The sequence below is a fragment of the Sinohyriopsis cumingii genome, chromosome 11 (assembly GCF_028554795.1).
Source record: "Sinohyriopsis cumingii isolate HCF-2022 chromosome 11, ASM2855479v2, whole genome shotgun sequence".
Taxonomy (NCBI): Eukaryota; Metazoa; Mollusca; class Bivalvia; order Unionida; family Unionidae; genus Sinohyriopsis; species Sinohyriopsis cumingii.
In genome coordinates, this window is record NC_142971.1 from 65,393,180 (window position 1) to 65,519,295 (window position 126,116).

At 37.5% G+C, this 126,116-nt stretch overlaps 1 protein-coding gene across 1 annotated transcript; it reads left to right on the forward strand.

Moving 5' to 3' along the window:
- Nucleotides 1-38,395: 38,395 nt before the first annotated feature.
- Nucleotides 38,396-120,795, forward strand: LOC149788595 (ceramide kinase-like). The gene is made up of 12 exons (XM_089974646.1): nucleotides 38,396-38,559; nucleotides 49,029-49,310; nucleotides 56,342-56,470; nucleotides 63,313-63,379; nucleotides 70,151-70,293; nucleotides 72,804-72,878; nucleotides 79,499-79,651; nucleotides 85,149-85,254; nucleotides 91,521-91,630; nucleotides 92,858-93,063; nucleotides 106,971-107,155; nucleotides 109,700-120,795. The coding sequence occupies exons 1-12, from the start codon at nucleotides 38,406-38,408 to the stop codon at nucleotides 109,803-109,805; spliced, it is 1,716 nt and encodes a 571-aa protein (XP_089830772.1). The 5' UTR covers nucleotides 38,396-38,405; the 3' UTR covers nucleotides 109,806-120,795.
- Nucleotides 120,796-126,116: the final 5,321 nt, after the last annotated feature.

Here is a 126,116-nt window from a genome sequence, read left to right on the forward strand (position 1 = left end):
CGAGTTGATAGAATGGATATGGAGTGGTCACACACTCTAATAAGGCTTGCTTCCTCCTCTCATTCCACTTCTTGCACTTCCTCGTCTTCACAGCTACCCATGGTCCAGACGTTTAATCACCTCCTACTTCTGCACTCGTGGCATCCCACATTCATAATAGATGTATTCTATTTACACCAGCTTTCAGACCCCAGCTACTCGCAAAAGCTTTATTTAGGGCCCTAATTGCCTGTAGTACAAGCGTCGGGATCACTGCATTGGCTAGCAATCGGTATGGTACCTCACCTTGACTTACTGTGTTAGATCTCTCCATAGCTGACGTGCTGTATAGCTCCAGCTCCACGCGAATGTGGACAGACTGACAGACAGATAGATCGTGGATTAAGAACGCTTGCGTCCATTCAGGTATGTGCGTCTGGTTAATGTCCACACCGTGGGCTATTTAATTGATCGTACGAGAGGGAGTTCGAGTCACAATCACACACACACACACACGTGTATGCATGCAAGGACTGCTACTTAATTATGTCGAATTTCGGGGCAATGAAGCCCCCAGAGATATTGACACAAGTTAAGCTGAGTGGGAATCGAAACCACACACACACACACACACACACACACACACGCACATACACACACACACACATCATGGTACAGTTGCTGTATGGTACGATACCTGTCCAGTGTACATTAATAAAGCACACGTGGCTCCAACACAGTTCCTTGCGTATACGCTCTTTGGCGATCGGCCCACACACTCGTCTTTAAATGTCCGAACAGGAAATGGTGGCAAAGAATTCGGATGGAGGGTACAAGCGCCAGCCGGAAAGTTAACTCAAACGCTATAGGTGTACATAGGGAAAATTCTGTCCATTTATACTATGGGGCGTTCCCTATTACTAATTCTTTGTAATACACAATCGTAATTAGAGTCAACAAGGGTATATGTCATAAATGTTCCTATTTCTCATTTGGATACTTTTGAAGAAGCTTACATAGACCAATAATTATACAATATAAGGTCAGTGACCAAGTGAATTTTTTTCTCCGTCTTATTAGATTTCTTCAGATAGATTTTGGAACAGTAGCTAAGGGATCATGGTTGATTTCTGGTGTTATTAAAATGGGTTTCCAAGCTACATGGAACCCCTAGTATAATGAAGCATTGAATAGGACAGCAGTCTGAAAGTACTACGGTCATCATCTTCTTCTTAACAGTTCTCCGCACTACGTGTTTCCTCGAACCGCTCCTCTGAGAATTCCGAAAACCCGTGTACTTTCGTAAGCTGTTCGGCGGCCTCCACTATAGTAGACTGGGAATGTCGATTATATGCCTCTTGATAATATTGGGAGACAATAAGAACCCTGAATTGCCGCTTCTTTTGGTCTTGCTTTCCGTACTTGAGAAAATTCCAGGAAAGGCATTTCACTGCACTGATGTAGTGAATGGCCTTTAAGGAGTCCTTTGGCGTATGTACTAAACCAAGATCCAGCAGTCGTTTTCTATATGGGTCATTCTTCTACTCTCCGGCATTCTCCACTGTCTCTTCTTCCTCCTCTTCTTTGCTAGTCTGTATCGCTTTAAGCTTCCACTTGAGTTTTGGCTTCAGCGAGTGTTCTAGCTTCACTTATTATGTTGTAGTCGAGCAGAGTTATGTACGTTTGGGCCTCCGCGTCTTTCTTAGTAGCCTGCCGTTGATTTATTGGGATGGATATGGAGTTTGTCTATAATTCGACGGTATGTATTTGCTCCGTTGGTATCGGCTTATTAAATGGAATAATAGATGCATAATTTGAGTGGTCAGCGGCCCGTAAACGTGCTGCCTTCCTCTTCTCCTTCAGCTTCCTATTTCTCCTTGTTGCACCTTCATCCCACGGTCCAGAATTATTTTGCTCGTCTACTTCCTCAATTCTTTCGTCCTATATGAGTAGTAGTGGAGTTCGCTTCCAACCAGCTCTCATGTTCCACCATGTGGCTTGTGCCTTACTTAGGACCTTGATGGCCTTAGTATTGATGTAGGTATCTCGTCAATGTCTAGTAGGCTAAATGACACCTCACCTTGATTTGCAGAGATGTTTCTCTCCGTCGCGACGTGCTTGCTAACTCGGTGCCCATGCGACAAATTGGCGAACGCACGGCTTTATATTCCTCAAGCGCTGAAGCGTAGGTAAACATTCCTGTGATTTGGAAACGTGATTGATAAAATGATTCAGAGTGATATAAAAGGGTAAAAGCATATGCGCACAGTGTCAATCAATTAAAAAAATAGCATATACCATTTTTTCAAAATTCAATATGCTAATTCACAAGTAGAAGATTCTCAAAGACAAAAATACAAATCAACATGTTAAAATAATTTCAAGCAGGAACATATTTACAAGGCTGACAACGTTGTAGATTCAAACTCGACTCGGTTGATGTTTGTCAATTGGCCATCGATGCACACTACGTTTCCTAGATACAGACCAAAGATAACCATTACATTTTCAAAACCATTCTTGTTGTGTTTTTTCTTTATTACCGTTTTGGGCACACTCTCTATAAAAACAAATCACTAAATGTTCCAAGGGATAACAAAATAATGTGGATAACAAAATAATGTGTTGATGAAGAAAATACACACAATATTGTGCATAAACCATGGAATCTGCTCTTTGTAGTCTTACATTACTGAATCGAGTTGATGCTGCGTTTCTTCTCATGGAGTCAATGGTGTTTAAAAGGTGGGATCCATAATAATGAAAATAGTCCATACTGTGATCGTTGAGAAAGTAAACGGCTACCCAGTGGTTTCCTGGTTGATAACTGTCGTCGGTGTTGATGACACAGGTTTGAATGTCTTTTGGTTTGCGATTATGTAATTCATCTTTAGCGGCCGCGACAGGATTCCAAGAATCCGTGAACGAACTATGCGTCAGAAGGTAAAGTTCCCAGATATACGTGATTTCATTCACAGGTAATAGCAATCCATCATTTCAAACCTTTGAATGTATGTGAACTAAATAGCTCTATGCTTCGTCTCCATACTCTGTGGTAAAAGAGAGCTTTGGATCTCCAAAGAAGTCAATGGAGGGTCACTGGAATAGTCATGCAAGTCTACATACCATGATGAAACAATTTTCTTTGGAGATGATACTCCAAGCGTCATCCAGACACTCTTCCGATATATTTTCTTCTTGACTCACCATACGTTTGCCTTGTTGAATCTCACTTAAATGATTGTTTTGACATCTATAATTGTATTCGTGAGTCAGAGCTGATATTGTTTCCGCTTGGTGCTTAACAAAATAGGAGAGTAAATGATCTTGTTCTGGCCATCTCTACGTCATGATTGTCTCTTTGTCTTCCCTTTATTTATTTCTATTTCAAAGAAATCATCATTCCCATCTCCAAAAGGCTCCACATTCCAAAGAATGTAGGTGTGTTCCACACTTCTAATAGCCTAAAATCACTTGTCTAAAGTTGTTGATTCCCAGAGTATTATCAATATCTGCGTACAAGATCACGTTCACTGTCTCTTTCAGAGATTCGGCAGACAGAAGTTCCACGCGAAGTTGTCCGAATGTCAAAGGTTAGAAATATCCCTCGTCGCTGCCTTGGTCAGGAGTGAAATCAAGAGCACACAAAGTATACCATCCTCTATAACCGCTGTAGTTGGTTTCATCAAGGGACAAGTAATATCTCAGGTAATTCTTCTGCTTAGAGTTAAGTTCGAATGGTCTGGTACACAAGGTTTTGTCATCTCAACTGACTTCTATCTTGAACAGGTTGAAGTTTCCAAAGTGGAAAGGATTTTCTCCGATGGTTCCGTTGAAGGGTGACTTCTTGACGATGCCGATGATTAAACATTTGGATAACTCTCCTTTGAAAAGATTATCTCGATCTTGGATCGGATTCCCGTGGCGATGTTAAGGTTTACACTTCCACTCGTCGTATAGCATACTTGGCAATCGTTCTGCACAAAGTGTGATTCATGTCGTTTCCTACTTGAGTAACACTTCCATACGGTGCACGTAAAAGTCTGGCTTCTTGGCTGACGGTTTCGCATTCGATCGTATCACCATCAAATGTAAATCATTACTGCTTCGATTCGTTGTACCTCGGGATAGTAAAACGTTCCTTTTAGCACTTCTCTATTTATGTCTTATAATTGATAGACGGGAGGATGACGGTCGTGCAGTCGGCCAGTGAAACGAAACAATTGGACAATCCAGTTCGGTAAATAACCTTTGTCAAAGGTGCTTTTGGTTTTTCCAATGCGCACCCAATATCCCATCGTTAACAGGCCACGTTTCTTGGGGAAAGCAGGGGATGTCTTTCTTTCTTTCATTTTCAATTTTGTCTTCTTTTCTTTCTTTTGAATTTCTGCCGTAGAAGGGGTCGACATCATCTTTTTAACCCAAGCTTTCAGTTTTTCTCGCTCGGGAGTGGAGGAATGGATCAACAAGGAAAGACTTCTCGTGTCCATTCTTGCTCTACTATCCGTTTAACAGCATCTGTCTTGTCACTGGTGGAGTGCTGATTGGCTTCTCGTCATGGCCTTGAAATCTTTCAGAATCGGTTCAGCTGTTTCGTCTAAAGCTGTCTGGTGAATAATTTGAAGATGTGGCAAGACTTGACCGTAACGATGCAACTTTTCCGTTTTTGACACATCGCTGCGATCCATCAAGGTACCATTTCTTTAAAGACGTTCAAACAACATTTACACACTGTATCGATCATTTCTTTACGGGCACTTTGAATGAATTGTTTTCGATGTGGATAGTAGTTGCTTTCGATAGTAGTGACAATAAGAGTCAGTGTTTGGCTAAACGAAGAGGCTGTCCCTTTCCTTTTCCTTAATGGCAGGAGTTTGGTCGCGTGCACTTCTGGAGGGTGATGTCTATTTCCTTCAAGAGCAAAAACCACTAGCGAATCTCCTGACACACGCCTTTTATACTGGAATTCGTCTCAATAGTTTGTCGGTACGTCTTATCATCTTCACGATGGGCATCACTCGACGTTGATCTGTTTTCAACGGACCAAAGTATGACAGTTCTTGACAGTTGAGATAATTCTAGTAAGCTTTGTAACAGTCCCTTTCTCTCTAGCACTTTGGTCTTGTTGCACTGTTTTAGCGTACGCCACTGCCGCTAACGAAGAAGAAGCCGTTGCCACTGCGGTAGTTTCTTTTAGAAATGAATTTCCAGGGGTTTTTTTTTCAAAAAACCTTGAAAAACGCGCGTTAAACGGGGTTTGGTTCGCATCACGAACAACGGCGAAATCGAAGCGTTGGGGGAGACACGGTCACAGAGGGACGTGCTTTGTGGAAGTAAGTTCGCGTCCGAGCAGCAGTGCCGTTCTTTCTGGTAGAAGCTGTTTTCTTCTTCTTGGGTCATTTTTTTCTTCTTGGGTCTTTTCTTTTCATAAGGGTTTTGACCTGACCGTGCCACTAGTCTTCTCTGGATGATTTTAGGAAAAGGATTTTTTCTTGGGGTTGCTGATGGGGCATTATAATCCCATTTTAGAGGAAACGAATCATGACACCACTAGAGATCCAATACCTCCAGGTTTCACAGTGATAACTTTTTGGTTTGAGTATTGATTCTGAGATCGGCTAGTTGAAATAAAGCCACTTTATATTTGTCAAAAAAGCGTTCGGTTTGATCAGAGATGTGAATGATGCCTTGGAGTAATTGACGTGCAGTCAGCGTAAACTGTCGTAAGAATTCTTTGAGACTGTCTTCTAACACACGGGCGCGCACTTGTATAAATTTTACAGGGCACGTTTCAATTCGGCTGGAAGATAAGAATGAAAGGAAGCCATGTTGAGGATTGTGGATTTTGTGTGTATGGGTGTTGGATCGTATAAGTGTTGTATTTACTATTTTTGTGGTGTGATGGATAGTAGGTTTGTGAGATTAAATGTAATTTGATTTTTGTTAACCCTTCCACTTTTGATCTGATATCGTGTGTGTGTGTGTGTGTGTGTGTGTGTGTGTGTGTTTGGGTGTGGGCAGAGACTACACCAGGCGTTTTGGATTGCATGTTTTTGTTTATGTGGACAACTTCAAATTGAAAATCCTTACCTATAGTAGTATAGTAAAGTGGGGATTCTGGACCAAGAGCCATTTTCTTATTTTTATTACTATTTTGGCCTCAATCCCTGATTTAAAAAGCCCTTAGTCGAAATGGAGCCTAAAATCCCTATGGGAATTGTTAATGTTTAAAAGCTGGACCAGTTTGCATTTTTTAATAAGGGTTAATTTGTCAAACTGAGCCCTATAATTTTTTTCATTTTGGGGTACTTGTTTGGTATCAAAATGGAAAACTAACAGCTGAACGAAAAAAGACAACGACGCAGAGGCCAATTCGTGGTAATCTAAACAAGAACTCATTTTTGAGTTAACTGGTATTTTGCCAAATAAACAACTCCAGAGCTACTTATTTAGGTATCCCAGGAGGTCTCGGATTGGGAAACTGAGGCCTGTGACAAAGTCACAGGGAGATGGTTTTTATACTTACTAAGAAACTCTTCGACGGTTGGCGGATTTATCGAAAACTGATGGTGTTTGTTTTTTCTGTTTCGGTAATATGTGAGCACTGATCGGTAAGCTTTTACGCCGCAATTATTACAAATAGGCATTTTACCGCGAATACTGATACCGCATTTAAGGCAGGGATGAGTACCTGCATTAGGACTTCGTCGCAACAAATAAACATGAACGCCGCAGTGGACTCCGAAGCAGCTTTTGTCGCATCGGTTAGTTGTTCCTGCGATCAACCATTGACATGTGGTTAGATTATGCATGTTGTATAATTAGGTTTAAAGTTTATTTTTAATTCATTTTTAATCTAATGCGGTATTTTGGTTTAAATATATGGTTGTACTTGAATTAAACATATAGATAAATACATATTAAAAATGTCGTTGTCAAAAATGAACTCATCTCAAGTTCAGGAAATGTTAACGCAGCCGAAAATGACTAAGCAGCAACATGCACGCAAACTAGTGGATTTATACCGTGCACTGACTAAATCAGACGCCCCATGGCCACGATCTAACGCACAACTAGCTGAACTAACTGCACGAATCGAAACTATCAAAAAACACCAATATCTCATGAAACAACTGCAAGATCGAGAAAGTGGATTCACTATTGATGAATCCTTCAGCGGTCGTGATAGATTCGCCAAATATTTTCCTCGTGCGGATAAATACGGTCGGTTCACACTCTATGATCTAACAAACATTATAAATACAATAATTCCGAAAGCGTTATTGACTCAGCCGGCGATCAAAGTCAACGTTGCTTATGAAGTCAACATGTATAAAGCGACTGACCCAACAGTGAAAGAAACGACCGATCTTAGGTCAAACACAAAAATTGTATACAGGGATACTGACCTGAATGACCTTGCTAGCGATATTTTTCAAGATATTTCAAAGCGCGTCGAAGTATTCACGTCGCACGGCTCCGGCTGGGTGATAGACAAGATTAATCATACTTTGCTATCTACGCACGCTTTCGAAATACCAAAGGTGGTTCTTACAAAAAAACTGCCTCAAAAGATTATCAACACAAAGTCTTGCGTGAATGTGAAAAACGAGGATGAAAAATGTGTGCTATGGGCGTTGTTGTCAGCGCTGTTTCCTGCAAGCGATCACGTAGATCGTGTAAGCAACTATTTACCGTATCAGTGTCGCATCAACATGACAGGAATTGATTACCCGACTCCGGTCAAACAAATATTGCGAATTGAAAAACAAAATCCCACATTATTTCACAGCGGCATTAACGTGTTTTCGTTAGATGACTCGTTAAAACCATTTCCGATCAGGATTTCACCAGCATCTAAACACATCACAGACAACTCTGTGATAAATCTGTTATGGTTTAACAATCACTACGTGTGGATAAAAGACTTTAGCAGATTCGCAAGATCAAGCATGACCGCGCACAAAACAAAAATTTATTTATGTTACAGTTGTCTGAACGGTTTTGACACGCAAGAGAAGCTTGTTGAACACAATCAATATTGTTATGAAACTGCAGAGACAACAACTCCCAAGCATGGGAAAAACATCTTGATGTTCAAGAAGTGGGAACGAACTCATAAAATGCCTTTTGTAATCTACTCCGACATGGAATCTTTTATTGTTTCTGTCGAGGATGTGAAATGTGTTTGTGGGAAGAAACCTTGTTAATGCAATTTTAAAACCATCCGAGTTCAGAAACACATTCCAGCATCATACTGTCTCAACACGGTCTGTGTTAATGATAAATACTCAAAGTTGTCACCGATTTACCGCAAAAATGACATCAATGACCTGCCGCCGGAAGTACACATGCTAAAATATCTCTTTGAAGAAGAAGCGCGAATACAGAAATTATTAGACATCGGAGATGCTTTTTCGGTATTAGATTCTTTCAAGAGCGCAGTGAATTGTTGTATTTGCAAGAAAGAACTCGGCAATGATAGAGTTCCATTTTATGATTTCGCTGTAAAGAAATATCGTGGTGCCGCTCACAAAAAATGCAGTCGGATTCAAAAATATATTCCGGTGGTCTTTCACAATCTTCGCGGTTATGATGGTCATTTTATTATTCGTGCGTTACGTCATCCTGAAATCGTCATATACACCACCGAGAACAAATTAAGAATTAATTGTATTCCTAACAACTCTGAACGGTTGATGTCAATCTGCATCGATCGCCTTCGGTTCATGGACAGCTTTCAATATATGAATATTTCGTTGGATGCGCTAGCTCGAAACTGTGCTAGCTTTGCCTGCATGAGTAAACACTACAACACCGACCAGATGAAATATTTGACAAACAAGGGAATCTTCCCGTATGATTACTTTGACGGCGCTAACAGGTTTACTGAGACAGCGCTGCCGCGTAAAGACCAATTTTACTCATCGCTGCATGACAAGCACATATCCGAGAAAGATTTTCAGCACGCGACAGAAGTTCGGAGCGCACTTAACTGTGCCAACTTTGGGGATTATCATGATCTTTATCTCCGCGTCGATGTGTTATTGCTTTCAGACATATTCGAACAGCTTCGAAAAACCTCGATGGGGCATTACGGATTAGATCCCGCTCACTACTTTTCCGCGGCATGATTATCATGGGACGCACTACTAAAGACAACTGAAATTCAACTGGAATTTCTAACCGACAAGGACATGTATTTGTTTATCGAGAAAGGAATCCGCGGCGGGATCAGTGTCATTACGAAACAACATTCCCGTACAAACAACAAATATCTTAGCGACTACGATCCAACTATTCCTGATAACTTTCTTGCCTACCTTGACTTTAACAATCTTTATGGTGGTGCAATGTGCATGCCAATGCCTCACAGAGGATTCAAGTGGATCTCTGTAGATGACTTTTTAACAACGACGTCTGACTGGAAACCTGACATCGATCTTTCCAAGGCTAAATTCAAAGAAATGGATCCCGACGTCAGTTACTATGTTGAGGTAGATGTTAATTACCCAGAGCACTTGAACGATCTTCATAACGATTATCCGTATTTGCCCGAGTGGATGGTTATTGATGATGGTATGTTATCACCGCAACAATTGGCGTTACGAACAACTAACCATTGCACGGTCAGCAAACTTGTTCCGAATTTATTTAACAAACGACGATATATTTGTCATTACGCGATATTGAAACAAGCTCTTGATGTTGGACTGGTTTTAACTAAAATTCATAAAGTGTTACAGTTTAATCACTCCTCGTGGATGAAACAATATATTGACGCTAACACAACGAGAAGAGCAAAAGCAACGTCAGATTTCGAGAAAGATTTCTTTAAGCTGATGAATTATTCTGTATTTGGCAAGACCATAGAGAACATCCGGAAACGCGTCGATGTGAGAATTGTTAACGATACGCGCAGACGCAACAAACTCGTCAAGTCAAACTGCTTCGAACACGAAGAAAGAATCACAGGCGATCTCGTGCTGGTTACCATGAAACAGTCAAGCTTGTATTTGTGCCAACCAATCTATATTGGTGCTGCCGTGTTGGATTTGTCAAAGTACATGATGTTCCAGTTTCATTATGAGTTCACTAAGAACAAATGGACTAATGCGAGATTGTTATTCACGGATACGGACTCACTCGTTTATGAGATTCCTGGCAGTGATTGTGATGGTGACCTGTTTCATGATATTTACGACCATCGAGATTTATTTGATTTATCTGACGTGAAAGGAAGATTTAACGATCCAATTAACAAAAAAGTGATTGGAAAGATGAAAGACGAGTTCGTATTTGTTCCTGTGCGGAAATTCGTAGGGCTGAGATCCAAGATGTATTCGTTGATAACCGAGGCAGGAACTGAGACAAGAAAAGCAAAAGGCATCAATGGTGGTTTCGTTAAAAAATAAACTGAAATTCAAAGACTATTTAACAGCGCTGTATCGGACACCTGGAACTGAGTTACCCACAGCAACAACATGCGGGTTCAGATCTTATCGACATGAAGTAGTCACTGACGAAATTCGTAAATCCGGGTTAAATAATTTTGATGATAAAAGATATTGCGCCGACGGCATTAACACATTCGCCCTAGGGCACCATCGATATACCAGAATTCGATAAGTATCTTATCCACCGCTTGCAGCTGTCGACGTTGTCATAGAAGTTCTCCCGGCGAAGTCCGTTAAATACTTGAACACGCAACTGGTGTGATATTTTGTTGCTGGTGAGTGTTTAGCAAGCATAGCATAATCAGCTGCTTCAAGTTCTTCTTGGGTTTTTTTGACGCTTGGGTTTTCAACACTTGTGTCTTTGACGGAAGTCAACTTGGTAATCCTGCTTTGGAAATCCTTACGAAACTCTGTCACGATCGGAATTAATGAATAATATGTCAAGCCAGGCGAATCTACACCGATGATTGTAATGATTTTGCTGTTCTGATATTTAAAAGTCATTATGGGATCTGACGGCAACAGATAGTGCTTGCGCTGACCATCCTCGATTAACACATCAAGGAAATAACCCAGACACCGTTTTTGTAATGCCAGCTTGTCATATATCGTCTTGCCAGATTTTTAAATATGATATAGTTTTACGGTAACACTAATTGTTGCAGGATTAAAGTCATACTTACTAAATCTGTTGAGATTTCTCAATAAAAGTTTGATACAAGTCCCTGACAAGGTCAGGGATCGACAATCCATGACCTGCATCATTGATGGAGCAACTCAACATAATTATTAATATTATATATAAATATGTTGAGTTGCTCCATCGATGATAGAAGTCTCAGATCGGAAATCTAAACCCTGTATGTGTTTGTTGAAAGTATCATAATTGTATATAATATATTTATGATACTTTCAGCATTTTTTCTCTCAGATTGCCATTCTGAAGCTTCCTACGACAGTGATGATAGAAGGCTCAGATCCGCCGAAGACTTTAAGAAAAATATATGCTGCCTGACAAAGCTAGAGATTGTTAATCTAAACCCTGTATCAAGTTTGCGGAAAGTCTCAAAAATCAATAAATATATATTTATATACGATTATGAGAGTTTCAGCAAAAGTTCTTTGAGATTTCCCATTCTGATCGTTCCTACAACAGCAATGACAGAAGTCTCAGATCATCTAAACCCTGCATCAAGTTTGCGGAAAGTCTCAAAAATCAATAAATATATATGATTATGACACTTTCCGCAAAAGTTCTTTGAGATTTCCCGATCTGAACCTTTTGACTGTCAGGGACTTTGTCAGGCACTTGGATAATACCTAAAATATATGGAGGAATTAATCGAGTATATCAATGATAACTTCAAAATCAACCCCGGCGAAAAAATCGTCATTAAATTAAAAAATAACAAGCCGCGAATAAAACTTATTAGTGACCTGCAACGTGGGTGTTCCACGCGAGGTGGATCACACAGTGGATTAGTGGACCGAAATGAGAAAGCTCGCCGAAGTGTCCAACAGCGATACCAAAAAAGTAAATCCTGACAAGGTCAGGGATTGACAAACCGAACCCTGTATCAAGTTTGCGGAAAGTCTCAAATATATATATATATATATATATATATATATATATATATATATATATATATATATATATATATATATATATATATATATATATATATATATATATATATATATCTGAGAGTTTCCACAAAACTTATTCGAGATTTGTCGATCTGAGGCTTCCTACAACATCAATGATATATAATTTCCGCACTTCCTCAAACTTGATACAAGACTCAGATCAACAATCCAAGACCTGCATCATTGATGGAGCAATTCAACATCTTTATATATAATATTAATAATTATGTTGAGTTGCTCCATCAATGATGCAGGTCTTGGATTGTTGAACTGAGTCTTGTATCAAGGACAAAGTCAGGCTAAAAATATTTCTGACTTTTGGACCAACTGTCGGGGATCCGTTAATGTTTCCCGGTTGTGTTACCGGCCGGCATGCCGATAATTACTGACTCCTTGACAGCGTCAAGGATAAAGTCAGGGTCGCAGGGATTGCCAATGATATCCTTGTCCCTGACCTTGTCAGGATTGCGTTGTTGTTGTTTGAAATATTTCTTGATGAGCTTTACTAGTTTCCGCACAGGAAAGTCTAGATTTTCAACTTGATTTTCAAGATTCCATAACGAAGACTGCAGATCATCTCGCGCGTATCCAACCTCGTCGTCGAGATCCGCCAAAGATTGTTCCCATGACTTTGTCAGTGACATCTATAATTGTTGGTAAATTCCAATAACCGATGCTATATTTGAGCCAAAAACAACAGGAATGTAGCAGATGCCAAACAACACTATCCCGACTTTGTCCATAACATGTCAGGCCCGGATTGGCAATCTGAATCCCGTATCAAGTTTGCGGAAAGTGTCAAAAATCAATAAATATATATATTTATATATGATTGTGACACTTTCTGCAAAATTTCTTCGAGATTTCCCATTCTGATTTTTTCTACAATACAAGTCTCAGATCATCTAAACCCGCGGAAAGTGTCATTGTATGTCAGATTTTTCAACATGATATAGTTTTACGGTAGAAAACGGCTACACCATACCTCGGTGTGTAAAGACTAAATCCAGCACGCAACTCCTAGACTGTTAAACCGGGACGAACTAGCGCGTCGACGGGTGCAAGAAAAATACCGATCAAACTCTTAACTTGGTATGCTTTAACAGCATTTCGAAATGATTGTCCAGGTCGATAAAACCAGCATAAAGATGATTATAATCCAAGGTTAGTTTTTTATTTTTTTCGTTGCAAGTTTCCAGTGATGACTTCAAGTTTGCGTTTTCAACTCGTAGCCGCATTAACTCGTATTCCTGATCAGCATTAGATGACAAGTATTTTTGTAGTTGCACCTGCACTTGCAGTTGTGAGATGTCCTTGAGCGGTGTTTCACTTGGTGTTTTACTTGTGGTGTCACTTTTTTCTTTAACAATTGCCGCGTTCTTCCAGATGTCATAAATACGGTTAAAACCGATTTTATATTCTCGGGCAATATCAGACGCTGGTGTCACACCTTTCATTGATAAAATTTTCTTTCCATCTTCCGGAGATAATTTAACAATTTTAGGCATTCTATAATAATAAACCCATTACAGGTGTAATTATTATTTATTTTTATTTTTTGTTATTTATTGTTATTTTGTCTGCCCTGAGTGCTTCTTTTTGCGGCTTGTTTCAGTATGGAATTTTCCTCGGTTAATCGTTTTAATTCCGCGACTAAATTATGAACACTAGACATTGCTTGTTGATTGGCATTCATTGTTAATTTTAGTTCACCGATGATTTTTTTTTATTCTTGGTGAGTTGTATTTCAGCCCGCTGAAGATCCCTTTTTAGTTTGTTGTTTTCGTTCACCAAATCAATCTCTGGCTGGAGCTGTGACTGTAGCCTTGGCTGGTGCTTTACCTCTGGCTTTACCTCTGGCTTTAGCTCAGGCTCTACGGACGGTTATGAATCAGCTTGCTTCCATATCGCATAAACCCGATTAAAACCAATCTTGTACTTGTCTGCGATATCTGTTACTGGTTTTCTTTTATCTTGTAATAAAATTATGTCAGCGATATCATCTTCGGTTAATTTTACTCGCCGTGGCATTCCTATGATAATAATAAAAATATAAAAAATAAAAATCCGCACCCGGCTAGGCTCAGATTGACAATCCTTGGTATGGAAAATCTCAATGGCAACTGGTAAAAATATATAATTTTGAGAGTTGCTCCACACAAGCCTTAGATTATCTGAAGGATCCTTAGTAAAGTTACTCCCGGGGTGATAATTAGCACTGATTTACCCTCAAATTCAGGTGAGCTCAACAACTGCTGATAATACTTGTATTTTAATCGCCGCCGAGCGGCCTCGTCTCAAGTTAGATCTTCCATACACGAGCTCACACGGATGAGCTGATCACCCTCAACTGGAGTTTTTCCGGGCATATATTTAGTGAAAATTTAATTTTTAAATCACATTTTTGCTGAAATATATGGAGCCCAAACATAATCTGTGAAAAATCACGTGATGGAAGTGTCTAAAATTTATACAAAATACACACTGTTCCATCAATGATGCAGGGTTTAGATGATCTGAGACTTCTATTATTACTGTTGTAGAAAGCTTCAGAATGAGAAATCTCGAACTTTTGCGGAAAGTGTCATAATCATATATAAATATATATATTTATTGATTTTTGACACTTTCCCCAAGTTTGATGCAGAGTTTGGATTAACAATCTGAGACTTCTATTATTACTGTTGTAGGAAGCTTCAGAATGAGAAATCTAGAAGAACTTTTACGGAAAGTGTCATAATCATATATAAATATATATATTTATTGATACTTGACACTTTCCGCAAACTTGATACAGGTCTTGGATTAACAATCCGAAGCATCGTATCGACTAAACCAGTTATTAATGCTCCAAACATGAAATTTTAGCAATGTGGTGTGATCATCTATCCCTGACTTTGTTAGGGCTATATCATTACCACCATAAAATCCCTGATCGGCAATAACAGTATTCAGCCATTTATTGTTGCTACTAAAATCTGATTTAGGCCATTCGGGATAGTGTAGTGTATAATCACCTCGTTTTGCATCATGTTTATCATCTGATTTTAAGTCTGCACCAAATCCCTTGTAGATCAATTTAATCTTCTCAATGATATTCTTCACGGTTAAGTCGCCTCTTCGAAATCTTATTTCAGGAAAGATTGCTGAGAAATGTTTCATTAACGTGTTATATTTTTTCATCTGGTCGGATTCGATTTCCACCACAAGTTTTTCTCGAATTATCCTCACAGTAATTTTACTGAGATTGTCCGGGACAACATCAGGAAGTTTTAACATCTCAAGAACATCTCGAATTATTCTTAATGCTTCCCGCGGAGAGATTGTATCAGATCGGAATATTGTGGTCGTTACAGCTTTACCGTTATTGAATTTATCCACGATAACCCGTTGTGATCTTAACATTTGCAGGGATTTCTTATAGAGAGGTCCAATGACATCCGAATCTAGCTTACTCACATTACACTGAAACACCGAATTGAGATGTCTTAATTTTGCCTGATACGGTTGTAATTTTTCTTCAGAATCAAATTTATAACACCTAGGGATTTCATCAGAGATTTCATCTCCAGAGATTTCATCTCCAGGGATTTCTTCAGGAATTTCTTCAGGAGATTCCTCTTCAGAGATTTCATCTCCAGAGATTTCTTCAGGAATTTCTTCAGGAGATTCTTTAAAGACTTCTTTGAGGAATTCCTTGAGAGATTCATCTCCAGAGATTTTATCTCCAGAGATTTCTTTCCCAAGGATTTCCTCAGATTGTTTTATCCGAGCACCGATGTTGGTTTTCAAGAACTCATCAACAGCTGGATTTTGATTCATTTCCGCAGAGGTTGGTTTCTTTTTTGTGTGTGTTTGTTTTTCCAAATTTCATATTCATCCAGCTCAGTTTGTGTAATCTCATAACCGGTGTTGCGCATCATTACAACTAATCGCGGTATGAAGTGACATTTAGAATTATTTTCATCAACGATATTGCTGATAAAAGCATGACCGTATCCAGTATTGATCTCACCGAGGTTGGGAGCTCTAATAGGTTTCTCTGTCGCGGTGAGATTCTTTTCACGTTCGATTATCGTTGTAATAATATCATCATGGCACAATGGAAGATTGTCACAGCGTCGTGTCACCGCTGAATAATGAATCTCTGACACACATCTGAACCGATGCAACGTTTGCTTTGCTGCTTCGACTGATCCTAATTCTTCCGCGAACACAAATAAATGTTTAAATTTATCATCAATGATACTAACCCCAGCCTCAAGAGTAAGGTTAAAGATTACCACATCAATGTCTTTATACGCGTTATTAATATCAGAAAAATCTTTTCGTTTCTGTGCTGGATCAGTGTCCGCGTGATAATATCTCGTACGATATTTCAGATGTTGTAAGTGTTTGCTAACCCCTCAACGGAATAAGCCCCGTGAGATTTATTATGTGTGAATACCGCAACACGATTTCCCCGAGCAAGACAATCCAACAGTACAGTTAGATTATCCTTGTGAGATTGCTCCACAATAAAAAAAAAACTTTTTGTCGTGATCGGGTTTATAGTCATTAAGAATAAATTTTATCCCAGATCGTCTCAAATAATCCCTGAATAACGTCAAATCATCATCGTCCGCATCTGCATCGAGAACAATGACTCGAGAAGCTGCCATGACAATCCCAACAAACTTTTCCCATCGCGCACGGCTGTGCTTCACTGACGAGAAGTACTCTCTGCGAATTCCGTGCCATTCATCAATGATAAACACATTTGGAATTCCTCGCACCCGGTGAAGTGATTCAACTTGTACCGCTACGCTTCTCTGTTCGCCGGATTTGAATACAATATCTCCAGATATTTCATCATAGGACTCAAAATCATAATCTGATTTGATCTTCGCAGTAAGTGTTTTTCGGTAAGAAATCCACAACACAGATTGATCCGGTTTTACAGATTTCATTGCAGCTTCAGATTTTCCCATCCCACAAGCTGAACCATCCAAATAGTCTCCATCAAGGACAACCCTGCAACCTGGTCCAGATTCATGTGCTGGTGGGTTAATATCAATCTGATCTGGAGTCCTGTCAGGGAATTTTCCAGGATAATCACTCCGACGATACTTCGTCGACATCAAGAACTTTATATAATCAGGATCTCGTTGCTGTTCTGGTAATTTATTAATAATTGTATTAATTACAGTGTTGTTTGACTCTCCGCGCAGGCAAGCATTAATTTTTTCGTTGATATCCTCACGAGGAATTGTTATTTTTGTGTAACCTCTACGACAAGTCACAATAAAACAACCCGAATGATCATAAATAAGACAAATTATCGCATTCGATTTCAACACGATCGTACAAACTATTATATCCATGTCTTCGATCACAGATGTTACAAAAGTGTCCTGGTCGTCGCTGAACCGTTAATCTGTTTCCAGTAACATTTATCACACCTAATAGCTGACCACGTTGACCCGTCAGTGCTAGAGAGATTTTAGTTAAACCTTCCTCAAAAAGTCTATTATCAGCGAAATAATAATTGCGGAGCTCGTTATCATTATTCTTAACATATTTAGGTTGAATCGATACGGGACAAACAAGTAATTCGGCCGCGGTTACAGATTTATTCGGATAAATAAGTTTCTTTTGCCTTGCAAATGGTTTAACACATTTTATTCCGTTAAGTTTAATGCTGTGAAGGCCAGCTTGTAGATCAACGTTCCACGTGGGATTTTCCCTAACGGCTTGCTTAATCAATTCGTGATGTTGCTCAAAAGTTACCGGTGAGGATTTGCACAGCACATGATACCCGCTCGTTGTTTCTGAAACATAAATATGTTCAGACCCACATAAATTCACAAAATAATTGGTCATCTCAGCCACAGTGGGTATTTTTGAGTCAATATCAAACACAGGATATCTTGATCGCGCTTTAGGGATTAGTTCTGTCACTGCAGATTGCCCGTTAAAGTCTTTCGCGGCAATATTAAAATCATCATCAGACAAAAACACATGAAATTTAGCAAAATGTTGAGTAACTATTCCCCGGGTAAGAAACGTGCACGTGGTAAGAGTGCTATTCAGCGTTAAAATATCAATCGCGGATTTCTTGTCATTAAAAAAAAAAAACCAGCATTTTTGACTCCGTATCGTTTATAATATTCCACATGATTGTAAAAATTCTCTTTGGCAGTGCTAATTAGTTCGTTGTCTGGTGTAGTGTCAAATATGTCCTCAATCAGACCAGGATAGTATTTATCTAGAATCGCCTCGATGTGTTCGTCATCACTCATTATACAATATTTGTATTATCTAACTGGTTATTATAAACAATACTTAAATACAATATTTAATAAAAATGATTTAAAAATTCCTTTTATTGTATAAATGCCTACACCAGCGTACGCGCTAAACAAATGTCAATGGCTGCCCCAGGGCTCAACAGAATTATGTGGGAAAAAAAAACAGTTATGGTGTGTTTTGTGGACCTCACGCAGTAATGGCTAAACGCGGAGATACTCAAGGACCAAAACCTTGTATGGGCTGTAATAAAGGTGTTCGAGGAAAATATCAATTGTGTATTGAATGCGGCGGAACAAGATATCGAGCATTCGTCCAGTACTGCGTTAAAAAAAAAAACAGACCAATACCGACCATCGAAGAGTTCTTACAACAGCGCCAGGAAAAGACCCCGCCGAGGAATATCTTGAACGAAAAAAATAAAACCCGCTGAAGAGCAACAGTGTCTCAATCACGCTGACCAACCGCCCGAGTAACCGGGTACAACTCATAATTAAGCTCTCGAATCATGTTCATGTCCTCGATTATTTGGTTCTTCAAGTCCTCAGTTTGTTTATTCAGGTTTTTAACGCCATCTTGCAACCCCCGTAGTTGGCTTTCTCGTTCGTGGTATATTTTACTGGCGTTGTTGTATTGCACATCTAGCTTTTCCAACGCGTGTGTGTTTGCCTCATATATTTCCTTTACAGATTTAAGTTTATCCGACAGCGTTTTGTGCTCGTGTGTTAGTTTGTCGTATTCGCGCTGTGCTTCGTCGTGGATTTGCTTGATTTGCGAGTGTTCTCAAGACAAAATTTTAACACTGGCTTCTATTTCAGATTTTTTCAACAACATCTCGGCGTATTTTTTATCGAGTTATTTGTTTATTTTTTCCACCTCATCAATCTGTTTTGTTATCTTTTTTCTTTTCATTTAAGTTTCCTTGAGTTTGGTATTTAATTTTATCATCTCAGTTTTTTCCTGTTGTAATTTATCTAGTTTATCAGTTACTTTTTCACCACCGCGTCCAATTCCGGTTAATCCCGCTGGATAATCATATAAACCCGCTCGGATCCAGATTCGGTATAACCGATGAAGTCCAATTTTGTATTTTGAGGCCACATGAACTGGTTTTTCAATCCCGCGTAAATTTATTATTTCTTGTTCTTGTTGCTCAGTGAGATATGTTGGTTTGTTAGGCATTTGTTATATTTGTGTGATAAAAAATCGTGTGGAAATGTTGTTGGAATTATACAGTTTTATGAGTAATCTTGTGGAAATCTTGCAGTTTGATCAGAAATTTTGTTGTGTTTTTTCCCCCGATGAGAAATTTTGTGGTAATCTTGCAGTTTGATCAGAAATTTTGTCACAATTTTCCCCTGATGGGTAATTTCGTGGAAATCTTGTTGTTTTATAGTAATTTTGTTGTTTTTAACTCTCAGTTTCCCAATCTGATACCTCCTGGGATACCTAAAAATGTAGCTCTGGAGTTGTTAGTAGTTAAGTGGGGCACTAGAGCCTCAATGGGAATTAGCATTACAGAGACCCCTGGGTCACTATAGCCTCAATGGAAATTTAACATGGAGAAAAATCGTGAGTCAATATAGCCTCAAGGGGAATTTAACATGGGAAATAGTCTTGGGCCACTATAGCCTCAAGGGGAATTGAATATGGGAAAAAAGTCTTGGGCCACTATAGCCTCAAGGGAATTGAACATGGGATTATTTTTTTTTATATTTTTTTAAAATTTTTTAAATTTAAATTTAAATTTAAAAAGGGGTAGGCAATTGAAAGGCTATCTCTTTTCGAGAAATATGGCTGGCCCTGAAAAGGGCCTTTGGGTTTATGTTAATATTAATATTAACATAGATGGCATCTGTCACATCTTCTTCTTCTTCTTCTTAAACGCCTTCTAACTGCCGGTCCATACACAAGTACCCTCTTGAGACATCCTTGTCTTTCTATGTAAACTCTCCTCATCCATTGACTAGTATCTGTCCTATCAACAACAGTCCACTTGGACCTGACATACATGAGCATGTCCGTCCTAAACATCATGGAAGACACAAGGGTGGATGACTCAACTGTGGTCCACATCTTGAAGCGACGAGAATAGGTGAATCAATGCAGTGAACTGCGCTTATTTATAGGTACAGGAAGGATTGAAACGGATTGAATTCATTCACCAATCCGAACACGCGTTACAAAATTCAGTCAGCTCGCATCCAATCCGAAAAGAGCAGTCTGTGACGTCACGTGGTCTGTATAGATTCGTTAGCGCTTGTGTGCAGTCAATCTATGCGACAGTGATTCAACATGACGGAAACTCAGAAAACGATCCATTGGGGTGCACCAGCAGGGGAGACTGCCCAAGGGAACCCGGACTTACTTTCAGAAGAGGTACATTGGGATTTTGTGGATTTTCTTACCTCGCAAGAATTTGTTCCGGAACCTTCGTTACCTTCTTCATTACCGCAAGTGGAGAATTTTAGACAGAGACAGAAAGAAGAATTGGAGAAATTTATGCAACGACAAAAGGAAGCGGAACAAGCTTTTCTCATACAGCAACAGCAACAGCAACAAGAAGAGGTAAGAAAAAAACAACAGCAACAACAGCAAGAAGAAGTAGCAGCAAAGAAACAAGAGGGTGAAAATCAAACGGCTACGGTACTGTTGGACATTTTAGCAGAGTTAAGAAGTCTGAAACAAATGTATCAGACTTCTTTATCACGACCGAAGAGAATACGACCTTCCCGAGCTAAACACGCCAACTCTGTGACTAAGCCTATCGTACCACCCTTAGTGATTTCAACCCAATCATCAGAAGTAGGCCTCGGCAGTGGCAAAGGCTTAAGGCAGTTAAAGTTGATTGGTTAAACTCACCCCTACACCAAAATAAAAAGGCCCTTTTCAGGGCCACCCACTTCTCTCGAAAAGAGATAGCCTTTCAATTTGCCAATAACTCAAAAATCAACAAAAAAAACAAACCATTTTACCCTTATAGTACATGTCTGTGTATGAGTGTGTGAGTGTAGCTTCTTATTTTAAAATCAAAACTCAAAGACACTTACCTTAGATCATTCATGTATTCTTTTATCCATTTTTTACAATCCAATTCACAATTCACCACAGAACACTTTAATTAAAAGTTCATTGACTTCTTCTTTCTCCTTGTTTAGTCTCTCTGTTTTTTGAATTTCTTCACCGTTTTTTCCTCATTTTCTTCCCTTCTTCTTTTCTTCTCCTGTTTCTTTGCTTCTTTTAAATAGAATTGTCTTCTTTCTTCCTCTTCTTCCTCTGAAGAATCCCTCTCTTCTTCCGAAGAATCCCTCTCTTCTTCTGAAGAATCCTTCTTTTCTTTTGACTCCTCTTGTTTCTTTTTTGGGCAATCTGGAGACCAATGTCCTTTTTCTTTACAATAATAACAGGTATCTTGACTTTTGTCTTTTTTATCTCCTGTTTTTTTTTCTTTTTTGACGGTCTGGACACTCTGAAGACCAATGCCCTTTCTTCTGACAGATATAGCAAGTATCTTGACTTTTATCTCGAAAGGAAGGAGAGTAGTCCGTGGGCTGGTCTGAAGAGAATTTTCTAATGACCCCTCGCAAAGCTCTGACGAAACGTTCCATCTGGGTAGTCTCTTCCATCGTTGTGCTCGGCTTGAGAGTGAAATGAATAGTGAAAGGACAAGACACACACCCTTTTATATACGCTGGTCTGCCATGACTATAAATTAGTCTATGGTGTTTACACTTGAGTCATTTGACGTTTTGCACTCAAGATGAAACGATCCCATTCATTCGAGAAGAAAGAAGAAGAAGAAAGTAAGAGGCAGAAACGTGATCTATCGCCTCGTACCAGAGCTGAAATCTTGGCACAAATTCATGCCAGTGATTTTGAAGAGGACATGAGTGAACCAGAATTTGAAACCTCTAAACCAAGTTCGTCACCCTTAGTCAACCCTGAAAAATACTATTCCATTCGAGAGACGGAAAAGCGCTCCTCTAGAAAATTTAGAACCACGGCTTACACCTACACGGTGAAGTTTAAAGATTTCAAGGCCGACGTACCCTTGGAGAAAGCAGAAGGGTTTATCACCGAGATGTGGGATTCTTTGCTCACCGCACTCAAGCGACAATGTCAACCCAAAGAAGACGATCGCTTGACACTATCCATAGATCACGACGGTTTGAAATCCCCTGTTTGGATCGAGTTTAGCAGACCCGCAGAACTAACCCCTTCCAAAATCATGGACAAGATTCAACACGTACAACAATCTAATGACCAGTTTGACATCACCGATGGTAAAGCCACACTGAAAATGGCTCACGTCTCTCTTCCTCAAGGGACTGGACGCAAAAAGATGTTATTGGTGAACGAGCTTCGCAGCATTAAGCGTAGCCTTGTCCAAATTCACAAACCTCAAGACCAGATGTGTTTAGCTCGAGCCATCGTGGTGGGACGAACCTATGCCAACAAGAACGATACGGCAGAATGGAAAAGAGCCTGGAAAACTATTCGACAATCGGACCGAGCCAAACAACGAAACGAAGCAGAACTCCTGTTGCAACAAGCCGGACTGTCCAAAGACACACCCTGTGGCATTCCTGAGATGCAAAAATTGCAAGATGCCCTAGCTCCACGCTACACCTTGAAAGTGCACCCTCAAGAAGTGCGCGGGTCTCTGTTGTTTCGAGGCCAAGATTTTAAGGACGGAAAATACATTCATGTCTATCATCACGATGACCATTTCGATACCATTACCAGTATCACCGGATTCCTGGGATATGTTTATTATTGTGAGAAATGTGATTATGGTTATAACAATCGAGAGCAACACAAGCATTGTGGATGGAAATGCCCAGGATGTTTGGCCTCTCCTCCCTGTCTGAGCGAAGAACCAGTGCCTTGTTCGACTTGTCTGCGCACGTTTGTCAGCCCTACCTGTTACCAACAACATTTGAAAACACAAGGTTCACAGAAGAAATGTGCTTGTCAACTCCTCAGATTGTGCCCTACCTGTGGACAAGGCATACTTACCAATAATGCCAAGGCACACGTATGTCGAGGAAAGAAAAAATGTCACATTTGCCACCGCATCGTGGACTTGGAACACCAATGCTACGTGCAAAAATGCCAACCCCCACCAGAGAAAGAGGACGGTCAGAAGAAGAAAGGCAATTTCATCTTTTTCGATTTCGAATACATGCAAGAGACCGGCATTCACATTCCTAATTTCTGCGTGGCTCATCGAGCGTGCGAGAAGTGCATTCAAGAACCTATCTTCAGTCATTGCCCTCACTGCAGCAAGATTCCTGGAGGACGTGAAAAAATCTTTCGGGGACCGAACACGTTAGCCGATTTTGCCCAATGGGTCTTAGACCCCATCGACAAGACGTGGAGCCAAGAGGACATCGAACGTTACGGAGATTGTCATCGTCATGCCACGGTGGTGGCTCACAATTTCTCCGGATACGATGGACAGTTTCTTTTGAGGTACTATACGGAACATGGCACCGAACGTCCTAAAGTGATTTTGAACGGAGCCAAAATCATTTTCATGCAAGTGGGACAAGTGCAGTTTAAAGATTCGATGAGTTACTTGGCCATGCCTTTGAGTCGAATGCCTAAAACGTTTGGAATGACAGAAATGGCTAAAGGGTACTTTCCACACTTTTTCAATACGGAAGCCAATCAACACGCCGTTCTACCCCATTTGCCTGAGACTCACTATTACGACCCCGACAACATGCGTACCGAACAACGAGAAGCTTTCTACGCTTGGTACCAGGCTCACGCCTCGGACCCTTTCGACTTTTAGGAAGAAATGCTAAAGTATTGTCGTTCCGACGTGGACATTTTACGGCGTTGCTGTGGAAAATTTCGAGAACTGTTCATGGAACACGGAGGGGTCGATCCTTTGAAAGAAGCTTGCACCATTGCCAAAGCGTGTTCCTTAGTGTATCGACAACGATTCATGCCTGAAAACAAACGACCAACTTTGTCAAACGTCAATACTCGGTCAATGCCTTACGCTGGTTACATTACTTGTGCGACAAGGAAGACAAATGGATTCAGCATGCCCGCAACGGAGGAGGCGAGAAGACCATCGGAACGTATTCGGTCGATGGCTGGGACTTAGAAAACCCCAAGATCGTGTACGAGTTTAACGGTTTCTTATTTCACGGATGTCCCGTCTATTACCCTGACCGTGACACTAAAAATCAGTTTTTACAACGGACCATGGAAGACTTGTACCAGGACACTTGTCAGCGGCGCCTAAAGTTAGAACAGCAAGGATACCAAGTGGTGGAAATGTGGGAACACGAGTACGATCACCGTATGAAAACCGATCCCGAGTTTAAACGCCTCGTGGAAAGTTACCAGTTCATGGACCCGTTGAACCCGAGGGATAGTTTGTACGGAGGAAGGACCAATGCCACCTGTTTGCTGTACCAAGCCGACGAAGAGAAAGGAGAAGAAATCAAATACTTGGACGTGTGTTCGCTGTATCCCTACGTGTGCAAATATTGTCGCTTTCCCGTAGGGCACCCGCAATTGCTGACGGAACACATCGACCTGAAAAACATTCGACAATACGAAGGCTTGATCAAGTGCAAAGTTTTGCCTCCCACGAACCTATACCATCCCGTCTTACCTCACCATTGTCAAGGCAAACTGATGTTTCCCTTGTGCCGTACTTGTGCCGAAACGTGCAACCAGGACCAACCTTGCCATCACAGCCAGGAAGAACGTGCCTTGACGGGAACCTGGGTCAGCGTGGAATTGTTCAAAGCTCTGGACATGGGATACCAACTGTTAGAAGTGTACGAAATTTGCCACTTTCCCAAGACACAACAGTACCACAAGGGTGACCCTACTCAGAAAGGCATTTTCGCCGACTACGTGGATGCCTTTCTGAAACTGAAACAAGAAGCCAGCGGCTATCCTTCCTGGTGTCACACTCCCGAAGACCAAATACAATTCAAAGAGAAATACTACGAACAAGAAGGCATCTCTTTAGACCACATCGAAAAAAACGAAGGCAGGCGATCGTTTGCCAAAGTGATGTTAAATTGCTTGTGGGGTAAAATGGCACAACGACCGTGTTTACCCAAGACGGAATATTTGACAGAACCTTCCCGCTACTTCCAGATGATTCACGACAAAACCAAATACATGAAACACGTGGACGTCGTTCGAGAGGATTTGATCTTGGTCAATTACGAAGAAGATCTGGACTTTGTACAAGACGACCCTTTTGGAAATGTCATCATTGCGGCTTATGTGACAGCTCATGCTCGCTTAAAATTGTACGAAGCTTTAGAACTCTTAGAAGAACGCGTCCTGTACTTTGACACGGACAGTTGCATTTACATCCATCACCCGATTCAACATCACCCTGACATCGAAGGAGACCGTTTAGGAGCCTGGACAGACGAGCATCCCGACGACAAGATTCTAAGTTTCGTCAGTGGCGGCCCCAAAAATTACGGCTACGAATACCGGGACAAACAAGGAGAAGTGCACACGACATGCAAAGTGAAAGGACTGACTCTGAATCATCGTACCAGTCGAGTGGTCAACTTTGGGGTATTGAAAGAAGCCTTGCAATCGGGAGAGGATGGAAACTTTAAAGTGACCACCTATCAACCGAACAAGATTGTACGTTTACCCACTCACCACATCGTCAGTCGACCCTTGGAAAAAGTCTATCAAATTGTATACCAGAAGCGAGTGCGACTTCCCAATCACTTTACGTTGCCGTACGGTCACGTCGGTATTGGTCTGTATATAAAAAGGAACCCTAGGCAAGATAGATAGTTCATTGTTCATTGAAGTAACTTACCATGTCGTTGACGAAGAAGAAACCAGATTGGTTTGGCTTGGACCCAAGAGGTGACCCAGTATGCACGAGAGTTATTCAAGGAAAAAAGTTACTTTTCAACCCGTGTTAGTGACGGTGCCAGAAGAACCCGTCACCCAGGACGGGACTGTCGTGGACATCCCTGAAAGACCCTTTCGGGAGGACACTTGTGTGACCTTACCCCCTACTATAGAACTGGTTAGAACTTTACCCAAAACATGTTGTACAGACACTTGTGTTTATTCCACGTTCATGGTTATCATGTGTCTTTTATTCTTGTACTTAAGCCTTTGGCTTTTATGTATTTTTGTCTTTCGTATTCATGTTTGAAAAAAAACATTCAATAAACGTGTTCTGAAAAAAAGTATGTAAACTCTTGTCTTGTTTGTTTTCGTGTCACAAGTGACATTTCTCACACTATGGCTACCTCTGCTGTCTCTGCTCCCTCTTCCTCTACTGTCAAAGTCATCGACGAACACTTAGATCGTGCCAGTTGGGAGGCTTTGTATCTTCGCCATCCCTTTAACATGCTCATTGCTGGACCTACCGGTTCAGGCAAAACCGAATTCGTCAAACGCTTGATCGAACATAAACATCATTTGATCGATCGACCCCCTCAACGAATCGTGTGGTGTTACAAAGAGTGGCAATCGGCGTACAGCCTCTTGCGAGAAAGTCAAGGCGATTCCATCGTGTTTGTGGAAGGCATTCCTAAAGAAGACGACGGTATCGTCTCTGACTCCCGTCAAACCCATTTGGTCATTTTCGACGACATGTTAGGAGAAGACGAAGAAGAAATTAAACTGTGGTTCACGCGCAAAGGGCATCACCGTAATGCCAGTGTCGTTTACATCACCCAAAATTTGTTTCAACAAAGTAAAGCCCATCGCACCATCAGTCTCAATGCGCATTACGTGGTCTTGTTTAAAAGCCCTCGAGATAAATCGCAAGTGCAAGTCTTAGCCAAACAGTTAGGAACGCCTTGGCTGACTCAGGCGTACGACGATGCCACTCAAACGCCACACGCCTATTTACTCGTCGATTTGAAACCTGCGACTCCCGAGGATTTGCGATTTCGTACCCACTTGTTTCACCACTGGTGCCAAGACGGAGGGCCTGTCCTGTACACGTCTCCGTCCTCGACTTCATTTCACTCCACATAAAAAAATCTATAAAAACCTCAGACCCTTTTTCGTCTGTCTCACTCTCAGTGCGAACATGACGTCCCTTCAGTCGCATCTTCCCGTCAAATTGATTCGTGCCTTGTATGGCATCAGTCGAGAAAAAGATCCACAAACACGAGCTCGTGTCTTAGAAGCTAGTCTCAAAGAAGTCTTACGATGGTTCACGGTGACGGCACGTCAATTACTCCAAGGAATCATTCAGATTCCTCATCAAACCAAACGCTTTTTTGATCGAAACAAAGTCGCTTTGGTCCAACTGGCCGATCCCCGCATCGACACTCAAACCAAAAAACAAATCATTTTGAAACCTGGAGGGAGCGGTACTCTAGGAGGGGTCATCATTCGCTCACTCTTAAGATGGGATCCTAATGCCCCCAAAGTTATACCCAAGACAAAAGTCCAACGAAGCCCCAAGAAGAAAAAGATCAGGTCCCCAAGGAGAACTTCTCCAGTGGCAGGACCCTCCTCTGACCAGACACCACCACCCCGGAAAAAGAAAAGAAGCCCCCAGAAAAAGAAACAGAGAAAAAGTCCCCAGAAAAAGAAAAGTCTACAGAAAACTAGTCGCAAGAGAGGCACTTCGGCAAGGACGCAACCTTACACTCGCAAACCACGACCTGCCACGGCGGTGACTGCGTCTCCGGCAGCCTCACGTTTGTCCACTTCTCCGTTAATGACACCCAGAACTGAAGAGTACTTGGAGACGTTGATCACACCAAGAACTTCTCCGTTGATGACCCCCAAAAGAACTTCCCCAGTGGCAGGACCCTCCAATTTAGTGGCAGTGGCTGCTGCTCACAAAGTACCTTCTCCCAAAATCAAAGTTCAAGAAAGATTGGGCATGTTACAAAGTTTACTGGATTTGTCCAAGCAAGAACTGGCTCGATTTAGTCCGTTACGTACCCCTGCACGACGTGTCATGCCTGTCCTCAAACTAATACGACGTCAAGGCAATCAGTGGCGACGCGTTCCAGTATAAAAAAGGCCTGTGACCAAGTCGGGTATCAGTGTTTTTTGGTGCTCCTGAAGTCTCAAAGATGTCACCCTCCAGAAAACCCCAAGGAAAGAAAAGGAAAGGACTGCCACCACGTTTAGCCAAACATGGGGACATGTTATCTGTCCTGTCCAAAGCTTCTCCACCCCTACGAAAAAAACTCATTGAAACAGCCTCCAAAGAGGTCATCGATACCGTGTGCGAATGTTGTTTGAACGTTTTGAAAGGCACGATCCCTTTGTCCAAACACCAGAAACAATGCTTAGGCAAACATCGTCACGTTCTTCGCCAAATGGTTCAAAAGAAAATTCCCATTCGTCAAAAAAAGAAGATGTTAGTGCAACGTGGAGGTATTTTACCTCTCTTGTTAGGCCCCATACTGAAAGGAGTCTTGGGAGCCATGTTGGGAGGACTGGTGGGAGCAAGATAAAAAGGCCTCGGAAGTTCCAAGATCTCAGAATCGACCCCTGACAACCCCATGGAAGGACGAAAACTAGCTTTAGTGCCTTACAAACGATGGATGGAATACCATCGGTGGCAAGAACAACACACCCCGCATTTACCTCCCAATCCCAATTTGAGCGAGATGTCCCAGTTACAACACGAACTGCAGTCCTTGATGGATCGCCAAGATTTGTCCGAAACAGAAAAATCGCAAAAGTACGGTCAACTCTTGCAACGACTGCAACTCTTTCACCAGAAAGCTTTAGACGAAACAGCTCTACCCACTCTGAAAGATTTTAAGACCTTGATGAAAAGTCCAGCACCATCACCAGTACCAGTACCAGTACCACCAGTACCAGTGACCAAGACAGAAAGAGGAAAAGAAGAAGAAGAAGAAGGGTTTCAAACTCCACCAGAAAAAGTACGCAAGTTAACAACACCACCTACCTCCAGAATTGGATGGATTAAAAAGATGATGGCCACCCCTTCTTCATCACAAGAGAAAAAGAAAGTGAAGACAGAAGTGAAGACAGAAGTGAAACAAGACCCGATATCCCACGCTCAGACATCCTCCTCCTCGACACCTATTGCCGGTCGCACACGCAAAGCATTGCAATCCAAGAAAATACCCCAAGAGAAAAAGAGTAGCATCCTCCAAGAGTGGGTGTCTTATTAACACACAAACACAAAATAATGGAAAAAGTCTTAGTCAGCATTTACTACGATCCCTCGCATCCTGCAGGTTACGCAGGAGTTCAAAAATTGTATCGTGCTGCCAAAACTCGACTGAAAAGTCTCCGTTTACCTCAAGTGCAACGATGGTTACAAGAACAAGCTACCTACACTTTACACAAACCCATTCGACGCAAGTTTGCCAGAAGTCGCACCCGAGTGGAAGGCATCGATCATCAATGGCAAGCCGATTTAGCCGATGTCTCTCATTTGGCCAGCTACAATCGTGGCTACAAATATTTGTTTTGTGTCATCGACGTCTTTTCCAAATTTGCTTGGGTCGTACCCTTGACTTCCAAATCGAGCAGCGAGTTAGTGCGAGCCCTGCAACGAGTGTTGAAACAAAGCGGTCGTCACCCTCTTCGATGGCAAACGGACAAAGGTACCGAATTTCTGAACCAAGCTTTCCAAAAAGAATTAAAGAAACGTGACATTCATTTTTTTACCACCGAGAATCCCGAAACCAAAGCCAGCATCGTGGAACGTTTTCAACGCACTTTGAAAGAACGCATGTGGAAATATTTTACGCATCACCACACTCTGAAGTACATCGACATCTTACCGCACCTGGTGCAAGCGTACAACCAATCTTACCATCGAAGCATCGGACGTGCCCCGCAAGACGTGACTCCCGACAACGAAGTGCTGGTGTTCGAGCGTCTGTTTGGTACGTCCCCGACGAGGGCTGTCCCCAAGAAAAGTGGAGAGTTGGCCGTAGGAGATTGGGTCCGCATTGGCAAAACCAAACGCACTTTTGACAAAGGTTAGTTACCTAACTGGACGACCGAACTGTTTCGCGTCACTGGACGAGTGCATGGCCGTCATCCTACCGTCTATAAATTGGAAGACATGAACGGAGAAGTGCTCAAAGGAACGTTTTATTTGCCCGAGTTACAACGTGTCACCAAAAAAGAAGACGACGTGTACGACATCGAAAACATTCTCGAACGCAGAACCCGTAAAGTGGGCAAACGACGTGTCAAAGAAGTCAAAGTACGTTGGAAAGGATATCCGCCCAGTTTTGATTCTTGGATCGACGCTTCGCAAGTCATCGACTATAAAAAGAAGTGACCATCATGCCTTTTCACACAGACGCAGCTACGTCGACCACTCCTCCTTCACCCAGTTCTTCTGTGCAAGATTTACAAAAACAACCCTTGTGGGTGTGGTGTGGAGAACGTGTGCCTAAAACGCAAATCGTCTTTTTCTGCCAAATCTTCGTGGTGTATTGTGTCATCGGGGCAGCCATCGCCAATTTGAGTTTGCAACAAGGAGACAAACAATTGTGGACCATTTTATTGAGCAGTTGCATCGGTTACCTGCTTCCTAATCCCTCCCTGAAATTCACCTCGAACAGGAACCCCGGGAACCTTGTGTCCAGTGCCAGTGCCAGTCACCACTCCAACCACAACCAGAACCCCATTTTGGGCGGAGACACGCGTCTGACGTCCAGTAACCCCTCGGACAGCCACAGAACTCTGGAATTATGAGTCACCAAAACCAATTTTACTTAACTTTACCCAGTGACAGTTCCATGGAGGTGTTTCCCAAGAACACGTTGTGCTGTTACACGGCCAAATTACCTCAAGCCATCCAGTTAGATCACGAAGCCCATTGGGAAGTGGCTTTAGTAGAAATCATTCAACCGACCCAAGTCCTCAATGTCCTTCCCAATCAAAATTTTTTGATGTGGAAGTTCTTGACGAGCAAATGCAACAGTGGATGGATAGCAATGTCAAATATGACAAGAAAACCCGTACACAAAAGTACACCACCTATCACTTGTTCATTCCCCCAGGCTATTATTTTAGTGGTCAACATTTGGTCAGCACCATAACCTCCAGGTTTAATGTCGTGTTTCTGAAAGCTTTGGAGCATGTCAACAAAAGTGTCACCATGGAGTACCACAAAACAGCTCGTCGCTTCTTGATGAAATTTGAACGGAGTAAAATCATGTCCATTTTATTTTGTCCTGAATTGTATGACATGTTGGGCGGAGACATGGACATGAGAAAGACCATGCTCAAGAAAAACGAATTACCCATCGTTTACGACAACGAGTCTTTTAGCAAGTTATTTCGTGCCCCGGTAGAACTGAACCAAGGACTGAATTTGATGTTTGTTTACTCCGATGTGGTGGAGTATAACGTGGTGGGACACACCTCCGTACCGTTACTGCGTGTCATTCCTTTCAAAGTAGATTCTGCCACGGACGCTGACGAGGAAGGTGGAAACACTTACCACGTCCACCGCGAATTTGTACATCCTCACTATTTGCCTGTCAGTAAGTCGTATTTGGACACGGTCAACATTGCTATAAAAGGAGATCTGGGACAAAATATTCCATTCACCAAAGGAAAAGTCACGGTGAAACTCCATTTTCGAAAACGGTTCTCTCACGACTCGTAAGTAAGTCATGTATCCAGTGTACCGAGGGGTTGCTCGACAGCGAGGACACGGTTTAGGAGACATGTTAAAATCGGCCTTTCGTTCGGTGGCCCCGGTGTTGAAACCGATGGTGACACGCGGATTGCACGCCTTGAAAGATGCGGCACTGACGCAAGGCAAAGAATTTCTCCAAAATGTCATCATCGACAAACAAAACCCTAAAGACGCCTTCATGAGGGCAGGCAAAAATGTCTTGCTGCAAACGGGTAAAGACATTTTAGGCCAACGAGAAACACCTATAAATGCCCTGCACGCTACCGAGTCAGGCATTCAGCAAGGACAAGGCAGAAAGAGACGACGAAGAAAACACCCTTTCACCAGACTTCAAGCGAGAAAGGCCAAGAAAAGAAGAACCGTTCGAGACTTAGACGTTTTCGATTATTGAGAAAAGAGACAAAAAAATGATGCACCGAGAATCTTGCGCTTGTTCCAAGACGGAACTGGATCTGTTTGCCATGCCCCCCCCCCCCCACGATGATGACGATGCAAGAATCCCAGTGGGTGGAATTTCACCCCGTCTCCTCACTGACCGATTCCGCTCCCATCGAGTTTGAAATCAAAGGACAGCCCGAAGATTACATCGATCTGAATAGCAGTTACTTGTACCTGAAAGTCAAAATTCTAGATAAGACTGGAGGTGCTATAGACGATGAAGCAGTAGCTCCCGTCAACAATTTCATGCATTCCTTGTTCAGTGGAGTGGACTTGTACTTGAATAACAAACTGGTCAGTAGCAGCGTGGATACTTACCCTTATCGTGCCTACCTGGAAAATCTCTTGACGTACGGAATAGATGCCAAGAACACTCATCTCAATGCCTGTGTGGTATGGGAAGCTGACGAACCTACCAAGTTTGAAATATTGGAAACTGATGAAAAGAAAGACAACAATGATGGATTTGTAGAACGAAGAAAGAGAATCACGGGAGCCGACACAAGCTTAGAACTGATGGATCGTTTGCATTTGGACATGTGGTTGCAAGAAAAGTATTTGCTGAACGGGGTGGATGTCCGCCTGAGACTGAATCGTAGCAGTGCCGCTTTCCATTTGATGGCTGATAGTGACGGTTACAAAACCAAAATCCTAGAAGCCAGACTCTACGTACGCCGTGTGGAAGTGTTACCTAAAGTGGGAAACGACATCAGTCAGACGTTGAGCAGAACGACTGCCAAGTATCCCATACGACGCGTGGAAGTGAAAACCTTCACCATTCCCAAGGGACAGCGATCCATGATCGAAGATCATCTGTTCCAAGGACAGTTACCCAAACGTTTGATCGTTGGTATCGTCGAGAATACAGCCTTCAACGGAGCTGCCGAAAAAAATCCTTTCTACTTTCAACACTTTGGCGTGTCCAAAATCGAAGTCAGTCGCGATGGCAAGACCTTGTGTACCCGACCTTTCGAACCTGACTTTACCAAGAAGAATTACTTGAGATCGTACTTGTCCCTGTACGAAGCCACCGGACAGTTAGGAACCAATACCAGTCACGGTATTACGTACGAGGATTATGCAGGAGGCTACGCTTTGTGGGCTTTCGATTTCACTCCAGACCAAGGCAGCGACGAGGGACATTTCCACCCTATAAAATCCGGCCAGATTCGTATGGAAATTCAGTTTAAAGACCGAGACCCTGATGAAACGGTGAACGTCATCCTGTATGCAGAATTCGATAATACCATAGAAATCAACAGTTTGAGAGAAGTCATCCTAGATTACTAGAAACCATGGAAGACTGTTATCCCTCTTTACCTAGTGGAGAAACTTTTAGTGTTGGATTATTGTTAAAAAATGTTAGAGTTGTTGTTGTTTAGTGTTAAGTGATTTTTGAATAAAAAATGTTGTGTTTTGAAAAAATTGTTTGATGTTATATTGTTGGATTATTGTTAAAAATGTTAGAGTTGTTGTTTAGTGTTAAGTGATTTTTGAATAAAAAATGTTGTGTTTTGAAAAAAATGCCTTTGTCTTTTGTTTAGCTATAAGAATGTTGGATTGATGCTCTTTCATTTCTTACTATCTCTATCATGACACTCACTAAACGTTGCGACTCAAAAACCGTGTGGGGGATGTTTTCCTTCACGTCCGCGCTTTGACTTTAAGAACCGGGTTGTTTCCAGTCTAACCATCCATTGTCGACTCATCCTCCTACGAAGATGTGCTCCAAACTAGCTAAGCTCAACGAAGCCTACGTGAATTTGCATAGGGTCAGACACAGTCTGATACCGAAGCCAGAAGAAATAGAGAATGTGAGAATGTTAAAAATCACTGAAGACCTGATAGAAGAGCTCTTCAGAGAAGAAATGAACAGGGAAAAAGAAGAATGGACAGAGAAGTACAGACTTCAGAGACAGCAGCAACAGCAGCAACAACAACAACAGCAGCAGCAACCTGAAGCTGACAGAGGCTTTGTCGATTGTCGTATCGACACCAAAGAGTTCTTCTTCTCTTTTCGAAGAAGCAGACCTATCGCCAGAAAGTCTATCCTCAGAGGACATCGCATTCTTAGAAACTAAAAAAGAATGCCATAGCAAACAAAAAAACAGCCCTTTTCAGGGCTACCCAATACTCTAGAAAAGAAATAACAATCCATTTGCCAATGTGTGTAGGTAGAGTAGTGTGAAAATAAACACTAACTCTTTTTTAAAAAAATGTGAGGGTATGTGTTTGTGTGTTTGTGTTTGTAAGTGGTTAAGTAAGTTGGTATGGATAGTAGATTAAAATGATGTCTTTTTTTTTGGTGTTTGAGGTGTAAATTTGGGGTTAGATTGGATTGCTTTGCGTATGTGGATAGTCTATTGAAGTGATTTATAAAAAATTTTAAAATAGTGATGGGTAGCATAAAAAAGTGAGTGAGTGTTTCTTTTAGGTCCGCGCGTTGTTTCTTTTGGTCATGATCTAGGTAAGATCAATTTTATGTTTCTTAGGGGGATGTTTTCCTTCACGTCCGCGCTTTCACTATAAATTGAAACTCGCTGGGCAGTCTAGCTACCCTTGTTGATTGATCAACACCAAAAATGAACACGAGACTGTCTAAACTGTTGGAACTTCATGTGCATCTGGAATATGCCAGGCGCCTGTTGAATGAACTTGTCGCGGAAGCCATTGTGGAAGACGGAAGGATGAGAGAGGAGGAGGAAAGAAGAAATAAAGAAGAGGAGAGAAGATATAAAGAAGAAGAGGAAAGAAGATACAAAGAGGAGGAGAGAAGATACAAAGAAGAGGAGGAGGAAAAGGAGAGAAGAAGAAAAAATTTCAGAATCCCAGAAACCGAAAATTGGGATTCTGAAGCCACATATCCTGCCTCTGCTCTCTCCCCCAAAAAGGTAAAAAGTAACTGGGGGACAAGATGTGTATGTGGCGCCAGGCCTGGAAGGTGCCACCATTAACCAGGTGTCCATGAAGTTCCAAAAAAAACAGCCCTTTTCAGGGCTACCCAATACTCTAGAAAAGAAATAACGATCGATTTGCCAATGTGTGTAGGTAGAGTAGTGTGATTATAAACACTAACTCTTTTTGAAAAAAATGTGAGGGTATGTGTTTGTGTGATGGTGTTTGTAAGAGCTAAGGTATGGTTGTGTGAATAGTAGATTATGGGTTTCTTTATTGTTTATTTTGTGTGTTTGTGTTTGTGTTTGTGTTTGTAACTGCTCACGTACGATTGTGTGGATAGTAGATTATGGATTTTGTTTATTGTTTCTTAGCGTATGTGGAGAGTATAGTTTGGGTTTTGTAACCGCTTACGTACGATTGTGTGGATAGTAGATTATGGATTTTGTTTATTGTTTCTTAGCGTATGTGGAGAGTATAATTTGGGTTTTGTAACCGCTCACGTACGATTGTGTGGATAGTAGATTATGGATTTTGTTTATTGTTTCTTAGCGTATGTGGAGAGTATAGTTTGGGTTTTATTATATGAAATGAGAAAAGTAGGGGGATGTTTTCCTTCACGTCCGCGCGTTGCTGTTTCTTTGGTCATGATCTAGGTAAGATCAATTTTATGTTTTAGGGTGATGTTTTCCTTCACGTCCGCGCTTTCACTATAAGAACCCACAGTATTCGTCGTTCAAACCATTCTACAAAGAAGATGGCTTCTAACCAAATGGACAAAATACAAACATTGCAAGACGTTTTAGACAACTTCAACAACAAATCGTTCAAACCATTCTACAAAGAAGATGGCTTCTAACCAAATGGACAAAATACAAACATTGCAAGACGTTTTAGACAACTTAGGAATGATGGAACAGATGTTAATAAGACTCGTTGAAGACCATTATTCCTATAGTCCCCATCGTATAAAGATGGAAATTAATAACTTAAAAAAGGTAAAGGACAAGATTAGTGGTGTCATGAAAGAGATAAAGGAGGAGAAGGAGGATGAAGAGGAAAGAATAAGAATAAGCAAATGGAACGAAAAAATTGAAAAAGAAGAAGAAAATGAGAAGAGGAAGAAAGAAGAGGAGGAAGAGAAGAAGAAAGAAGAGCAGGAGAAAAAAAAGAAAGAGAAGAAGAGAAAGAGTGTAGGAGATAAAATAAGAACTTGGTGGAGAAAAAGAAGAAATTAGAAGCAGAAGAAGAAGAAGAAAACCCAAAGGCCCTTTTCAGGGCCAGCCATATTTCTCGAAAAGAGATAGCCTTTCAATTGCCTACCCCTTTTTTAAATTTAAATTTAAATTTAAAAAATTTTAAAAAATTTATAAAAAAAAAAAAATCCCATGTTCAATTCCCTTGAGGCTATAGTGGCCCAAGACTTTTTTCCCATATTCAATTCCCCTTGAGGCTATAGTGGCCCAAGACTATTTCCCATGTTAAATTCCCCTTGAGGCTATATTGACCCACGATTTTTCTCCATGTTAAATTTCCATTGAGGCTATAGTGACCCAGGGGTCTCTGTAATGCTAATTCCCATTGAGGCTCTAGTGCCCCACTTAACTACTGTTGTTTATTTGGCAAAATACCAGTTAACTCAAAAATGAGTTTTTGTTTAGATTACCACGAATTGGCCTCTGCGTCGTTGTCTTTTTTCGTGCTGCTGTTAGTTTTCCATTTTGATACCAAACAGGGACCCCAAAATGAAAAAATGTATAGGGCTCAGTTTGACAAATTAACCCTTATTAAAAAATGCAAACTGATCCAGCTTTTTAACATTAACAATTCCCATAGGGATTTTAGGCTCCATTTCGACTAAGGGCTTTTTATCAGGGATTGAGGCCAAAATAGTAATAAAAATAAGAAAATGGCTCTTGGTCCAGAATCCCAACTTTACTATACTATTCCTATTACTCTCCCCGTGTGACCCCAAAAAATATTTTATAATAAAGTTCGTTCAATACAGCATCACGAATTTGATCGTATTTGTAACTCAGTAAATTTTCTTGTTAGAATTTAAAACAAATGTAGCTAAAGGTACCTAATTCCTTTCACACTATGTATTTTAAACAAATTAGATACATTTAGCTACATTAAATGACACTAAAATAAAATTAGGACAAAATTAGCTATGCTGTGAAGAACGAATTATAGCAGACGTAGATGGCGAATAGGAGTGCGTCATCCAACAAATATCTTCTCCTGTCAATTTCCTGATAAATTTCACATATATATTGACATATCATTGTACGTGAGGGCCCACATTTTGTCAAATATTACGATCGAAACATCAACCACGGGGTGAGATTGACGATATTTTGCATAACGAAGAGCACGTAGTAAGCATAGGTAGCAGGGAACCAGACTCTTAGAAGAGTTGTCGCTCCGCAGTATAGCCGAGAAGTAAACGTCTCTGTACTGTCGATTTGCTAGCCAATACACTATCCATACACTGAGCTTGGTCGGTACGCATGTACGATAAAAGTAACACAATAGTTTTAAACACTTGGCTCCTTTATCTTCAATCTAATATTTGTCCCAACTGCAAGTTCAACCAAGTAAAAGTATTGATTGAAAACAATGTTTTTGCAACATGTAAATCTGCCCATATTTTTTGGGTCACTTCGGTTGTCAAATCTTCAGTTTTGGAGGTGAGAAGTGTTGCTAGTCCTCTAGCTTTTCATTGTTAAGGTAACAAAGACTTGCACATGGTATTCAATCATATAATGCCTAAAATAGTTTGATCGGTTTTGAAAAGCACAGAAACTTCCAAGATTTTCAGCCAGTACATGATCCGATACCCTGACTCGTAGGTGTTTTAAGCCGACGAGCCAGGACCCAGATATGCCAGTGCGTCTGTCTGATTGGAAGGTATTAGACTGGTTACCATCAATCCATTTCCGAGGTTACACTGTTATAGTTACAAATCATTCTCCAGATGGCGCTTTCTCTTACGTAAATGACAGTAGTATAATCTATGTTTACAAAACCAGTCAGGACTCTGCTGTCGAGAGGATATGATGGAAGAAACAAACGACCATGTCCTGATACAGTCCAATGTGGAAATTCACAATAAACCATATATCCTTACTTTAACAAGGGCTCACTTAACATGGGAACCTGCTTCTATAGAAACGGGACGAAGCAGTACGAGATCAACGCCATTGGCAAGTGAGTATCGAACCAGATTTGTTGTCCGTTTTTGCACTGTGATGTTGTGATTTGGATTTTTAACGTAGCTTGAACAATTTTTCAGTAATTTTTTGCACTCAATTATCTGATCAATTTTGGGTTTAATTAACAAAGCCTGCTGGTAGGCTGCGAGGAAACCATACTAAATTACATGAAAACATTGGGAAATTGTTTAATATATTTAATTCCATCATTTATTCTTGTTCCTTTTGGCATATAGGGAATATTATAGGGAATTTTACGTTTGTACATGCTTGGACAAAACTTTAATGTTGTAAAATGAAAGAATGATAACTGTTTCACAGTTTGCGACTCTACGATTCGTACGATTCATTCCTTCATTCACCTAAGAACAGTGGTAGATGCAGAAAGTATATTCCTGCTTACCAATAACTAGATTCAACTTCAGGACTCCTGTTCCAGAGAAGAATTATCTTAAGTACGCACAAATTGAATAACGTTACACTCTTTTCCGAAACATAGCGTAAATAACACCCATACTTGTGGTTCATGATGATACCTTTTGAACCAGTCATATTTAGTAGAGTTGCAGACACTGTATCTCAATACAGTTGAGCTCATTGCACAGGAACGTAACATTCTCCTGGCAGGCAGAATTCGTACAATTCATACGTTTCAAAGCCTGTAACTTCATTTTGATGCAACTCGGAAAATTTCAGTGATGGCTTGATGAATAGAAAAATGTCTTGGGAGTAAAACAAGCCATAGATTGTAGTCATGTGCCGTCAAAGATGGAAATAGCAGAAGGAAATCGAAGGCCAAGCATTGAAAAAACTTTTGAAGTTTCTGACCTTGCCTCTTTTATTATATGATAGACAGGAACAGTTTTGTGGTGGAATATGCAAAAATTACATTTTATTATGAAATGGTACTGAAAGCTGCCTCACTAGGCGCTCAGCGTTAAGAGATTATTGTTAGGACTGGTCGGCCTGGTGTCATGATCATGTGACTGGGTGGGACATTATGCTGTATGTCTGTAGCATGGGGTCCCAGTGCTGGACATGTACTGCCACAATGCAGACATTGTAGTGATATGACTGAATTTTTTTCTAAGCTACATTAAAAATCCAAATTACACCCACACACACACTTATTACCAATTTCATGTCTCACTTAAACTTTGAAGACATTACAATGTTATCTTCAAAACAGAAGAAATAGTGCAGTTTTCTCATGCAAAGAAAATCTCATCTAGAACAATTCAGGGCATGGGAATGAGGACGAATACCAACAAAATTTTATCACATTCTTCTTCCTGCATTTGCAAAAGAAATCTGCTGCCACAAGTACTTGTTTTTGTTAGTGAAGTAGCAAAACTATTTACAATACCCCATCCTATTCTATAAATTTTTTAAAAAAAATGTACACAAGGTGATAAACTTCAGGATTTGAAATCTGCTCCTTTGCTAATTATTGCTAATTGTATTTATTCCATTGGCACATTCCTTCACTGGTGAAATATCTCTCATAAAAAAGAGAACTTCCAAATTTGTACCCCATTTACAATTTAGGAAGAGATGCTGCCAGGATTTTATTTTAAGGAGGAATTCACCCTTTGTCACTTAAAATAAGGGGGAGTAGAAGAGAAGGAGGGGGAGGAGGAATCATAGTTCTATATGTACCTGACCCTTCAATTTTCTTTTTTTTTCATCCAGCTCCACTTTCTTAGAGCTCTAATGAAATCTGAATCTTTAAAAAGACATGTTACCTCTAGTTCTATAAGCATTAATCTGTTAATTGTTTCTGATCATACTCAGTTCCTTATCTGTGTGTGAATAATGTTCTGTGCTTCCTTCTGAAGAAGCATATGCACAGCTAGCTTTGTCAGCTTGAAGACATTGGCAAACTGATCTTTATTGCTGGTATGTACAGTTTTCCATAGCTGACAGATATTATCTTTTGGATAGATCTGACCCAAAGTAGGATTTTCCACTAACTTAAACTTACTTTCTTGAATAAGTAGTTTACTGACTACCATGCCAGATTTCTTATCTGTTCCATAATGCTGTATTAGGGCTTTTATTCAATCAATGCCATAGTCTGCTTGTGCAGACAGAGGTATTCAGATAAATATCTTTCTGCTTAATTTCATTTTTTCATCCATTTTTTATTCACTTTATCTTAACCCTGATATGGATGTATCGTTTTTGTAGCATATGATCTGCAGGGCTAAATTGATTGATAAAAAAAATAATGAAAATTGCATTCTGCTATTAAATTGTCTGTATTTTAATTAGGCTCAGTATTACCACTGAAATGGAGATTAATCTTTATACCATCTATATTTTTTTAAATACATCTAACTCATATTTAACACCATTTTCAGGTTCAAAATCACTCACTGGTATCTCCATTAACAATTTCCCAGCTCCAGTAATCTAGTATCCTTAATAACTATAAAAATTATTGTCATCATCATTGATCTGCCAATATTTGCTGAATGAAAAGTTAATGAACCATGCTGGCAATCAGATCTTTTGGATTTTCTAGGTAGCCAGTATCTTAAACATGCTTAATCCAGGGCACAGTGCCAATCAAATTTAGTTTAACAACCTTAATGTCATGCTTGAAGAACTATAAATGTTCCAGATGAATTCTGTATTTAAAGAATAACAAGGCAAACTAATAATAATTATGCTTGACTGCTGAATACTAAAATAACTTACATATGGTAAGTATCAATATGAATCAATTTTTCATCTCTTGTATCATTAAGCAAATGTATTGATGCATCGATATATCAATGAATCCCTCATGACAGCACAAAATTATCATCATTCAAAAAGTTTCACTTTCATGCTTTATATGCAGCTCCTCCCAAACATATATTATATCAGGGTTGAACGGTATAGCTAATGAACTGGCAACTTAATTCTATTTTTATTTTTAAAATTGATAGACAAATTTGAAACTTTAAAATATTTTTGTTTTAGTTTTAAACTCTTCTTGAAAACTAAGATTACCTAGTTCAAAACTAGCATATATCCAAGACAGTCTTTGTCTTGTACCTAACATTGAATTATATGAAAGTGCAGTACATATATTTGGGTCAAGTACATGAGCATTGAATTCAGTAAACTGATCAGAATGATCAACTATCATATATACTTGCTTATTTGATGAGTCTCACTGCAATGATTATTTACCATGTATACTTGCTTATAAGATGAGTCTCACTGCAAACTGCATAGACACCAGATCTGACAGCATATTATGCACCAGCATATCTGAGTCTGTGCAGTTTGTTGTGAGTAAGACCTTGCTCTTCAGGCACATTATTCTATGGCAGATCAGGATCTTTGTTGATTTCAGTTAGACTCAACTTATAAGCAAGTACATACAGTAATGTATAGGTTTAAAAGACAAATTCATTCTGTGCAGCCATTGTAAAAGTTGGGCAATAGTCATATGGGAAACAATGAAAATGTCATGTCTTCACATGAAACAGCTTTTCTTTTGTCTACAGTTTGGCCAAAGTAAAATACGTTTCTGGTTAGCCGACCACCTCTGTTTTTAATTGTTGACTTGAATACTTCCCCCCCCCCCCCCAGCCATGGTAAAAACAAATTCACAATAAGGTGACATTATATATATATATATATATATATATATATATATATATATATATATATATATATATATATATATATATATGTAATGTGTGTGTGTGTGTGTGTGTGTGAAACCAGTGCAGTAGGAAACTTGGGGGGGGGGGGCGGGGCTTTATTGGGTTTTAATTATCAATCATTTATTATTGATTTTGAATTAGATTAGTAAAAGCAAAATATCTACTTGTACTGTTTATTTTAAATAAAAAGTTACCTGTTGCATTATGTAGTGTGCAGATTAAAATGAATTAAATACATTTGTTTTAATGAGAGCTGAAACATATCTGTGGACCTTGTTAAGTGATAAGAATCTTTTAAAATCACAATTTTTTAATTTTATTTAGTGTATGCTTCCAATATGTGTTCAGGGGCCCCAAGTGGTCTAAAGCGCCCTCCATTATGGATCACTGCCTTCTCACCTCTGTCTGCGTAGGTTTGAGTCTCAGATTCAGACAGTGTGAGAAAGATTGCCAGTAGCTTCTCGAGGTCTGTGGTTTTTTCTGGGCTTTTCTCTGGTTCTTCCACCATCATTAATACTGGCCGCCATGTATAGCATATCATGTGCTGAAAAATGGCGTTAAACCCTACAACAACAACAACAACAACCAATGTGTGTTCATGCACTTGAAGCATAACATGACTTCCTGTGACTCCTTATTATGTACACTGGTATAGCTACATGTACCAGTTCCAATACTTGTTGTTGTTATAGGGTTTAATGCCATTTTTCAGCACAAGATAGGCTATACATGGCGGCCAGTATAACTGGTGGAGGAAGAACCCTGGAAAACCCAGGGAAGAACCACCGACCCATGAGAAGCCACTGGCAGGCTTTCTCATGTACCCACGCTAGCCGAGCCTTGGACTCGAACCCATGCAGACAGAGGTGAAATGGCAGTGATCTAGAATGGTGAGTGCTTTAGACCACTCAGCCACTCGGGGCCCCTCCAATACATATATAAACATCATATACTTTTGGGGTTTGACAAACCTAATATTTTGCCTTAAATTGATTTACTCCTGTGTAGCTCCATCAATTAGCCAACACAAGAACATAGCAACAAGTGTTACAAAAAAAACTAAATGTATGGTCATTGGTAGTACAGCATCAAATGCACATACACACACACACACGCATGCATACATACATATATACATACATACATACATACGCAGTTTTGTTTTTTGTTTATACTCAGCAGACTTATTTTAGACCAGTACACTCTTAACATTTTTACAGAAGAATAAAATATTAAGTTTGGCTAAAACATTATCTAGGTCATCAGGTAGTATAGTAACCTCAAGAGCTGATATGTGTTTTATTTTCTTCTTTAGCAAGGTTGAGAAAATGATTCAATATTGATTTTATGTCAACTAACATTGGTATCATCAAATAATGTAAGTGTCCCTACCTGCCATATATACTCACTTATAAGTGGAGTCCAACTGCAAATTGCATAGAGCCATATCTTCTTTCACATAATTTCCTGGAAGCTCTGTGAGCTTGTTAGATGTAATCTGTAGAAGAAACAACAAAACTCATCTGTCGATGCATTCTGAAATGGCAGATGAAGGTCTCTGTTGAAAGTTGAATTGTATTTACAAGTACATTATATATATATATATATATATATATATATATATATATATATATATATATATATATATATATATACATTTTAAAACTTTGACTAAAACATGGTTCCACTGGAGTTTACTGTAGTTGTTTCCTGTGGCTATTTTAGATGACAAAACTGAACTGGATTAACTTGTTTTGTATAGCAAAATTGCAGCCACTTTCCAACATGCATCTTATGTTTGTTCTGTTTTGCACCTCTCCAGGAGGCAATGGGGTCATTTGCAGACTGCTTTGAAACACCTTTGCATGATAATTTGTTAACCCCTCCCCAGTCTCATCTTCTGAAGAGACAAGGATAAAGTTTCACTGGGTGCTGTGGTAGTCAAAGAAGTTTCTCCCATGGAAGAATGTAATCCTACTTATGAGTTAAAATGACTTTGGAAAGCATGGATTGTAGGATACATGGTACTAATGGTATGGAAAAATGGGAACCAGTCTGGAAATGGGTGAACATAAAATAGAGTATATATGGGTTAGACTGACCAGGATTGGTTAATAATGCAAGTTATGTTGTAGAAAAAAGAATCTTTTGAGAGCTTATCCTAGTTGTAAGTGGGGAAAAATAGAGACATTGTTTTATTGATGGAATTTCAGTCCTTTAACAGTCTTGAGTTTGGAACACTCATCACTAAAATTAGCACCTGACTCTTTGGTGCAGAACTGAAAGCACATGTTTCAAACACATGCAGGTCCAGAAAATGCCGTGGCTCATATCCTTTCCTCTACACAGAAGCTGACATCCAGGTTTCATCTATACTGATAAATATAGGTTTGATCATGAGCACTCAAAAATGTTAAGTTATTGAAAATTTAATATCATGGTGTTTGCATATATTTACTATGGGAACTGAATTAGTACTGTGAGTCCTGTAGTGTAGTCCAAAGTGGGGCAGTAAAATTATCAGCTTGATCTCCCAGTGGTTTTTTAAAAACTGAGCTGACGACTGAAAGGAGAGATTGACACTTGTAAAGTCAGACCAGTACAACATGAATTCATCAGTTGCAAAAGCTTTGCTGTCAGGTCACATATTTACGAAGATGATTAAATCTGCTTGGTTGGCCGCATATTTATGAAGATGATTATATCTAAATGCAAAGACGCCAAGATCAAATGTACCATATTAATTTTGTCTTGCAGTCATGCAAACACACTTTTATCCAATATACATAAGTCTTCATTACTATGGAGAGCCTATCTACATAACATTGTTTTTGCCTGGAATGTACGAAACATTGAGAAATATATCCGTTGTAAGATCATTTATTTGGGCCATTTTCCCTGCCAAGTTAGTAAGATATGAAATAGCTACTTTATTGTCCATGAGTAAATGAACATGAATGCTGAATACAGAAAGCTGTGAGACCAAATAACCTTGCTTAAATTAACTCCAGAGTTAATTTTTCAGTCTCATCAAAGAGACCACTGAGCGATGATTTATATGCTGTGTTTTATAACCACCCACCCACTGGCAGAGCTTTGATTGCAGAGTAAAAGCATAGAGGCCTATTTTGTTTGCTAATTTGTTTATAAACAATGTAACATTTGTTTGCTTTAATTGGAAAGTGTCATGGTTTAATCAAAGTTCCAAGTGGCCTGTTTCAGTTGGTCTTTCTCAGTTTCCATTGTCTTGTAATAGAGAGGATCATATAAAATACCTGGTTCACTAGCAACCATTTGGCCATTATCCCTGACAAATCCCTTAAAGTTATCCATTTCTGGATGAGAAGATTGTGGCAATCCAGTTCCAGCTGGGAAGCTTTTTCAGGCATTAACCTGACTGTCATATCCTGTGAATTTAATATATTGTATGGGATAAAAAACCAACTTGCCATGCTCGAATTGTGAGGCCTAATTCATCCAAACAAGTGGCAGTATCCTGAACATTATTGATACAGTCTAACATGTGTACACACACACACACACACACACACACAATGGGCACAAGGAGATTGATGAACTTGTATGTGTATATTCATCACATATCCAGGGTCATGCACCCAGAGATGGGGACATTGTCTCACAACGTTGAAACTGTCAAGATTCCACACATATATATATCCTATCTTGATGTAAAGAAAGAAATACACATTTACGGTATTTAAAATTTACCACCAGATCAGGTCATATCCCATGGCTTTATAGATTCGAAGCATGTCATGTAATTTACCTGCTTATAGTTATATCCTGTATCTCACTTTGGATTACATTAAATTTTTTGTTTACACAAGCAGTTGTTTAGTGTGAAAACTGTAAAAGTGATATTCTCCGCATGCTTCTTGAAAAAATATGAAATCAGTGTGTATAGATGAGTATGCATGTACCATATAAATAAATAGATAGAGAGCTCATTCTTTGTGCTTTTATTCTAAGAGAGAGAGAGAGAGATGTTATAAAATAAACTTTCAGCTGGCAAAAATTTGAGATGCACTCCCCCATCCCATTAGTACATGTATTAATGTATTACACAACAAATTATTTGCTTTATCCACTGCTATAAAAACCTTAAAACAGCTTTACTTCAAGGAGAGTACTTTACTATGTATTAAAATTATTTCATCCCATGATTGACAGCAGTAATAGTTTTTTTATTATAGCATAAATTAATGTCAAAGGATCTATAAGTACACCCACTCCAGAAATGTAATGATCCTCCCTTCCAAGAACCATGACATCAAGATAGCATTGTCTTGAATTCCTTTAAATAAGTTGCAACAGTACTAGAATACTATTATAGTCCAAATAATGAGCACTTTCTATTTACACTGAACAGTCCAAACAAATGTTTTTCCTCTCAGTAAATAACAAAATACAACATAAAACACGTCTGCAGACTTATAACAAGAACACAAGAAATGAGGATGACTCCAAAATTGGAATGAAGCTGATTGCTCAGTTCTCTTTATATACACCATCAATTGCGACTCTATTTCACAATCGACCCTACGTGATGTAACTTACCCCTCATTTTATGTTGAACCAGCCTATTCATGTGACCTAGTCCAACTAATGGAAAGTTACTGAATAATTCTGAAAATGTTGAAACCCCATCAGCCAATGAGAAATTAAGCCACAGGCACCATTAATTTGTAAAAAAAATCAGATAAAATCGTATACCAGGAGTTACAAAAAATGTAAATATACACAACAATAGTGTGTATTTAACACTTGTTTGACAGTAGTGTTTATTTAACACTTGTATGACGATAGTGTTTATTTAACACTTGTATAACAAGTTTTTATTTAACACTTGTATAACAATAGTGTTTATTTAACACTTGTATAACAATAGTGTTTATTTAACACTTGTATAACAGTAGTGTTTATTTAACACTTGTACTTCAAGGAGTAGTTATGGTTTCTTACAGTTTTGCTCTTTCTTTGGATTAAAGATGAATGAGGATGTAAATTTTAACAGGAAGATTGCTACCTGCAATTAGAAATATAAATATTTGCATGTAGCTATACCTTATATACTATTTACCTGTAGCTATACCATATATAATATTTGCATGTATCTATACCTTATATAATATTTGCATGTATCTATACCTTATATAATATTTGCCTGTAGCTATACTAATATACTACTTTATATACTATTTGCCTGTAGCTATACCTTATATACTATTTGCCTGTAGCTATACCTTATATACTATTTGCCTGTAGCTATACCTTATATACTATTTGCCTGTAGCTATACCTTATATACTATTTGCCTGTAGCTATACCTTATATATTATTTACCTGTAGCCATACTTTATATGATATTTGCATGTAGCTATACCTTATATACTATTTGCCTGTAGCTATACCTTATATACTATTTGCCTGTAGCTATACCTTATATATTATTTGCCTGTAGCTATACCTTATATACTATTTGCCTGTAGCTATACCTTATATAATATTTGCATGTAGCTATACCTTACCAGCAGATTACTATTCAGATAGGACATATCTTAAATCACAAAGAACTGCAAAAATGGAATTTGGCACAATCATGGCATACCTGTATTTTTTACAGTAGTTTCACTTGAATGAAGAATCAGTGTAAAAAGTATTAAATCACATTTTCAAACACCAATTCCCTGTCCCTTCTTTCATTCTTGGCAATACTTATACTCTCTGTTTTTTCTGTCCATTCAGATCTCACAACATATTGTGAATAGAGTCAGCGAGTGCAAAAGACAGCTGCTTAATACTGAATACAAACATTTGCATTGAAACTATATAACCTTTTTTTATATATTTTTCAAAATGTGTTAAAATAATACAAACACTTATAAAAATGATACAGTGATGAAGTTGAATTATCAAGTAGCTGAGATTGTTGATCATTTGTAATGTATCAGGAAGGGAAAGATGGTGGAGTATGAGGGCTTTCTGCATCAGGTATGGCTCTTTTCTTGGTTGGATCTTTAAATGGATGGGAGCAACTATGACATCCACCACAAATTTTCCCCCCAAAATAGTGAAACCACAACAATTCACATGTGGTAAATGTCAGCATCAGGTACTTTGATGATACATGTAATGTGCTTAGAAATCCAGGGCTTAAGAATCATCCCTGTCAGAAGGTTGAAGCCAGTAAACTGTCCCAGAAAGGACCCACCCGCCTGGTTTATGTTAAGCATAATATAACTTCTTCTGAAACAATTAGTATTGAGTCTTCCATTTTTAATGTCTTATGAGTCATTAATAATCATTCTTTAGAAACAATTGCTTAGTTATTTTTTTTCCAATTGTCTATAAAGTAATGATCATTGCTTGACTCTGGACTCAACATGAAGTTAACTGATCCAGCTTTCTGGTAGCCCTTAAAGTCATATGTATTAGCCCTCTTGGCTCTGAACTCAACATGATGTTAGCAAAGATCAAGCAATCTGGTAGCCCTTAAAGTCATGATATCTTGTAGTAGCTTTCTTGACTTTCAGAACTAAGCCTGACATTTGCCCCAGTACAGAATTCTGATGTACTATAATTGGGCTCTGGTAACAAGATTGTTGGACAGGGAGTAAAAAATAGGGTAAAAATAGTAATGTGTGTTATGTGTTTTTCTTATTCTACATGTAGTGTGCCAAATTCTGTAGCAATTGATATTCACTGATAAGCAGTTGTTTAATGACATTCACTGATAAGCTGTTGTTTAATGATATTCTTGTTCTTATTTACTTTACAGAACAAAAGGTTCATGTGCAAGACATGAGGGAAGTGATTGGTGTACATCCAGTTAAGCCTCCATCAAAGCCAAGCAGAGGATTCAAGAAAATCTACAACACCAAGCATGACAGTCCTATGTTCATAGAGTTGCATCCAATAGAGCCACTAGCTTTTGCTGTTCATATGGTCGCAAATACCTCTAAGCCACGATGGCATTGTAAGACAATCAACTTCTTGTGTACAGACAGGCATCTTTGTCAGCAATGGATAGATAAGATCAAGGAAGTCCTGGCCATTCCAGGTGAGGTCTAATGTTATGCCAGATCTCTTATGTAGACTTATCAGACCTTGGGATTTAATGCAATTTTTCATTACATGATAGGCTATACATAGTTTTTCAGTACATGATCGACTGTACATGATGGCCAGTATAAATGATGAAGGAAAAAATCCAGGAAGACACTGGGAAGATCCACCAACCCATAGGAAGCTACTGGCAAGCTTTCTCAAATACATGTACACACGCTGCTTGAGGTGAGTTGTGTAAGTGATCTGTAAAGGTGAGCACCTTAGACCACTTGGCCACCCAAGGCCTATCTCATGTAGACTCAGGAGTTCCCTTTGGCAGACATCTAAAATCTGAGACATCTCTATGATAGCTAGTGCATGCAGAGAAATCTGCCCTGTTTACCCATGTTATCATTGTATTGCAAACCGATTAATATTTTATCCTAATGTTTCTTTAATTCTTGCATCTTTACATGTTTACATATAAGCACATGTATACAGATTTATACGCACACATACCAGGCAACTTACCACTCTGGTGGCCTAGTGGTTAAAGCATCTGCCTTGGATGCGGGAGGTTGTGAGTTTGATTCCCGGCTGAGTCATACAGAAGCCTTATAAAGCTAGTACTAACAGCTGCCTTACTTGGTGCTCAGCATTAAGAGGTTAGTGTTAGGACTCATCAGTCTTGTGTCAGGATAATGTGACTGGGTGGTACATGATGCTACATGTCTGTGGCATGATGTTACAGTGCTAGACATCACTATAAACTGCCACACTGCAGACATCATAGCAATATGACTGAAAAATTGTTAAAGCTGTGTTGAAAATCCAAATCACACACACACACTAGGCAACATATATATATATATATATATATATATATATATATATATATATATATATATATATATATATATATATATATATATATATTAACCTCATCTTGTACTTATATGTACATTGTAAAGGTATCAAACTGCTTTGCGGCATGTTAAAAAGGATATTGTGTTATTATATACCAATGAACTAGTTACCTGCCCCTGCCAAGGCCAAGGTTTTTGAGTTTACCATTTGATTTAATTGGTGAAGATTGCCTCCCAACAAAGTCATGTCATTTTCATAAAGATAGTGGCAAAGATAAGGTCAGGTAACCTCTATTGGCCACTCACTGATAGCAATTACCCAATATACAACTTAAAATAATAATAATAATCACTGTTTCCCTTTACTCTCATTTGCGCTTCAGAGACCACCACATTTTTAATTTGACCCCCAGTTTTGATACCAAAGTAATTTTTGACTCTCAGTCTTGCACCCCTAGAGGATACACTGAATAATAATGACTTTATTTAAATAGGGTAACACAATTAGCTAATAACTAATTTACCTTGAGGCACTCATACAAAGGAATTTATTTATTTTAGCTACATCTTTAAAGGTACTGAATATATTGGGTTTTGAAGAAGGAAAGAGAGTGGGCATTGCTAATGTCAACTGGAATGCTATTCCAGAGCAAAGTTCCAGAATATTGGAAACTTTTTTCAAACAATTCCTTTTTTGGTTTGGGAATTTTATACTGTTTGGTAGACATGGACCACGGGTGGGGAGTATTGCCAGGTAGCCTATACTGGAATAGTGATTGTAAATATTCAGGAGCACTATTATTGGATATCCTGTACATTAATTTGGCTTTTTGACTTCAGAATTATTTCGAGATAATATGGGCACCCTGCTTTCAATAGCCAGAGGGATAAGTTAATATTCAAATGTTTATTGATGGGAAGTTTATAAAAATTATCAATTTTTTTACATGACCTTTTTTTTTAAGTAATATTTTTCAGCTGCCCATCCAGGCTTTTACATTTTTGCGACAGATGGTTGTCTGATAATAACTTTTAGTTGTACTGGCTTCCTGTACAGTGGATTTGTATGCTCTTGATTAGTTATGAAATGCTTGGATAAAAAGAAACTACTGTACAAATATAAACATGGCTGTCTTGACATTATTCTAGTTGCATGTAAATCAATAGATTTGTAGTGTTAAGATGTTAAAGTTGTTGAAAGTGACTTCTAATCTAACACTCCTTCCTGTATCCAGCTAAATTTATGAGATAAGATTAGTATGTGCGCAACCTTTGACCTCAGATCAGTCTGCTGAGGTTTTTCTCACCTGCATACGCAGAAAATTACTTCATCACAACACCATTTACAGGTGATACAAATAATAAAAATAATAATAATAATGAGGACTTTGTATAGCACCTAATATTTAGAAGCTCTAAGCACTTTACAACATTAGACAACACCTATAACATAAAAAACATATATAATGATACTATTACAGAAAACAAACAACATGCAATTAGAAAACAAAAACATGCTGAAAATATTTAAGGTAGGGAACATTATTATGTGTTTAAGTTTGTTCTTGCAGTCGAAATAAGTGGGTTTTAAGAGTACTCTTGAATGGGATCACTGTGTCTTTGTGTCTGAGTTCAGTGGGCAATTCAGTCCACATGACATAGTTTTTATAGTGGGAATAATGAGTATACGATTGTCAGAAGATGAGCGTAAGTATCTTGCTGGTGTGTACACATGGGTGAGGTCGGATAGGTATGTTGGACTGGAGTCTGTCAGTGAAACATAGTACAGAGAACAAATTTTGTGTTTGATTCTGGATCGAATGGATAGCCAGTGTAGGGTACAGAGCAGCGGGGAGGTGTGCTCTTATTGTGGTACTCTAAGTATGATCTGAGCAGCTGTGTTTTGAAGTTTCTGAAGTAGATATTAAGACAGAATTGAGTTCAATAGTCCAGTCTTGAAATTACTAATGAAAATACAAGTGTTTTAGTGGCATCAACTGAAAGATATTTGCAAATGGAGCTGATGCATCTCAGCTCAAGATATGCAGCCTTGCATGTGTTCATGACATGTTGGTGCAATGTGAGAGTACTGTCCAGAGTGACACCTAGGTTTTGTACTGACTGTGTGAATTTAATGTTGGAGTTACTGATATTTATTGTTTGAGGTAAAAGATGTGACTGAGAAAGTCTGTGTTGTTATCAGAATGGCCTCAGTTTTATCATCATTTGTCTGTAGCTTGTTACATGTCATCCATGATTTCACGTTAGAAATGCACCTCTCTACATCTTGGATGGTAGCATCAACTTCAGTTGGGTGGCTAGATTTGTATATTTGGGTGTTGTCAGCGTACAATTGGTGAGACACTGGATGATGATCTATGACACTTGAGAGCGGCTGAGTGTATAGAATGAAGAGAACAGGTCCAAGAACAGACCCCTGTGGAACACCACAACATAGATTAACTGGGCTGGAGTGTTGTATCATGAATGCCAAATACATGCTGGAGACGGTGAAGTAATATATCATGGTCTGTTGTGTCAAATGCTGCAGGCAAATCAAGAAGGGTGAGGATTGTAATCTTTCAACTATCCAAAGCAGAGAGAATGTCATTAACTACTTTTAGAAAATTAGTTTCAGTACTGTGGCAAGGATGATATGCAGATTGTACATTGCTAAAAAGACTGTTTGAATTCAGATGAGATGCAAGTTGGGATAGAACAAACTTTTCTAAGATCTTTTTTATGAATGGGAGATTAGAAACTGGGTGGTATTTTTTTTTAAATCGTTATGGTCGAGTGTTGGTTTCTTCAGCAGAGGCTTTACAATGCAGTTTTGAAATATGATGGGAATTCCCAGGATGAGAGAGAGTTATTAATAACATCAGTTAGTGAAGGCAATACTGGAGGTAAGCACTCAGGCAGCAGTGACGTTGGAATTGGATCAAGTTCACATGACTTTGGTGCACTGTTCATCAGGTTTGTACGTACAAAATCCATAGAGACAGGTTCAAATGCTGCTAATGGTTGCCGTTCAAATTCTGTATCCCAACTGTATGGTGACGACGAGTCAATTGAAATTGTGTTGTCAAGCTTATCTCTAATGGTTTGTACTTTGTCATGGAAGAAATTTGCAAACAGGTCTTGAAGGTCGACTAGAGAGAAGGTAGTTGGAAGTGGTGTACATTTGTACCTTAACATGAGCTTGTTAGTAATCACGAAGAGCTCTTTGCAGCTGGAACTTTTCATGATCTTAGTACTGTAGTGGGCTGATTTCGCTGCATGGACTATGTAACATTCTTCTTAGCGGCTTCATAGATTTGCTTATGAATAGTGAGTCTGGTGGAAAGCCAAAGCCTGTCAGCTTTACAGCGGTCTCTTTTTAGCAGTGAGAAGCTGGTCTCTAACACTGCTATACCATGGAGAACACTTTTGAATTGATAATCTGCACTTGGTGGCTGGGGCATGTTTGTCGAGCAATGAACGCAGGCAGTTATCGAGTTGTTTTGCTGTAGGAGGTAGGCAAGTTGTTAGGTTTGCTTGGATGTCATGCATTAGTTTGGTTCTGTTTATCATACGGAGGTTTCTCTTAGTCTCAAATAAAGGTGGAGGGTTAGGGACTGATATGTCAAGATGGTATATAATGCAGAGGTGATCTGTTGCAAGTTCGTGGGATTGCAGGGAGGAACATAGAATATTATCATCAGGTCTATGAAGAATCCAGTCGAAAATGTGACCATGTTTATGGGTGGGTTGGTTAAGTCACTGTTTGAGGTTGAAAACATTAATGGAATCTAGGAGCTTTTATGTGTTTGGGTGTCAGGGACAGTCAAGTGAAAATTAAAATCTCCAAGAATAATCAGATTGCCACCTATTGAATTTCCATACTCCAAGAGATTTGGAAACTGCTCCAAAAAGAGAGATTCAGTCAACTTGTTTTTTCTACTAAGAGGAGGGTGGTAAAGGCAGAAAAAATGGACTAACCTTTGTTCCAGTGTGAGTGTGGTTTGCTCTAGTTCAGACGATGTGTGGTAGAAATTGAAAGTTGTAGTGTGATTAAATGTTTGATCATGGAATTCTTTGTGATGACAACAATTCCACCTCCACAATAGTGGCGGGGGAACGACTTGATGAATAACTGATGGGCGTTAGATCTGTGCTCTTGGGCTCATCACTAGATGCTTTTAGCCATGTTTCTGTCAGCAAAAAGACGTTGATATTCTGATTGTTGATAAAATTAACTATTTCTGTGCGCTTTTCCAGTGGTCCTACTGATTGGGTATTGAATAATCCAATACACAGAGGTATCTCTTGGATAGTTGACTAGTTGACACAAAGATTGATGATTTAATAGGGATTTGAATTAGATTATCTAAATTAATGGTCAAATTTTTAAATTGTTGAGCCGGAAAAGGGAATAAGGGAGATAACTGGAATTCTTTGTCCTGTTCTATGCAGACCAGCATTGTAGGCGAGACGTTTTTTCACAGAAAACATTTGTTCTGTGACATCTAGTCATGTGTCTATATCAGAGAGAGGGGGATAGATCATTACTTGCATCGTCAGGGCTAATCAACTTTTCTGCATTCACTTTTCCCAAAATTTCATTAACTGGCCTAGAACTAATGAGATGTATGCACTTTAATCCATATAAAGAACAAATGAAATAATGTACAACATATTTGTTTCCTCAAAAGGCTTAATTTTTGTTTTTGATTGTCAAGGTATCTTAAATACACCATATCTTTAGCTTGCTACAGAAGCATCAGTACTTGTATCAGCAAGAATGAAAAAGAATTTACTGGAATTCAGATGTTCCCTAACTCCTCTCAAGTCATGGTCAAATGACAGTACAAAGTCTCATAGCCCAAGTCTGTTCTTATAAGTATAATTAACACCAAAATCAATGCCTTTCTTCTGGAGTGCACAGAGCATTTCCATATCAGACAGTTGTTTTCCACAAAGGGGTAGGGTGCAGACTTCCATTGAGACAACCTTCATATTTTTCAATTCATTCATATGTCCTTTCCTAGTGGCGTGTCATTAACTCGAACTTCAGGGATTTTCTGCACATGGCGACTAGTTACATGCAAACAGGACTTGGGAGATCCAGGTCCAGGTGGAAAACAGGATTTAGGAAGTCCAGAGTTGTAATGAGACATGATATGTTCGATCCTGAATTTGTCATTTCCATTGACAAATACATCTGCTTAATTTCCAGCCTGTTTCAGTTTGGGATATTGTTTGTAATAACTACAAAACATATTTCCTTCATGATTCAAACCATGGATAAGTACATGTATCAGTCCAATGTAACTGAAAATTTGTCTCACTGTTATTATATTTGACAATGTTTTGCTGCCACACAATCTAGCTTTTTCTGTCTCACTGGTATTGTATTGGACATGTTTTTCTGCCACATAATCTACCTAGTTTTTCTGTCTCACTGGTATTATATTTGACATCTTTTGCTCTTACCTGACTTGTTTTTAAATAGGAAATAAGCACTTGTCCCAGACTAATGCCTTGACAAATTTTACTTGTTGGACTTTAAAAATGAATATTCCAGGATGTGTGGCTATTGGATTTTATCAGACCTGACATTTACAGTTAAAATACCATATTCTATGGAAAACATGTTTTTTGTCATATTTCCTTTATTATATATCAAAAGAGGGTGGGGACAGATCACTACTTATTTGTACCATTTGCTAGTGAGACACCACATTCCACAAAACACATTATCTGTCATATCTGTGTATGTGTCTTCTGCAAAAGAGGGAGGGATAGATCATTATAAATTTAAAACACTTATATATGAGTCACTACTCTACAGAAATGTTTTAAAAGAAGATATCTGCAATGAATTTATTGATAACAATAGCAATAAATCTAATTGTAAAATGTGATGTATTTGTTTACAATGATTTGATCTCATATTCATTACACTAGGAAATAATATTTTTCATATTATCTCATACCCAATACACTAAGAAATAATATTGTTCATATTATCTCATACCCAATACACTAAGAAATAATATTGTTCATATTATCTCATACCCAATACACTAAGAAATAGTACTTTTCAGATTATTTCATGCCCAATACACTAAGAAATAATATTTTTCATATTATCTCATGTCCAGTACAATAGGAAATCATATTTTTCATATTTCAGCTTTTAACCGCCCTAGACGTTTGTTGGTATTTATAAACCCATTAGCAGGGCACAAAAAGGCGGAGAAAATCTACCGGGAAAAAGTTCAGCCTTTCTTTGAAATTGCAGAAATTCATGTGGATGTTATAGGTAAATATCCAAAATTAGTATCTACTATATTTTGAGCATTTGCACAATCCTTCTGCATCTCGGTTCCTGTAAGGCTTGTGTTGTAAGTTCAAATGATTACAAATATCTGAGAAACATATTACTTACAATGATTGCATGCATTATCAGTATGAATTGCATCATTGCATTTTTTCACAAGTCTAATATGCCACATTAAAGTTTCATGCAAAGTGTATGAAGTGTAACCCAAGTCATTTCCCAATTCACATTTCATTATTATCAGATCCACCAGTTATATGCATTGGCAGTCGTCATAAGTTATTGCATTGTAAAGTGTAATCCAAGTCAGTTTCCCAATTCACATTTCATTTCTATCCTTTGCATCAGTTGTATGCACTGGCAGTCATCATAAGTATGCGGTATTAAGTGTAATCCAAGTCAATTTCCTAATTCACATTTCATTATTATCATTTGCACCAGTTGTATGCATTGGCATCTTCATAAGTTATTGCAGTATTAAGTGTAATCCAAGTCACTTTCCCAATTCTCATTTCATTATTATCATTTCCACCAGTTGTATGCATTGGCATCTTCATAAGTTATTGCAGTATGAAGTGTAATCCAAGTCAGTTTCCCAATTCTCATTTCATTATTATCATATGCATCAATTGTACACATTGGCATCTTCATAAGTTATTGCAGTATGAAGTGTAATCCAAGTCAGTTTCCCAGTTCACATTTCATTATTATTAGTTGCACCAGCTGTATGCATTGGCAGTCTTCATAAGTTATTGCAGTATTAAGTGTAATCCAAGTCAATTTCCCAGTTCACATTTCATTATTATCATTTGCACCGGTTGTATGCATTGGCAATCTTCATAAGTATGTGCAGTATTAAGTGTAATCCAAGTCAGTTTCCCAATTCACATTTCATTATTATCAGTTGCACCAGTTGTACGCATTGGCAGGTATCATAAGTTATTGCAGTATGAAGTGTAATCCAAGCCAATTTCCTAATTCAGATTTCATTATTATCAGTTGCACCAATTGTACACATTGGCAGACTTTATAAGTTATTGTAATATGAAGAGGTTTGCTCTTATGATTTCAAATTACTTTAGAAAGAGGAACAGTTAGTTGATCATGGATATTGTTGTGATATCATCTGTCTGCCTGGCCAGTCATCTTTCCATAACCACACCTCCTCCTAAACTGTTGCATAAAAATTCACAAGACATTTCACAGTACAGTAAATAGGTACCCCGTACAGTAACCATCTGTGATATGGGTATAACTTTTAGACCTCTAGATGAATAAACCATTTTGAAAAGTTTGATTTGCTACTACCTTAATTTACATAATGCCATCTTAAAGTAAAATTTGTCTTATTTTCCAGCTCATTAATCTGGAGAAAAATATTGTTGAAACCTTTTGTGTGGTAAATAAAAAGACCTTATTTGTTAAGATCTTATTCATTGATTTTGTAAAATTCTCCAGAGTTTCAAAATTGAATACAACATTGTGTCTTCACAAATATTACAAGTACTGTATATTTATCATGTGCACACTTTAATAGCAGTAATATAGTACCAGCTACTATTGCATTGCTTTCCTTTTTCTGGGATACTGAGTCACCAGTCCAAGCTTATATTCCCTTCTTCAGTAACAATCTGAAGGCCCAGAATTGAAAAGAATATGATTCCAGACTGACTCTCTAGTCATACCCTTCCTCTTTTTCTTTGAACTGATTGTTTAATCTCACACTTCAAAATGCTCTTACAGATTTAACTGTGGTTGTGTTGTTAAATGTATTTTTGGTTAGTCTTTGTTCTTTTTGTATATTTTCTTCCCAGTCCTTGCATTAATTTTGTTTTCTTCCCTCTTTTTTTGTAATAGTGGAGGATATTGTGCTTCGCTCAGTGAAGTGGTGCTTCTGTTAATTTTTCCCCTTCATAGTACCAGTGCCAGGCCATAGGATCTTATGCCCTTTTCTAGTTCTGGTTGTTTATAGTTTTGCATTTTATTCTCATGCAGCAACGTGTTTGAAGTTGTGAGTGGATATGAACATAAGGAGACCCCTTGTTGAGCATCCCACCTTTTTGTTGTGTAGTGCTTGTGCATGGATGGATGGATGCCTGATTTGTTGCTTTGGTCGGATAATGTGTGGGACTAGGCAACAAGTTGCATCATTTATCGGGAGAGGAAGGAATGTCATCTTCCTCTTCATCTCAGGATGAATTCCTTCTTTCACAGGAGGGTCTGTGTTACTGAGTCTTCTTCTGCAAAGTGGAAACCAAGAGCAACTTCCATGGTTCAGAGATGACCAAAAGGATAGAGACCCCTAATGTTTGATATGGTGTTGTCTGTGTTGGTGAGGGATAGATCCTTGGCCTGTCCAAGGGACGGAAAAGGCCTGAGAGTAAATGTGACTTCCTGATAGGAATGAGCAGCACCCACTCATGATAGTGAGTCACGTCTTACCACATAAATATACAGTACCTTCTTCAGGTCCCACGGTAAGCTGAGTAGTGACTGATATAAGTATGTCAGACCTCCCCAACAGGAAAAAGAAGCAATTTTTTTTTTGGGGGGGGGGATAGAACTGAGGTGGGTTTGTCTGTTAGGTTTTTGTTGCTAGACCATACACCAGGCATTACTAGCCACTGGTCTTTGAGTACATGTTGCTAGTCATGGCAGCTCTTTTTGGGCCACTAAACACAGGGTTTTGATTGTTGTTCTGGGGATAGGGATTGGATTGATTCCCACACTTTGTCTATGATACCGTCCAGTCCCTGTGAGTATAGGGAGTCAGGCTTTGATCATCTGTCAATGGCATGGGATTGGATCAGCATCCACCGCCACCCACTACCTTCCAGTGTTTCAGTTTCATCTCTGCTGGATGTAGGGACACCTGCTATAGAGTAGTAAATCACTTTTCTCCTCCATGACATCATGGATATGTATGCCTTGGTTCCAATGTGTTGGGGACATGACTTGCCATGAATTTGCTCTCTCACATTTAGCTACATCCGTAAAGAAACAAAAGGGACAAAAAAGGCCAACACTCTTCTCCAATGCAGTCACAGAGGTATCTACATTCTCTTTCACCTCTGAAGACAACTAGTGAGGTTAGTCCAATTACTCCCATTGAATATGTGTGGGACATGACAGGCCATGAATCTGCTCTCACCTCTGGCTACATCCATTTTTTAAAAAAAACAAAAAGAGACTGAAAACCCAACACTCTCCTCCAGGGCAGTCAAGAAGTGAACTTTGGTTTCATTCACCTTATAAGACAGCTAGTATGGTTAGTCCTATTACCCCCCTGTACAGAGAAACAGGACATTAAAACAAACAAAAAAACATCCATTATCTCTCTTCCCAGTGGGGAATATCAAAAAGAATGGCCCTGTCTTGGCATAGAAGTGGTGTAATGACTGTGATGTCCATTCCATCGTAGCAGACTCTGTGAGTTCCCAAGGGAGCCAGCTCTGGCAGGTTCTCTCCTTCCTTAGGGTCACCTGCCCCTTCCCACCTGTTGAGTTAGACATTTGAGAGGCATTCTGGTCATTTGATAAGGAGGTGATTTAAGCTGGCTACCTTCTTCCACCAGACCTATGTCCAAACCTTCTGGGCTGGAGGACACTATGAGTCTTTACAGTCTAATGAGACTTTCTGCAGTCCACACATGTTCAGACCTTGTGCTGCTTCCACACTTGTACAGAATTTTTCCTGGTTCCAAGAGTCCACCAGCAGAATAAGAGATGGTCTGTCCCTTCTTTTGGTCTGGTAGTTGGGAACCATGTCCAGTTATTGAGTGCCTTCCACAGCTTGGCACCTCAGGATCCTCCCATTGGACTAGGGTGCATCCACATACTGAGTCAGGAACACCATCAGGTCCTATGATTGCGTAATCTCCATAGATCTTGTATTTCTGTCTTCCCATCTCAAATGAAATACTTCTGGTTTTGTCTTGTATAAGAGGTTTCTCAAATCTGATATGTCCTGTTCAGTTTCACTTCCACCTCACCCCTCCCAAATCTTTACCAAGGTAATGGGGATAATAGTAGCAGGCTTGAGATCCTCAGGGTCCCCATCCACCAGTATTTTGACAACTGGTTGATGCACAGTGTTCACACAGATTTGTTTCTGAAGGACCTTTCCCTATATTGGTATGCAGAGACTTGTCTTGGTCTAATCCACAACCTAGAGTCACGTACCTCAACCCTTCTCAGGACTTTATGTGAGTATGGGTGAATTTCCTCAGTAATCAGGAGAGGATTTGCATTCCACTAAGCCAGGATTATGCAGATTCTGGAACTCATAGCGGGTCTTAATAGGCAAGATGCATGGGCCCATCATTGGTTCTCTCTCATGGGAACTTTGAACATGGCTATGGAATTAGTTCCCATAGCGAGACTTCAGTCATACCCTCTCTAGTTCTAGGTCCTAGTAAACTGATGACCATTCAGGGACCCATTATCATCTTGGATCCCCAAGGAAACCTATCTTCACTATATGATTGGGTGGCTAGATCTGGACCAGTTCTGATGAGAGTTCAGATTCCTACCCCTGAATTCCACACTTTTTCTGTACTTAAACACATCATATTTGGGAAGGGGTGCACAACTGGAGCCAGAAGGGTTTGTCCTTAAGTGACTATGGTCTGAGGATGAGCTGATCTTCATATAAACATCCTAGAATTGTGGGCAGTGTTTCTAACCATTCAGCCTTGGGAGTCATTGCATTATGATCACCTCAAACAATATGTCAGTATGAGTGTAATTCAGTAATCAATTAGGCATACATGCTTCTTCTCATCACCTGGAAGTCTGGAACATTCTTGAATGGAAAGTCCTAGAGGAGATCTCTCACAGAGTCTGTCATATTTCTGGCAATGGAATATCCTGCTGAACAGTCTGTCCAAATGGGGCTCAGTGGTCCTCATGGAATGGTTAGTGCACCAGCTAGTTGTGGGGGTGGACAGTACTGTACTTATCTGCTAAAAGATGAACAAAAAACTCGCTCTTTATGTCTAAACAGTGTCAGACCAGAGAGCCTGATTTGATGTTTTCGATCTGAAATAGGATCATTAGGATGCTTATGCTGTCCCACCTATAAAATAATTCTGCTGTTCTCCACTAAATTCAGATATGTGTGTACAGTAATACCTCGTGCATTCGCGTTTCTGGATTTGCAAATTCACGGATTCGTGAAATTTTCATTGGTACCCTCTATGTACATGTTTTCTTTATTTTATTGAATTGTACCTTCGTTATATGACTTCTGTGACATAGGAAGTTTACCTAGTTTACCTTCCTGACAATGACAAAGAAAACGTCAGTCATTAAGTTTACAGTCCCATTTGTTACTTGGTTTTACCTTACTGTGAGTGCAAAAGAAAACGGCAGCCAATAAATTAGTACAGGGGTAATATTAGTATACATGTACCGTACTGTAAATGCGCTAGTGTGGCAAATACCCATTAGGCGATACTGTACTCTATTTTTACATCAACATTTATTTCTCGTTTTAAGGGTAATGTATTAAGCTAACTTTTAAATGAAATTAAAGTGCTTTGAGAGCATGATTTGGGTCATATTTAGGTTTTAAACCCAAGGAATAAGTATTTATTAGCATTTTTAGTGACTCGTACCAAACATTCGCGATTCCTCCTGATCCGCGACTGGTTCTGGAACCTAACCTCACGAATGTACGAGGTATTACTGTAGTGGCTTATTCTAATAATCCCTGTGACCCTAGGTGGTCTTGGTTCAGCAGCCTACTCAACCTTTTGGCAGCCAAGCCCAGGAGATTACAGAAGAGGCAAGACTTGCTGTCACAGCACAGAGAATCTATCCATCAACACAACACAGATTCTTATGGTATAGCGCAGTCTTTTTTCTATATTCACAAGTTGTCTAGGTGACCCTCATCTTACTGATCTTATCAGGTATAATAAGCTTTAGATATTGGTGTTACACTCCTTAATGCCTCGATCATTAATGCCTTGATGAAACCTTATAAGTGTTCTTTTGGACATTGATGAACCTCTTTATGGACCTCAAATGAGGTTTCCTTCAAGAACCATACCCTTAAGATGATCCTCCTCCTCTTCTTGGCATTAGCAAGGAGAAGGAGTGAGGGTCATGGTTTGTTACTGAAATGAGTTGTTTACAGTTCAGTGGAAATTGATTTGCTATCCTGGGTTTTTCTCAAAGAATCAGCTACCTCCACTAGCTCCAGTTCCTCTTGTAATTGCCAGTCTTAGTCATATCTGTGCTTGGGATGATCAAGAGAGGAACCTTTGTCTTCATGCATTCTCCCACTACATTTTTATCATTTTATCTTCTCTTAGTGCACCATAGCAAGGTATGTATTCACTGGGTTCTATAGCAGCAGCTCAGCATGGGGCTAAAAGCTATCTACAAGTTCACAGTACTTCAGCATGCCTACTTTAAGTGTGCATTTGTTATATGAGTTTTTGTTAATGCCATTAGCCTTCCTCCAAACTGGTAAATTCAGCAGTGTGATAGTAGCATGTAACATATTGCTGCTAATAAAATGTAGGTTTTGGGGTGTGCTGGTTGGGGTAAAGATAATTTTAATTTTGTAATACTTACTTGATACTGTTGCAAAGATTCCAATCTTCCACCCCACATTGATATCCTGTATACTTTTTCTGGTCAAAAGAGTCAACCAACACCACAATCCCAAATTACACATCTAACACTCTAGCTAAAGCATTAATAATGAATTTGTGTGTCATCTTTTGATATTATGAAAGGACAGTAGGAGACAAAATCAACCAAATTTGCAATGGTTAATAATGTGTTTTTAACTAAGTTATTTATTTTCAACAGTAACTGAGAGGGCCAACCATGCAAGAGACACTGTTCAATCTGGTTATGATCTCCGTACAGTAGATGGGTAAGTTGGTTGGAATATATATTTGGTAGTGACACAGTTTTATGGACTCTGTACAATCTGTGGGTACTGTGATAGGGATGTATGTTTGGGAGTCAGGCTATATTATGATCTCAGTAGAGTAGATGGGATGGTTGATAGGGATGTGTGTTTGGTAGTAATACTATGCTATGATTGTGGTACTGTACACATGTTGTTTGATAGAGATAAGTGTTTGGTAGTAACACTGTGCTATGATGGTGGTACAGTCATTAGGTTGGTTGATAGGGATGTATGTTTGGTAGTAACACTGATATGATTGTAGTACAGTCAGGAGGTTGGTTGATAGTGATGTGTGATAGTAACACTGTGCTATGATTTTGTCACAGTCATTGTGTTGGTTGATCAGGATTTGTGTTTGGTAGTAATACTTCTTATGATCATGGTACAGTCAGTGTGTTGGTTGATAGGGATCTGTGTTTGTTTGTAATACTTCTTATGATCATGGTACAGTCTGTGTGTTGGTTGATAGGGATCTGTGTTTGGTAGTAATACTTCTTATGATCATGGTACAGTCAGTGTGTTGGTTGATAGGGATCTGTGTTTGGTTGTAATACTTATGATCATGGTATAGTCAGTGTGTTGGTTGATAGGGATGTGTGTTTGGTAGTAATACTTCTTATGATCATGGTACAGTCAGTGTGTTGGTTGATAGGGATCTGTGTTTGGTAGTAATACTTCTTATGATCATGGTACAGTCAGTGTGTTGGTTGATAGGGATGTGTGTTTGGTAGTAACACTGTCCTATGATCTTAGTGGCTTTGGTTGATAAGGATGTGTGGTTGGTGGTAACACTGTCCTATGATCTCAGTACAGTCAGTGGCTTGGTTCATAAGGATATGTATTTGGTAGTAACACTGTCCTAAAATCTTAGTGGCTTTGGTTGATAAGGATGTGTGGTTGGTAGTAACACTGTCCTATGATCTTGGTACAGTCAGTGGCTTTGTTTATTAGTAGTGTTTGGTAGTAATAATGCTTTACCTCAGTATGTATTTGAGAATGGATATCTGGCTATAAGCAACTATCAGTTTTATTATATAAAATTATGCTGATTGTAATTTACTTCTCAAAACCTGTCCAAAAATTAGTTGTGAAAGAACTAAGACTTTTAACTCAGGAAAACCCCAGAATTGCTCTGGTACATTTGCTCATATACAAGAATAATCTTGTATTTATTCTGAAATTGGAAACCAGACCAAGAAAGCTTGTGGAGTGTTCTGTTATATGTTGTCCATCAACGGACTATTAGCATACGTTTGTTATTGCTACACCTATTAAACTTTACACACACATTCATCCCATGGTTTAGTTGGTTCTTAATGAAAATGGTGCTGTTTGGAAATCCAATATGGCCTCCATAGATCTAGGCTGTCTTGAAAATATTATTGCTACTCCTCCTGACTGAGGTTTTCACTAAAAAACTTAAAATATCTTGCTGGACCTAACAAAAATGGTGCCAGTCTGACGTCCAATATGGCTGCCACAGCTGCTATCATAAATATCATGTTATCGCTATTCTTCCTAAGGGCGAGTCATTAGTCACTGAAACGGGGTTTGTATCAGAAGACTTCTTATGGTGTCTGGTTAGTACTGTGTGAAAATGGTTCTGATCTGACATCCAGTATGGCCACCCAAGCAGCTATCTTGAAAAGTTGTTATCACCACTCCTCCTGAAGTTTATCAACATAGGATTTTACTGATATTACAGTGGCCATCTTTAAATTTTGGTCATCACTACATCTCCAGGGTATATGGTCATATCAACATGGTGTATTCACTGGAAGGCTTCATGTGATGTCTGTTTGATATGGGGTTTTCATCAAAAGACTTCTGATGATTATCTAGTTGATATGGGGTTTTCATCAAAAGAGTTCTGATGATGTCTAGTTGATATGGGGTTTTCTTCAAAAGACTTCATGTGATATCTAGTTTATATGGGGATTTCATCTAAAGACTTCATGTGATATCTAGTTGATATGGGGTTTTCGTCAAAAGACTTCATGTGATATCTAGTTGATATGGGGTTTTCATCAAAAGACTTCTGATAATGTCTAGTTGATATGGGGTTTCCATCAAAAGACTTCTGATGATGTCTAGTTGATATGGGGTTTTCATCAAAAGACTTTGATGTCTAGTTGATATGGGGATCTCATCAACAGACTTCTGATGATGTCTAATTGATATGGGGTTTTCATCAGAAGACTTCATGTGATACCTAGTTGATATGGGGTTTTCATCAAAAGACTTCATGTGATACCTAGTTGATATGGGGTTTTCATCAAAAGACTTCTGATGATATCTAGTTGATATGGTATTTTCATCAAAAGACTTCATGTTATATCTAATTGATATGGGGTTTTCATCAAAAGACTTCTGATGATGTCTAGTTGATATGAGTTTTCATCAAAAGACTTCATGTGATATCTAGTTGATATGGGGTTTTCATCAAAAGATTTCTGATGATGTCTACTAAGCCTTCAATGGAATGGCACCAATCTGACATTCATTAATGCATGACCACAGCAACTAATTTGAAAATCTTGTTATCAGTAAAAATTAAAAGAGATACTTTCATTCCTCAGCTTGTTAAAAGGAATGGTCTTGAGCTCCTGAAAATTCTTTTTGGCCAGATGAACATTGGGAGACTTGTTTCAGATTTTATTGACTATACATATTTAGGTTCTAGTTTCATACCAAATAAACAAAGTCATACTAGTCAGGTTTTCTGTCATCCCTGCAGAAATTGGACTTTGGACACATTGCACCAGTGATAAGCTGGCTTTTCTGTATGTAGGTGAAATATTTATTTTCTTCCAAGCCATTATTTTGTCTGTGAATGACTGACATTCACTGATTTTTGGGAAGTCATATTTCATTGCTATATTAGCACATACTAAGAGTCCGTTCAGACTCTGCACTTCTAATAGCAAGGGGGGAAAATGCAGATGTGGAAGAGGGAGGTACCTGAAAAAGTGCAGTGTATACATCGTACATATGAAATTTAACTTTCTGTTTTTCAAAAATTGCTCTTGCCAGAGACCAAACCCTTATTGTTGAGCACTTTTCTGGTGGAAAAATGGACTGGTCCTGGGTGGTGTGGTATCTAGTTTGTATAGCCCTGATTATACAGAGATTTTCATTAGGGACTCTAGAAAGTGTATTTTATAAAAGGGTTATGATATTTAATGTAATGTAAAGAACCTTTTTATTTGAGGTCAAATATATTGGCAAGACTATCCAGTGGTCTGACTTGGAAAAGTTTTGGATTATCAGTTTTAATTCAGAAAATCTGCAAGGAATGCCATGCATTATCTTCATGATTCTCTGGAAAACAGTCCTTGCATTTTAAACATATTTCAAGATCTGTAAATATAATTCTGGCATGAACTATTTCCTGTATATGTTGAAAGGTCTGTACTAATATTTGACTAATATTCAAATAAGAAAACTCAAACATTTACATGACTATTCCTTGCATACCAACCTCAATGATAATTAATCATTTTTGGGGGAAGTTTTTTAAATTTTACATTTTCATGTTTTCTTATACATTTGCTGAAAGTATTTCCTGTTCTATAATAAATTAAAATAAATGAGAGGATTCTTCTTACAAGTTCCCAAGTCTTGATGCAGAGACACTATAGGCCAGTCTTAAAGTGTAGGTCACAGCAATATTGTAAGGTTTTATTATTAACCACAGGCATGTTATATTTTTGGCTAATCAGAGTGAGTCAGCAGTAAGGTTAGTGCAGTTCGACACAGAAATAATTATTACAGAGAAATACATTCTCCAATTTCACAAAACAGTTTTTAAAAGAGTAAGTTATTTGAGCTTATGAAACTAATTAAGTTTTTTCCTTCCTCATAACTGGATTTTCCACAAACACACCCAGCATATTTTATTTGCCTTGGAATGTGTGTTGTGTCGATAGATTAACAGCCATGGTACATGAACAAGCAATCATGCAAGAATGCTTGCATGCCCTTAAGCATTTATATTTCCACACTTCTAATTATCTCAGCTCATCAGTAATATTTTTTTAAGTGTCTTATGTCATACACATCTTACTGTACTTGAAGTATGACAAAATTAAATGCAGAGAAAAAAATTGGTTTTTCATGAATTGCATATAATTGCACAATTTGCACATTCCATTTGTATTAAATATCTTTTTGTACGAGTACATAGAGTGAAGTCACCATGGGTTTATGAAGGGTCATGATCTACTCTGTCATTTTTAATTCAAAACATGAAATTTAGGTTGTAAAACTCCATGGAAATATGGAGGATCATGAAATTTTAAAGGTGGTGTCACTGTTTTTCCGTATTAAAGATTAACAAGACTTATGCCCTCCAATTCCAATTCCAATTCATTTTTGAGGAGTTTCAGGGTAAAGAATTAACTTACATGGTGTGCCTTCCTTACTGGTCAGGTCAATCTCATATTAGTTCAAGTGCTTTAGAAATATTGATTGTTGGCAAGTCTTATAATCCCACAAAATTAATACTTATTTAAGCATTTACGCATTATTCATCAACGCAGAACACTGTACAGTGGTAGAATACGATTCTTTACATATAGGAGAAGTTTAACCCTTCTCTTATAAGTTACATGTTTTAATATTTTCATTTTCAGGAAGTAATAAAATGCATTACTGATTCAGACCTTGTTATTTCATACTTATATGTATATAAAACATTTATTTCTAGCATAAAATTGTGATACACATACATGTACATACTTTTGCGTTACAGTCTTGATGTTATTGGTTTTTTTTTTCCTAAGATGATTTTATAATCTGCAATATACATTTATAAACAACCATAAAGTAAATTTACATATCTGGGACTGAAAGAGAAATTGAAATTAATGTGTGCTGGATGAAATCAATAAAAATCTCATTCACAAACACACAAACACAAATTATGTGGGTATGTGATGGAAGAGACTTGTAATTTGATGTGTACTTCCTAAAAGTCACGAGATTAAGTAAAGTAACCAAGCGTTGTGTAGAGACACATTAGTCTGCTTACATCTCTTCAGCTTTTGTTCAGCTCTGTTGATTTCAGTGCATTAGACAAAATCACAGTATGAAAGAAAATTAAATTAATTGTATGAATCTTTCCATTGCTGTATGGTCATTATGGTATTGTCAGCATTAAAAAAATCATGATTATAGATCATAAATGTAGAGTCAATCATTTTAGTGTTGAAATATATATAAAAAATAACAGCGTGTAATCATGTACATGTAATATCATATTTATTCTAATAGAAGTCTCCCTTAGAATGAATACTCCCACCCTTTTCCACAAGAAAAGAAATTATCAAGGTTTATAGATCTGTATATATCCATTATGGTATGTCCAAATAATTAAAACAGTGTATGAGTAATCCAATGACTGTTAGAAAAATCAAAACAATTTATAAACATTTTCAGTCAAACAGTGATGCATGGTATTTAATGCACCCCACCCTTTTAAAATTGTTCCACTTTTGGGCATCTAGAGTATAACTATAGTATTTCTGCCTAACATAAATATTGTTGCTGCTAAAGTTTCACACCACGTTGTAATGTATCAAGTTCAGTCAGGCTTTTTTAGATATCAGTGCCATGAAAAATTTTGTACTGAGAAATTTCTTAATGTACTGTGTTATGTACCATGGTATACCAGAATTATATTAGGAACCAACAATTCAGTTTTCTGGGGCAGGGACCTGAGACTTTTTTTGTTTAATTTTGGTCTGTCAGGAGCTGGAAAAATATCTTTCTCTGATTTATAGCAAAATAATACCATATATCTATGATGATATTTGGAGAAATGTTTTAATTATCTTAAGATAAAATAAATGAAAATATTTCAGCTGATAAGAAAATCACAGCTCCCAGCCCTGAAAATGAAATGGTCAGTACCTTGTAGAAGATTGAAAACATTGACTTGTGACTTCACATGCTCTGAAGATGGAATAAAAAAAATGTATAAATTACCTTACCATTTTTTAAATGTCCACAATGACATTTATGTGGAATTTTAGTTTTGTCAAGAGACCTATTAAGTATGACCATCCTTGATTATGGTCAGGGTTAAAGTTGTTTTTGATTAAGTGTAATGTTAAAGTTGTTTCAGATTAAGTGCAGTGTTAAGGTTGTTTTAGATTAGGTGCAATGTTATAGCTGTTTTAGATTATGTGTAATGTTAGAGTTGTTTTAGAATAAGTGCAATGTTAAAGTTGTTTTAGATTATGTGCAATGTTAAAGCTTTAGATTAAGTGCAATGTTAATGTTGTTTTAGATTTAGCACAATATTAAAATGTTTTTAAATTAAGCACAATGTTATAAAAAAAATTTACAGTATGGACCATGTTAACTTTTTTGTTTTGGGTTAAGTGCAATGTTAAATTTGTTTTTGATTAGGTGCCATGTTAAATTTGTTTTTGATTAGGTACCATGTTAAATTTGTTTATGATTAGGTACAATGTTAAATTTGTTTTTGATTAGGTACAATTTTAAATTTGTTTTTGATTAGGTACAATGTTAAATTTGTTTTTGATAAGTTACAATGTTTAAGTTGTTTAAGTGCAGTGTAAAAAATTATTTTACTGGCTGGCCAGATAATAGGTGTGCTTGATAATAAGAGATTCTCTTGTTAAATTGTAATTCTGAGCATTACATAAGATTTTGTACACAGACATTTTGGTGACTTAATATCATGTGTTTTATCTGATTTTCCAGGTTGGTGTGTGTAGGAGGAGATGGAATATTTACAGAGCTTTTAAATGGCTTGTTAACCAGGACTGCCACTGAGGCAGGAATAGAGCAGACCCTGGACCATGTTCTGATGTCTCCAGACCTCAGGATTGGAATTATTCCTGCAGGTAATATTGTAAAAGATCAGTGGATTATCATCTTGCATATGCATGTGTGTGTGTGTATATATGTGTGTGTGTGTGTGTGTCAGGCTTTTCGGTGCATCAAAGGTTTTCGTCACCAGTATTGGCGCAAAAGGCATACCGAATTTGACTGATTGATAAAAATAAAATACTGCAATGCTTACCATTTGAAATGAGGCAGTTGTCACCAGAATCTTCTTTTCAAAATAATGTTAATTTTTGGACATATGGGATACCACCCCAGTGTTTTCCTAACTTGAGATATGTCAGCCTATTCTGCACATGGCTTTGAAATGTAATGTTTATGCATCAGGCTGTCGAAATTAAATATATTACTTCAGACTCTTTTTGTTGGCATTTCAGTTGAGTAATTCGGTCAGGTTTATAGCTGGTTTTACAAATTCAACATAACAATGCTACTAAATGGCAAGAGATATTAAGCAAACAAACTGATCTTATAAAAAATTATTAAAAATAAGCTATTATGTGTAAGAGAAACAACAATGAATAAGATGTAGTGTGTTGACAATGTCTTGTTTATGGAGAAAAAATTACTGAAGAATTTAGAAACAGACTATATTCCAGTGAAGTTCTTAAGAATCTCGTTCTTGTAGCAAGTTGACACGTTGGGTAGCAGATGATAAAGCATGTGTGGGACAACTCATTGCAAAATTAGAAACTTGGATTAAGATACATCATTGTTCTAAGGTAGACATTTCCATCTTTTAAATAATGTATTTATTTGTCTGTTCTAAAAGATAAATATTAAATAGGTTTTTCTGGGTTCCAAGTTAAGGAGGTCATAGAGTGAGTCTTCAGGTTGACATTTACAAATCACATTTTCATATGCATTTAGAGTAGAAATGTGGGATATTTTTGTACACTTTATGAATATCACTTTTCCTAATTAAGGAATGATCAATCTTTCTTGATACAAAATGGATTTTTTCCAAAAATAAAACATAATCCAATGTTTATAGAAATGACTTATCATTGCACATAATTACCTGATGCGCAGAATTTGCCAACATGGTGGAATATAGATATAGATATATAGATATATATATATATATATATATATATATATATATATATATATATATATATATATATATATATATATATCACCCACCCCTCCAGCCCTTGCTTTGTGGTTGAAGTGTGTTATACACTTGGTCTACTCTGAGATCTCACAAGATCAAAGTCACCTCATGAAGATTAGAGCCGTCTCTGCAAGCCTCGCATTGGATCCTAGTTAGTGCACAGCTTGCATTCGAAGGAGAAAGCTAATTTTGTAGCAAATTTTGTTTCCCTAAGAATACTTACCCAATCACATTACTTAAAAGCCCTTCCAACCACCCTGCCATGTGAACTAAAACTGGTGACACCTGGTGGTATCAAGGGGAGGTAATGGGCAAGAGTTACTGCCCTTTGTCTATTTAAAATAGGATTCGCAAGATAGCAGGCTAATAATCTTAACCTGATGTGATTGGTTAAGTATTCTCAGAAGAAACATAATTTATCAAAAATTTCTTTCTTCAGAATTATAGGTTTGATAGGAAACAAAACTTAATTATGTTCAGTAATTTGTTTCCTTCTACCAACATAATGCAGATCAGTGAATTAAAGTTAGAACTTTTATTCTGTAAATTGAAATTACTTTACATGCCAATTTATAGTAATATTCAGCAGTCAGACTTGTTTTGTTTGATACATTTTGTGATTTAGTGTGAGATGATCTTTTCAGATTCAGATGTTTTGGGAGAGTTCTTAAAATAGAAACTTTTTTATTGTAAAAATGCATGTTTTATAATCTAAGTTGTTATTTAATTCCATTCAGTAATGATCATATGTGAACCATGAAAAAATTAATTTCATCCTGGAAATGACCTGGAAATTTATCTTTAGAAAAACTGGGGGAACCATGTTATGAGCACAGTTACTTGTACATATACAAGTGAATTTTGACCAGATTTCATATTTAGTCACATTTGAATGAACAAGTTGATATTCAAAACTTTGCCATTGATTTTAAGGTTAAAGGTCTTAATTTGAGTTTTTAGGTGTACAGGCTTGTGAGCATGATAACACAAACATGCATTATTGGATTTATATGAAACCCGACTCTGTGGATTGAATGATGCCACTTAAGTTTTCAGTTTTCCTCAAAATGATTAATTATAGATTTAACTCAAGTTAGCACATGGATATATCCAGATATTTTATGAGACAAGTTCAGTGACTTTCTGTGCATGATATAAGGTCAAAGGATATAGCAAAGAATTTTGTCATGCAGTTACAGGAATCTTGTGAAAATGTTAACTTAGAAAGTAAGAAAAAGTATCTTTGTTACCAAGTTTGGTATGTGGAGTTCCTCAAGAATATCACAGATGGTTTCAGTACTCTGCATTTGAAAAGAATACAGGACAAATGAAACGGTTTCATCAGTCACTCAAATTCCTTGTGTCTACAGTAGATTGCACTTTGCTTTGCAGGTTCTACTGACTGTATTGTCTACACAACTACTGGTGTGGCAGACCCAACTACCTCAGCATTACATATTATCATTGGTAAGTATCCCAGTAATGCATCAGCTGCTTAATGTCTGAAATCTGAATTGCTCTTTCAAATTTTTTGTGATATTCTTCATTTTTATAGTTTTAGAATTTTACTTATAATTGGCACTATATAGCCATTATTGTGTTGCTTTGCCATCATTATCAGCTCTGTCTATTGAATGTTAAACCAAGCCTATTGAGTAAAAAAATATTTTGCTAGTATTTCATAATTTACATTGTATAAGCAAGGCTGAACAGTATTTCATTGTCTGCGTTTGGTTATTTTTTAACAATGTGATTTTCAGTGCAGTCTGTATGAGCTTGCTTTCACCTGTTACTGTGTGTATCATCAGTGTATATGATATAACTGTCTTTGACATGTAACTGTGTATCATCAGTATATGTGCTGGAACTGTCTTTGACATGTAACTGTGTATCATCAGTATATGTGCTGGAACTGTCTTTGACATGTAACTGTGTATCATCAGTATATGTGCTAGAACTGTCTTTGACATGTAACTGTGTATCGTCACTTTGTATGCTAGAACTGTCTTTGACATGTAACTGTATATCATCCTAGTATATGCTAGAACTGTCTTTGACATGTAACTGTGTATCATCAGTATATGTGCTAGAACTGTCTTTGACATGTAACTGTGTATCGTCACTATGTATGCTAGAACTGTCTTTGACATGTAACTGTATATCATCCTAGTATATGCTAGAACTGTCTTTGACATGTAACTGTGTATCGTCAGTATATATGCTAGAACTGTCTTTGAAATGTTACTATGTATCATCAGTATGTATGCTAGAGCTGTCTTTGACGCGTTACTGTGTATCATCAATATATATACTAGAATTGTCTTTGACATGTTACTGTGTATCATCAGGGTATATGCTTGAACTGTCTTGCTTTGACATGTTATTATGTCTGTCATCTGAGTATAAGCTAGAACTGTCTTGTTTTGACATGTTACAGTTTGCATCATCTGAGTATAAGCTTGAACTGTCTTGCTTTGACGTGTTACAGTTTGCATCATCTGAGTATAAACTAGAACTGTCTTGCTTTGACATGTTACTATGTGTTTCATCTGAGTATAAGCTAGAACTGTCTTGCTTTGACATGTTACAGTTTGCATCATCTGGATAAATTCTGGAATTGTCTGTGACATGTTACTATGTGTATTGTCTTGGTATAAGCTAGAACTGTCTTTCTTTGACATGTTACAATATGTATCATCAAAGTATATGACTGAACTGAAATATTTGGTTTCTAAATTTCCTATTCTATTTGATAAAAAGGGGTAAGTTTCTGAATATAGGAAGAGATTGATGAAAGGGATAAAGATATGGTGGAAATTGTTCTGTACATTTAGCTGAATTTTAGGGTCAAAATTTGTTTGAGAGATTAGTGTGACTCCTGCAGTAACAGTGAAAAGTCCCTGTATTATGTTTATTAAATGGTATCCTTGCAATTACACAGCCTAGAATAGTCCCTGTGTCATGTTTATTGAATGGTATCATTGCAATTACACAGACTAGAATAGTCCCTGTATCATGTTTACTGAATGGTATATTTGTAATTACACAGCCTAGAATAGTCTCTGTGTCATGTTTATTAAATGGTATCCTTGCAATTACACAGCCTAGGATAGTCCCTGTGTCATGTTTATTGCATGGTATCATTGCAATTACACATCCTAGAATAGCCCCTATATCATGTTTACTGAATGGTATATTTGTAATTACACATCCTAGAATAATCCCTGTGTCATGTTTATTGAATGGTATGGTTTCAATTACACATCCTAGAATAGGCCCTTTGTCATATCATATCCTTGCAAATACACATCCTAGAATAATCCCTGTGTCATGTTTATTAAATGGTATCCTTTCAATTGCACATGCTAGAATAGTCCCTTTGTCATGTTTATTGAATGGTATCCTTGCAATTACACATCCTAGAATAGTCCCTGTATCATGTTTACGGAATGGTATCCTTGCAAATACACATCCTAGAATAATCCCTTTGTCATGTTTATTGAATGGTATCATTGCAATTACACATCCTAGAATAGTCCTAGTATCATGTTTACTGAATGGTATCCTTGTAATTACACAACCTAGAATAGCCCCTGTGTCATGTTTATTAAATGGTATCCTTGCAATTACACATCCTAGAATAATCCCTGTGTCATGTTTATTGACTGGTATCCTTTCAATTACACATCCTAGAATAGGCCCTTCATCATATCATATCCTTGCAAATACACATCCTAGAATAGCCCCTGTGTCATGTTTATTGAATGGTATCCTTGCAATTACACATCCTAGAATAGGCCCTTTGTCATATCATATCCTTGCAAATACACATCCTAGAATAATCCCTGTGTCATGTTTATTAAATGGTAACCTTTCAATTGCACATGCTAGAATAGTCCCTTTGTCATGTTTATTGAATGGTATCCTTGCAATTACACATCCTGGAATAGTCCCTGTATCATGTTTATGGAATGGTATCCTTGTAATTACACATCCTGGAATAGTCCCTGTGTCATGTTTATTAAATGGTATCCTTACAAATACACATCCTAGAATAATCCCTTTGTCATGTTTATTGAATGGTATCATTGCAATTACACATCCTAGAATAGTCTCTGTGTCATGTTTGCTGAATGTTATCCTTTCAATTACACATCCTAGAATAGTCCCTTTGTCATGTTTACGGAATGGTATCCTTGTAATTACACATCCTAGAATAGTCCCTGTATCATGTTTACAGAATGTTATCCTTGCAATTACACATCCTAGAATAGTCCCTGTATCATGTTTACGGAATGGTATCCTTGTAATTACACATCCTAGAATAGTCCCTGTGCCATTTTTATTAAATGGTATCCTTGCAAATACACATACTAGAATAATCCCTTTGTCGTGTTTATTGAATGGTATCCTTGCAATTACACATCCTATAATAGTCCCTTTATCATGTTTACAGAATGGTATCCTTGTAATTACACATCCTAGAATAGTCTCTGTGTCACATTTATTAAATGGTATCCTTGCAATTACACATCCTACAATAGTCCCTTTGTCATATCATATCCTTGCAAATACACATCCTAGAATAATCCCTGTGTCATGTTTATTAAATGGTATCCTTTCAATTGCACATGCTAGAATAGTCCCTTTGTCATGTTTATTGAATGGTATCCTTGTAATTACACATCCTAGAAAAGTCCCTGTATCATGTTTACGGAATGGTATCCTTGTAATTACACATCCTAGAATAGTCCATGTGTCATGTTTATTAAATGGTATCCTTGCAATTACACATCCTAGAATAATCTGTGTCATTTTTATTGACTGGTATCCTTTCAATTACACATCCTAGAATAGTCCCTTTGTCATATCATATCCTTGCAAATACACATCCTAGAATAATCCCTGTGTCATGTTTATTAAATGGTATCCTTTCAATTGCACATCCTAGAATAGTCCCTTTTTCATGTTTATTGAATGTTATCCTTGTAATTACACATTCTAGAATAATCCGTGTCATGTTTATTAAATGGTATCCTTGCAATTACACATCCTAGAATAATCCCTGTGTCATGTTTATTGAATGGTATCGTTTCAATTACACATCATAGAATAGTCCCTTTATCATATTATATCCTTGCAAATACACATACTAGAATAATCCCTGTGTCATGTTTATTAAATGGTATCCTTTCAATTGCACATCCTGGAATAGTCCCTTTTTCATGTTTTTTGAATGTTATCCTTGTAATTACACATCCTAGAATAGTCCCTGTGTCATGTTTATTGAATGGTGTCCTTGCAGTTACACATGCTAGAATAGTCCATGTGTCATGTTTATTGAATTGTATCCATTCAGTTACACATGCTAGAATAGTCCCTGTGTCATGTTGATTGAATTGTATCCATTCAGTTACACATCCTGAAATAGTCCCTGTGTCATGTTTATTGAATTGTATCCATTCAGTTACACATGCTAGAATAGTCCCTGTGTCATGTTTATTGAATTGTATCCATTCAGTTACACATCCTGAAATAGTCCCTGTGTCATGTTTATTGAATTGTATCCATTCAGTTACACATGCTAGAATAGTCCCTGTGTCATGTTTATTGAATTGTATCCATTCAGTTACACATCCTGGAATAGTCCCTGTGTCATGTTTATTGAATTGTATCCATTCAGTTACACATGCTAGAATAGTCCCTGTGTCATGTTGATTGAATGGTGTCCTTGTTCACCTAGGGTATTCATTTGGTTACATCCTTCTGAGAAAGCAATGGTCATGCACTAAGTTAAAGCTTTATGCTGGTATGCCATCAATGATTTCCTTCATCTACCTTGTACACCTGGTATGCCATCAATGATTTCTTTTATCTACCATGTACACCTGGTATGCCATCAATGATTTCCTTCATCTACCATGTACACCTGGTATGCCATCAATGATTTCCTTCATCTTCCATGTACACCTGGTATGCCATCAATGATTTCCTTCATCTTCCATGTACACCTGGTATGCCATCAATGATTTCCTTCATCTACCATGTACACCTGGTATGCCATCAATGATTTCCTTCATCTACCATGTACACCTGGTATGCCATCAATGATTTCCTTCATCTTCCATGTACACCTGGTATGCCATCAATGATTTCCTTCATCTACCATGTACACTTCCTTGGAAGACAAGTCCACCTGCAAACAGCACAGACTGGGTCAGTTTGTTAGGAGTAATCAGTAGAAAAAATAGCTTGGACCCTGATCTGATGTTGGATTGTGTGATGGCAGATTAGGAAATATGTTGTTTGCAATCGGACTCCACTTGTACATGAATATATATACCATATGCTCAGATGACTTGTACATGAATATATATATTCCATATGCTCAGATGACTTGTACCATGAATATAGACCATATGCTCAGATGACTTGTACATGAATATATACCATATGCTCAGATGACTTGTACATGAATATATATACCATATGCTCAGATGACTTGTACATGAATATATACATGTACCATATGCTCAGATGACTTGTACATGAATATATACCATATGCTCAGATGACTTGTACATGAATATATACCATATGCACAGATGACTTGTACATGAATATATACCATATACTCAGATGACTTGTACATGAATATATACCATATGCTCAGATGACTTGTACATGAATATATACCATATGCTCAGATGACTTGTACATGAATATATACCATATGCTCAGATGACTTGTACATGAATATATACATGTACCATATGCTCAGATGACTTGTACATGAATATATACCATATTCTCAGATGACTTGTACATGAATATATACCATATGCTCAGATGACTTGTACATGAATATATACCATATACTCAGATGACTTGTACATGAATATATACCATATGCTCAGATGACTTGTACATGAATATATACATGTACCATATGCTCAGATGACTTGTACATGAATATATACCATATGCTCAGATGACTTGTACATGAATATATACCATATGCTCAGATGACTTGTACATGAATATATACCATATACTCAGATGACTTGTACATGAATATATACCATATGCTCAGATGACTTGTACATGAATATATACCATATGCTCAGATGACTTGTACATGAATATACACCATATATTCCGATGACATGACTGTATACCATATGCTCAGATAATGTATAAGTTATTAAGATATAGAAGTGATTCAGAAATTTTGACTAATCTCATAATGGGTATGTAAGATTTAAGTAATTGTAGCTGGGCATTTCAGTGAATGAATGTGTTAAAATTAATGTCTTAACATTGTTAGATGTTACTTGTATATGGCATTAAGTGATACTGTACAATTTCACATAACTTTATTCATGTTTCATTTGCATTTTCATTTTTTTTTCTTACACCAGTTTTCCATTTGACAGTGTCTCTGTTTGTTTGTTTGCATTTATTTCTGTCTTATATAGAATGTTGTTTCTTTTTCACATTCATGTGACTATGTTTTGACGTGTTACCACATGTATTTTACATGCAAATTTGTATCCATTTACAAATTTATAAATTTATTCACTGTTTTTGTATACTGTTATTTTTGCTTCAGGAAATACCATTTCTATTTTATTAACATTAGTGTCACTCAGATCACCAGTATGTTGTATCTTACACCTGGAACTTATTTGCAGTGTAGCTTTCAGCTCTAATTCAGTAACGCCACTTTCTTTTTACCTACTGTATATACTTGAATATATGTCTTTATAACCTACCTATACATTACTGTATGTACTCACTTATAAATCCAGTCAGACTGCAAACAATAAAGATCCTGATATGCCATAGCATAATGTACCTGCAGATCAAGGACTGTCTTGTTTGTTCTACTGATCACTCCTAACAAACTGCATAGACTCAGATCTGCTGGCACATTATGTGATGGCAGATCTGGATCGATGCAGTTTGTTGTTGGACTTGTCTTATAAGCAAGTAAATAAGTGTATAAACCATATTTGTTACATTTTATTGGTTGTTCTCACTAGGAGCACGTTCCTTTGTTCAGGCAAACTTTTTGATATTTTCAGGTGACAGTATTGGTATTGATGTGTGTTCTGTATACCATGGTGATTGCTTTCAACGATACTGTGTGTCAATGCTAGGATACGGCTACTTTGGTGACCTTTTGAAGGAGAGTGAGAACAACAGGTGGATGGGAAAGTTACGATATGACTGGTCAGGTACAGTATTCTTCTGCTACTTGTAATGCTTTCTAATGCATGATATGTTGCTCCCTGTGCAAGGAAACTGAGCTGTAAATTCTTTAACAGGTTAGCTGTAATACAGTAACTAAATGATTACCAATAATTGCAGCTGGAAACACTTTTATGTACAGAGTGCAAACTGGCAAGAACTGCATCATCAAAGTTTTAAGTTCTGGAAATCAGATAAAACTTGCTTGTTACACTTGCTGACACAATGATATCTCCCACTTGCATTTTTATTAAACTCTAGGTACATTCCACCTTTAATTCTTTTGTTATATTCTCATTCAGTAATTATTACCACTCCTGCTGTTTCCATGATCACTCCAGTGCCAAGTGTTGAACTTGTGTATTGTTAGTGTTTAAATGACTTGATGAAAATATGTGAGATGCCTGAATTGTCAAAGGGAGAAAATAGGGTTGCTTTGTTTTTGAATGCTGTTTGTAAATGTGGGCAAGAATGTTATTAGTTTTTTGTGTCATAAATAGCAGATTTCTAATGCAGAATTGTTACTATATATAATTAACATATACACCACTCCCTCGATAACTCGCGCACATCGGGGTCCAGAAACATCGACCGCACTATAAGCGAGGGGCGAGTTATCGAGGGACCTATAAAATAAGCCCAAAACCAATAAAGTGATTGACGACATAACGGAAAAATGGCGGGGGGGGGTGTTGTTTAGGCAGATTATACTGTTGAATACTCACTTTATAATCGTTCTGAGATTAACTGTTAATAAATATCTCTTTATAACGGTGTACTTTATTATTTTCTCATAGGACAACATTACAAATTTCAGGATAAATTACAGTATATTGAGGCGATCATCGAAAACATTATTCCACGTGGTTTCCGTTCGCTGAACATGTGTACCACTTCACACATTGTGTACTACGTCACTAAGTTTTATGTTGAATTGTATACATTCTAGTTTTATTGTTTGAGCCAAATTAGAAGTTTTTTATACACAAAAGATCGACTCTTTTCGAGAAACAGTGTCGATCGAACGATAGATAGATAGATTTGAATGCGATAGAAGTAAAATGGAAAAAAAAAAAAAACGAGTTAATCAGTACTGACATATTTATTTGGTCTACAAATTTAAAACAACGTAAATTAGAACAAGTTAATACTTGCCGTTTGTGCCACGCTTGACAAATATCAATTCACTTTTTGAAAAAATCAGTTAATTTTTTTGTGTGTGTTACTCCTTGGTTTCTCTGCCGCTGAGCAAAATCCCTCAGATTTCTCAACTGCATGAGCTTTATGTGGTCAACATTTTGGGTCTCCAGCCACCTTATGGCAATATCAAAATATTTGCTTCCTGTGCAGAGGGGTGGGGGTGCAACATCTGTGTCTGCATCACTTTCAACACTTGTGTTACTCCAGTTAGAATCGTCTTCTGCTGCAAATTTGTTCGCAATAGAAATAATTATAGTTTCATCTGACATGTATTCGGCTGTAGGGCAATCATTGTCAGCACAAATCCACTCCTCCATCAAGAGAAACGCCCATCTCAGGACCATGAGTCTATACTAATTTCTCCCAAACAGCCTCGGCATTAATGACATCAGTTTCACTGAAACATTTGAAGTCACTATCGTCATCGTTGTCTCTGTTACTGTTTTGCTTTACGTCAAAGGCAGCTCCAAGACCCTTAATCCAGCACCCGAGGTCTCTTGTAATCGATTTTTTTTTAATGCAACAAACACTTCCCCAAGTTGTTGATCAAAACAAAGCCGGCATGTACATGTAATTAGGTTCTCACAGAAGTACTCACGGGTTTCGATGTGACGGTCGATTGACTCTTTTCATGTTTTCAATGAACAGACTATGTTGTGATTATAATGTTTACACTGAAACGGAATTAAAGGATTAGAACGTGACTTTCACACAGGAAGTCGTTTAATTGGAGTTTATTTCATTCTCTGTTGCCACCTGTTAACATTTACCATAAGTTTTCATTGATCGCTATTTCACCAGACTGTTTATTTACAGTATAATGACAACTATTTATCCTAAAAACTTACATAATAAATGATATCTTTAAACAGAGGTCTCGCTAGGATTTTAAAACGGGGTCTTTCTGCCTCTGAATTCAATCACTAAATATCAGTATATTTTCTCACTCGGCCGCCAAGTCAAAGCCTTTGAACTAGCCGCCTAGCTGTTGCATCATGTTCTTTTTTTTTTTATGTACTCTTATGAAATAGCAACAGTACATCAAAAAGAGTCTTTCAGTCACTGAATTCTGTCATTGTAAATATCAGCACAGTAAACTGATCAACACATTTTTCCCACAAAGCAGGTGGCTGAAACAGGACCGGCAAATCTTTGAATTTTCCCGCGCACCTATTACATGCGTACGGAGGACTCCAGCCTCAGTGATTTTCTGCGTCCCAGATCAAAAATTGGCGTCCAAATACGCGTAATTAAGCGTTTTCGAGATCTCGAAAATTAATTCTTCTCTAGAGCTTGCAAACTGCAAAATATGGATTATATTTTTACGGGCATTAATCACCATTTTCGATGATAAAACGAGCAATGTATCAAGGTTTAATTTATCAATTCTTATCGTGATTTTTTTTCATGTTCAGCATATTTTAAAGATATTTTAAATACATTTTGTCTGGAAAAAATCGGGAGCCAAGACGGACACCGCGTTATAAGCGGGATCGCGAGTTATCGAGGGAGCGGTGTATTATGCTGCCAATGTTTCATTAAATGTATGTGTTTTAGAGAAAAGAAAAACAACAGCTTTCTTAATTGTGTGCACTCTTACAAAAGACACTGATGCTGTTATAATTACATTTTCTCTCTCTCTCTCTCTCTCTCTCTCTCTCTCTCTCTCTCTCTCTCTATATATATATATATATATATATATATCATCACTTAGAAAAAGACTTTTTGTTTCCCATCTGCAAAAACCTCTGTAAACTAAATGTCTCAATACCGAAACTTGCTCCCACAAAACACAAAAATTGGAATGATGGGTAATGTCTGTCCTTACATCCATTGCATTGTACAAACTATGTATAATCAACTACTCTTCAAGTTTTCATTAGAGACTCTTAAAATATGGGATATTTAATGTTAGTAATATGCAGCATGTTGCTATAGCATGTCCTGACTCTTTTCCAGATTTAAAATACCCTAACTGTATGATGAGAATTCATCCTTCCCTTTGGTGACTGGAAAGTCTGAGAATTTTGAAACACCCCTAATCCACCCCATAACTAACTTGCCCATGCACATTGTTCTTCATTCTTTTATGTTTGTATTCCATAACGGTTACTGTTCATACTCAGACCATTAGATTTGTTTGTGGATGAACTAAACAAGATGTTTTGTCCATTTGAAAGTTGAGATGATAAAGTTGATTTTGTGGATGAGTTTGCTGAGTGACAAAAGAAACTTTCAACTGGGTAAATGTCTGGGTGTAATATCCGCAATGCCCACAACTAAAGCGAGACAGACACTGTTGAAAATACCATTCTGATCATTTAAAAAGTTATTTAGGAGAAATGTACATAAATATTCACAAACCGAATGGTTCAAACTGTGAGCCAAGCTCTTATAGGACCATAATAGTAGCATGGAAAGGCATATTTAGGCCAAGAGCTATCCTGGCTCCCTCAGAGTAGTCCCATTTTACAAGTCAGTCCAGACATTAAATTAAAACATAAATGCAACTGAAGATGGCAGGGTTTGGTTAAAAACCAAGAGCCTAAGAGCCTGTAAGCCAAGAGTATGAAGAATTCCTTTTTTTTGCTGCCGAAATGTACTATCACACCACAGATGCTTTGCAAATTTCCTTGTTTTACTTTTGGAGGAAAATATTTGAATTAATAATAGCAATACAAGTCATACAGGTCATGTAAATAGCTGGGGTCCTGCTAACTAAGAGCATGCGAGTGACAGGGTATAAACATAAGTCATCTTTAGCTGGTAATAAGAATGTCAATAAATGTACTTACTTTTTACATCTTGAATTTCCTCAGAATGTACTTTCTTAGTTATTTCTGCTAATTAGATTTATATGGTTCAAAAAATTGATCCTCACCATGAAATTGCACTGTTATTTTGACTACATTTCCAACAGAAATCACATTCTTCATACTGCACTCAAAAACAAAATGAATGTGATATTTCCTAACAAACAGTATTTAATCCTGCATCTTTTTGAGAATGTTGTTTAAAAGAATTCATATTTTTTCCCTCCTTATTATTCCAACAAACAATGACAGAACAGAAACAAATGTACAGATCCCTCAAGACCAGTAGCTCCAGTCACATGTGCATAGTATGGAATTAATGTTGCTAATAAATCCATTCCATCTCAACTAGAAAAGCAGAATCTGTTTGGATGGACAGAAAAACAAAACCCATCTTTCCAAATCATCATCAGAAAGTTATTTAAAGGCACATTCATTCACAATATTACTCAAAAATTCAATATTAACTAGACCAAAATGATATTTCTTTTTTTAATGAATGACTGAGTGTGTGATATGTCACAGAGTTCAAAGATGACTTTTATTGTTCAGTATTAGGTACAAAAGTAAAAAGGTTGCTACATTTGTGTGGGAAAATATGAACTCATTTTTCTAAGTAACACTGCACTCCTGACCTTTGCAGAGAAAACTCATTTAGAGTAGATCCTTTTGATACCTTGTTGAATTGTCCAGTACACAGGGTGGTGTGCAGGGGACAGTCATGAAGAAAAGAATTACTTCAATTGGTTTTAGTGAAGACAGATCTGAATTTTGAATTTCTTTTTGTACAGCAGTTTTGTTGTCCATCCTTTGTACAATCAAGTCTTACACATAATCAATGAAATAGTCTTGAAATTTCTGTGGAATTTTTTATAAACATTACTGTTATCAAAGCCATAATTCAATTTAATTAGATATTACACAAATTTGTTAATTTCTCATTTGTACTAATATTCTTCATACACATTTTTGTCATTTTTGCTTGCCAGCACAAAATACAGCTCAGTTTATACTATATCCCCAACACTGAAGTCAGTGATGGCAGTTGTTTTTTATGTTAAGATTTTATTTGTATAGTCATGAAACATGATTTATTCTGAAAACTTAGCCAATCTGACATATTTTAAAGCAACATGCTGGAAATATTTGTCGGAATGAGACTATATGGTTCTGAGAAGGGGGGGGGGCTTTAAAAATTTGTTGCCACTTGTATTACAGTGAGTTCATTTGTGAAACAAATACTGCTTGAGTACATTATGTTAAAGTGATAAACAAATACTGCGAGAGTACATTATGATAAAGTGATAAACAAATACTGTGAGAGTACATTATGATAAAGTGATAAACAAATACTGCGAGAGTACATTATGATAAAGGAATAAAGAGCAGTTTTGGTATCTCCTCAGTATTTAATTATTCTTTGTACGATATCAAAATATTTCAGCTGATGATATTATGTTTCAAATTTTAGGTCTTAAAAAAATATTTGCAAATAGGGCATATGAAGGAGAAATTACATTCCGAGCATCACCTGACTCCACATCCACACCTACAGATGGAGTACGTTGCTTTATTGGGTAAGTGTTAACACTAAGTTCCATTGAAATCCATTAAATATCCATATCATGTGCTTCAAATAGAAGACATACAGTTTATTCATGACTACAGTTACTTAGATCCTTATTTCTGTCCCATTCAAAATACTGGATGCACTCTGGAAAATTTCTTGGTTATCCAGGGTTCCCACACTACCGGGAAATCAGGAAAAATTCTGGAGAAATGATACATTTTTTTCCTGACAGTGAAAAAGTGCTTGAATTTTGCAAATATTGATGAAAGTCAGGAAAACCCTAGAAATTTTCCGCCACCAATTGACGTCCAAAACTAAACTGATTGTGAGTTAAATTTATTGAGTTCTAACCAGAATATTAGGAGGGTGCAGTATAGATCATTTGGTTGCTTGCAATAAACATATATGCTGAGTCAATCCAAATGTCCAGTAGATTAGATTTATGTAGTTGACTTTTATTTTCAAAGTCAACTTGATATCTGTATCTTTCCTTACATGGAAGGTATAAAAACCAGTCTTGCATCACAAGAGGCCAACATGGTGGTGGCAAAGAATAGCCACTTACCGGATGGCCTAGCAAACTCTAACCTTTGTTAGATCAAGTGGTACATGCATAAAATCGATATGAAAATTACTTATTTTCTCAGAAATTGTGAGTATTAAAATCGCTATGTCTTTAGTCTGCTGAAAGACAAGAAAAAACTACATCATTGTTGAAATGTGACCTGGTACTGACGATTTGCATTGCTAGTTGCATGAGTACACAAATCTAACAACCCATATTTTCAAGTGTTGTAGAGAAAAAAATAAAAAAATATTAAATGAAAGTCGTATACTGGTTGTAATAAAAATACAAAAATGAAAGAACACAAAATTCACTATATTTATATATTCCGAGAACAACTTTTGGAGTATGGTTGTATCATGTGACTACCACGTTGACATGTGCTGTCTGCTTGATAAATCAGACTGGTCAGATGGCTGGTTTTTACAAACAGTAACTGACTTTTCATTTAATATAATTGAATTTCTGTGCAACAACATTATAAGACTGTTGGACTTCGATATTGTCATTTGAGATTTGTGAAGTCATGTGAATAATGCAAATGGTAAGTACTGGGTCAGGTTTCATCTATGCCGTAGTTTTGTCGTCTGTCAGCTGATTAACAACATAACGATTATAATACTTGCCATTTCTGAGAAAATAAATAATTTTTCTGTTGATTTCTTGCAGGTATGAGTCGATATAACAAAAGTTTAAATTTTTTAGGCCTGCTAAGCGACTACCATAAGTCGCCACCGCACAGTGGTGGCAACTTCTAAAAATATTTATATGCAGTTGCAGTGACCCCACACCCCAACCTAAATGCCCAAATATGAAAAATTGTGTGGGAATATTCATTGGAAATTCAGATTAGAAAACAGACTGCTATTCATTTTAAGACAAATTTGTAGTTCAGTAATGGTCATATGTGAACCTTGAAAAAAGTAATTTCATCCTGGAAATTTGTCTTTAGAAAAGTGTGGGAACTATGGTTATCTTCCATCTTTGTGGGGAATCTCAAGTGTTCAACTGTTATTTGGTGCCAAAATTAGGACTGGAGGCTATACCCTCATTATAAGGTTCTCATTTGTCAAATAGCCATATAATCTGACATTTTAAAATGTTGTTCAGTAGTCCTGTATTCCTGTGTTTTCATCAAATAATTACCTGATATTATTACGTTTGGATAACTTTCTTTGTTACCTCTGAATCAGCCCTCCCAGAAAGATGGCTAAATGTCTTTTTGTCTGTTTAGTATATAGATGAATGGAAGTAACTCCTACATATTAACTTCCCTTTCTACACGCTAGGTGGCTATTTTTATATCCCGTCTAAACCAGTGTTTGCTTTTGCTGCCATGTACTAAGATTTCCTCCAGTCAGTCTAGTTGAATTCTATAACTTAAATTTGATCAGCCACATTTCTTATTCTGTGGTACAATAAGTAAAAACAGTTTTTTTATGGTGCATAGAACATTTTTGTGAATTCCACTGAATTTTTTAAATATTTTTGCAGTGTTTGTTCCTCTTTTTTATTTTGGAAATGACAACCATGTGCAAGAAGTATAAATGTTTTAAGTTCATGTACAAGAGATGTGTCTGCATACAATTTCTTGTTGGCACACAATGTAATCTGTGTGCACTTGGTACTAGAACACTTGGTCCAATGTTTTGAAAAAACAGCTTTAGGGTTGAAAATAAATTGAGCATGCTCTCGTGAGATATGCTGAGATTCTTTCTTCACCTCTGATATAGATGCAGAAACAGCACCAGTACATACTGTATCTATAAATATCCCCCATAGTGACACAAAATATCTCCAGAATACACTTTATCAATGAATGCAGAAGAATCATTTATTGTTGTCATGGGTTATATCAAGATGCCCTGTCCACCCCTAATACAAAGGCAGAAACAGCAATAGAATAGACTGTGTCCATATATAAAGTAGAAAGCACAGGCAAGTCCATTCAGGCCTTGGAATTGCATATGATCAGTATGACTCAGATGGCTTTGTTGTTGATATGTCGATGAGAAGAAAGGTTGTTTATACATTGTAATGCCACTGAGATGTGAGGGCTTGATGTCATTTATTCAATCCATGCATAACAATATTAAGAATGGAAGTTTGACATGATCATTTTCAATTTGACCAGTATGGTATGGACACAAAGCAAATATCGTCTTTGCAATGCCAGTCTGACTGCCAACATGTCCAGCCATACAGACAAGCTATGTTTGATAAGAGCGGCCAGGACTGTGTTACAGAGATATTGCCAGGGTGTGCTATTGTGTGAATTATGCAAAATTTGTACGAGTTTGTGCACTTGGAGAGCAGTGATGTGCGAGAACTCTTACAAATTTGTTTTCACGTTGCACATATTAAAATGTGTGTACTGTACAACTTTTATTTAATTGTTCACCATTACTTTGCTTGTAAAGATGTCAGAAGTTTAGGAAAAGTCAACCAGGTGCCTGCCAATCCTATTGATTGGTTACCCAGGTACCCGATCAAAGGGAAATTGTATTAATTGTGAACCAGAACTACTTTGTTGTAAGTTCATACATCCACTATCACCCTCCGAGAGGTATAAGCGTAATTATTTCTAATATGAGTGGCAAAAAAGTGCAGTCTAAGCATAAAAAGAGTAACCTATATATTACATACCATAGTTACAGAAAATCGTATGAAAAACATTCATTTTCTGTTGTTGTGCTTCTTACCTGGATCTGCAGTTAGTTAAAAATCTTGACATAAATCCTTGTGGATTAGTACAAGTCTACAGACAAAAAACAAATTATTTATTAACAACATTCACCTTAACCAGACTACATCACATGTTTAACGTTAGCTGAAAGGTCATAAAGTCAAGTCTACAAATTCTGAATGCTGTATTACATCACTGTTAAATTCCTCTTTCAAACTTTGTAAAGCAATATTGATTTGTCCATTTCCTGATGCAACATGTTCTTCAGTTTAACAAAATCCTTCTTTAATATTGTTTACTCATATAACATCAATGAGTCACATTCATAAAGCTTGGTTCACTTAATATTTGGCACCATGTTGTTTTTGATATAGACTGGTCTGCTACTTAAGTATGTATCATGTTATAATGAATCTGTGACACAGGGTTTGAAATTCAAGAAACCTGTATGTTTTCATGGAAAGGTGTCATGTACACTTACTATAAATGGGAAATAAGGAAACTGTTTTGACGTACATAGCCAAACAGTTGCACACGTTGCAAATATAATATCAGTAGACAGAGGTCTATGATGGATAAATGCACAGCAGCTAATAGTCACACAACATGAGCCTCAAACTGTACCTGTTATTCTGTGTCTCACTTGCTCCTGACATCACCAGATATAGTCTTTGATCTGATCTTGGAAACATGTTGCATTGGTTGTTTTGTTTTAACATTAACTTAGTATGTACACTATGGCTAATTTTATTACCTGGGTAATTATGAACCAGCGGGTACCTGAAATACTGTCATGTTCAATGTCCTGATCAACAACTCAATACAGGTGTGTATCCTTTGGTGCCATCCAGTGCTTGACATTTCTTTTTCATTTTTTCCCAACCCAAAAGACATGACATGCCTTCCCTCCATCCGTTTTTATTGTGAAAACAGTTAATAAGTGAGGGTCACATACCCAGATGGGTTGCAACCACCTCCATTTCACCCAGGTAGTCCAGATCACCCCTAAGGCCCTAATCCAAATATGTCCAAACAAACTTTTCCTTCACACATGATTCCTTTCATGGATCTTCTGATTGAAGAGGAGTTTGGCATTTCAGTTCTGGAGAGAACCACAACAGCTAAATGACTGGTGTCACATCAGTGAAGTCGCACTTCTTTCAGTGCCTCATTCACCATTGGTGAACTTCTTTCTTTTTCTGTTTGAAGACAAGAAGTTAGCCCCTATCACAATCAAGGGATAATGTTCCATGATCTCAGACACATTCAGACTTCATGGTAGAGATGATTTTGGCTACATCAAAGTAATATCAGCCAATGTTGACATAGCCATGTATGCACACTGAAGCAGCTATCATAAATGACATACATTTTATAGCAATGCCAACTTCAACATGTGGAGTGAGTGAACTACAGGTGATATACTTAGGTCCAAACTGCATGCAGTTCCATTCAGTGAACTGTCAGTCGTTTTAATGACACAATCTGGTTGCTTCCTAAGAGCAGTTTGCTGTCACTTGTTAGCCAACAATAGCTTTATGTTCCCTCTCCTTGATTGATCTGTCAACAGATGCAAAGATGCAGGACCCTCTATATACATAATATTTACATCAACTGTACAGGACTGTTCCTACCACTGAAGACAGAAATCCTATATGTGACGCCACAGGATGCATGACTAACGACAGTAATTATATCAGCATAATTTGAACTCTCATGGGATAACATACACACTAAAGATTTCAGCTTCTGTAAGTCTGGCCCTGAATGTAATGTCTCAGTTCGGGACAAGGAGTCAATCGACTGGCACACCAAGTCTGCCTTTCTAGCTTCCATTTGCTATGATAAGGAGAGAACTGAATCTCATTGGGTTTGTGTTAACTGCACATACAGTGACCACTCCCCATTCATGAAAGTACATTCAACCCAGATGTGAATTTGCCACTTTTGCTGGATTCACCTGGGAAATCTGTGATGGTGAGAAAATAATGAAGTGTGGAATCCAACATTGATCTTCTGTGCATGTTTATAAACAAATTGTCTCCTGTTGTGATAAACTAACATTAGAAGAAGTTCATCCTTTTGCTAGAGCAATCATACACCTGCTGAGTGACACAGGTAGAGTTAGGATGCGCAGAATTTGCTCTTATTTATTTTCCTTATTTAAATGATCAGGCAGTCTCTTTGTTGGTGCAAGCAATTTATGCTTCTTCAATAATTCTTTCCTGATCACATTACAAATAATACATCCCACCCTTCTCCACAATGGAGCATCTTTTAAGAAGCCATTCAAATAAAAATCTGGAAAAAATGGTAACTGCCTAATGGGTTAAAATGTGAGTTAACCAGTAAGTTGCTCCTCTTTGTCTACAGAATATATAAACAGAAAAATGTATTTCCATCTCTCCAGGAGATCTGGATCTAAAGAAGCAAAGAAAGTTATCCTTATGTAAATTGGTCAGATGAGTATTATCAGACAAACTTAATTTTCTATAACATTTGCTATCACACAGTGGTTTCTTTATCACATTCACACCTTGGGTAGTCCTGCTTTATAAAGAAATGAGATTTCATAGAGAATATTTGGATCTCAATTTCTGACCTTACGGATGATAGACAAGGCAGTTTAGCAAATTACCATTAAGGGTCTGTCTACATAGATGCTTCTCCCCAGGCAGATGTTTAAAAGGGACCAACAGGTCAAAAGTTATTTAAGTTAAAACAATAATTCACATTTTTCTTATTTCTGAATGTGGAGAAGGAACCATTTTGATAATGGTAGTAAATAGTGTTAAGATGTTATTGGATCATGTCAGACTGTTGCTTTTCATCACTTGGATACTTTTATGTAATTTTATGCATTAAAAACCAAGTTAATGTTGAATTTTGTTCTGAGTATAAGTAATTTATTTAAAAATGTCATTGCAGAGAAGGTGTTGAGTGGAAAGTGTTATTGGTAGTCAGGCTCGATCTGAGTTCAGTGTAATGAAATAGAATAAATGGATTAATACCTGTCTTTCAGCTGCAGCGTGTGTCAGACTGCTGGTGAAATGAAAAGCCAAGGTAATATACAGAACAGAACTGCTGCTTCAGCACTTTCCATTATATCACAAGAGGACGCAGTACATAGCAGTGAGTAGTGGGATGTTTATTGCTGTTCATTCTTTAAGAAACTTGGCATTTGTGGCCTCTCTCTCTCTCTCTCTCACTTATCAAACCCCAGCCGAGTCATACCAAAGTCTTACAAAATGGTACTAACAGCTGCCTCGCTTGGCGCTCAGCATTAAGAGGTCAGTGTTAGGACTGGTTGGTCTGGTGTCAGGATAATGTGACTGGGTGGGACATCATGCTATATGTCTGCGGCATGATGCCCCAGTGCTAGACGTCACTATAAACTGCCACACTGCAGACATCATAGGGATATGACTGAATAATTGTTAAAAGCTACGTTAAAACTCCTAATTGCACACACACTCTCTCACTTACATTTCTTTAAGGAGTTCACACAATGTCTGAAAATTTGTGAAATTTCAGGTAGCCATTATCTGGTTACTCTAATAGTCTTGAACGTCATGATGTATCACAATGATGCAATCCAGAATGTCTTTGAATGAGTTCACATTAATTCCAGAATAATGTGTTAATCAAAACTCAGTGAGCACTTAGTAATTCTAATGCCCAATTTAAATAAATAATTCTTCTCAAATTATATCTGAACACAACTGTAAAATCTGATTACAAATGGATTCCAGAGACTGAGCTAACATAGGAATTAATTATTTGTTTACGAAGTCCATATTGATTCACATTTTCACTTCACCTGGATGTGATTCATTTCAGTGGAGAACCAAATTGTAAGCAAGTATGTTTCTAGAATATTCTAAGCTCATAAACAACCTAATTATAACCTACAATCATGGACAAATGTTAGTCATGTAAACATGCTGTTTACAAATGACCATTATGTTAAAGTACAATCTACAATCATGGACAAAAGTTAACATTTAGTACATAGTATAGATATATTTATCATTTGGTCACAAGCAACTTTTCTGAGAATGTGACATCACATTATTTATGAAAAGTTCAGGATATCCACTACTAATCAGAATTGGTGGTTGATTTATCCTTATGAATCAGTCGTTGATCTTTAAATGTTTACAGATTCCTATGTCTATTTCTGAGTGGTAAATATTTTTTTGTGTGATAATACAAAGTCAAAAGCCAGAAGGACTAATGGAGCACCAGCATTGTGTACCTGCTAGAAAGGAGGTACCTTGGAACAGTCTAACAGCAGATATTACTGAACTCAAATAAATTAGCATGGTGCAAATTAATACATTGTATATATTTTTTCAGGTTCTGATGGATGGCAAACAATAAGAGGGAGGTTTTGCAGTATCAAGTGTTTGACATTGAGCTGTGCATGTTCATTAAGTGACAAAGGGTTGGCTCCAAACTGCCACTTGGGGGATGGGTGTTCAGACCTTGTTCTTGTCCGAGAGTGTTCAAGATTTAACTTCTTCCGCTTTCTCTTAAGCACAAATAAACCAGAATTAAACCAGGTACATAACTTCACAAGCTTTTTGTCAGTGCTAACAGTTATAGTACTTAGACTTTTTTTTACAGCTGATGTTGGCATGTTAGTAACCTCTAGGATTTTGAACTTATGAAGGTCAAGACCAGACACTGATTATTTCTTGATATTCTCAAGAGGTTTGGCTTTCATATATGCTGACGTGTGTCACTAATAACACAATTCACATTCAAGAATGCTGATGTCATGAACACTTAAAACAATAACTTGCAAACTAAGTTTGGCACTTACCTGGGGTTTTAAGTATATTGAGATATGGGCTCTGGAGTTTATAACTTCTTCGAATCTCCTGGAAAATAATGTTGCATAAGACATTGATGCAGCCTGCAGTGTTCAATGTCCATATAGCCTGTACCTTAAAGAGATTTTGGCAAGATTTAATTGCATGCAGCAGGTTTGACTTTGAGGATAAGTGACACATTTTCAGTTATGTTGAAGTCATATGACTGATGGCTATTTGCGATTGTCTGTATTTGTTGCCTGTTTCTAAGAAAGAGACAATGAAAAATGGTGGCATGGGGCATAGTCATCTTGAAATTGGGAATTTGCATTGTGATTTGCAGTGACTGGCCAAAATGGAAGTGAAGAGAATAAACCTACATCATGCTATTAATATTTTCTCTCCATTTTGATCAAAAGTATATTGAAAACCCACTATAGTGCTATGGTCTGGGTCTAGCAAAACCTGCTCTAGAGCTATGGTCTGGGTCTAGCAAAAACCCACTATAGCACTATGGTCTGGGTCTAGCAAAAACCCACTATAGCACTATGGTCTGGGTCTAGCGAAAACCCTCTATACTGCTGTGGTCTGGGTCTAGCAAAACCTGCTATAGTGCTATGGTCTGGGTCTAGCAAAAACCCACTATAGCACTATGGTCTGGGTATAGCAAAACCCAATATAGTACTATGGTCTGGGTCTAGCAAAACCTGCTCTAGAGCTATGGTCTGGGTCTAGCAAAACCCATTATAGCACTATGGTCTGGGTATAGCAAAACCCACTATAGCACTATGGTCTGGGTATAGCAAAACCTGCTCTAGAGCTATGGTCTGGGTCTAGCAACACCCACTATAGCACTATGGTCTGGGTCTAGCAAAACCCACTATAGTGCTGTGGTCTGGGTCTAGCAAAAACCCACTATAGCACTATGGTCTGGGTATAGCAAAACCCACTATAGCACTATGGTCTGGGTATAGCAAAACCTGCTCTAGAGCTATGGTCTGGGTCTAGCAACACCCATTATAGCACTATGGTCTGGGTCTAGCAAAACCCACTATAGTGCTGTGGTCTGGGTCTAGCAAAACCCACTATAGCACTATGGTCTGGGTCTATAAAATGCCATTGTGGTATTTACTATATTGTGCAATATCCAACCAAGTCAGTTAACTGGAGAAAATATTGCATGTGTATCCTCTAAGCTTTAAATGACCTGGGGAGCTGGAGTGCAAAAACTGTGGATTTCATTTGTACAGTTATCAAATTGTTGCATAGTAAATGATAAATATTTGAACTGTTATTATATATTTAATAAATTTAGGTTGAGGCAGAGAAACCAGTCATTGTTACTGACATAAAAGTGTAAAAATAATGTCAACTTATACGTATATTGTTAGAGTACATGTACTCACGAGTCTGATTGTATCCATTATAGCAATTCAATCAAAAATGTCCACAAAGAAGCATAATTTCTAAAAATATTCTGCTAAATTCATTTGAATCAAGAGACTTAATTTCTTGCTAATCCACTCAGGCTAGTGAAACACTATTTCAGAATCATTCTTATTTGCTTGACATGTCCAAAGGGTCTGATTTCTGACTGACAATAAATATTACATAAATCAGACATTGGGAGTTTCTAACTAGAAAACAGTATTTAGCCTTAAAAAGCACTTGCACTGAAAATTCATACAGGCAGTCAAGGGTATTGATCTAATATACTTGAGTTGACAGTCGAGGAGGTGTGTGTATGTATAATGGCCTGAATCCAGTCTGGGAGGAAACCATTTAGTTATATGGGTACAAAAGCAGATGAATCATTCTCTAAAAATACGGGGGAGGGGGGGGGGTGCAATAAAATAAACCCAATAGTCCTTGAAACTTTTGTTTTTAATTGTGACTGCAGAGCAAAAGCATGGAGTAGAATGTTTGATTTTATTACATATCATTTAATTCTCTGTCCAAGAATAAGCCAGAATTTTACTGTCGACTCCAAAAAGTAGGAAAATATTCTCATTCTGTTTTACCATACTCTCAAACAATACTGGATCTACTTTTTCCTCAAGGTTTAATAGTTACAATGGAACACACTTGAATAACTGTCATAGCCTCACTTGACAGAAATTGAAATCAGTAGCAGTCTCTTTAACAAATCTTTAAAATCAAATTCCAACAATTTGTTGTCTCATTGTAAATGACTGTCAGCAGTAATGCTGTTATAACACCAAGTCCCCAGTGGAGCCTCTCACAATGTCACACCAAAAAGACTTCAAAGACTATCAGCCAGGCATCGGATACAAACGTTCCTCGCTTGTGATACTTTCTGTGATGCAAAGTGTTTGGCTGTAAATCATATATATGGGTCTGCTGTCCCTACGTACTGCTGATTCATTCATAAGCCCGATTCATGCGCATATCATCCGTCCCAAAAAAATGAAATTTGGTTTATTAGTTAAGATGAAGTTGGTATCAGAAAGGATGAAGTCTTAAGCAATTAAATTTTTTTCGGTCTTGTTTCAGGATTTTATTAATTTATCTGAAAATTACAGGTATAAAACAAAGATTATTATTATCATGGTATTGGATTTTGATTGCCATTTCATGTCTTGTTGTCATCACAAGAAAATCCAGATGATTACTTAATGCTTTGCATCTCCTGATGATCCCGATTTTTAGATGTCAGCCAAATTTAATATGTAGTTTTTGTAATGATAAGACCACAGATGAGTTCAGTTTTTAGCAATCTGCATCATTTAATATGTAGTTTTTGTAATGATAAGACCACAGATGAGTTCAGTTTTTAGCAATCTGCATCATTTAATATGTAGTTTTTGTAATGATAAGACCACAGATGAGTTCAGTTTTTAGCAATCTGCATCATTTGCTAGAGTTGTGTCCCTGATTCTCACAGAATTACTGTATTTAGTATTATTAATGGATGTATAACAAATGTGGTATGAAACTTTATACTGATGAGACATTTTTTAGTTTTATTTTCTTAATTCTGTGTCCTCATAAGTGCAACTGTTGTCAGGGCTAAGTATATATAGTAAGTATGTCATCCTTCCATCAAAATTTGTTTGTTTTAAGTTCTTCTAAAACAAATCACTGCAATAATTTTAAACCAAATTTGGCATAGGGCATTCTAGAATGAAAGCCTTTCAGGTTTTTACAAATGATGATCTGCCATTAAATATGACTGGTGTTACTAAAAACAGACCAAAGAAACATTAAACAATTTCTGTAAAACCATTTGGCTGATCTTTTCCAAATTTAACAGAAGGTATCCTGGTATTAAAGCCTTTCAGATTTTTTCAAATGATTCCAGACTTCTGTCAGATATTAGCACACAACTAAAGTTAGAAAATGTTTAAATGACTTGTCAAAATGTTCTGACAAACTGTGACAGAAAGCATCCTGTCATTAAGGCCCTTTCAAATTTGTACAAATGGATGCTGATACTCCATTGCCATCAAATAATGTCACTGTTACTTGAAAAAAAATATTGAAACATTTAAGTGACTTCTCTCGAACCACACAATAAAAATCTGACCAGAGTTGAGAGAAAACATCTTGGCCTGAATGATGATGATAAACCTGTGTTCACCATTGCTGAAAATAGAAATCTTTTAAATGGCTTCACCTGAAAGCTGTTTGAGGGAATTTGACTTGATCTAATACAAAGTATCTTGCCCTGGATAACATATATACATTTGGATATAATGCTGATCTATTGTCAAATATGACCACTTGTTATTATAAACAGTTAAAAATTCTGAATGACTTTTTCTCAAAAACCACTCAACAAAACTTAGACCAAATTTGAAAGAAAGTATTTTTGACCTTCAAAAACTTGGAAAAATGGATACAAATTATGCTGATCCTGTGTCAAATAAAGTTAGCATTACAAAAAATAGAAAAATCATCAGATGATTTTGTTTTTAAAAATGCTCAACAGATTCAAATCAGATTTGACAGAAAGCATTTTCACATAAATGATTTTCACTGTTCTGTAAATGACACTGATTTGCCATTGTTACTAAAAATAGAAAAATGTTACGGCACCTTTTTCTCAAAAACTGCTCAACAGAGTAGGATAATTTAAAGATGGATCTTGTTATGAAGACCTTTCAGGTTGTATCAGTGATGACAATCCAACTTCAGATATAACTGATGTTATTAAGAACAGAATAACCAGTAGCCATCCTAAAACTAATACTTAGCAAACTTTGAGAAAATTTCATGCATGCATTATTCTCTTTTAAATTTGTGCAAGCAATTTCAATCCACCATCAGATGCGGCCATCATTACAAAATAATCCCAAAGCTTTAGATAACATCTGATAAAAAACAGAAAGCATCTTCATATAAATGTGTTTCAGCTTGTACAAGTAGTACCTCTCCAGCCTTCAAATACTCAAGATAGAAGAAGGCTTTTAAACAATGTTTTACCAAATATTTCTCAAAAGAATTTGACAGTAAGCATCCTGGACTAAAGACCCTTCATTTTGCTGCAAATGATGCCCATCTGCTATCAAGATATGGCAGCTGTTGCTAGAAATAGAAAAATGTTCAACAAATTATTCTCTAGCACAGCTGAAGAGAATTGGACCATATTTGATAGAAAACATCGGACTGTTTCAGGATTTTACATATGATGCAGATCTGCCATCAGATGTGGCCACTAATGTAATAAAAAGTTTTACAAATTTGAAATGACTTCTCAAAAACTGTGTGACAGAATTTGATAAAGTAGTCTGGCATGAATGACTTTCAGATTTGTACAAAATCAGATATGACCATTTTATTCAACATAGAAAATCCTTTTTTAAATCACTTATCCAAAACTGTAAAACTTGCTTTAACCAATTTTAACAGAAAGTATCATAACCAAAGGCCTTTCAGTTTTGTACAAATGCCAAGTTTTTGTCAAATATGGATGAAAATTTAATAATTAAGAAACCTTCGCACATTTGTTTTCATAACCATCAACAGAATTAGAAGAAATTTTGACAGTTTGAATCATTAGCTACTAATTCAGATTTTTTGGTTAACATTTCTTGCATTTGACTGTTTTGGAGCTTGTCAACCAGTTGATGGATTTTAGGTTCACATGGCTCTGTTATTTGGTAGTGTTTCAGTTCCTGATTATCTGATGAATAATCTTAGATCAACTTGGCTGTGTTATTTGGCAGTGTTTCAGTTCCATTTGATTAATGATCTTGGATCCACTTGGCTCTGTTATTCAGTAGTTAGTTTTTCAGTTCCTTTTGATGAATGATCTTACATCCTCTTGAGTGTTATTTGGTAGTGTATCAGTTCCTGGTTGTCTGATGCACCGTTTTATTTCACAGTTTATTAGTGTTGGACTTAACTAAATTTTATGACCAGTTTCAAACTGAAAAGATCTGTACAAATTTTGAATGTAAGCAATATTTCACCATTCAGCTGAGTAATAAACCCCAGGATGTCTAAATCATTATCCTTAATGTCTAGAGAGTAAATCAATGATTATTGTGTATTGACCATATCTAGCGTACAACTCACTATTGACAAGATCTAAGATGAGAGTAAATCAGTGATTATTGTGTATTGACCAAATCTGGTGTAAAACTCACTATTGACAAGATCTAAGATGAGAGTAAATCAGTGGTTATTATGTATTGACCAAGTCTGGTGTAAAACTCACTATTGACAAGCTCTAAGATGAGAGTAAATCGGTGATTATTGTGTATTGACCAAATCTGGTGTACAACTCAATATTGACAAGATCTAAGATGAGAGTAAATCAGTCATTATTGTGTTTTGACCATACTAGATATATTGACAAGATTTAAGATGTTGATTGTTAGCATTCCTTCACAGTGTCAGGCAAAGTTTACCCCACCCCCCAATTGTTAGTTGCACCCACTTTGACTTCCAAAGAACAATGTAATCTCATTGGAATTTTTAGATAAGATTAAATAAGAGTAAGTTTTTGTCCCATCTCAGATTGCAACCAAAATTATCCTCTATTTCCATTGAATATGTACATCTGTTGTGTTTTTCTCACTGACCATCCCATGTCGATTAACTCAACCTGAAATTAGGTAACGTCCATTCCTTCATAAGCAAAGGTATGATGACAATACAGAATACATACAGATCAACCTGAGTGATGATAGTAACAAAAGTACATCACTATTAGCATGGTAAGTCTTATCTGTACATGTAATTTTACATCACTATTAGCATGGTAAGTCTTGTCTATACATGTAATTTTATATCACTATTAGCATGGTAAGTCTTATCTATACATGTAATTTTACATCACTGTTAGCATGGTAAGTCTTACCTATACATGTAATTTTACATCACTATTAGCATGGTAAGTCTTACCTATACATGTAATTTTACATCACTATTAGCATGGTAAGTCTTATCTATACATGTAATTTTTCAGGCAAATGCAGCAGCTTCTGTCTTAAAGTTTTGTGTTCAAGTCTTTGAAGTTGGTTAAATGGAATATGTTAATGGACAAACACAAACAAGACACTGGGTTGTACAAAATACTTGTATTATTGTTTTTTAATCACTGTCAGTGGACAAACACAAAAAAAGTAATGGGTTGTACAAAATACTTGTTTCATTGGGTTTTTTTAATCACCCTCCATAAGGCTCATCACATTATGTTATGATGTTGTCTATTTATTCATCTGTTTTCAATTTCCACACAATGACTCTAGTTGTCCACTACAGTTACAAAACTTTGTAGGCAGCTTTCACTTGAATTAATGAATAATCCTATCAATTTCAGTGCCACTGTGACTGACTCAGCAAAAATGTTTTCAGTTTAATAACTTGAGTTCGTTATCATCTACAGTTACCAAAACCTTGTGGTTGGATTGTACTTGCAGCAAGGAAGAATCATATTGATTTGCAGGTCAAAAAGACAGATCAGGGTCACAGTGTCCAAAAGAAGAAAAATGGTCTATGCACAGAAACTAGAATTCTCCTTCAATTACATTCCCCGATCACATTAACGTTAGGGATATAAGCCTGCTACCTCTCGAATCCAGCCCTACTAAAAGACGAAAATTCGTCTTTTCAGTCTATCTCATATAGACCAAAGGGCAATAACTCTTGCCCCTTACCTCCCCTTGCCACCGCTAGGTGTCACTAGTTTTTAAGCTTCACTTGTACTGATAACACGTACATTATACCTCCAAACAATCCAAGCCATCTTAGCATTAAATTGGACCATCCGAAGTTAACTTTGGATTTATCGTGTTGGACAATCATTCTTCTACAGGTTAACAATTTTTTTTCAAAATTGAGTGACTTTATCACCCTTACGGATTTTGTTTACTGAAGACCATGTTACACACGCTATCAAAGAACTCGTGTTGTCAATTAAGAGTTAACGTGACACTGACTAATTTCGCTTACTCCGTTAGTAACGGTTGTGGTATTAGTGAATTAATAACATGCTGAATTGATAATTTGTGCTTTGTTTTCTTTTCTTGTGTCGTTTCAGTAGAAATGTCAACCAAATGCATGAAATGCAAAAAGTTCAAAGCAAAAGAAGACAACCATGACTCTCGTATTGTATGTACCAAGTGTACATCATCTATACCATGCAGCGTGTGTAATACTTGGACAGAGCAAATGTGGGCTGATGTAGTCCAGAAGGCAGCAAAAGGGAGGGATAGACAGAATAAGTCGAAGAAAGATAGCATTGATGTCCTCAGTATACATCCGAAGACAGCCTCCATTGCGAGCCTTGTGGGGGACGTTGGGGTCCCCCCTCCACCTAAAGTTCGTCGTTTGCAACCGTCAGCGGCAATGGAGGAAAATAATGTTGACAGGGTACAACAGTCCAACTTTGAACAGATGCGTCGTTTGGTCCAGGAAACGACGACGCAGCTATTGACATTAGGCCAGATATTACCCTTATTTCCCTCGCTCGCTTCCACAGCTTTTTCTGATTCTTTGGGGGAATGTTCCCCCAATTTTAGGCTGCCCAGTGGGCGTAAGTACCCCCGCATGTCCGAGCATGGCCTTCGGGCCTGTAAGTCAGGACGCATGGGGTTTTTACCGGATCCATCAGATCCATTTCTTTATACAACCTCTACGTCACCGGCCATCCGGCTGTCACAGCACGGGGACCCTATTGCTAAAACGGTCCGACCAAACATGACTTACGGGGATTTTAGTGATAAATCCGTCCGTCAAGCTGTACCGCTGGCAACATACCAATCCTATGGCAGAGATTTTAGTGAGAAATCTGTCCATCCAGCCAGGCCATTGGAGCAGCGGTACCGGTGATAGCAGGACCGTCGCCAACATTCAGACCGACCACAAGCCGGACAAACCAGCCAGCAGGCCCGGCCGTCCATATGTTCACGCCTTATCCACAAGGGAGAGTTAGTGACAGGGTTAAGGATGACGGAATCGCGTCATCTATACCACCTGGTATGCTCTATCCAGAAATGCAAGCTGTTACGGAATACGACTCGGCACACAGTGAGGGTGATGAAACTCCTGCAAATCAGCCGTACACAGATCCAACCATGGAACGGACTGAGTTTGGCTTTAAGGTGGCAGTGGAAGAAATTTATAGGGTGTTGGCAACTTCAGAATGCCCTCCACCTCCTACCGCCACTCAAGACTACAAAGTTAAGACATCTGTAGATCTTGACAGGGAGGAAGAGACGCCGTCCTTCCGGCTCCTTCCCCAGTCGGCAAAAATTAAGGAGATCAATGATCGTCTATCAGGACGAATAGGTGATCCGGGGAATGCTAAGGTGTTCTTTTCAGAAAGCCAAGTACCAGCGACGTTCTTGTGTCGCTGGTACAAAACTCATTCAGACGCCTTCAGTATGGATCTTCTGGCCCTGGACAAAAATATGGTAGCAGTTCACATGTCTGCTCCACTGTTTTACAAAGTGGACAAAAATGTGTTCCATGCCACGTCAAAGCTAGTCCGGAACGTAGTCGCTACGTCTTCAATGTTAGACTTGACTTCATAAGCCATTTTTCCGACTCGCAGGAAAATCTGACAATGACCATGCTTGGGAAGCGACGGCCCGGATTGCTAGAGTTATTAACAGGACAGCTCACCATTCCATGGCTAATGCGTTGACTGCTTCTGCCAACTTAGACCTCATACGACGTGATGCATGCCTGCGGTCCACGTCGCTCAAGCCCCATCATACTCTGGCTTTACAGATGACTCCGTTTGGGTCGCCTTTACTCTTTGGAGGAAAAATTGAAGAAGTTCGGAAGCAGGCAGTTCAAGAACTGCCCCTCCAACTCGCTGCCCAACCCTTGCAGGCATTTAGAAAAAATCAGCCCCTGCCACAGCGAAGGGATGATTGGCGGACCAGGGACAAGGGATCCTTACAATCAAATGTGCAGTATAGATCCCAACCCAGTGCCAGGAGACAACAGTCTAATCAAGCTAGGAGGCAACCATACAGAGGCGGTAAGAAACAAAGTTTCTCCGTCTTCAAGCCTCCTAACTCTAAAAAAATTGACATACCCTCTCCACCACCCGCGGACAGCCTACCTGTGGGCGGCCACCTCCTGCAATTTCAGGACCACTGGACCACCTTTTTTCCTCAGAACGGGTGATCCAGGTCATTTCGGAGGGACTTAGATTTCATTTATCGAACCCCCTCCCCTGTCCTCCTCTCCCCTCTTCACTGACGTACCGTCCGATCGGGAGAAGGATACCTTTCTACAACAGGAGATACGGTCGCTCATAGAAAAACGGGCAGTGGAGATCATGAAAAAAAAAAAAAAAAACGCAATCGCTGGGGTTATATTCCAGGCTGTTTCTTATCCAGAAGACAAAAGGCAAGCTGAGGCCGATCATCGACCTGAGTCATCTCAACCAATACATTTTACCACCGAAATTCAAGATGGAAATGGCGAGATCAATCCGTCTTTCCATCCGGCGGGACGAGTATGCCGTCAGTCTAGATATGACCGACGCATATTTTCACGTCCCTATCCACCCTGCGTTATGGAAATTTCTCCAATTCACTTACCGCAACATGGTTTATCAGTTCCAGGTCCTACCCTTTGGCCTCAACATCAGCCCTTGGGCTTTTACCAAGGTTATAGATTGCGTCGTCACCCGGTTCCGCTCGACTTCATCTACAGGGATGGCAGTGTACTTGGACGACATCCTCCAGAAACATATGGTAAGTTCTATTCTGCCCAAAGGCAGAAACGATCTTTTAGCAATTTTAGATCATCTAGGCTTTCTCGTGAACTGGGAAAAGTCTGATCTCTGTCCATCCCAGCGTTTTGTCCATCTGGGTATGGAGTTTCTCACCGATCTGAATCTGGTACGGCTTCCTCGGGCTTGCGTAATCCGGATCGTCGAACTCATCGAGTCCATTTCCAACAGGATGTGGATTTCAGCGAGAGAATTCTTGCAACTCCTCGGATTATTCAATGTGGCGGCGGACTTGATCCTGCTTGGCTGTCTTTTTATGCATCCCTTACAAATGACATTACTGGCCAATGGCACCACTTTTCAAGTCTCCTCAATCAAACAATAATGATCACGCCTGAGATACGATCGTTCCTGCGTCAGTGGCACAACCCCGGTTGGCTGTCCACGGGGATTCCTCTGGAGATGCCCCAAGCGGAGATAACGGTATGTACCGACGCCAGTACCTACGGTTGGGGTGCCCAGACTTCGCTACAGTCAGCGGCACGTGGGAGCCAGGGGAGAGGCCTCTCCATATCAACCTTTTAGAAATGAGGGCTGTCATCAATGCCTTTCATTTCTGGAAGGATCAACTCTCAGGAAAAACTGTCCTCATTATGTCAGACAACTCTGTGGTGGTGACTTACCTCCTCAAAAAAGGGGGCACCAAATCACCAGACCAGTGCATTCTGATCTGGCAGTTTCTACGTTGGTGCGACAACCTCCACATCAGCGTACAAATCAGACACATTCCCGGCAGACTCAATGTCTTGACCGACACTCTATCAAGGAAAGGTGAAGTCATTCACACGGAATGGTCACTCCATCAATCAGTCTTTCTTCGGATTTGCACACTTTGGGGGCGTCCGATGATCGATCTTTTTGCGACAAGGTGGAATCGCAAGTTACCCACCTTCGTCTCTCCGGTTCCAGACCCAGAGGCTTGGGCCGTGGACACTCTGTCAATTAGCTGGGAGGGGTTGTGGGCATTCGCCTACCCTCCCACGGTTTTGGTACCAAAAATAATCCAGAGGTTAAGGGGTCAGAACTGTCAGATGATTCTGATTGCCCCTCTCAGATGGAACAAGTCCTAGGTCACCGATCTTCTCGATTTAGCAATAGATCTACCCAGGAAGATTCCAACCAGCCCAAATCTTCTCAAACAACCGCGGTCACAGGTGTTCAACCCCTGACTGTCTTCTTCTTCACGCTTAAGGCTCTTGTCCGGGCAGCCTTGCAAGATGAACAATTTAAACCTTCGATTGTGGAGAGAATCTCAAGAACAAGAAGGCCCTCCACTCTGAAGGCTTACGAGGGAAAGTGGCGTGTTTTCAGGGACTGGTGCCATATCAATAACATCGTCCCTTTGAGTGTCTCAATCCTTCAACTGGCTGACTTTTTTCTCTGGCTTTTCGAGGAGAAACAGTTGGCCCCAATTACTATCAAAGGCTACCGCTCCATGATATCAGACACATTCCGCCATCATGGTAGATGTGATATTGGGCATAACAAAGATCTATTAGATCTTTTAGCCAATTTTGATTTCAGTCGACCAAAATCCCTCACCCTGTTTCTAAAATGGAATCTGTCCTGGGTTTTAACATGGCTCAATTCAGACCAATTTGAACCTTTAGCCCACACTTCGTTAAAGCTACTATCATACAAAACATATTTCTTGATAGCCTTAGCTTCAGCATGCAGGGTGAGCGAGTTACATGCCCTTTCCAGTGACCCGAACTTTCTTCAGTCCAAATCAGATGGTTCGGTGGTCCTCCTGACGCAACCAGGCTTTGTAGCCAAAAATAGGTTACCATCCATTGACAATCAAAGAATCATCATTCGCTCGCTCTCTTCCATAGATAAGTCAAGAGCAGCAGCCATGCAAGATCCTGTTTGTGCACTCAAGCACTATTTGAAACGCACAGAGGCATGTCGGGACACACGTAAGCGCCTCTTTCTTCCGGTCAAAGCTGGTAAACGGGATATCACCCCTCAAGCCCTTGCTTCATGGCTGAAGTGGGTTATACGCTCAGTGTACTCTGAGGTCTCACAAGATCAGAGTCGCCTCATGAAGATTACGGCTCATGAGATTAGAGCAATCTCGGCGAGCCTGGCGTTCGAACGCAATGTTTCGATCCGAGATATAATAGAAGCTGTTGGCTGGCACGCAGAGTCAACCTTCTCCAGTTTTTATCTCAGAGATTTGGCTTCGCAGAGGCAAACCTTGAATCTGGTAGGTCCGGTGTCGGCAGCCCAGATGACCACCAGACCCATTTAAAACAATCAGCACAGCCTATCAGCTTCGCTGGATTCGCCAGTGAAATTTTGTAGGTAAGAAGATTTCAATAACTATCTTCTTAACCGTATATAGGGGTCAAATATAACAGGACCCTAGGCTGTGTTGCTGATGAAATTAGGAGAACGGGTTATCGTTCAAATGGGGAATCCAGCCATCATTCCCTAGAAGGTACCCAGAGTGGAGGTAGGATGCTCAGCATTCCCTCCTCCTATCACTTATTCTCCTAACGTTAATGTGATCGGGGAAAGTATTTGAAGGAGAAAGCAAATGTTTAGTAAATTGTGTTTCTCCGAGAATACTTACCCGATCACATTACTTATAAACCCTCCCAACCACCCCGCTATGCGAGCATCCTCGTATAATATATATCGCTCAGCTTAAAAAACTAGTGACACCTGGCGGTAGCAAGGGGAGGTAAGGGGCAAGAGTTATTGCCCTTTGGTCTATATGCGATAGACCGAAAAGACGAATTTTCGTCTTTTAGTAGGGCTGGATTTGAGAGGTAGCAGGCTTATATCCCTAACGTTAATGTGATCGGGTAAGTATTCTCGGAGAAACACAATTTACTAAAAATTTGCTTTCTCTAATTCTACAGTTATCAAACTTTTTTGTTGGGTCTGCTTTCAAAAAATTTTTATAGAATTTTTGTTCAGCATTCACTATTGTGGTCAAGGCATAATTTTCCTTGCACAAAAATAAATAACATCAGTACTGTTTTCAATTGATTATTTAGTAAGCAAAAACCTAAACTTACAAGCATTTCATGGGTAAATCTTACCTGACATGACTCTTGTCTGTCAATCTCGATCTCTCTACTTGCCATTTCATACTCTCTCTATATACAAAATTTTAGAAATCATTGTATTTATCATGAAATGGGATGCTACCCTATTAGTTGCTGATAGAGAACAATATTCCTAAAAAATGAAAATTATCTGGAGCCCTGCATTATTACTTATTTTGCCCAGAATTATACCCGAGATCTTAAAAACCCATAAGATGTCTAAACAAAACATTAATTTGCATGCTTATTACAAGACCATGCTAAAACGAAACATTAATTTGCCGAAACATTAATTTGCCTAACTGTAATCTGACCATGGGACAGGCAGATCTTGAATGTATGTTTTTCTGAGCTAAATCTGTGTTTATTTTCAGTTTGATTTGGATTATGTGGAAGTCTACAGAGTGAAAGAATTCCGTTTCCAGCCCATCAGCTCAGAGGAGTCAGATTGTGAGACTGCTGTGAACGGGAAATCACATCATAAAAAGCTAAGGCCACAGCGCAACAGCATGTGGAACTGTGATGGAGAAGTCCTGGAGAATCCTGTTGTGAATGCTAGGTGAGTTAGTCTTCCCTTTTTGCATTTATCAGCCAGTGACTAGTATGCTTTCACACCGATAGAAAATGTTGTATGTCTTCATCATTTTCTGTCCAGGGGACATAAAGTGTTACTAATCCATCCTCAGTCCTTTAAAGTATTTCATGGATTGAAACCAAATTCAGTGTGAGGTTTATATTGACAATATGCAAGTGAAATACAATCTTTGTGTTTCCTTTCAGATTTGATATATGTCCCTTGACTTTGTTTTAAAAGTATTCTATTGCTTAACAAAACGCCATTTATGTTCCATAACTCATGAAGACCTACATGAATAGAAACCCAATTTGGCTTTACATTTGTGTTCTATAACTCATGAAGACCTACATGAATAGAAGCCCAATTTGGCTTTTCATTTGTCTTCCATAACTCATGAAGACCTTCATGAATAGAAGCCCAATTTGGCTTTACATTTGTGTTCTATAACACTTGAAGACCTTAATGAATAGAAACCCAATTTGGCTTTACATTTGTGTTCCATAACTCATGAAGACTTTAATGAATAGAAGCCCAATTTGGCTTTACATTTGTGTTCCATAACTCATGAAGACCTTCATGAATAGAAGCCCAATTTGGCTTTTCATTTGTGTTCCATAACTCATGAAGACCTTAATGAATAGAAACCCAGTTTGGCATTTCATTTGTGTTCCATAACTCATGAAGACCTTAATGAATAGAAACCCAATTTGGCTTTACATTTGTGTTCCATAACTCATGAAGACCTTAATGAATAGAAACCCAATTTGGCTTTACATTTGTGTTCCATAACTCATGAAGACCTTCATGAATAGAAACCCAATTTGGCTTTACATTTGTGTTCCATAACTCATGAAGACCTTCATGAATAGAAGCCCAATTTGGCTTTACATTTGTGTTCCATAACTCATGAAGACCTACATGAATAGAAACCCAATTTGGCTTTACATTTGTGTTCCATAACTCATGAAGACCTTCATGAATAGAAGCCCAATTTGGCTTTACATTTGTGTTCCATAACTCATGAAGACCTACATGAATAGAAGCCCAATTTGGCTTTACATTTGTGTTCCATAACTCATGAAGACCTTCATGAATAGAAGCCCAATTTGGCTTTACATTTGTGTTCCATAACTCATGAAGACCTTCATGAATAGAAGCCCAATTTGGATTCATATTTGTGTTCCATAACTCATGAAGACTTTAATGAATAGAATCCCAATTTGGATTCATATTTGTGTTCCATAACTCATGAAGACATTCATGAATAGAAGCCCAATTTGGCTTTACATTTGTGTTCCATAACTCGTGAAGACCTTCATGAATAGAAGCCCAATTTGGCTTTACATTTGTGTTCCACAACTCATGAAGACCTTCATGAATAGAAGCCCAATTTGGCTTTACATTTGTGTTCCATAACTCATGAAGACCTACATGAATAGAAGCCCAATTTGGCTTTTCATTTGTGTTCCATAACTCATGAAGACCTACATGAATAGAAACCCAATTTGGCTTTACATTTGTGTTCCATAACTCATGAAGACCCTTATGAATAGAAGCCCAATTTGGATTCATATTTGTGTTCCATAACTCATGAAGACTTTAATGAATAGAATCCCAATTTGGATTCATATTTGTGTTCCATAACTCATGAAGACATTCATGAATAGAAACCCAATTTGGCTTTTCATTAAGAAGACACTGGCCAAGTACAAATTTTCATTTGTTCATGTCAGAATTTGACAATAGATGTGGCCCCAATTTGACTGAAATTGTTGATATTCCATTTTGAAGCAATGTTTCTTCAATTAATATATCCACCAGATAAACCTTAATTAGCACATTCTCAGTTGTTACTTTTAACCAATTGTTATCTGGAGCTAGTGGTTGTATGGTACCTCTTAATTCTATGAGCTATGTGCAAGGAATATTTTAAGATTCACCTTCAAAAAATTAAAATATCTGTTTACAGTCAGCATACAACTTTACTGTTTAGTCTTCAGAAGAGAGAGAGAGAGATAAATTTAAATAATAGAACAATACTGGCTGACAATTAAGGAAAAAAATCTTGCCTATAATCAACTATTTTGTACTATTCATTTTATTTACTCTGTTTAGCATGTTCTTTAATTTTTAATTAGATTTTTGTGTTATTTACATCACAGTTAGTGTATAAGAAAGAACAAAAATCATTTAATGGCAATTGCAGCATCCTTAAAATATGTGCTTGTTCCAGTTAAAGTTCCAACAGTTTAGGAGAGACACTGAAGATGAATGACAGTGCTCTGGTACATTTATAACCTTGGTAAGGATTATTTGCTGAATGAATATTTTGAATGTAATCCAAGTACTGAGGCTGTACTGCACTTACTTTTCATCTATATGGTAACAGGTTTGAAGTCGTGGTTGCCCATCCAAGTTTGATGATTTCCAATTTGCACTAGCATCTGAACCATTAAGAGCATGTTGTATAAATCGAAAATAAAGTGGTTGCATGACTGATATAAATTTCTTTTAATTAATTCACAGGGTGCACTGCCAGCTTGTCAGACTGTTTGCTCGTGGGCGACCCAACGTGGAGAGGAGCAATCAGCACCATTCCTGCTGTGCTGCTTGTGAGAAGGGGGAGATGTGATGATATAGCGTGGGCTTCCACATTATCACCTTGGACATCATAAGGTTTTGGCCCTTGGGGATAAAATACAACTTTACTGTTTAGTCTTCAGAAGAGAGAGAGAGAGAGAGAGAGAGAGAGAGAGAGAGAGAGAGAGAAATTTAAATAATAGAACAATAATGGCTTACAATTTGAGGACCAAAATCTTGCCTATAATCAACTATTTTGTACTATTCAGTTTATTTACACTTTTGTGTTTTCAATCTGATATTCAGCTTTTCAAAACTTGCTCAACTTTTTCCAAAGCTTGCATAGTTTTACCATAGCCAGATGAGTGTCAGGCACATAGATTTTGTTGAACCATATATTTTTATCAGAAGCCATTGATCTCAGAATTAGTTTATTCTTATTGAGACATTTTAAAAAAGTACTTTATAGACTAAAGCAAGAGCCATTTTACCATGGTCAATAAATCTGAACTAAATTGCCCTTATTTAAACATCCAGTTATTGAACAAAAATGTAAATTATTAATTATATAGTCTCATTCCCATTTGCCAGGTTCTTTTTTAAGGTCTTATATCAATGGAAGTTTTAATCAACTTGTAAACGAGTATATACAGTACATTTGATAATAATGGAAGACAAATACATAGAATGTAAGCTGCACAAATATAATATATATATAACACAACATTTTTCGCTTCCAACCAATCTCCTCCCTAAACCCCTCCCCCAATATTAATCTGTTTTAGTTTTAGTTATTACTTATATTTAAAATGAAATCAGATTTAGTACTCAGAATTTTGAATTTTCCAGGCAGGATTTTAAAGCTTAAAAAACTTGGATTTACCTGGATTAAAACTTTAATCCCGGTAAATCATATGGAATAGACTTCCACTACACTGAGTATTTTGACTTCATTGTTGGCTTCTAATAAGCAATGCAAGTGATTATATAAATTAGCTAGGTCAACATTGGTATTACCTATGTGCAATGTATAAATTCATATATGAGCTAGCTACATCAAAACTAAATATAACATCAATGCAATCTATAATTTTGTTAAAGCTTCCTGTATAACCTAGCTAGATCAGATTTAATGTAGATAATAGGTAATGTATATTCATTACTTTTGTAGCTTAAGTGTAGATGTCATATGAGCAATGCAACTGTTGATTTTTTCCTCAAATTTATATTTTTTTTAATTTTTTTGGTACAGATTTTCAAATTTACACTTTGTTTTGTGATTTTTTCGTCAAGATTTTATATCATTTATATGTGTTTGTCCTTCCATGTTGTTTTCTATCTTTTTCTTTTACCATCAGGGAACTTTTTTTGTATAAGCTGTGTTTTAGAAGTACAGCTTGATTACACTGTTCTACATGGAATCATTTGTTGCATACTAATGCAACCTAAATTTCATTTTAATAATTGTTTAAAGTGTACATTTTCTTCCATGGTAAAGACTTGTTTAATGTGCAAGTACATTTTGGGCGCTATAATTACCTTTCTGGCAGAAATTAAATCAAACCTTGTGAACAAGGCTGTATCACTTTCTAAAATATCTCAACATGGTACTAAACAAAATGATGCTGTTGAATTGGAATTCCTCCTGATTTACATATATGTACCTCAACAGCTGTCAGCTTAATAATGTAGACTATTGACAATATATATAATGTACCTTGCACAACCAGCAATTTTTCATTTATTTTGTTTACTTCCCTCGTCTTGTGACAGGATTCGGTTGGTTGGAAATCTCTAACACATCTGACAAATGTAGGACAAACAACTTTTGTTTTGTCATCATGTTCTTTGCCATAACTATCATACATGATATGATATGGGCAGTTCTTATATCTGCAGTAGCCAGTAATCTAAATAGATTTTTTTTACCAATCAGCATTGTAGTCCTTGTGTCGTTTTATGATAGATCAGGTAATGTTCTGTGTAAATGGAAAGCTTGATCTTTTCTTGTCTGTATGTCATGGCATTATGAATGTCAAGACCACTTATCATATATACTCACTGCAAACTGCACAGACCCAGATCTGCCATCACATAATGCACCAGCAGGTCTGGGCCTGTTCAGTTCGTAATGACTAGTTTAGCAGAACAAACCACATAGACCCTGATCTGCAGGCACATTTACTCTGGCAGATCAGGATCTTTGTTGTTTGCAGTTTGACTTACAAGCAAGTACATATCGTATTTACAGATTTGGCTGCACATTTTATAAATTTCACTCTGTACAAGTGCATTACTTCTTGCCATAAGTTTCAAGGGTTATTTTGATTGTAAAAGAATGCTTCCAAAACTGGTGTACCTCCCATTTTGTTGTCCTGATGGTATTTATTTTGTGGAAATCTGTAATAATACAATATTTGTAAATTTTCTGAGATGTGTCCGTTCAAGCTATGTCTGCATTACAAGTGGCAAATAAAAGCGCTCCTCATAATTAGCCATGAGTGAGATGGATGAATTTTGGTAGCTGCTGAGGATGGAATACAGTATTTCTTCTTTGATAAATCCAGTCTGGTTAATTGTAAATGTGGTGAAAGTTATTAATGGGTTTGTCATTGGAGAAAGTTTTAATAAACAAATTTGCATACATTTGGTAACAGTTGATGTATGGGATTATTGTCAAGCCTGTGTTTCACATCAGAGAAATATGGATAGATAGGTGGATAGATACGTGGATATCATAAAGGGAAGAGCATATAATGCCCTGCCAGGATTTGACAAATTGTTGACAATGGGAGATAAGTGTTAGACAGGCTGTACTTTATCACAGAGATTTGACAAATTGTTCACGATGGGAGATAAGTGTTAGGGCAGTTCCAGTAAAACATATATCCCCCCTGGGGACGGCACTTCAAAAAAACTTCTATAGGAGGTTATGTTTCAAACTATTTTGATTCTGACAGTGGAAGGTTGGTTAGGAAAATCACTTCTGTTATGGGTTGTGTTAACAAAATGAGAAATCGCTAGTGGGGTTGTCAGAAAAAATATATATATATATATATATTTAAAATCGCATCTAACCCCCTCCTAATGGTCTAACGTGAATAAAACATTGGGTCAGAAAATGATGCCAGTACATGCGACTGCACGTAATTTCTACGAATTTGCGTACTTTTAAAGCAGTGATACACGTTCAGCAAATTACATCAGCATCACTGATATACAAAATGTGCTTTGCACAGTGTGCAATTTTTATTAAACTTTTAACTTTAAAAGTGCATTTCGTGATGTAATTCGCACTGCCGCAGCTGTCTCACAGGGCTTGATGCAGCATCCAGATCTCTGGATACTTCAGTTCGACATGAATGGCTGTTAAACTAAATTTGATTGGTTCATTGGGCCCTGGAACAAGCATTTTATGGTAGTTTTAGCCTTACTTTCATCATGGAAGTTTTACATATGCATGTTTCGAATAAGGGCCACACAGGAAACCAAAATGGCTGAATCACAATATGGTTTGTCCTCAGACAACGTTTTCAGTTGGCAAATACTGACTGGTGATAGCTATGATGACAATGAATTTCATGTATATCAGTCTGTTGGACATTGGGGAAAATGTCACTGGAAATACCAGTGTATGATTTTGAACCAAAATTGATGTTGAGTGCGAGTCCGATGTATGTGTTGGATGGACAATATGCCGGTTATATTTATTCAAGATAACCATGTCTGAACAAGCAGACTTTGGGAATGTTGGACTTTAAACCCTAATACAGCATTATGGAAGAGAAAAATCTGGCATAAGAGGCAGCAAAGCACTGATTCAAGGAAGTGAATCTTTGACAGAGTTCATGTTAGTAAAAACTGACAGAGGTCTCATAAATGCATATAATCACGCATATTTGGACGCCAATTTTTATTTTATTTAGGTGGGCGGTAAAATTCAAAGACTTGCCAGTTCTCCTTCAGTCACCAGCATAGTGGAAACGTGTTGATCAGTTAGCTGTGCTGATATTTACAATGACAGAATTTAGTGGCTGAATTCCCCCCCCCCCCAATCATCACCATTATAAGAGTACATCAAAAGAACATGCTGCAATAGCTGAGCGGCAAGATCAAAGGCTTTGACTGGCAGCTGGGTGGGAAAATCTACTGATATTTACAGTGCTTGACTTCAGAAGCCGAAAGACCCAGAGATGTACCTGTGGTCATTTATAACAGTACATCCAATAAACAACTTTAGCTTTCATTATTTTGTTCATTTTCGAGTGTAACGGAATAAGCAGTGCACGTGACCTCGGAATCATGACATGTTGAGACTTAGACTTGAATGAGTATTTTGGGGTTCAACAGCAAACTGACGAAGATTATAATGAGATTCAAGAGAGTGCTAAAAATGCTAGAACTGATAGTTTGGAAGGGACAGTAGCCATGTGTAGGAAAGTGTGTGATGCCCAGCTTAGTGCTTTTAATAAGACCTTCCTTGGATATAAAAAAATTCAGACTCACTCTGATGGACAAACAAGAGCTATGTCAGTATTATAAAGAATGTAGAAATTAAACTATGGCAACCAGTTGTTCTTATAATTTACATATTTTTCTGGGAGGGGACTGCAACTTTTGCTGGTGGGACTCATATTTTTACCAAAATGGGAGCCATGGACTCTTAGTTTTAAAATCCTAACAAGACCTTTGGTTCAGAATACCCATGGGGCCATACCTGTGAAATGTTGCACAACCATAAAGAACAGTAACTTGTTCAAGCTTGTTATGCATATGTGTTTCAGACAGCAGGCAATGAAAGGAGTTCACAGCACAGAATATTCATACACAGAAGAGGAGGATCATATTAAATTCAGAAACAATTAACAGATTAATGCTGATAGGGAACATCAGCAAATCCTCATACAATGTAATTAAGTGTGTATAGATCTCTAGTTGGCAGAACCACTACGGCAACAAAAGAATAAAGAGACAAACTTTTATGTCATGCAGATGTATGACCAAACAAAGTACATGTTCTCTATGTCCAAACATTAAATGATATTAAACATAAGAGACTGACTGATCATTGTAAACTCAAAGCAAGATGGATAAAATTGTCCTGTTTGTGTTCGGTTCTTCCTATGTATATTTTGATCATGGTGGTATTTTCTGCAGACCTTTTGGCACTTGGTTCCAAGCCAACATTTGGTATTTGTATTACAAATTGGATAACTAAAAAAAATATATTATCTAGTACACTACATTTTTAAGCAGTATCATTAACTAATGATGAAATTGATGAAGAAATACTTGATGTCATTCTGATATATGGATTCTTTACTACACTACTAATCTGTTCATACTGATTCTTTTTTTTTTTTTTACCATCTCCTTTAGTCTTACTGGTACCAGTGCTTTTAATAAAATTGTAACTTCTATTTTCTTGCGATCTAAATATTTGTAATGATGTGTTATTGTCAAAAGGTAAAATGTTCTTAGTATTGTAAAATCTAAAACTACTAATTAGCAAGGGACTAAAGGTGTACAAGATGTATTTTTGCAAAGTTGTAGAACTAGCACTCGTATTGTCACCACATATTCTACTTAAATAATAATATCATTATTTCTATATATTCCTATCAGTATTTTCCCATTGGTAGTAATTTTCTGATCTGATGTTGTTCATTTCTTGTGCAATTTTTACACATCAAGAATTCTCACAGTATCATTAAAAAAACTATGTAATCTGCACCAAATTGAGTTGTTTGAGAAGAAATTAATTTTTTAAGCCCAAAAATGACTGAAGCTATGAGTTCTTGCATTAAAGTCTCACATTAAATAACATTTGAAGTAGCCACGATAGTAGTTTAGGCTGCAACTGTACTAATTTCACCTCTGGTATTTCCAAATCTTGAATGTAATGGAGGAACATAGCTCCAAAATAAACACATCAATTTTAGAACTTGTTCATTGACTATGAATCAAGTATCTGAGTCCAACTGAACTATAAATTTTTAAATTTTTTGACAAAGTCATAATTGTTACAAATATTTATTACAGATGCATATCTCCAGATATTGGTGAATTTAGCTTGAATAAGTTATAACAGTTCTAGTTGGAACAATGAATATTTTTAACCCCAAAAATGTTAGAGAAAATTTAAGTGAGCTAAAATGTAAACTTTTTGGCAGTGTGTGATGCAGGATTGCTCAAGACTTTTCCATCTCATTTGCTCACCATGAAAAATCCATTTGTACCAACTGATGATGACTTTTAGGTAACTGTCAGAAAGGCATAATTGACGATATTCAAAGGTCTACAAAAATTACTGGGGCCCCCGAGTGGCCAAGTGGTCTAAAGCGCTCACCATTACGGATCACTGCCATCTCACCTCTGTCTGTGTCGGTTCAAGTCTCGGATTCGGTTAATGTGGTTATGTGAGAAAGCTTGCCAGTAGCTTCTCGTGGGTCAGTGGTTCTTTCCAGGGTTTTTACCGGGTTCTTCCTCCACCATTAATACTGGCCGCCATGTATAGCCTATCGTGTGCTGAAAAATGGCGTTAAACCCTACAACAACAACAACAACAAAAATTACTTGAGTCAAAAGTTATAAACTCATGCAGCTGTGGCAAAAATGATTGACTAGTACCTTTGCTGCTATTGCCAGAGTTGATTAGGTGGAGGAAGAACCCCGAAAGACTACCAACTTAAATTGGTTGATCTGTGACACAGACTCACTTGGTGAGATGTGCAAGTGATGTAAAAGCAAGCACCTTAGTACACTTGGGCACATGGAGCCTCTGTTGATTTGACGTTTATCTCCAACAGCCAAAGTCATTTAGACTAACCCATAGCCAGAAATTATGTTTTAAAAATATGCTTCTGTAGGGGGCAGTGTTTTTCGATTAAAACACATCTGATGGTGGATCATAATTTTTTTTAATTGCTTCTGTTGTGGGTTGGTTGAATTTGAAAGTGCCTTCCCCCCAGGGGGGTATATACTGGAACAGCCCTTAGACAGGCTGTACTTTATTACAGGGATCTGACAAATTGTTGATGATGGGAGATAAGTGTTAGACAGGCTGTACTTATTACAGTTGCAGTTTTTGCAAAAACCTCCATCCTTTCTAGCCACATAATGAATCCATTGCTTTGTTAGCTTATTGATTTTCTTTTCTGCAATCCAGTGGGCATTGGTATCTATTTCAACATTGCAACAAAAACGTTGATTGGCTACTTAATGTAATTTGTTGTTTAAAAGTAATAGTCTAAGAGGCATTATTGCATAAACGATTCCAGAGGTATTAATGTCAATCATGGTTTTAAAAACCTTCATTAATATTTTTGATTTCGCATCAATTTTGGATAAATGACAACAAGAGTACAAGGAATCTTCAAATAATATTTGTCCTTAATTATTTTTTTATTTTTTTTTGTGTGTGTACATGTATTTGTTTTTAAGTATTTGTGTCTAGATGGTCAGATTTAATCTCTTAATCTCTTTATCTACACGACTAAAATAATCTTGAAATATCCAGGATATTGCAGCAATCTATTTTTGAAAGTCAGCATTAATAGGTAAACTTTGTAAGTCAGCATTAATAGGTAAACTTTGTAATTAGTTTTCCATGTTATTTGATGTAACAGCAATAATTTTTACACATTCAGTAAACTCTAGATAAAACAAAGCCCAAGGAAAAAAATATTAAGTTATAGCCAATAATGACATGTGAACTACTGGAAGGGACTTTGCATTCTGTTTCCTAATATATGATATTTCATTACATCCAGCTTTGTTGTAGATAGAGTTTAATGTAGACCGGTATTGATTTATAATTTTTTTATCTGTAACATGTGGTAGAAACTTGTATGTAATATTAATAATTACTACAGTGAACAATGTAGCTTTGAATTCATATCTACATGGGGAAAATGTCAATGTGATTTGAAGTTTTACATTTTTGCTAACATTTTATTTCACTTAAGTGGAATAAAATAATCTGAAAGTTGCAAAATCCTACAGATGAAACATGCATGTTCAAAATTCAGGAAAATTTCACAAGGCAGGCATTTCATTTATTTATAAAACCCAATTCTACAAAATGCTTTAGTTGGAAAAAACATTCCATTAGTTTATGTTATATTTCTGTAATTTATATCCTTGTACAATGCAATTTTTTTGGTTTTAAGACAATATTAACCATACACAATGTTCCTTAACTAAACAAGCAATGCTAATTATATTTATTTGTTTAGGTATGTAACAAAATTGCCAGAATCGGTCCTATTAGTGTTCCTTTGCATACTTAATCAAATTAGCAAGCGAGTATTCATTATGTGTGCAAAGGGAGCCAGTCCCATTCCTTTAATTATATAACCTTGGAAGAATAATTAGGGGATTTTGTAATTTGTTTTGAAGTTGTTGCTGACATGTATGGAAATGGATGCAGTGTATCTATAACCTGATGATTACTGTCAAATCCATTGGCTTACTCTTATTCCATTTTTTAACCTGATGATTACTGACTCTCTGATTCGTGTATCTAATTTTATTATTGTAGCCCGATGATTACTGCCTCTCAGATTGGTTTAGTCTAATTCCATTAGTGTAGCCCGATGATTACTGCCTCTCTGATTGGTTTAGTCTAATTCCATTATTGTAGCCCATTGATTACTGCCTCTCAGATTGGTTTAGTCTAATTCCATTAGTGTAGCCCGATGATTACTGCCTCTCTGATTGGTTTAGTCTAATTCCATTTTTCTAGCCCAATGATTACTGCCTCTCTGATTGGTTTAGTCTAATTCCATTAGTGTAGCCCGATGATTACTGCCTCTCTGATTGGTTTAGTCTAATTCCATTTTTCTAGCCCAATGATTACTGCCTCTCTGATTGTTTTAGTCTAATTCCATTATTGTAGCCCAGTGATTACTGCCTCTCTGATTGGTTTATTCTGATTCCATTTCTGGGTCTTTGGATACTAATGCTGCATGTTCTAAGACAGTCTCTGCATGTTCAGGGTTTTCTTATGATTTTAGCACTGAGAGCCACAGAGAGTCCTAGTCCTGTTACTATAGCACTTCTGAAGAAATGAAAATCTACAATCATATTTTGTGCATTTCAAGGAGGCGGTCATTTATATTTGTTTCCCAGATGATTGTGAATGAGATTTCTTTCCATCTCTGGGATACATATTTTAGTGTGAAAATAACCTTTCACTTTGTGAAAAAAGGCTTCACAAGTTGTCGATGGGCACTGCATACAACATGAAGCTGTTAATGATAAATGTATACATAAAGCTGCTAATGAACATTGCAGCCAACTTCAGGTTGCTACTGAGGACTGCATACAGCATCAGGCTGTAAATGAGGACTGCATATAACATCAAGCTGTAAATGAGGACTGCATATAACATCAAGCTGTAAATGAGGACTGCATATAACATCAAGCTGTAAATGAGGACTGCATATAACTGCTGTTCTTTCAAATATTTAAGATCTTGTGTGGGTCAAAGCAAGAATGAAAAAATTGAGTTCCATTTCTGTACTTTAAAGTCAGAAAAATTAAACTTAAAGACCTAATAATGTTTCCTACCTTAAATATTCTCAGCATGTTTTTTCTATGTTTTCTAATTTAATGGTGTTTGTGTTTGTAATCATATCATTATATATGTTTTTTATCTTAAAGGTGTTGTCTAATGTTGTAAAGCTAAAGATAGGTGCTATATACAAAGTCCTCATTTTTATTATTATGTACTTGAAAGTCAGCAAGGATCACAAATGTCAGGCTACATGCCTTATGTACTTGAAAGTCAGAAAGAATTACAAATGTCACGCTACACCCCTTACATGCATGAAGCTCAGAAAGAATTACGAGTGTCAGGCTACACCCCTTACATACATGAAACTCAGAAAGAATTACAAGTGTCAGGCTACACCCCTTACATACATGAAACTCAGAAAGAATTACAAGTGTTGCACTACCCGCCTTATGTACTTGAATGTCAGAAAGAATTTCAAGCATCAGACTACATGTCTACACTCTGTCAAGGTCTGAAAGAATTACAAGTGTCAGGCAACATGTCTTATGTACTTGAAAGAAAGAAAGAATTACAAGTGTCAGGCAACATGTCTTATGTACTTGAAAGTCAGAAAGAATTACAAGTGTCAGGCAACATGTCTTATGTACTTGAAAGTCAGAAAGAATTACAAGTGTCAGGCAACATGCCTTATGTACTTGAAAGTCAGAAAGAATTACAAGTGTCAGGCAACATGCCTTATGTACTTGAAAGTCAGAAAGAATTACAAGTGTCAGGCAACATGCCTTATGTACTTGAAAGTCAGAAAGAATTACAAGTGTCAGGCAACATGCCTTATGTACTTGAAAGTCAGAAAGAATTGCAAGTGTCAGGCAACATGCCTTATGTACTTGAAAGTCAGAAAGAATTGCAAGTGTCAGGCAACATGCCTTATGTACTTGAAAGTCTGAAAGAATTACAAGTGTCAGGCAACATGCCTTATGTACTTGAAAGTCAGAAAGAATTACAAGTGTCAGGCAACATGTCTTATGTACTTGAAAGTCAGAAAGAATTACAAGTGTCAGGCAACATGCCTTATGTACTTGAAAGTCAGAAAGAATTGCAAGTGTCAGGCAACATGTCTTATGTACTTGAAAGTCAGAAAGAATTACAAGTGTCAGGCAACATGCCTTATGTACTTGAAAGTCAGAAAGAATTGCAAGTGTCAGGCTGCATGCCATGTGTACATTAAGGTCTGAAAGAATTACAAGTGTCACACTGTATTATTGGGGGGAAAAGGGTACAAAACGTAAACTCACTTGATCTAACATGCTTGTCATTGTTAACTATATTTGGGATCCTGAGGACCATTGTATGAAATTGAATTCAGTACATCATTAATATGCTGGACATATCTCTCAAAATGTAATGATTTATTCATTTAATTCCTGTTAAAAAATCAATGAACTTTTTGTCTGTTAATCTAGTGACCAATGCAAACTTTCATTATATTGTTAAATAGAGCATTAATAAAATATATCTTTTACATACATTTGGTTGTCTTCTGTTCTATACTCTATTACCATTCCAGCAGTGATAGTTTCATCATCACAGAATGGTAGTTAGTCTTAAAAGTGTCTTGCCAACCTAAGCCATTAAGTTTGTATTCCTACCATTTATTGTCTGTAGTTCATCAAATTCAGTTCTGTGATTAAATATTTCATTTTCGTCCTTAAACTTGTCATACTTGTCATACTTGAATAATTATAGGTTACTGCATTTGTATGGGAAAATATGAATAAGTTTTGGGATGGAATACTGCACGAACTTGGGAGTGCAGTATATCCATCCAACAAAACAGGTTCATATTTTCCTGTACAAATGTAGTTACCTTTTTATTATATGCTCATTTTTCTTATTCTACCTAAGGTTTAATTATATAAACAAAATAAACTAAATACACAAGCACATATTCATCATTACACAACAACATAAATCATGCACACATAACTCTGCCCAGATAAATTTGAGCTTAGTTGCATGCTAGACATAACTTTTGAAAGAAAATGCCATTTTGGTCTACTTGAAATTTAGCTTCATATTGTGAATGAGTGCGCATTGCAACAACTTTTCCATTTGATTTGGAATGAATAGATTTTGGTATTTTTGTCAATTCTACGAAATTTCTTGATTATGGACTGGATTCATCTGTGCAAATTCCACATGAAATATATCGGATTGAAGAAGTGAGGGAGAAGGGTGTTGACATCTGCAAGTGTTTCTGTTCTGTCATTGAATACTTAAAATCATAATGTGGGAAAAATAAGAAGTCTTTCAGTTGCAATTATCAAAAAGACACTATGGAATTTAATGTTTATTTCATTTTGAGTGCAGTAAGGAGGATGTAATTGCACTTGGAAATTTAGTCAAAATTAAAGTACAATTTCGAAATGTGTAATCAAGCTTGAGAACCCATGACATGGCTCATGTAGTTAGGATTTGCAGAACTAAGAAATGTAATTCAGGATGTAAAGTGTGCCATTCATATTACCATCTAAAGAATGCCTTGTCACTTGCATTTTATTTGTAGGTACCCATCAATTTTATTAAATCTAGCATCTCCCACCTAGACCTGAAACATTGTATTATAAAAGTTAACGTGGAATGTAGCAAAGTAGCTGGTATGTGGCAGTCATTGAAATATCTGCTTTAGTTCATTCAGAAACAAATGTAATCAACCAAAATGTCAACCGCCAACTATGTGAGCATACATGATATGTTTACAAAATGTGCTGGCCATCTGCATCAATTGTTTGTTTACAAAAGAAAGTAGTTCCTTTAGGAGTGCAATATGAAGTTGTGTGCAAGTTCAGTATCGTAAAATACTGAACAATTCTGACAATAAGTTAATGGAGAAAAAAAGCATATAATAAAAACAATAATAATAATGACTTTATTTAAAGAGGATGACACAATTAGTTACGTATAACTAATCCTCCTTGTGGCTCTGTTATATGCATATTTACATTCACAGTACATTTACATAGTCACACACACACACGCAAACACACACACACACACACACAGACAAACTAACACACAGCACTGATACTAAGCTATGCTTATACATGGATATATTAAACAGAAAATTTAATGCACAATCAGCATTTATAATAAGTTATATTTATATATGGACATGCTCCAGATACATTGTGTATATACAGTACAAAAGAGGGGCCCCAAGTGGCCAAGTGGTCTAAAGAGCTAACCATTCCGGATCACTGCCATCTCACCTCTGTCTGCGTGGGTTCGAGTCTCAGGTTCAGCTAATGTGGGTACATGAGAAAGCCTGCCAGTAGCTTCTCGTGGGTTGGTGGTTCTTCCCTTGGTTTTCCAAGAACAACAAAAGTAGTGAGATAACAAAGTGGAAGGTTAATACATTTATACTTTCAGTTGTTGTTCTTGTTGTTGCTGTAGGGTTTCACGCCATTTTTCAGCACAAGATGGGCTATATATGGCAGCCAGTATAAATGGTGGACGATGAACCAAGGAAAACCCTGGAAAGAACCACCAACCTATGAGATGCTACTGGCAAGTTTTCTCATACACCCACATTGGCCAAGCCCAAGACTCGAACCCATGCAGATAGAGGTAAAATGGCAATGATCCGTAACAGTGAGCGTTTTAGACCACTCTGGTTGTAATGTATTTGTTAAATTAAACAGGTTCCACTTTTCATCCATTGAATTAGAGTATATTTAAATGTACTTTTTATAATTTCCTTTGGGATTCTATTCCATATTAGTGATCCTGAATATTGAAAACTTTTCTTAAAGAGTTCTTTATTTGGTTGTGGGTTGCAAGCTTTTATTGCAAGCATAATAATTTGTAAATATGGTTGTATACAGCATTTGTAATATAACCTTCTTGTGACCTTATCTTGTTAAATAACCAGACATGAACTGACTTTATGACATATTACTTGCTAAATAACCAGACATGAAATGACTTTATAACATATTACTTGCTAAATAACCAGACATGAAATGACTTTATAACATATTACTTGCTAAATAACCACAGACATGAATTGACTTTATGATATATTACTTGTCAAATAACCACAGACATGAATTGACTTTATGACATATTACTTGGATATGTTCATTTCATTGCAAATTGTCGTCAACCATCACCCCAAGGATTTTGTCATGGTTAACTATTTGTAAGCAAAATTCATGCAACTTAAGATTCAAATGATCATTTTCCAGTGGAATTTTTCTTGGCAGAAGTTATAGTTCAATATGATTAGAGTTTACAATAGGTTCCTTAATTTTAGACACTATGTTGTCAAAATATTCAATGAATGTGTTTGCTATTTGAACATCTTCATCAATAATCTGGACTAACTGGCTAAGTTGTTGGATTTTGGATGACATTGTGGAATGATTTGTCAAAAACTTTCCTCATAGAATTCTTATTGCAATCATTTTCTAAAGCCGACTGAGAGTAATTTTTCTTTGCCTGATTGATCATTTTGGTTACTTTATGTCTCCATGTTTTGTAATGTGCTTGATGACAAAGAGATTTAAAATAAGTACAGATTTTCATCGCATCTGGAATGATCGGAGTCAACCAATCAAGTTGGAAGTCCAGTTTTACTCTATTTATTTTCAAAGGTATATCTTTATCAACCATCTGTATAAAAGGTTGGGTCCATATATCAACCACCTGTATAAAAGGTTGGGTCCATATATCAACCACCTGTATAAAAGGTTGGGTCCATATATCAACCATCTGTATAAAAGGTTGGGTCCATATATCAACCATCTGTATAAAAGGTTGGGTCCATATATCAACCACCTGTATAAAAGGTTGGGTCCATATATCAACCACCTGTATAAAAGGTTGGGTCCATATATCAACCACCTGTATAAAAGGTTGGGTCCATATATCAACCACCTGTATAAAAGGTTGGGTCCATATATCAACCACCTGTATAAAAGGTTGGGTCCATATATCAACCATCTGTATAAAAGGTTGGGTCCATATATCAACCACCTGTATAAAAGGTTGGGTCCATACAGCATTATCCGTATCATGAAATATAGACACCATACTCCAAGGAACGTTACTGAGATATACCATAAATGCAGCTATATAATTCCAAATTTACTCATTTCTTAATTAGTCTTTTTAATATGTAATACATCTTGTCACTCTGTCTCTCTCTCAATGTGAAAATGTTTTTAATCAGTTATTAAAGGGGTGATGCTTGGATTAGGGTTATTTGGTTTTCATAATTGAAATGTATTTATGATATATTTTCAGTGTGAATTACTGCATTAGTGTTTACTGTGACTATCATCCCTCTGCATTTAGTGTCACCGACGTTGCTGAGGTTCAAGTACACTTGCACTGTATCAGATAACTGGTGATGAGGGTAGAGCTGAGCTGTATTTTTAAACCTGGAAGTTTAAGTATGGTTTTTAGGCCTCACCTCCAAGTTGTTATCATTTAAGTAGTTTAAATTATCCTCATCAAAGAACATTTCATTGGTCACCAATTCAATTTTTTATTATTATTTTGATGCATGTAGCAAGTCAAAGCAATTTTTTATCAGTGTTTACAATACACTGTAATTAGTGTATTCTATTTTCAAACACAATCAAAAAGACTAACCAGAAAAACTATTACAAAAGAAAATGTTACCAATCCTTGATATAAAACATCATGTAAAAAAATATTTTATATCAAATTGGATCTCAATAAATATCTGATATGGCTTCAATGCTCAGGACTTAAAAAAGAATAATGGCATTGAAGAAATGTACTTCTCATAGAACACATTTTTTAGGCCTGTGGAACAACAATCCCTTAATATGTGGGGAACGTTTTGACAAGAATATTTACAAATTATTCTACTTGTAAAAAAGAGCTTGCAAACTCGTCTTTGATATTGCTGAAAACATCCCAAAATGCAATGAATGATATTAAACTGTTAACAGTAAGTGAATGAATATTTTTGAGAAAGGCTAGGCTTATGTACAAAGTTTCAAACAATATGGCCCCATTATATTTCAGTGAACTATTTCATGCTAGGAAACAAGGCAACACTAATAATTTAAGATCAGTTTCAGCTAACCACCTTTCCATCCCACAACCAAATGAAGAACTCTTTAAGAAAAGTTTTCAGTAATCAGAATCACTAATTTGGAATGGAACAGAATCCCAAAGAAAATTAGAGAAAGTACAAAACATAAATGCATTTAATTATAATCTAATTCATTGGCTGAAAAGTGGAACCTGTTCAATTTGAGAAATACGTAACAACTCAAATCATAAATTCTCTGACCTTCTACTTTGTTGTGTCCCTTACTTTTGTATTACATATACACAATGTATCTAGTCGGAACATGTTCATTTAAATTTTCTGTTCATTATATCCATATATAAATGTAGCTTATTAATAATGTGTATGTAACTATGTACATGTACTTTCAAGGTAAATAGTCATATAACAGGGCCACAAGGAGGATTTAGTTCCATGCAACTAATTGTCTTACCCTCTTTCAAAAAAGGCATTATTATTATTATTATTATTAATTATGCAACTAACCCCAAGCAAATTTACACAAATAGCCATATTCTAGTGAGAAAGATCCCATTTTCAGTGAAGTATCTCACAAATACATTACGAGTTTATCCATTTGAAGATTCTGTTTATCAGTTTTTGTTTTAATGGAAATTGTTTAGCGATAAAGAAAAAGTAATCATTCATTGTGACCTTTCATTTGTTGCATGTAAATAGTAGTCCGTGATGCTAGTTAAATTTAATAATGTGTTTTACTATAAACAGTAACATTT

What these genes read in the sequence shown, in the direction of transcription:
- LOC149788595 (XM_089974646.1), top strand. Translation starts at nt 38,406, where the DNA reads ATGATGGAAGAAACAAACGACCATGTCCTGATACAGTCCAATGTGGAA. An exon ending in AATTCATGTGGATGTTATAG is followed by an intron (nt 56,471 to 63,312) that starts GTAAATATCCAA and finishes TATTTTCAACAG; the next exon opens with TAACTGAGAGGGCCAACCAT. An exon ending in AGCATTACATATTATCATTG is followed by an intron (nt 72,879 to 79,498) that starts GTAAGTATCCCA and finishes TGATATTTTCAG; the next exon opens with GTGACAGTATTGGTATTGAT.